Raw genomic sequence first — 143269 nt, forward strand, 5'->3', positions numbered from 1 at the left:
CTCATGGCAGGACCAAGTACCATCCCTGACAGATTTACCCCAGATCCCTAAATGGCCCCCTGAAGGATTGAGCTCACAATCCTGGGTGCGCAAACCATATCCCTTCCTTAATCTCCTCTTTTCTGAACTACAGCCACATTGGTCTCCTCTGGCTTCTCTGATCTTGCATTGTAATACCTTGATATTGAGTCTCTAGTCTTTTAGAAACTATCAGCTCCTTTTGACTCTTTTTGGGTATGTCTACACTACCCCGCTAGTTCGAACTAGCGGGGTAGTGTAGACATACCCTTTCTTCCTAAGTTGTCTGTCCATGAGACCTTGGCTACTGCTGCTCTGAATTGGTTGAAATCTGCCTTTTTGAAGCCTAGTATCCTTGTTTTGCTTTTCTCGTGTCCTCCTTTCCTTAGGATCTTGAGTTCTATCAGATCATGATCCCTAACCACGCAAGTTACCAGTCACCTTCGGGTTTGCAATTAATTAATCTCTGTGGCTACGTCTACACTGAGGAACTATTTCAGGATACCAGAGCTATCCCGAAATAGCTATTCCCTATCTTCTGAGAAAGCCTGTTAGTTTGAAATATAATGGGTTTGCTATTCTGACGTCCCTGTAAACCTTGTACTACGAAGAGAACAGAACTTTTCAGAATAGTGCTCTATTTTGAAATAAGTTATTTTGAAATTAACCCAAAATAAACTATGCAATTTGCATAGATCAGATTATGTGGCTTATTTCAAGCTATGGGTGCAGTGTAGATGCACCCTCTGGGTCCAAACCTGATCCAAAATGAATGACCTCCCCCAACATCCAATAGCTCAAAGGGCCTTTCACAGTCATAATTAAATCCATCAGCACCAGCATCTCATGTGGATGACTTACATTGGGGACCAATTGCCCTTCCCTGAATGTTTTTAGTTTAGTGACATTGATTTGCATGGTGCTTGGTTGATGCCCTTTAATAAGAAAAAGAACATCAACTTGCAGAAAGCTCCTGATGGCTTCTCTGCTGTCGGCCTCATGGGCTAGTAGTTAGGTGCATGTGTCTCTGGTCCAAGGCAAGGAAATCACAGCAAAAACCTTCAGCAGATTTCTGTATCCTGTGCTGGGAGAATAAAACCCAAGACTATTCTGGCTGAGTGAACCGAGGGGATAGGCCCCAGGCAGGATACGCCCCAGGCAGGTGCCAAAGAGGCACCTTGGCCTAGTGGAAATAAATGGCTGGTGAGACCCCCAGAGGCTGACAGAAATCAAAGGAAAAAATTAGGTTTTGTCTTCACACAAGCTGGTACCAGTTTTAGTTAAACTGGTTTTATTCAACTGGTATAAACCCCTTTGTGGATGTGACGTCAATTTGTCATTTAGGCCAGCTCTAAACATGGTCACACAGATAGCACGCAAGGTGTGATTTTATACCACTTTCATTAAATTGGGGTAACTTCATTGTGTGGGCTCTCTTGAATTGTTTTAAACCTGACTTAAACTGATGTGAGTGAGTCAATGCACAAGTTGCACTGGTCTAAGTCAGCTAGTTTACATTAATCTTGTTCATCCTCTGTGTGTAGGCAATAGCTTGTTTTGGTTTAGCTTAAACCTGTTACTGATCAAATTAAGCGAAACAGAAAAAAGCCTGGTTTAAACCAAAATATATGTCCACACAATCTTGTGCACTGGTTTAGCTAAATCAGTTTAAAAGCATACTGCTAATTAAACTGATGCAACTCTGCATAAATCCAGAGTAAATCCACTTTAGTCACTGGAGTTAGACTTAAATTTACATCTGTGTAACTGAGATCAGAATTTGAACATACAGAATTGACTCTTGACAAGCGAGCTGAAATTCACTATAGAATTTACTCCCAATTCTCAGATTCAGTATGGTGGATGAAGGAAGCTAGTATAACAATTCTATTTGCTTAGCACAGAATAAATATGAGGACTGGGTGCCAATTGTTGTTACACCCATGCACCTGGTCTACATTAGAAAATTTGGTCAGTTTAACTACATTGGGCATGGGTGTTAAAAATCCACACCTCTGAGTGGTGCAATTAAACTAACCTGAGACTCTATGTAGACAGTGCTAGGTTAACAAAATATTCTATCAAACTAGCTGCCACCTCTTTGAGGTGGATTACTTATGTTGATAGAGGAATCCCTCCTGTCCACAGGTGATACATGACAGGGGCATGTGGGATCAGGTGCAAGGGCACCATTTCGGGAGTGTGGGGTAGCATCAGCCATGCGTTCGGAGAGGTGGGTAGCTTTTCATCCTGTTCTCCGGACGCTAAGGGAGTGAGGGGAAAGTGCTTGCATTCTGTGCCTGCCTCTCAGACCTGTCCCATGAGCTCCCTTCACCAGCCAGGTGTGAGAGGAATGCACGGACTGCAAGCACTTTCCTCTCACTCCCTTAGCATCCGGGGAATGGGATGAAAAGCTAGCCACATCCCGGAGCGCATGGCAGTTGCCCCCCCAACACGCCCGAAATGTCCCCCTTGGTCAGGTGCCCCCCACAGACTTGCCGTTTGGCTTGTTCTGTGTGTTTTCACAAGGAATGAGTGAAAGGACTGGCCCCTCTTAGCTCCCCCCATTAGAGTCATCTCTGCTCCCATCGGTGTAGATCATGGCTGACAGTAACCTAGGCAAAGGAAGACATTGCCTTCCCACAACTGACTGGCTCTCTGGCTGCCTGGCTAGACCTAGGGCTGGGGCCGCGGTGCAGATATCGAACTCTATGGCTGCCCGGCTAGGGCACGGGCCATGGCATAGCTGTCTGGCTTTCCAGCCGCCAGGCGCTCTAACTGGCTGGGAAGAGTTGGGTCCACATCACCACTGGGACGGGTGAGACTAAGGAGTCTGGGGATGTTCAGGAGCTTAGGGCAGTAACCTGGGGTAGGGGCCAAGTTTGGCTGCATGAAGGGGGGGGGGTGTAAAAGGAGTGGGGCCTTGGGAGGAAGGAGCAGGGCTGGGCTTGTCCTCCCCAGCTGAGCGTTCACACCCTGCCCGTGGTGCAGGTAGTAGCTATGCTGAAGCACTACAATGGCGCAGTTGCACTGCTTTGGTGTTTCAAGTGTAGACAAGCCCTCAGTCAGCCTCTTTTTACTGCTAAATCAACCATTCCGTATCCCCAGTGAGGGCTGAAAGCTGGCAGGATTGTTTGGGTTCTTGGCGGCTGGGACAGAAAATCAAAGGAGTGAGGACTTTCAGGGCTTGTCCAAGCACAAAGCTACCAGGTGTGGTTCAAAATGCATGTTGTGAGACCAAAGCAAAAGACATCATGTACCCTCTTAAATCAATATAAAGTTAGCCTATATTGATTTTAGTTTGTCTGTTAGGAGCAGGTTTGAGCTAAATAACATTAAGCCGCTTTTAAACCAAAAGAAGTGTCTACAACTTTTTAAAGAAAAGGTCCGATGGGACCCTTGTGAGAATCCAGACTGACCTCCCACATTACACAAGCCATTGGACTGCCCTGAGTTAATTCCTGTTTGAGCAGGGAGCATCCTCTTAGAACCTTGATTTTTAAAATGTCTAGTGATAGCCAAGCCTTCCTTTTCCTTGGTAAGTTATTCTAATGGTTAATTACCCTCACTGTGAAAATATGCACCTCATTTCTAGTTTGACTTTGTCTAGCTTCAACTTCCAGCCAACAGATCATGTTATGCTTTTCTCTGCTAGACTGAAGAGCTCTCTGTCAAATTTCTGTTCCTCATGTATGTACTTATAGATGGTGATCGTAGGTGGTAACTTAATTATTCTTGTGGCTCTTCTCTGACTCTTCTCCAATGTACCATTCTCCTCCTTGTATTGTAGAGCCCCAAACAGGGCACAGTATTCCAACAGTGGTTGGCCCAATGCCAAATATGGAGGTGATATAACCTCCCTACCCCTTCATGATAGGGGTAGGGAGGTTTATGTTTACACAACATAAAACTAGGGATCATAGCAAAAGAACTAGGGGTCACCAAATGAAATGAATAGGTAGCGGGTTTATGTGTGTATTTCTACACATATCCTGTGGAACTCCTTGCCAGAGGATGTTGTGAAGGCCAAGACTATAACAGGGTTAAAAAAAACTGGGTACATTCATGGATAAGAGGTTCATCAAAGGCTATTAGCCAGGATAAGCAGGACTAGTGTCCCCAGCCCTCTGCTTGCCAGAAGCTGAGAATGCACAACAGGGAATGGGTCACTTGGTGATTACCTGGTCTGTTCCTTCCCTCTGGGGCACCTGGCATTAGCCACTGTTGGAAGACATGCTACTGGGCTAGGTAGACCTTTGGTCTGACTTAGTCTAGCCATTCTTATGTTCCTATATATCCACAATCACAATAGCCTATTTGGTCGCAGCACATTGGAAGCTCGTGTTCCACTGACTACCCGTCATGATTTAAGTTAAACCATCATTGTCCATGTATGTACAAGACCTAAAGACTCTGTTTTTGTCAACAATAATAAAGCAGGGATAACACATTGGCAGCTTCCCAAAGGGTGAAATTCATCCCTATGGAAAGAACTAGCACAAGGGCTGGGCCCCACCCAGGTCCCACCTGTGCCCCGTTAAGAAAAAAGTCTAGTTTGTGTGCTTATGAAGGCTGTTGAAATTGTGTGTTTTATCAGTTGAAGCAAGCTGTGTCCCTTCCCAGCCCCATCTTATGTGAATCTGGATTGATTTAGTCTGGGCCCAGTTGTCCTTAAACTTGGGAGGGAATAGGGGAAAGACTTGCCTCCCAGAGATTTCCCTAGGTCATTTTAGTGGGTGCTTGCTTCATGGTAGAATGAACTGACCCCAGTCCCTCCCAATTCCAATGAGCCATGATCATCTGTGTGGAAGGTCATTGCCTGGGGCCCCATGCTTCCCTCAGCCAGTGTAAAAGCCCAGGGCCATCCTACTACCAGTGTGGGTGCCCTGTGGAGCCCAGCACCAGCCTACACCCTCCCGGTGCGGGGGTGGGGAGTGGCTGCTCCCTGAGGTCGGGGGCTGCAGTGGCAGAAGCTGTAAGGGTCAGGGGGTTGTCAGATCTCTCAGGCCTGATGGGCCAGATGCCATTTACTGCACTGGTGTCTAGTCCGGGAGAGTTGGCAACCTGGAGCAGGGCAGGGAGGCGGGCTCCCCTGCAGCTCAGGGCAGCAGGCGGGAGGCGTGGGGGGTGAGAGTGTGGACCAGAGGAGCAGCCAGAGAGAAGCAGTGCTTTGAAGGGGGAAAACACTGTTTCTCTTCGGCCAGCTGCACGTCTGTCCCCTGCTCCTCCGGAGTCTTCCGGCCCGTGCGCTTGCAACCACCTGGCGGGTGGGGGCTGGGTATAGCGCACACAGGAGGGAGGCGGGGGATGGGCCGCTGGAGCAGGCACTGCCCATGTTTGCTTAACATCCTGTTCCTAGGCATATGCAGTGTGCCCAGTGTTGTGCCCCGAATTTAGCGGTGCCCCGTGCAGCTGTGCATGCTGCATATGCCTAAGGATGGGCCTTTCAAGCAGAGCAGGGAGCTCCGGGCAACCTCAGTCTGCATTGCCTTTTGGGAGTTGCTGCTAGCAGGGAGGGGGTGGGTATTGTGGCCCCCTTCATTCCTGCCCCAGTCCATATCTCTTTCCTCCCCCTCTTCATCAGCAGGCCTGGGACCCATTGTAGGTCTCGGGAAGGCTGCGGGGAGCTCCTTGTAGTTAGAGGCTGGCTCATGCCCTGGCACTTTCACTTTTGTTTAGCTTTTTGAAAAGCTACATCTCAGTGGTGGTGTTGTGCCCAAAGTGATGGTAAGTGGGAAGGGTCATGGAGTCAATAGATTAAGATTCACCCTTCATCATGCCCATGTAACCCTGCTGAAATCATATGGGGTGGAGGCAGCATTACTGCCTCCCCTCAACATATTCCTTGACACTATGCAGATTTCACAGGCACCCAATTGCACCCAGGAAGCCCCATCGCCTCACTGGCTAACCGAAGGTGGAATTTGACCCCTTGTGTTCAAAGGAAGTGGGAAAGCTGCGGCGGGGAAGGGGTTAAAGCTTCCCAGCTCTTTGGCCTTGCTGCTGCAGTGTGGTGTCCCCCCCCCTTCCGGGGCTGCTGTGCTCCGAGGTTTGTCTGGAATGTGTGTAATGCAGACACAGGCTACGGGAGGCCGGGCGGCTGGCCTGGTGCACATGTTGAGCAATTGCTGTGCAAGAGGCTGCTTCCCGTAACCCCCTGTCTCTGGTGTGTTCCAGCCCTAGCTATTTCCTCCAGCCTTAAGTGCTCAGCGCGACAAAAGGGCTGGGCTGCGGGACTTTGTCAGCGGCTGAAAGCACAAACCCTGCAGGAGGTGGGACCCAAACCCCTGCTAGCGTGGGCCAAGAAGGAACCAGAGCTGTTGCTGTGCCATATTGGAGCCCCCTGCTAGTCAGGTGCTAAATGGGACAGGAGCATGTTCGCTACTGTTCTGGAGGAGGCAAAACTCTGCTTCTGAGCTAAACGCCTGCTTCAGTTGCTTGTGAGGGGCTTGGCGCTGCTCCAGGACTCTAAGTCATCCTGGGCCATGTCATCTTTTGTGCCTGTCTACAGCCGGATGTTTTCCCACCCTCGTCATTGTTCACGCAGCACTGCCAGAGGTGCCAATGGGTGGGGATTTCAGTGTCAGCCAAGTGCTGGGGTCCTTGCCTGTGTTTTGCCATGGTGTTGTCTGCACCTGTTGTTCTCTAAGCAGGTCTAGAGGACAAGGTGGCTGGAATGCTGGTGGCTACTGGCAGATTGTCTATACCGGGACTCCTGCTGATGGTAGCAACAGTGGGAAAGTCTAGTACAGAAACAGCCATTCTGGGCTGAGCTCAGTGGTGGAACAACTTCAATATGGGAATGAGAACTGTCACGTTGGACCAAATGCAGGCCTGGCCATAGCAAGAACCCCCAAGAAAGATGCACATTCTGCAGAATCTCAGGTTTCATCTTGTAACAATATTCTAGCTGCAAAATGCAATAATTTTGGAATATGAATAGAAATTACTTGTACTGTGAGACAAAACCTCTGAGAAGTCCAGACCACATCTGTTCCTCTCAAAGGGTGTTAATGCATTAGCAAGATGGTGGCACTTTACAAACTAGTTGCATGTGGGGGGAGGTCTAGGTTGGATTTCAGGAAAGATTACTTTGCTAGGAGGGTGGTGAAGCATTGGAATTGGGTTACCTAGGGAGGTGATGGTATCTCCATCCCTAGAGGTTTTTAATTCCCAGATTGACAAAACCCTGGCTGGGTTGATTTAATTGGGGTTTGTCCTGCTTTGGACAGGGGGCTGGACTTGATGACTCCTGAGGTCTCTTCCAGCCCTTTGATTCTATAAATGAAGCTCTGGAAGATCCTTCCAAGGGGAGCAGTAGGAGCAAAAAAATCGAACTGGCTTCCAAACTGAGCTTGATACGTTTATGGAGGGGATGGAAAGATGGGACTGGCCGCAATGGCATGTAACTGATCTGCGACTGCTAGCAGCAAACATCCCCAAAGGCCAGTGACAGGACACTAGATGCGGAGTTACAGAATATTCTTTCCCAGGCAGGTGTTTGGTGGGTCTTGCCCTCACGCTCAAGGTTCATGAAGGTTAGGTCCATCAATGGCTATTAGCCAGGAGGGGTCGGAATGGTGTCCCTGGCCTCTGTTTCTCTGGAACTGGGAGGTAGTAGAGGGATCACGAGAGGATTACCTCTTGTGATCCCTCCCTTTGGGGCATCTGGTATTGGCCACTGTTGGCAGACAGGACACTGGGCTAGATGCACCTTTGGTCTGACCCAGTATGGCCATTCTTATGTAAGGTCTGATTGCCATATTTGGGGCTGGGAGGGAATTTTCAATGGATCAGGTGGGCAGAAATCCTGGGGGATTTTCACTTTTCCCTGCAATGCGAGGCTTGGGCCACTTGCCTCTTTACACTAATGTAAATGGTGGATTCTCTATAACTTGAAGTCTTTAAACCTTGATTTGAGGACTTTAGTCACTCAGCCAGAGGTTAGCAGACTGTTACATGAGTGGGTGGTGAGGATCTGTGGCCTGCAATGTGCAGGAAGTCAGGCTAGATGATCTTGATGCTCCCTTCTGGCCTTAAAGACTGAGGGTCTATAATCTAGGAGGAGAGTTGTTTGGATGAGATGGGACCTCCTGTCCCACCCTTGAGTGAAGGAGGGTGGCTGTGGTTGGGCAGGAGAGCAGAGAATGGAGGACTCAGTGGAGATTCTTAGGATCAAAATGACGATTATCTGATGAGATGGTTGCCTGTGATGTAGGAAACGAGAGGGCAGGTCTCATTTGGTTCCCAAGGTCTCCATAGCGCAGAAACCAGCATCACACATGGCCTTTGGCTGGCACTCTTGTTGAATTCTCTGCAGAAGGGGGAAGGACTGAATTGGCTATGGAGAGTTGATTAATTGATTTTCTTTGCACACATGCAGACACCGGGGCGCATACACAAAATGATGGGCTAGTGCAAAGATGCTTGGATGACTGCTGCCCACGCTTCATTTCAGTCTCTGAACTGTCAATCCAGGGCCTTTTACCTGCACTCAAGAGTGTTAAAGGGCATTTCCTGCTGCCTCCTATCCAAAGGGAAACAAGACACCATTGATGTCTGCAATGTGGTTAGAGCTGTGTTGGCCCCAGGATTTTAGAGAGACAGGGCAGGTGAAGCAATATCTTTTATTGGACCAACTTATGTTGGAGAGAGAGACACATTTTCTATCTACATAGACCCAAAAAGGAGTTCTGTGTAGCTCTGATGCTTGTCTCTTTCACCAGCAGAAGGTGGGCCAATACAAGATATTATCTGACCCATCGTGTCTCTTGAACATGCTATTTAGTCCCTGTTACTTGTTGTCATGAAACTTCTCTGAAAACTGCAGACTGAGGGAGTGAGTCAAATATCTTCACTTTTCAGGTGATTATCCAACTTTACTTTTTGCTCTAATCATGGGGATTTGTCAAGACTTTTAGGGAGGGATAGAAGCCTCCTGCATGTTCCTGCCTTTCGGAGAAACATTTGCAGAAGAGTCTATGCTTTGGGAATGATTTGCAGATTCTAAGGCTAGAAGGGGAACTACTGTGCTCTAATGTGACCTTCTGCATACCACTGGCCAGAGAACTTCCCCAAAACAATGCTACAAAGCAGTGGTTACTGACAGGTATCCATTGCCACAAAAGTGTGTAAGGATCCTTGGAAATTCCTTGTCGGACGCCCTAACAACAAATCTTTGCATGCCTTATGTCTTCCATGTGTGACCCTTGTTTCGCTGTCACTGTGGGTGTGTGGGTAAAACTTTATGCACATGTTGAAAGCCATTTTCAAGCAGTGTGTAAATGTTAGGGATGTAAAATCCCATGTAATTGGTTAACTAATTAAGAGGGGCTGCTCCAGCCCAGCCCCCACCTATGACTTCCCTGGGTCCACACGGACAGGGGCTGCTCCGGCAACGCATTGGGCCCGCCACAGACAGGGGATGCTCCAGACACCCGGAGCAGTCCCTGTCCATGGTAGGACCTGTGGGGTTGGAACAGCCCCATACCTGCAGCGGGCAGGGAGCTGCTCCAGACCCCATCAATTAACCGGAACCGGTAAGCATGACTTGTTAAGCGTGATGCTTACCGGTTAACCAGTTAACTGTTTAACCTTTCACCTCCCTAGTAAGTATGTATCTCATTCAAAATGGTTATGCAGGACCAGGCCATTTGTTCCAAATATCCCCCACAGGTACAGATGAGAAATGTTCATTGTATCCTGCATCTTCACTCCCTGAATATTAGTTTTATCTTTACAGTTCCTTGAGTGTCAGAAAATTGTTACTGATTTTGCAGGCTTTATGCATCTGCACACACAGACCTTGACATTCTTAGATTTGCCTGCATAAGGACTGCAAAATCTGGTCTATCTGGCACATAACAGCTATTGTACCCAGGAAGTATTTGTTGTGCCTTATTTTATTTGTTTGCCCTGTTGGTTGTAATGCTCTGACTTGGGGACATCTAGAACATCCGCTGAGCAGGAGTTTGGAACAACCTGAGATGAGACAACCTCCAGAGAACCCATCACAAGTTAGACACCAAACCCAGTGTGAGCTGGGAAAGAACTTTGAGATTAGTGAATGGATACTCATGTAGCTCGGCACAATCAGTATAGCTCACAGGGCCTGTTCCACAACCCATGGAACTTGGTGGAAAGATTCTCATTGACTTTGCATCAAGCCCATATTCATGATTATCACTATGAAGTTTGTGTCTTGATCTATGAACTTAGGGTCAGAGCATAAGCCAATCCAGGGCACTAAATTTGTTCCTTTCCATATTGGAAGAGTTACCTGTTGGTGAGGCTGCAAAATGGCTTTGGGTTCTTAAATGTCCCAGTGTCGTTTTCTCTAGCAAAATTCAGCTCAGGTGTAGCACCTGCTTTTTGTGAGGTTCTTGCCTCTCACCTCCTCCCCATGAGCTTGGCTAAAGCATAAGGTGATGGAGTAACTTGCCTGAAACCTTGCAGCACCTTAGTTGCTGAGGCACGATTAGAACACAGGCTCCTTCTAGTTATCAGACCACATGACCCTCTCACTTGGAGCAGGTGGTGGCCAGGTGGAAAACCACAGTGCAACCCGGCCCTGGCATAAGGAGGAGTCTGGAGCAGGGCCTCGGCGTTTCAGCTCCCTCTTACACCGTAACCTTTGCACAGAAGCCCTTTTGCACGAAGGCAGAAGGCTGGATTGTCCCTGAAAGATCGAATGCATTCCCAATCAGGAGTCTTTCTGGCTCTACGTTTTCATTCCATTGCAGGTTTTTCCCCTTTAAGAAACCAGAAGATTGATTCCCTGGCAGGGTGCATTGCTGAGGCGAGCCATGTCCAAATGGTTTGCACGTCTGCATTTTTTACTGCTCTCGTTTAATATGTATGCAAATGCTGCCTCTCCTGTCCTCGCTCTGTGTGGATTTGCACAGTCAGGAGTGGATTCCCATTAAAGTTCTCCATCTCTTGCTCCGCTCCACATTCAAGGAGACTGCCTTTGAAACACTGATAGATGGAGGCGCAAGGAAAAAAAGAGATAAATGAGGGATTTTTTGTAATTTCTTTGGTGGGGAGGGTGGAGGCAGGCAGGGTGGAAAACCAGAGCAGGGAGGTTTAAATATATGCAAAATTGTTTATTGTGGAAGAAGCAGGAACCCAACCCTGAGCGTGTGTGGGGAGGAGGTACATTTTGTATGCGGTTCCACTTTCAGAGCATTGTAGCTGCAGGTTAGGGAAAAATCTCAGTGCTGGCGATAATCTTGTGTTAGCGGAAATATTCGGCTTTTCTCCTGATAAATAGACACGTGCTGTGTCAGAAGCCCGATGTTTCAGCCATGAGGGGAGATGCTGGCTGCTTTTGGAAACAAAACAACACTTGATGTGGAACTGGTGATCTCTGAAAAGGGGCAGTTTGCTGCTGCTTTAACCTTTGAAGAGTCATATATTTCCAAGGCACCTCTTAAATTGTCCCTGCAAATTTTTCATGCACATGCACAGGGCTTTCTTTGCACAAGCAAACTGAGGCCGCAGCGTGCAAAATGTAAGACTCCTGTGGAAATTCAATTGAAAAGGGCAGTTTATCCTCTCACACAAATAGCGCCTCCCCCTAAGTTGCATTTACAAAAGTTGGGAAAATCTGCTAGTGGATGCAGCTACCTTGCAGGATTCAATTTGAGCAGGAGATGTGCCTGGGACATAGAAGTGTTAGGGCTCTGTCCCGATGGAATAGTACCACTTATTCCTAGGTAGCCATAAATGCAGCTGTGAGCCCAACGTATGCTGGGAAAAGAACGCTGGGAGTTAGCGAGCACTGCCTGGATACGCATTCAATGCAGACAGAGGAGGAAGCTTTCAAAACCACCTAAGTATTGTTGACTCGCAGTGAGATTTAGGTTCCCAAAAGGCCAAGGGCCAGATTGATGTCTCAAGATGCAGATGGGCTCATAGTGGGATTTTCGGTTTGCATTTAGGCACCTAAATACCTAATTTGGTCCTAAATCATTTTGAGGGGGAAAAAATGCAATTTAGGTTCCTAAATCACATACGCATAAAATCCTAATCTTGACCATCCGAGCCCATGGTTTTATAAAGTCTCGGTCACTTGGTTTAAAGAGCTCCCAGTAACCATTACCCAAACTCCTCCCTGTTATAGACTCAGAGGAAGAACAATAGAGCCTGTGCTCTTCTATTGTCCTCACAACCGCCTTGTGAGCCGGGGAAATATTATCCCTGGTGTTACAGATGGGGAGTTGGAGCAATGGAGAGATTAAAGGGCAAGTTTTCAGGTGCTCAGCACCTGCAGTCTGGGTCTCATTCTCAGCAGTGCCCCGCTCCTAGGGTGACACTTGGGAAAATCTGACCCTCAGAGCTCAGCACTCAGCATGAAAACCTGGCCCAGTTATCTCCCCCTCGACTGGGACAAAGCTCTGCCCTAGGCAGGGCTGAGAGGATAGAGGCCACACCATGGGCAGTCCCCAGTGGTGTTTCTGACAGACTCAGACTTCCTCCCTGGTGCTCCTGTGCATTTCACACCAGTATCTCTGCCGCCTGCCCCCTTCTCCAATGCTGGGCTAGATGCAATGTGAAGCAGACCTATGACCACAGCCCTGCCTCCTTTCAGGCACTTAGCATGTCGTCCTGGGAGAGCTAGCACCACATGAGGAGGGGACAAAGGTTAGTCTTCCCCTCTGGACTCTGGGCTGTGGCTGGGCGGGACACACATTGGCGGGGCTGGCATTCCTTGTGCCCTGACTTGTCGGGTCTAGCCTTTTCTTTGCCAACGTCCATGCTAGTGATTCATTACAGGTCTTTGCTTGGGAGTTCATCCTCTGTGCGTGGCTCAGATCTTGTCTTCACCAGGGCTGCTGTGCCAGCAGAGGAACACCAGAGCACTCCATGGGCAAAGTGCTACTCGTGCGGACAGAGCTGTAGTGGCCCAGGCAAACCTCCCCTCATGGGTGAAACAAGTTATGATGAAAGCACAGAACGGCTGTGGAGCCGCGTCTACTGAAGGGGCAGCGGTTGGTCAGGGATCACACCTCTTTACACCTGAGACCGGGGGGAGCCAACAGCCTGTTGGACAAGACAGGAGGGGGCTGGCTTTGCACTCCTGAAAGGGGTGGAGTCTTGGGCAGAAGGACAGCCAGCCTTCAGCACAACCCTTTGCACTACCCAGAGCGTGCTACATCCTCCTCCTCCCCCCCCCCCCCCGTGCCCTTTAGACCTGCTCAGCGGATGGTACTCCGGCAGTGATTGCAAGGTCTAGGGATTCCGGGCACCACCGCCGCCTCACTAGCAGTATCAGGGAGTCCCAGGCCCTTTAAAATCACTGGACAGTTGCCCTCTTTGCCTCCTTGTTGGCAGGCCTGCCCACGACTGACCTAGCTACACTGGCAGAAGCTGGCGTGTCACTCTGGCCTTAGACTGAAATAAGAAGCCGTTTCTCTGGGGCAGAGAGGTAATGCCTCCGGCCGGACACGTGCTGGGCAGTTGTTTGCACATCTGAGCAGCAACCCAGGAGTCCGCCCGCTAAATCCCCACAGTCGTTCTGGCCTCAGTTTCCAAAAGTGACAGTGGTTTAGGAGAAGGGGGCAATCTGAGACACCGTAAAGGGGGCTGATCGCCAGGAAGTGCAGAGCCCCGCCAGGGCCGGCCCACAACATTTTGGCACCGACGGTGGGGAGCTCAAATGACTCCCCCATGCCTTCTCGCTTGGGCCAAAACTTTGAAAGGTCACAATTCTGCCTCCTTCCTGTTCTGCTCCTCTCATGGCACTCCACCATCTCTGTGCATCTAGAGCTGAGAGAATACATATGCTCCAGCAGCAGACACAATTTTCTGCACTCTGGGTCCTAGTGGTGCCTCCCCCACAGTCTGGCACCTGAAGCAGCCACCTCAGTTCCCCTCATGGTAAGGCCAGCCCTGAGCCCTGCCCCCCAGTGACAGGCCTCCGTGGTGTCTGGGGCATGGGGTTTGCTGCCTTTATCATTTCCTGGAAAGTCCGTTCTTGTTGGAGTCCTTCCTTCCCCTCCGCTTCCAGAAAAGCTTCGCTCTGACTTCCCAGACTGGAGCAGTCCCTGGTGAAGGAGGCTAATTAGCCACTTCCTTGGTCCTGGCCATTTTCTTTCTCCCTAGGGATCGGAGTCTGTCGTGCCTGGTGTCTGAGGGATTCTCTAGCCTTTGCTCGCATGCATAGGGCCACATCTGGAGCTGGCATAAGTGGGCATGGCTCCATCACACTGGACTAAATCCATTCCTTGTCTGCTGGAAAACTAACATCCTTGTACTGCTGTGTCCTCACGATGGTGAATTGAAGGAGCTTGGCTTTTTTTTTTATTACTACTAATCCTGCTTGTTATGCTAGGGCCAAAGAGCTGACCGGGAATGGATCCCTTGTGCAAGGCCCAGGATGCAGTGGCAGACAGTCCCTGCCCAAGGAGCATACAGTCTAAACAGACAAGATAGACGCAGAGTGGGGGGAGGGGGAGGACACCAGCAGAGTGAATGATGTGATGACAACACGTGTCACCTTAGCACTGTGATTTTTTTAGTTAGGAAGGGATCCACTAAATGGAAAGAAATGTGACTGGAGAGGGGACGCTGGGGCGGGGGGTGGGGGGCGCAGCTTGTGAGCATGCCACACTAAGGCTACGTCTAGACTACAGGCTTCTTTCAGAAAAAGTTTTTCGGAAGAGAGCGTCCACACTGCAAAAGTGCATCGAAAAAGCTATCTGCTTTTTTGAAAGAGAGCATCCAGGCTGCATGGATGCTCTCTCGCATGTAAGCTGTGATTGCTATGGATGGAATGGCCAGAAGGGCAGCTATGCTTTTTCCTCTTCCCTCTTCTTCCAAAAGAACTCCCTCTGCCGTGTCCACACATGCCTTTTTGTGAAAGAGCTCTTTCACAAAAAGGTTTCTTCCTCATAGAATGAGGATTACCAATGCCGGAAAAAACCCTCTATTCTTTCGATTTTCTTGTGGAAGAACTCAATTGCTGTGTGGACGTTCCTCAAGTTTTGTCGGAAAAACAGCCGTTTTTCTGACAAAACTCTGTAGTGCAGACATACCCTAAGCTCCTCCATAACTCACATCCCCAGTTGGTTTCTCTGTATTGATGAGTAGATCCTTGATCTCTCTCTCCTTCCTTGCTCCTTAAATTGTCCTCTCCATAGCGAAGGAGCTGCTGTGACTTTCTTGTGACGTACATGTCACCCAAGAGAGGTCTGGGGAGTTAAGGTGCTCTATGAGTACCAGTGTCTTGTGTCTGCAAGCTTTTGATAGTCCATAAATCTTTTTTTGGTCTCTCTTCCCCCTTCTCATCCTGTGGGGTCTATAGCAGATGCCTGTTACAGACTGTGCTTTCTCCCCACTCCTTTGGATCTGTACCCTCCACCCCGCTCTTTAGTATCAAATTATATCTCCCAAATGCTTTGGGCAAGTGTAGCCCTATAAAGGAACAGCAAGCAGATCCAGTCAAGCTCTCCCGTTTCTTACACGGCCATCGCCATGGTATCGAGCTGCAGTGTACCAACATGGACTGAACACTGCCAGCATGAACAAGACCCCAAATAATAGCAAACTCAAGGCCAGCTGGCTTACCTTCCCCAGTCCTAGGGCTAAATCAGAACACACCCCTTCTCCCGTTATTGTATCATCATGACTTTAATGCACGGTCCAGAGAATGTCTCTCTCCCTGCTCTGAGACCTGCATGAGTTGATCCTCTTTTCTCCATTGATCTGTTTCCAACATCTCTTCTTTTTCCGCTGGGCAGCCCATTCCTCCCATTCTTCTCTTCTACCTCTTCATTGGCTTTCTGATTGTTTTCTGGTTCTCCTGTCTTTCCATGTGTTTTTCAGAAGCCCTTTTTTTTTTTTTTAAACCCAGCTCCTAACTTTCCCCCTCTCCAGGGCAAAAGCCCATGTTTCCATTCTGTGTATCATGCGAGGAGATCAGAAGCTTTTAATTAGACAAGGAGCTGTCTGTTCTGTTCCCAGCACTGTTTGCTCTCCCAGACTGGATTCTTCTTGCCATCTCATTCCTCATCGACATTGCTGCTGGGCTGGCAGACATGCAGCCATATGCTCCAGGAGCACTGGCATAATTGCTTTGTGCATGAAGGCATGGGTTCTGAAGGAGATATTTGCAGTCTTTGTTGATCCTTCCATGGCTGTGCGTGAGGGCAGGAGGAGCCGGCAGTGGTAGTCTTTTCACTGAGGCATGTGCTGTCTGTAAAGGTGTGTGCAGGAAACGGTAGCAGCCCTATGTCCTGAAGCGTCCAGGAGCATGAGGACCAGTGTTCCCTGTAAGCGGGGCACTTGTGCAGCCACTCAGGAGGGACACAAATGCCACCCACCTGATCAGCAGAACTCCCACAGATAAGTTTTTTGTTTTTTCCCTGGTGGTGCACATTCTAACGTGCCTCAGTGCACATAACAACATTTATTCTACACATGGATGGAAAGAATCCACACAAGAATGGAAAAGATTGGAGGGAACATTAATGAGGTCCAGACACGGATTGTAATTTGAGATGGTACTGGGACATATAGAGATGGAGCAACCGTCTACAGTCCTTATACAGATTGGTGGTTTGGTGGGCAGATGGTACAGGTGGGGAGGAGGTAAATATAGTCCCTGCATTTCTATGTATGCAGGAGATGGTAGGAGCCCAGTACAGCCTCTACCTTTTATGCTGGGTATGAGAGTTCATGGGTGCAGAAAATGCGAGGCTATGTCTACACTACAGGGTTTTTGCGCAAAAACAGTGTTTTTTGAGCAAAAACCCACAGAGCGTCCACATTTCAAGCACGTTTTTGCGCAAGAAAACCTACAATCGACAGAACAGAGGGATTTTTGCGGTGTAGGTTTACCTCCTTCTATGAGGCATAACTCCTTTTTGTGCAAAGGTGTGTGTGGACGCTCAATAGGGGTCTCTTGCGCAAAAAAAGCCTACCACAAAAAGTACAGGGGCTCTGATGGCCATTCTGTGAATGGCAATCAGAACTTTCTTCTGCAAGAGTGTCCATGCAGTGTGGACACTCTCTTGCGCAAAAGCACATTGCTTTTGCCATGCTCTTTTGAGGTGTGGACGCACTTTTGGCGAGAAGTTTTTGCGGAAGATCTCTTCACAAAAAGCTTGTGCAAAAACCCTGCAGTGCAGGCAAAGCCTGAATGTCCTGGATGGGTATAGGTGGTAAGATCCCTATACCCTCTCTTCACCAGTGTCCCCCCTCCCCCCCAAGGAGGTGCAAGAGGAGGTACACTGCACAGGGTCCTAGATGTGGATAGTAGGAGGTGGGATGCAGTACCAGGAAGGTTGCATGTATCCTAGAGGGCTGCAGGAAAGGATGGACGGAAATCTCACCAGATCTAAGACTCTTCCACAATGAGGAGAAGGGAAACCAGCCCGCGTTGGCCATCTTCCACAGACCAAAAAAAAAAAAAAAAAACCACCCAAGGGAGGTGGCTTTGTTTGCAATAACTGAATCAGAGTAGTTAAAGGACCTTCTTCCAAACACAAGATGAGAGAGTGACAACAGTCGCGTCACATTTCAGCATCATTAGATTTTAGATTTGGGGCCCCTGAAGCCCCCAAGTCAGTTTCCCCTTCACTCTGCCCTTCAACATGAACTTCTCTGGAGCCCCCCAACGGTGATTTTGTGTGTGCACATGCAGGAGAATTCGAGACCCTTTTTTAAAAATCTGTACCCTAGCCCCTTGGAGGAACTCTGCCCTTTCTGCTAATGGCAGGGACGGGCAGATATTTCAAGCTGCTCCAGCTCTGGCAACACGTCCTTAGCACCCCCCAGCCATCGCCACCACCAACGCACCGGCTCCTTTGTCGCTTCCTAACAAGAGAGGAGGGTGGGGAGAAATATACAGATGAATAATTTATGACAGAGATGCAAAGTGGGTTTGCAAACTCTCCCTATATAAATAAAGATTTTCACTAGTTATCTCTCCCCCCCATTCCCGTTTCCCTTTCAGAAGCCCATTTGCCTCAGAAACCGTTGCAATTCTACTTGTTCTCTTGATTATCCTTCTTCTCTGTCTGTCTGTCTTTCTCTCGCTCTCTCTTTTCACATGATCTGAGCCCTGGTGCCAACTGTTCCCCGGGAAAAAAAAAAATACAACAACAACTGAAAAAAAAAATCCAGTAAAAAAAAAAAAGAAAGAAAGAAACCCTTTGAAGCCTCTGAAGGGTAAAGGTCGTTTCCCTGGTAACGGTGCAGGGATTGGCGGAGGCTCAGAAGGCCTTTCGTTCTTGTAGCTGTGCTGAGTGATTAATGAGCCATCGCTGGGCTGTGAGGACAGAGCTCAGGCTGGGGAGCCAGTTAGCTCTGCGGCTGCCCAACGGTTTCCCCCCACCTTCTGTTTGTTCTCCCCTCTCTCTCAGCTCCCCTTCTTGGATGAGTTCTCTCCCACTCCCCACTTTCCCCCTCTTGCTGCTAGACGAGATGCACAGCCGGCTGCTGCTGAAAGGCAACAGCTCTCGCCCAGTGCTCCGGGCGCTGGTGCCCACAGAAGACTTTGTGTACGTTTTAACTCTCCTCTTCCCGCTGTCCCCGCCTCCGGTGAGGCAGGACAATCCCGACTTCCCTTCTTACAAAACAGGAGAGGACAAAGGGACAAGGATGTTGGACTTGACTTTGGTTGATCCCCACGCCGGCCTCGGCTCCACAGGTGGTGGCTGCACAACAGCGAGGAGAGAAGCGGTTCTGGGCCAATCCTTTGCTCCTTGCTCTTGACTTTCAAAGTTCACTTTTCCCACGCGCCCTTTTGAGTGGGTCAGTGGCGTTTGTGTTGCCGTTGTCGGCCTGATGGCAAAGGGCAGGCCATTCGATTTTGATCCAGACTGGTGTGGTTTTTCAGCCAGGCTTAGTCCTCACTATAGCTGAGCATGGCTCTTCCCTGAGCTGCTATTACCCAGCCAGGGTTTTCATTACGGGGCTCGGGCAACTTGTTCTTGTGTATTTTTAGTGTCCGCTCATCTATGACTGAAATGCCGCACATCCACCTCAGCATCCCATTGCCTGGATTTCGGACCAGGACCCACCTTGGCCCTTGCTCAACTGGAGTGCCCATAAAGCTCCAGGAGGCATGGGTGATCAGCTGAGCCCCTCACTTCCTGTTTGCTTCAGGCCACATCCTGAGAAGGGCAGGGTGTCTGAGATGCCCATCAGGAGTGACTGATTGTTCAAGGTGCTGGATGCTCTTCGCTTTTGGAGAAATCACTTAGCATCTCACAACCAAAATGATTAGGGGGCTGGAGCACATGACCTACAGGGAGAGGCTGAGGGATTTGGGCTTATTTAGTCTGCAGAAGAGAAGAGTGAGGGGGGATTTGATAGCAGCCTTCAAACTTCCTGAAGGGAGGTTCCAATGAGGATGGAGAGAGGCTGTTCTCAGTAGTGACAGATGACAGAACAAGGAGCAATGGTCTCAAGTTATAGTGAGGGAGGTCTAGGTTGGATATTAGGGAAAAGTATTTCACTAGGAGGGTGGTGAAGCACTGGAATGGGTTACTTAGGGAGGTAGTGGAATCTAGAGGTATTTAAGTCTCAGCTTGACAAAGCCCTGGCTGGGTTGATTTAGTTGCGATTGGTCCTGCTTTGGGCAGGGGACTGGACTTGATGACCTCCTGAGGTCTCTTCCAGCCCCAGGATTCTATGACTCTATGATTCTAAGAGGCACATTGTTAGGTAAGTCCCTTAACAGGATCTGAGGGAGACCAGCATCAGATCAGGCCCATAATCTGAGAAACCTTTGGGCTCTCAGGCTACGTCTACACTGCAGGCTTCTTGCGCAAGAGGCTTTTTGTGGAAGAGATCTTCTGCAAAAACTTCTTGCGCAAGAGTGCACCCACACTGCAAAAGCGCATTGGAAAGGCAAAGCGCTTTTGTGCAAGAGAGTGTCCAGACTGCATGAAAGAAAGCTCTGATTGCCATTAACAGAATGGCCACCAGGGCACTTGTGCTTCTTTCAATGGGCTGTTTTTGAGCAAAGAGCTCGTGCGCAAAAAAGAGTTATTCCTCGTAGAAAGAGGAATACCTATACTGCAAAAACCCCTCTGTTCTGTTGATTCACTATACATTTTCTTGTGCAAAAATGCGCTTGAGGTGTGGATGCTCCGTGAATTTTTGTGCAAAAATGGCCATTTTTGTGCAAAAACTCTGCAGTGTAGACATAGGGTCAGACAAAGGGTGTGGTGGTAGGTACCACTTCACTGCTCCAGAGCGTGCCTCGGTCTGGGATATCAAGGCAATTCTGCAAACATGTACAAGTCAAACCTCCAAGCTCTGGATTGTAGGAAGATGCAGGGTCATCCCGCGTTTTCCACCGGGGCGACTGAGCCATTGAAGTTTAGGCCAATGTTTTCCAAAAGTTGCTGAGGTGCCTTGATGGTCTTTAAAAAAGACAAACAGTGGGATTTTCACAAATGCTCTGCTCTAGCCTCCCTCTGCTCCCACTCCCAGCCAGAGTGCAAGGCCAGTGCTCAGTGTCTTTGGAAAAGCCACCTTGAAAACATTTTGCCCTCAGTGCCAAGGTCCCATGGTGGTCAATGGAAGGAGAGCTGGGCGCAGAACCCTGACTCCCTCTTCCCAGAGCTCTTCCCAGAACTATCATAACTGTTTTTTGCATTATCGATCTGTTTTCCCGACTCGCCAGCCATGTCTTGGACTTAGGAGCAAAGGGGGCAGGAGGGGCAGGACAGCCCTGGCCTTTTCCCAGCAAAATTTGCTCCGTCACTGGAAATGCACCCACATTCTAAAATACAAACCAAACAAAATATGGGCCTCTAGTCTCCTCTGCGAACAATGATGGTAACGAATGAGCTTAAAATCTCCCCCTCAGAATAGCCAAAGCCGACCACGCACAGCTTCCCGGAGCCTGCGCCTGAAACAGATGTGCTGCCAGTTAGGCAGCTATTTATAATACGCAGCTTTCCCTTTTCAGTCATAGTGACTCCAGCCCTCGGCTCTCTCGCTCATCAGCTCCTCTTGAAGCCTCTAGCTCTAATCCAGGGACTATTCCCAGTGCTGCTGAATTTCCTAATAAGCCCGCTTGGATGTAAGGGAGCCAGAGTCTGTCTCTGTCTTCAAAGTTTTTTTCATCCCCATTGGCTCCAGGAGCACGGGAAAGGCAATGGCATTGCCAGCTGGCGCATAGCCCCGTGCCATGCCCTGCAGCAGCTGTGCATAAAACTATTTCCCGTGACTCTTGTCCTGCAGTCAGGATCTTCCAGGTGCAATTGGACATACATGGGGAAATCAGACCCTTACCTGGCAAAGGGAGTCTTGCCAAAGTTTCCGTCTTACTGGGGAGAAGGTGCATGATCCTTTGATTTCCATAGCTGCCAGACTCAGGCCCTGATGGAAGGAGAGATGCAGAAGTGGGAGTGGGGATGGGGATTGAGGTACCATGCAGAATAGTCTGAAGACAGTGCTGAGAAGAGGGATGGTCTATAGCAGTGATGGGTGCAGCCCATTGGGGTTCTGTGTGTGGTCCGCGAGACATTTTGTTTACCATTGCCCATGGCCAGGGTTGCCAAATTCCTCTGGGTTTTTCCTGGGTTGTTACTGAAGTGACACACATGCAAACCAAGGACACATGAAGTGAGGAGTGGGCTGACTGCACACAGCACTGACCGAGAGCTGCGTGCTCCTTCTGCATCCAGTCCAAGCGCTGCTGCCATTCAGTCAGCAGCCCCTGCGAACTCCAGATATGCAAGCGCAGTCAGAAAAACTACCCCATCCCAGGAGACCGTTTTGGTTCTGACAATCTGGAAGGCCACTCATGTGGCCCACTCACTAGCCTGGGTTGCCCATCACTGGTTTGGAGGCATGTGGTAAAGAACATGTGTGACAGCAGAGGAGTCTCCATGAGGGAAGGAATAACATGGGGTTTATACTGGAGGCTGTGGAGGAAACTTTCTTGTCTGCCTGTGCAAAGCCAGGTCCTTCGCTGAGTGGAGGAGTCAGGGTCCCATGTTTAAAGGGCTTTGCCAGTTCCCACTCCGAGGCTCTGACACTCAGATCAGGATGCTACTGATGTCCCAGGAACTGCTGCATGGTTACACAAGCAGCACCATGACATCTACAATGGTGCAACAGGGGTTTGCTCTGTCTTCTTGACAGCAGGCCTCAAGCTACTTGTCTTATGCTGCTAGATGCTGGTGAGCACAAGGTGATCTGAGGAACTGAGGGTATGTCTAGATTACAGGGTTTTGTCGACAGAAGTTTTGTCGACAGATACTGTCGACAAAGAGCGTCTAGACTACATCCAGTTCTGTCGACAAAGCAAGCCGCTTTGTCGACATAACAGTGTGGACGCAAAGGACAGTGTAGATGCAATAATGCCTTCTATCGACAGAACTCTGTCGACAAAAGGCGTTATTCCTCGTAGAATGAGGTTTACATACGTCGACAAAACTGCTGAGTTTTGTCGACGTTATGTCGACATAACTCAAAGGCAGTGTGGACGCAGGTATAGTTTTGTTGACAAAAGTCCACTTTTGTCGACAAAACCCTGTAATCTAGACACACCCTGAGTGTGCCCAGCTGCCTATGGGCCATTACCTCTCTGTACTGGTAGTAGGTGGGAGGATGGGAGTCCTTTGGAGAAAGCTTTCACTGGAGATGTTAAGCCTGATCCTGTCAGGTGCTGAGCCCCTTACCCCTCAGCATCAGCCCCTTAGCCCACACTTTCTCTGCATCTGTGCTTTTTGCTCCTTCCTCTGTCTGAATCAAGCTGTGCCATTACTAAATAGAAACATTTGGTTCAGGTCCAGGCTGAACCCAGACACAAACCTCCTTGGGTGAGCCAGTTCTGTCTAGGTCATTCAGTTGTTGGTTAATGCATACCCAGCACTTTGGGAGGAGGAAAAGAGGAGGAGCAGAGATCTTGTGACCTAGCTTGCATTTGTAAGGTGCTTTGCTATCAAAATCTTTGCTCTGAACAGCTAACAGTCCAAAGGCCTCGGTCTCCCTGGATCCATAGATAGTTCCCACTGGAACCAGTGGGACTAGTGATGGCTCTGCATAAGTAAGAGTGGCAGAATCTGGCCTCACTAACCGGTGGAGATGAGGAAGAGATTGCAAGGGAAGCAAAGGGTTGCAGCTGTGTTGCAGCATGCGGTGTGTTAGCTCTGTGGCTTGTTTAGATCGTTTCCTCTGTATCTGTTCTCTAGTCATGGTTCTCTGAGGGGAGGTTTTGGGCTCATAGGTCTTTTGGAAGCACAGATAATGCAGCCAGAAAATTCTTTTAATACAAATCTTACTCTTTGGAGAGTTAATTGGGCCCTCCGCCTTCTTACCTTGATGTGTACCCAGAGCCATCCACATAACTGGGTACATCATGGAAGAGTTGCGTGTAGTTGGATGATGGTTGGGAAAACCTTGTTGACTCTGATCTGTTTGCATTTGGCAGTTATAATACCACGTGCCCATAGCATTCTCCATGCAGGGATCACAAAGCACTTTGCTGAAATCAATAAAGAAAGCCTCATATCACCTCAGGAGAAGAATATGATTTATCTCCATTTTACAGATGAGAAAACTGAGGCACCAGGAAGTTAAACGACTTGCCCAAGATTGCTCAGAGAGACAGTGGCAGAGTCAGGAGTCCCAATTCAGTCATGTGCTGTAAGTGCTATGCATGCTTCCTACAGTTATTAAATATGGGGCTAGTCAAACGGGCAGTGTGCTGGCCAAGACGGGAAGGCAAATGCAGCAACAGAGCACTTGCTGTCTCCTCTTGAGACAGGAATACAAACCCAATTACATTGCAAGTGAAAGAGGGGTTGTTTTGTTTTAGCCCACCATGGAATTTGGCACAGTTAGCAGACTCTGGTTAAGAGCCCCAGGACTGGAATGGCAAGAAGGAGCAGGTGAGGACTGAGGCTACGTCTAGACTACAGGCTTCTTGCGCAAGCAGCTTTTTGTGGAAGAGATCTTTAGTGGTGGGAATAAGCAAGAGCGTGTCCACACTGCAAAAGCGCATCGAAAAAGCAATGTGCTTTTGCAAATGAGAGAATCCAGGCTGCATGGACATTCTCTCGAAAGAAAACTCTGATTGCTATTTACAGAATGGCCACCAGGGCACCTCTGCTTTTTTCAATTGCCTCTTTTTGAGCAAATAAAACCCCTGTTCCCCGTCCACACACACCTTTTTGTGCAAGAGCTCTTGCACAAAAAGGAGTTATTCCTCGTAGAAAGAGAAATACCTACACCGGAAAAAACCCTCTGTTCTTTCATTTTACTTGTGCAAAAACACGCTTGAGGTGTGGACATTCCACAAGTTTTTGAGGAAAAACGGACGTTTTTCCACAAAAACTCTATAATGTAGACATAGCCTGAGGTGCATTAATAAAATGATGTGGCTCCATTGAGAGGAGTGCGGCAGATCAGGTAAAGTGTGTTGGCAGAGCTGTGTGTGGCTGAGACAACAGGACTGGTGGCATGATTGAAGTGAGGTGCACTTGCAGAACTGGAAGGGCGAGTGACAGGGCTGACATAGCAGGTGGTATCAGAGGTCAAGACCAGAGTCTATGGTTTTCAGTCATGACAGATGAATCTTTGCTCCTAGAACAGGTACCGTCATGGGGCCACGGCAGTGAAATCTATTAAAAGCCCATCTCATCATTGTAATGTTAATTATTACTAGGTTAGGGGAACAATACTCTGGAAAACCCCAGGCTGTCTGAATCAAGCTGTGCCACTACTAAACAGAACATTTGGTTTAGGTCCAGGAGATTGGAGCTGGAATGTTCCACTGTCTAGGGTGGGTCAAAACCTGCCATTGTCACATGAACAATTCAGACCTAATTTTAAACAATAGGAAGAGAGTCAGGAACACCTGGAGGAGAGGCTAATGCAGAACATTTGGCGGACATGTCTACACTGCGCCGTTATTTCAAAATAACAGACGATATTTTGAAATAACAAAGTGTGCGGCTACACAGCAAGTCATTATTTCAAATAATTTCGAGATGGTGGACTTCTTATTCCAATTCCCATAACCCTCATTTCACAAGGAGTAAGGAAAGTCGAAGGAAACACTGAAATAAGTTATTTCAACTTCAGCTACACAACTCTCGTAGCTCAAGTTGCGTAGCTTAATTGGACTTTTGCCCAGCAGTATAGACATGCCCTGACTGTCCCTCTGAAAACCACCTCTGGAATCCACCGGCCTTACACGCACAATGAGTTGTGTAGGTCTCAGCTTGATCTTTAGTGGTGGGAATAAACAACACTCCCTTTATTCTCCACTCCAGACAGGCTCATGACTGGGGTTAGCAGGGTTCATTGCTAGCTAGGATGGCAATGCATTGGCAGAAATAGTCTAGTTTCAGATTGGCAGGTGGGGGACAGTGTGTGGGGATTGAATCGCAAGGGCATGGAGTATCAGCAAAGCTGCGTGCAGTCTGTGGGCTTCAAATAGAGGGAGATCGGGGACTCAGTCCCCAAATTTGTCCCTGGGCAGTAACTCAGGATGCCCTCCCTCCATGTGCCCAAAGGGAAGATGCCGCTACAGAAAACATCTGTGCTCCCAGGAGGGGTTTCTGCACATGGCACTTGTGTGAGGCTTCCAATGTGGGTGCTGTGAGCTGTCTATTGGCACCATGGAAGGATCCCAGCCTGGAGGCTCTCTCTGCATATGAGGGCAGATTGTGCCCTATGTGCTTGACAGAATCCTTACTCTACTATTGGTTCTGTCCAGGGAGGGGCTTGGAAGCCCCGTTGCTGAGCAGAGTCTGACAGGGATAGCAGCCAAAGGCACCTCAAACCCATCCTCATTCACCTGGGCCCTTCTCAACCCTCCATCCTTTCTTCTGATCTGTCTCCCTCTCCTCCTGCTTCCGTGCTCTTCCTTCTTTTTCTCTCCCTTGATCCCCTTCTCTCACTTTCTTCCTCTCTCCACCCCCCTCTCCCTTTTCTCTTCTGTGGGGCATTGATTTTTCCATCCGTCAGCGAAACGCCTGAGGAAAATGAAAGAGCATCCGCGTGATCGATCAGCAGAACTCTTCAGCCTGGGGTCAGGAAGGATTTGAGGCAGGCACTCCCCCGGCATATAATTACCCCCAGACTCCCAAGAACAAGGCTTTCCGGAATACCCGTGAGGAGCAGTGTTCCCCCTGAGGTTCAGGGGGCTCGGCTGAGGCAGCCCTGTGTGGATTGCCTTGGAGAAGGGGTCTGTGTTGTGAATTGATGCGGTGTGCGTTGGTACTTGTTTGTTGAGCCGCGCATCGATGAGCGGGTGGGATGTTGTGTGTGTGTGTGCCTGAACCTGGCTCTCTGTGAGGTGCTGTAATTGTGCGGATAGGTAGCTACTTCTGCATCTTGCTTGGTGTGTTTGTGTAGCTTTTAAGGCTGGAATTTTAAAGGATTAAAATTCAGTGGAAGTTGAGTGCCCACTACCTTACGCTCTTGAAAGTCCCATCGCGAGCGAGCATCCGCTGGGGGCGGAGGGGGCAGAACTGTACATATGTAGCAGTTTGTTAGCATTAGAGGAGTCACTTTTTTAAATCATTTTTTGCCATCAACCTCCACATACAGGTCTGTGAGATACCACTGCTCACCCCTTCCCCAACAATGTCAGGGTAGGAAGTAACTGAGGAAACTCCTCCTACCATACCGCAGAATCTGTTTGAAAACATTGACTCCTTCTTGGTAACCAAGAGTGTGACACTGAGTGAGTGAGTGTGTGTGTGTGTGTGTGTGTGTATGCAGGTGAACCGGTGCCCCTTTCTGGGGGAGTGTAGTTTTGTGAGTATGTGTAGGGGATACTCAATACATTTAATTCTGTACATGCACCTCATTCTCAGTGTTGGATGCACAAATCATTTTATGACTTGTTGTCTGCGCATGCACATGATGGTGTGTGCTTTTTGTTCTGTGTGTGTATGCATGTGCACACAGGCTAGCTGCGTGGATGTAGGTTGCTGTGTGGGTGAATCATTCTCTGGGAGAGGTTATGCCTAGAGCTCCCACCCCTTCCTGACCAGTTCACCACCTCTAAACCCTGAGGGACAAAGCAGCCCTTCAAGCGCTCCAGCCTTTACCGTATGACAGGAGTCATTGTGGCAAGAAGTTGGTTCTAGCTACACAGAGCCAGGGGAGAAAATTTCAGGATGAGGTTGCAAGTTTTGTTTTGAATTGTCCATAATTTAGCCCTTTCACCTTCTCCGTCATAGCCTTCATTTCCCACGAATTTCATCCAGCCGAGGTAACGGGCTAAATGCAGCTGTTCTGTGCAAGGGAGCTGGATCTGAGGGTGTCTGAGCTGGTGTAACTCATGTCTAGGCATTCATGCGCTCATTTAAAGTGAAACGGTGTCTTTCCACTCTCCCCTGGCCTCTCCTGCTCCAGGCGGTTGCAGGAGGAACACATTCTCATTTCTGTTTCCCCACCTTGGTTGCACCGGGAGGCCAGAAACTGCTAATAGGTGAATGACTAGAGCCATCCTTACCTATACACAGATTATGCAGTTGCATACGGCACCTGAAAATTTGTGGCACCACTGGCTCTTAACGTCCACTGACCTGCCTCTTCTTCTCCCTGTTCTGTGGCTCTGCTTCGTCCAGAGAGGGTCTAGTTCACTTTAAAAGTGAAAAGGCCTGCAAGACCTGTTAGCAGAACACTGAACCTGTGTGTGACAGGGCATCAGCCCCACATTGGCCCTTTAACAGTAAAACCCTGCCCCGGGAGAGGGCTGAGAGAGCAAAGCCCCACAGCGGAGGCAGATATGTCCAGTTAGGGGCCAGCTGGGGCTACAGGGGGGAAGGAGAACAGGGACACTCTTGCTCTAGCTGGGGAGCAGGAGGGACCTAACTGCCAGGGAAGCTAATGGCTTTCTGACTTAGAGCAGGGCTGTGGCCAGGCAAGCTCCCAGGCTACTGGGCCTGAGGCAAGGCCTGAGTGTACTAAGGCTGCAGAGAGGCAGCCAGGATAGGAAAAGGCAGCAGGTCCGCACCCCCTTGCCAATGACGAGTGGCCATTTCAGGCTGCAGTTTGCCCCTGAAGCAGGAGCTAGATGAAGACTTGCAGTGGGTCACTGAAGCAAGGAGGCTACGTCTACACGGCAGGCTTTTTGCGCAAGAACGGCTGTCTGGGCGGTTTTGTGCAAGTAAATGTACAGCGCAGCATCGGAAAACAGGGCTTCTTCCAGAAGAGTTATTCCTCTCCCCACAAGGAATAAGCCCTCTTGCACAAGAAGGCAGAGTGGACGGGCAACAGAGGTTTCTTGTGCAAGAAACCCCTATAGCTAAAACGTCCATCAGAGCTTTCTTGTGCAAGACAGTGTCCACACTGCCATGGATGCTCTTGTGCAAAAGCACAGCTCTTGCGCAAAAGCACTTGGCAGTGTGGATGCACTCTTGCACAAGAATTTTTGCGCAGAAATTCTTGCACACAATAGTTCTTGCGCAAGAAGCCTGCAGTGTAGATGTAGCCCAAGTGTATAGGTGAATTGGGGGTTCCCTGGGAGGGGAGGACCCCAGAGTGCAGAGACACAGGTCTGCAGATAAACCCCTGGAAAGGAGATGAGGGACAATTGTAGTGGGCACTGCTGGAGGACAGTGTCCGGAAGAGGATGCTGCGGTCTGGGAGTGACACGGTCCAGAGTCTGACCTGAAACAGAGCGGAGTGGTGGGGGAGACACCAGCCAGAGGGAGGCGCCCTGCTGACACAAACTAATTGTTAGGGCTACCAGCAGGAGGCGCTGTGATGGTGAGTCCTGCCCTGTGACATTTTGAAAGGGACATTCAAGTGGCAATGAAGCCATTTAACAGGCATTTGCCAATCCCAGGTATAGACAGTTTCTGAATTGACTGTGTGTGTTTTACAAATATTTTATTAGTGTGGTGCTAAGATTATAAAATCACAACTCTAAAAAAAGTGTCCCCTCCCAGGCTGTCATTTGGCATGGGGGCACTAGTTTCATAGGACAGCGTAGGGCCCCATACATCCTCAGGACGGCCCGGGAATGACTTGCATTAAGGTTCCACTCCATGTTCCGCTCAGATGTGAGCCTTATTCTGGCTTCAAGGTGCATCAGTTAAACCAACACATTGTTCCTCATGCCATGGTACCTGGCCCTTGCAGTACCTCACATGTCTCCTCTGCATGTAGCCCCATGCATTGTGTTGCACTTTGAACCTCCAACCAAGCAAAGGCTGCTGGTGCAGGTGAGCTCCTGTTCCCCTAACCACACTTGCCGACTTTCATGCGCATAGTCTGAAAAGATGATTTGAGGACTTCAGGCACTCAGCCAGAGGTTAGGGTCTGTTACAAGAGTGGGGGATGAGGTTCAAAGACCTGTGATGTGCATAAGGTCGGACTAGATCCATGGTGTCCAACCAGTTCTGAAGCTAAAGTGAACTAGCCACACTCAACCGGCCAAATAGCCACATGTGGCTAGTGGCTAGCGTGTTGGACACCGCAAGCACAATACAGGCAGTCCCCGGGTTACATGGATCTGACCTACATCGGATCCCTACTTACAAACGGGGTGAGGCAACCCCACACTAGCTGCTTCCCCCCAGCAGACCAGGGAGACGCGAAGCTAGCGCCACCCCCCCCCCCGCAGCAGACCAGGGAGACGCGGAGCGGCTTTTCTCAGCAGACACCTCAGCTTGAGAATAAAGGACTGAGGGAAGTGAGGTGTGGGAGAATAAGACTGAGCTCTGGAGAAATGTTTGGCTAGAGTTTCCCCTACAATATGTACCAGTTCCGACTTACATACAAATTCAACTTCCTGTAGTCCCTTCTGAATATGTTAGAGCTCATTTCAGCAGAAAACCATCAGCAATGGCAGAAAGCAGGATAACTAACTTCCTCTTCCTGCCCTCCCAGCTTAGACCATGTGATGTGAAGAACTGGTAGGGAAGGGAGACAAGACCAGGCACTGAATCCTGCTTTCTCCAATGATGCTGGTGGTTCTAGAGTGCTTTTGTAGAGTCATGTCAGACACGTAAGCGCTACAGGTGTACTCGTAACAGGTGCATGGCTGAGGCAGAGTTGATATGTCTTCTGGATATCATCCAGCAAAAACAGCTGATGCCACTACATGATGGGTTTACTTGAAATTTTTATTTTGTACTAGTAATTTGCCCTCTCTGCTTGAATCCTTGGGTGAAAATAGCCACCTCTACAGATCCCCTGATTGTGGAAATGGAGCTACACTTCTTTAAGGGTGCTATGCTGACTTGCACCAGCGGGGATTTTGGTTTCATGTTTACTCCTGGCAATTAAAACACTTTTTACATACTTTAGCCCCCTGAATATTTCTGCCTGAGAGGTTAGAGCAGCATGCTGGGAGATAGGAGTCCTGGGTTCTAACCATGGCTTTGTCTCATAATCCCTGTGAGACCAAGAATTGCCTCAGTGTCCCCTTCTCTAACATGGAGATACGTACCTATCTAATAGAACTGGAAGGGACCTGGAATAGTCATTGAGTCCAGTCCCCTGCCCTCACAGCAGGACCAAGTACCATCCCTGACAGATTTGCCCCAGCTCCCTAAATAGCCTCCTTAAGGACTGAACTGACAACCATGGGTTTAGGAAGTCAATGATCAAATCACTGAGCTATCCCCCATAATGATAACATAGCCTGCCTCAAGGGCATGTTCTAGCTCAACTGTGTTTTTCTAGTCTAATTCTTACTGCATGCCCATCACCATGGTATCTGAGTGATACCTGTTCTAGAGTCCTAGAGACACAGAGCCAGTTATAGAGCCTGAGGAGCTGAAAATTGGCCCGAGTGTTAATTTAAGTTGGAAAAATAGCTTTGAAAATAACAGAAAAATCTGAGTTTAATTTTTCATCGATAAGAGGCACACCGTGCAGGCGTATGCTAAAGGCAGGACATTGCTGGCATTTGACTGCTGAGTACTTAAAAGCAGGCAAATAGCAGGGGATATGAAGGGGTGTGTTCAGGGCCAGATTCTGAACTAATTTAAACTGGAGTAAGTGGAGTCACTCCAGATTTACACTAGTGAGATCCAGAGTCCCATCCCCACTGTTGTGGCGTGTTTGGCACGTGGTTGCAGGCAATCCAGGAGAAGTGGCCCAAAAGCGCACCCCAAACCAAAAAACACATCACCAGCAAGGACCATGATGCAAAAGGCCCAGAGAATTTCCTTGCTGGCATTTAGAGCTGGTTTCTGTTAGCTGGCTGGTGTGTGGTTGGCAGGCTTGGGAGCAGATCCTGCACTGCTGAGTGGCTTTGGACTCCACCAAACCAGATTCAGGGGGTTTGATAATGCCAAAGCTAGGACTGGAGTCAGTGCAGGAGCTGGAAGCCTGCCTCCCTCTTCTGACACTCGAAAAGAGGAGCTGCAGCTGGAGGAATAAATGCACAGCAACTTGGGAGGGAGGGCGAGCGGGGGAGCCAGGAATATGGAGCGGAGGAGAGGGCTCTCTTGCTTTTGCTGCATGTAAATCAAAGGAAGCTGTCTGTGCATGTCGCCTTCTTTCACTAGAGGTTGCTCACTTTCACTTCTTGGCTGATTTCAGTAGCGTTCAGCCCATTTGACAGGGGAGTGTGTGTGTGTGTGTTGGGAGCAAAGAGGAGACCTAAGGATGGTTCGGCTGATATGCCATTGACCAGAGTCTTTCAATAACAGCACGCCCCTAATGGACTGGGTGTATATCAGCTGCAGAAAGCATGCCCCTCCTCTGCTGCACAGCTGCCTTTCTCCTAATGCTCATCTAATTAAACAGCAGCCTGGTGAGCCTGAAACCAGGGCAGCAGGAGAGCAAAGATTTTTATCCAATAGATTCCTGTCTCCAGCCCAGGAACCAGAAGAAAAAACCCCTTTCATATTGCCAGATCAATAAGCAGGTGGTATTTTCCCTACCTCTCCCTCTTTGCTTTAACCTTCTCCAATGCTCTTTTCCCCGCCTGAATTTTCTTAAAATACTGTGCGCAGATCAGAGCCCCATCCCAGAGACAGTGGATTTCCAGATCCCTCGGTGGCTGTGTCCCCTGAGCCAGACACCTGCTAAATGCTAGAGCAATAAGTGGGAAACCCAATAGGAACCGGGAACTCTGACCTTTCAGCAGATAGCAGGGGGATTAAATCTTAGAGGAGCCGCTTCTAGCTTGATGTTACTTATCCCCCATCTGTCACTGACTTGGTCAGCTGTGCATCTGCATGTGGATGGGCAGGAGAGCTTCTGAGCATCGGTGCCTTGGGCAAACCTTGGTACCCAACTATTGTGCATTCCCTGGGGAGATGGAGAAGGGGGTTGCATCTGATTTTTTCCTGATCAATTTCTCTTTCTCTGGGCCTGCATCTGCTCCCACTGAAATCAATGCAACCTCCCCTCCTTCCATTGACTTAAATGGGGCAGGATCTGAGCAATTTCTCTCCATCCCTTACGGGAGGAGACTTTCAATCATGTCTAGCTGAACATCACATCCGGAGCTTGCACAGAGAGCTGCCCTTAACTGTGTAAATTTCCATTTCAGATGGCCAGATACTGAGGTGGGGAGCTGGATATCCTGTAAAGCACTTTTGAAAATTGGGGCTGCTATGCTAAACCCTTGGCTGGTGTAAATCAGCAAAGCTCCATTGAGTTCTGTGGAACTACACTGAACATCTGGAACATCAATAAATAGATCCAATTCCTGGTCCCATGTGTACCTATTGAACTTAGTGGGACTGTAGAGATGCAAATAAGAGCATATTTTGGTCTGTAAAGTTTGTATCAGGTTTTTTTATTCACTTGAGAGTTTAAAAGAAGTGGCATTTAATCTCCTTATGCACCCTATGTCTCCATACAGGATATGTACTTCATGGTGCTGCAAAAGCAGTAACTTCATTTGCACTGGAAAAAAATGTTAAGGAAAAACACTGTCCATTCCACCCTTCCCCATTCCTGGTGTGATGAAGATTCCTAGTCTGGAGAAGAAGCACGTCCTAACTGCAAAAGGGTCTACAGTAAAGGACTCAAAGGGCTGGTAAAATCAACTCAGGAACTCGGGCCTTGTACATGATGCTCTGCATACATTGATTATAGATTCCTAGAACACTAGAACTGGAAGGGACCTTGAGAAGACATCAAGTCCAGTCCCCTACCCTCACAGCAGGACCAAAGACCATCTAGATCACCCCAGACGTGTTTGTCTAACCTGCTCTTAAATATCACCAATGATGGAGATTCCACAACTTCCTCAGGCAATTTATTCCAGTGCTTAAACATCCTGACAGTTAGGAAGTTTTTCCTAATGTCCAACCTATACCTTCCGTGCTGCAATTTAAGTCTATTGCTTCTTGTCCTGTCACCAAGTTAGGGAGAATATTTTCTCTCCCTCCTCCTTGTAACACCCTTTTAGGTTCTTGAAAACTGCTATCATGTGCTCTCTTGGACTTCTTTTTTCCTGACTAAATACCTAGTTTTTTCAGTTGTCCCTCATAGCTCATGTTTTCTAGGCCTTTCATCATTTTTGTTGCTCTTCTCTGGACTTTCTCCAATTTCTCCACATCTTTCTTGAAATGCAGTGCCCAGAACTGAACACAGTACTCTCACTGAGACCTAATCAGTGCAGAGTAGAGCGGAAGAATGACTTCTCGTGTCTTGCTCACAACACTCCCGTTGATGCATCCCAGAATCATGTTTGCTTTTCTTGCAACAGTGTCATACTATTGACTCACATTTAGCTTGTGGTCCACTATGACCCCTAGATCCCTTTCTGCAGTACTCCTTCCTAGAGAGTCGCTTCCCATTTTGTATGTGTGAGATTGATTGTCCCTTCCTAAGTGGAGTGCTTTGCATTTGTCCTTTATTGAATTTCATCTTATTTTACCTCAGACCATTTCTCCCACTTGTCCAGATCATTTTGAAAAATAGTCCAAGCTAGCCTCCAAAGAACTTGCTACCCCCCCAGCTTGGTATCATCCTCAAACTTTGAGTACTCTTTATGCCAAGGGTGAGCAAGTACTAGCTCGTGGGCTGGATGAGTTAGTCCCTGGCAGGCCACCACACCACAGTATTTTCCTGTGCCTCTGCAAGTGCGGAGAAATCACAGCTCCTATTGGTCACAGATCGCTGTTCCCAGCCAATGGTAGCTGTGATCTTCCGTTCCTGCAGAGGTGCAGGTAAATATAGCGGCAGTGGCCCACCATGAGCTAACCTTGGTAAACTGCCACATTTTTATTGCCCACCCCTGCTCTATGCCATTATTTAAATCGTTGATAATTATATGAATGATGATGTGGGGATCCAGAATTTAGCTCAATAAAGCTTGAAGTGATGGCAAGTGAAAATAATTGGCTAGGGCCATTGCCTTGTCTAGTCGTTTAATATTGTACCAAATGGTCCAGACACACTTCTGCTTCTTAGTCAATTCTTTCAGCCTTGAAATCCAAGATGCCCCTCTTAAGACGTGTCTGCACTTGAACTGTGAGTCATGTTTTAACATTTCAGAGGGGTAGCCAAGTTAGTCTGTAACAGGAAAAACTTTAAAAACAATGAAAAGTCTAGTAGCACCTTAAAGATTAACAAAACATGTAGCTGGACTATGATACTCCAGTCATTTGAAGACGTGGGTTGTGCCCACGAAAGCTCATGATATCGTCCACATGTTTTGTTAGTCTTTAAGGTATTACTAGACTTTTTGTTGTTTTTTTACGTTTTTTTCATGTTTTAACGTGTTAGCTATCATGATTGTAAAGTCCAGTGTGGAAAGTATCAAATGTTTGTATCCTGGAATAAATATTTGTCCTGTCCAGTTATGTTTACATATGTTAATCCACACGTATTAAAAACACAACTTAGTATCCGACTGTAGCCAGACCCATATTTCTTGAAAGAGTTGAGCCATTGGACTTTAAAGCCTTGCAGCAGATGGGAAGTGCTCTGCTGTAAGGAGCACGGTGGTTGTCCAGCCAGCTATCCTGTGGTGGTGATAGCTGTTTAAATGATGATTATGTGAAGCAGCCAGAAGAGTAAGGACCGATGATCAATAAGGTGCTAGGAGTCCAAGGTCATGTGCACTATATAAGCACCTGCAGTGTATACAAAGATAACTCAGTGCAGAGAGGTGATGTCAGAGACCACCCAAAATCACACAAATAGCAGAGTGAGTTTCAAAGTCAAGGGGAGGTGCTTTGGGGTAAGTCTGCTTCTACTGGGTCTCACTTTCAGATTCTTTTCATTTCTGCTGGAGAGGATCTGATGTGGTTAGTCTAATGAGGTCCAAAAACGGGACAGTGGGGAAATCATGAATGTTGCATTGAAATCTTTCAAAATGGAATCCTCACTGAAATTCTGAAAAATTCCTGTTTGCCCAAATGGTCTGTAAGGAGATGAAAAATGTTAAACTTCTTAGGAAGAAAACGTGCTCTCTACAGGTATTTTATCTCTCCACTGAAATAAATGCCTCCCTGTTTCCTGTGCTGTTTATTCAAGCAACAAATATGAATAAAAATAAAATGAAAGAGATGCCAGCCAGGTGCATTAAAACAAATGGAACCCATTCAGCTGATTGTGGTTGTCAGATGAAGCTTTTGGGACCTCTCTAGTTCTAGTTGGGCTTGGGATCATGCAATACATTTTATTATGGTGGCATCTGAGAACCCTTTTCAAAGATCACAGTAATGTTGGCTAGACACTGTCTACTGCAGAGAGCTTATGACTTAGGAGCAAGAAAGGGTGGTCTCTAGGACTATGTCTCCATAGCAGCGTTATTTCGGAGTAACTGACGTTATTCTGAAATAACATAGTCCGTGGCTACACGCAAGCCATTATTTTGATATAATGTTGAGCTGGAGGACATCTTACTCCGAATCCTGTAACCCTCATTGTACGAGAAGTAAGGGAAGCTGGGGGAAGAGCATTCTGTCTCGAAATAACTGATGTGTAGACAGTGCCAAAAGTCGAAATCAGCTATTTCGACTTAAGATGCACAATTAGCATAGCTCAAGTTACATAGCTTATTTCAAGTTTAGCCCTGCTGTGTAGATGTGTCCTAGCATAGTTGCTTCTAGTTTCCTCCTCTGCATCTCTGTATTTACACATGTAGCTGGGTTTGTAATTGTCCCTGCCCCTGTCCTCCTAACACCATTGGGCAAAGTCTTGGCCCCATTCTGCAGGGTGCTGAATCTGACAGGAGGTGAGGGTGCTCAGCAACTTGAAGGAGCTGGCCTTGTGAGGGGCAAGGAAAGTCCTAAATCAACTGTTTGTGCTAACAGAGGCCCAGAGCAGCCAAAAGGTTTCTGTTTTCTTAATGCTTGCTCTGTCCTAGCTTCAGATCAGCTAGGGAAAATCCTTCAGGGTGATCCCAACTGAGTCTGACCGTTGACCGTTGCAGTCATTCCATAGCAGCAATCCACGTTGTCAGCAGAGAAAAATCTCTCCTCCACCCCCGCCTGCTTCCTGGTCACTATTTTGATTGCATTCCTGGTGAGCTGGGTTGCAGATGTGGTTGCCTTATCTTGGAAGGTCTGAGTCAGTTTTTCCTTAGTGTGACTCTCCTAAGAAAGTCAACAGAGTGGGCAGCAGGGAGAGGAATAAATAGACCCTTAAACTTGCAGAGTATGTTTTTCATTGTGGATAAGGTGATGGTCAGGACATACATGTGTATGTACACACCAGATATCCTCCCACATGTAGGGGCACAAAGCAGGTGTATCCTTGGGGTGGTGTTCATATACTTGGGAAACATACACAGTAGACATATAAATGCAGGAAGGAAAGGACATGCCTGGCAGGGGGCACATGCAGTGCATATTAGGGATGTGAATTGGTAACCCATTAGCTGGTTACCCGGTAAGCATCACCCATTAAGGTTACTTGGGAGCAGCCCATGGCCCACCACATACAGTGGGCTGCTTCAGCCCTGCAGGACTGTCAGCTCGAAACCCATGTGGGCTGGGACCCTGCAGTCCCCCTCCCAACCGCTGCTGCTTCCAGCCTCACACCAGGCTTCCGACTCTCACCCCACATGAACTGGGAGCCAGCAGCACAGCACGGGGCCAAAAGCCGACAGGCTGGAGCAGGGTACACTGACACAGGGTAAGGTGCTCCTAAAGGGTATGTCTACACATCAAAGTTATTTCAAATTAACTTTAATAGCATCTATACAGGCAAACCGCTATTTTGAAATAAAATCAAAATAGCAGGGCGCTTAATTCGAATGAGTTAAATCTCATTCGACGAGGAATACCGCCAAATTCGAAATAGCTAATTCGAAATAAGTGCTGTGTAGATGCTTATTTCAAAATAGGGGTCCTCCAGCCCTTCCCAGGGTGCCCTGGTGGCCACTCTGGGCCAAACCAGGAAAACTCCTCTCCTCTTCCCCAGCCCCGGAGCCCTTAAAGGGGTAGACTCTGGCCATGCTGCATGTGCCAGTTACAGGCCTGCAAGCACAGAGCCAGCAGTCACTGACCCTGACCCAGTGGCCCCAATATGAGCCGGGCAGTCAGATCCAGCCAGCCCTCCAGTGGCCAGTCCCCCAGCTCCCAGGAGCCAGCCAGGGGCCGGAGAAGGCGGGCGCCATCCTGGACCAGTGCGGAGATCATGGACCTCATTGAGGTTTGGAGGGAGGCCTCCAATGTCCATGATCTCCACACTAGATGGAGGAACGCGGCCGTCTACAGCCGCATAGCTGCCACCATGGCCACTAAAGGCCACGTGCGCACCCCATTACAGGTGCGCATGAAAATTAAAGAATTGCGGCAGGGATATGCCATTGCTACACGGGGCAGCTCCCCAACAGCGGCACACACCTGCCCCTATTTCTAGGCCCTGGACCACATACTGGGGGGCGGGATGGTCCGTGCCAGCTCAGAGGGCAGCGAGCCGGGAGCAGAGGGCCCTGACCAGGGCGCGGAGGAGGAGCCACCACAGAGGGTATCACTCCAGCCGGACCCCCGCGCTGTCCCAGCAGCGGAGTCACCAGGGTTGTCCAGGGAGGCCACACCATGTAAGTGCCATCACTGTCCCCTTCCCGGGGTGGGTGGGGAGGGAAACCAGGGACTGCGCGCACAGGCCTTGCTTACCATGGATCATGCAGCACCCTGTGCATGTGCGAGCACGTGCCGTGCCACCCCTGGGCAGGTGGTTCCAGCTGTGTGCCACAGAGGGACCAGGGCCTGATAGCCACACGTGTGTGTGAAGAGACCTGACATGCTTCTGACCCTAGGGTGGGACATGGCAGGACGCCCTCCCTTCACAAGCCCCCTCTACACAGAGGCATAGGACATCCCCCCCCCACCTCGGCTGCACTATACACAACACAGAGTCATGGGTGCAGTCTCGGGGCAGCTCCCAGTCCTGGGGATAGCCGGATAATCCAACCATGGCTTCTGTGCAAGCACATCAGCTCTGACGGTGCAGGGAATGGTCATCCTCACCTTGCAGAGAGGGGCTGGGCTTCACCCACCATGTTCCCAGGGAGAACTGACCACTTCTCTTCTTTCTCAACAGCTGCACCAGCTACACATGCAGGGCGCACCACCCTGTCTGGGACATGCTCCCGCACACAAGGGCTCTTCAGGAGGACCGGCCGAACACTGCAGGGCTACGTCTAGACTGGCATGATTTTCTGGAAATGCTTTTAACGGAAAAGTTTTGCATTAAAAGCATTTTCGGAAAAGAGCATCTAGATTGGCGTGGACGCTTTTCTGCAAAAGCACTTTTTGTGGAAAAGCGTCTGTGCCAATCTAGACGCGCTTTTCCGCAAAAAAGCCCCGATTGCCATTTTCGCGATTGGGGCTTTTTTGCGCAAAATAAATCTGAGCTGTCTACACTGGCCCTTTTGCCTGAACAGGAGCAGCATAGTATTTCCGCAAGAAGCACTGGTTTCTTACAGTAGGAAGTCAGTGCTTTTGCGGAAATTCAAGCAGCCAGTGTAGACAGCTGGCAAGTTTTTCCAGAAAAGTGGCCGATTTTCTGGAAAAACTGGCTAGTCTAGACAGAGCCCAGGGGTATTGAGAGCAGCACCTGGGGGCACTGCGAGCCCTGCACCACACCCTGGACTGCTGGGAGGAACTAGACTTGGAACTCTGGCAAGAACAGCTTGCTGAGGCCCCCGCACCCGCCGTGCTGGGAGACAGTTGGCCCGGTGAGACCCCGACCCCTGAGTCCTGAGCTTCCCCTCCCCCTTATTCCCCTTCCTTCCCCCTTCTAGCTCCCTCCTCCTAGTTTTCCCCCTCCCGTTTCCCACCATTTCTCCTCCCCTCTCCCACCTTCTTTCCCCAGTCTCCCCAGAGTTTTATATCCCTCCCTCCAGTTTTGTTAAATAAACAGAGTTTATATTTTTGAAAATATGTGTATTTTATTTGACATCAGGAAGGGGGGGCTAAGGAAGGGTAAGTGGAAGGATGTGAAGGTGGAATAAGGCACAAGGCCCCAGTGGGGCACTCCAGGGAGACTTCAGTCCTATTCCATTTGGAAGCTCTCCCGCAGGGCCTCCTGGATATGGACAGCCCCCCGATGAGACTCCCAGCTGGCGGCCATGCGGGGTTGCATGTACAGGCCAGCCAAGTGGTTGGCCTCTGTCATCCAGGCTGGCAGTAAAGCCTCCCCCTTCCACTCACACAAATTGTGCAGCACACAGCATGCCGCCGCCACGTGCAGAATATTCCTCTCGGAGAGGTCGAGGCGGAAAAGGAGGCATCAAAATCAGGCCTTCAGCCGGCTGAAGGCTCCCCTCCACCAGAATGCGAGCCCTGCTGAGCCTGGCATTAAAGGCTTGCCGGGAGGGGTTGAGGTGTCCTGTGTAGGGCTTCATGAACCAGGGTGGTAGCGGGTAGGCTGCATCCCCCACCAGGCAGGCAGGCATGTCCACGTCCCTGACCCTGATGTGGCGGTTGGGGAAGAAGGTCCCGGCATACAGCCTTTGGCACATGGAGGAATTGCAGTACACCTGCGCATCATGTGCTTTGCGAGACCAGCCCATGTTGATGTCCAGGAAGTGGCCCCGGTGGTCAGACACGGCCTGCAGGATGACCGTGAAGTACCCCTTCTGGTTAATGTAGAGGGAGGCCTGGTGTTCTGGGGCACGGATGGGGACGTGCATCCCGTCGATTGCCCCCCCCCAGCTGGGGAAGCCCAGGGCGCCAAACCCCTCGATGACCGCGTCCAAATCCGTGAGGTGGATGACTCTGCAGAGCAGCACTCTATTGATGGCCTTGACCAGCTGCAGAGAGACACAGAAAACCATGGAGAGTCACTGGGGTGCCAGGGTGGCTGTGAGAGTGCTCCTTTCCCACCACTGCCCTGCGCCCCCACTCCCCAGGAGCACCCCCGCTCCCCTGCAATCCTGGTCACCGCGGGCAGTCTGAAGTACAGATGGAACAGAACAAACCCTCCCCTGGAGGGGACTTGCATCCCCTCTCCCCCTTTTCCCTTGGGCAGCCCATCCACTCCTTGTCCACCCCTCCCATCCTCTGGCACAATGGTTGGAGACTGCCATACCTTCATGAGCACTGCTCCGATGGTGGATTTCTCCATGCCGAACTGGTTGCCGATGGATTGGTAGCTATCTGGCATGGAGAGCTTCCATAGGGTGATGGCCACACACTTGTGGAGGGAAATGGCGGGCCTCTTGTGCATGTCCTGTTGCCGCAGAGCAGGGGCGAGCCACTCACAGAGCTCGAGGAATGTGTCCTTCTTCATCCTGAAGTTCTGGGTCCACTGTTGGTCTCCCCAGAGCTCCAGGATGATGTGGTCCCACCAGTCGCTGCTGGTGTCCAGATGCCAGATGCGGCGGGGCACTCTGGCGTCCAGCCACTGCTCCTCCACAGCCCCCAGGGGGGTCTGGAAGAGGACCTGGGGGTTGGGCTGCCGCAGATGGTGCCAGGCGGTCGCAGCAAAAGATCCAAAAGAAGCACCGGAGTGCCCAGGGGAGGCTCTGGCTCCATGGTGCCGAGTGCTGTGGTGTCCCAAGTGAGGACAACCAAGCAGACAGAGAGAAAAATGCTTTGCTGTCCCTCAGCGAGGTAGGAAAGCAAGCAGGGAAAGCTGAGAACACAAGCCTCAGATAGCCTCAGACAGCAGCCACACAAAGCAACTACTGACCTGATGCCCTGCCGGAACCAGTTTCAACTGGCCTTAAATGCAATTCAGTGTCCAATCAGTGTGGACGTGCTATTTCAATTTAGCAAAAAGCTATTTGGAATTGCATTTTGTGTCTAGATGCGTTATTTCAAAATAACTTATTTCTAATTAACTATTTCGAATTAAGATATTTTGAAATAATGCTGTAGTGTAGACATACCCATATACACCAGTGGAAGTTAGTGGAACCGAATTACTCTGGTTTACACAGGCATGACTAAGATCAGAATCTGGCCCATACTGTGGGTACCTATGGCCCAGAAGCATTTACACATGGACTCTGGCATAAATTGAGATGAATGCATCTGCTAGTCACTGCCTGGGTACCTCAGGGCCCAGCATTGCTCTAGAGGATGGCGATTGTTAGCTCAGTGCAAGGTTGATAAGTGAAAATAGTCTGACCCATCTAGGTCTTCTAGCGTACCCACTGCATGCTCTGACCATCTTGATGTTTGTTTGAGACTTGGCCTGGTTTGAAGGCATGTGGCCTACCGTGATGGCCTCCTGTTTGGCCTGGCTTAGAGGTAAGGCCCTGGAGTCTATTTTATAGCTTCATAGATTCCAAGGTAAGAAGGGACCATTGTGACCATCTAGTCTGACCTCCTGTGTAATACCAACCAGAGAACTTCCCTATAGAATTCCTAGAGAGGATCAGATCTTGTGACAAGTTTCATGCTTGATCCTATAGGAGAGCCAGGTTCAGATTCCTGCTGACTCTCTCCTTTCCAGGGGTAGGCATGTGGTGAAGATGGTGCTCTCTGCTCTTCTAAGGAAGATCATTTCAGCCCTGCTGACTCAAGAATAGTCATGGGGATGTGAGATGTGGAGGGGGTGGGGGTGCATGTGTGTGGTGTGTGTAAAATGGGAGGTTATTAAGGGAGAGGTGACAACTTTATGGAGACTTCAGGTTTCATGAGTTAAGCCAAGTTCCTCTGGAAGACAAGGGCATAGTCTGGCTGGGGAAGTGTCCATTCAGGATAACATTGCCAATCCCAAATGGTTAAAAAACATGATATTTTAAATGTAATTTGCGTTCTGGTGTTGGAGGCTTGGAGCCTGCAAGTTCATTGGATCTGGCTTTCCTCCATAAACATGAAACCTAGAAAGTTAGTTTGGGGGACTTTACTGTGAATGAAAGGAGATTACAGAATCATCTGACTTCAGGAGCTGGTGCTTTAAGAAAAATGCCAAATATTACAAGTCTGATGAGTAACATCGCCAGAATTGGCTTTCCTGCATTTGGGGGGCACCTTGCTTAGTGGGGAGAGGGTGAAATCAAGGACAAAGGAATGGAGAAAAACCCCTCAGACTCATGGTGTCTAGCCTAGAGCTATGGGCTGTGTCTACACTGGCACCCTTTTCCGGAAAAGGGATGCTAATGAGACACTTCGGAATTGCAAATGCCGCGGGGGATTTAAATATCCCCCGCGGCATTTGCATGAACATGGCTGCCGCTTTTTTCTGGCTCAGGGAATAAAGGATCTTCCGGAAAAAGGCTTATTTTCCGCAAGATCCTGTCTAGACTGGCGCTTTTCTCCGGCAAAACCCCGAGCTGGAAAAAAGCGGCAGCCATGTTCATGCAAATGCCGTGGGGGATATTTAAATCCCCCGCGGCATTTGCAATTCCGAAGTGTCTCATTAGCATCCCTTTTCCGGAAAAGGGTGCCAATGTAGACACAGCCACTATGTGTTCATGCTGAACCTCGCACCAACCCACCGATCTGAGCCTCAGCTTTGGAGATGTATGTGTCTGGTGAATCTCCCAGCTACTAGCCAGCTTGTTTTGCTCTCTTTTGCCAGACTCTATATCAGTGTTTCTTAAATTGTGTTCCGTGGTACACTGGTGTGCTGCGAGGCAGTCAGAGGTGTGCCACAGAAAACAACAGAATTCAAAATGGCCACCCTTAAAGGTGCAGGCTACCTTTTTTTCTTTGCTCAATAACTTTCCCCCTGACACTTTTCCCCCCCGACCTTTTTTTTCTTTCTTCTCTTTCTCAACAAAAAATCGTCGGTGTTCCTCATAAAAAAAATTATTTGGTGTTCCTCGGTCTTAAAAAGTTTAAGAAACACTGCTCCATATCTTATCTCATGTATTAGGAGGAGGTTTCCCGAGTCTTGTTGCAGGGACGTGGGGCCAGAGCAGTGTGTATTCCCATTGGATGTCTGGATTTGGCTGATGAGGATTTGCTTCTAACCCCTGCGCCAGTTTTGGGGTTGGAACTAGACCCGTGAGCAAGCTCATCCCTTCAGCATGGTTCATCCTCTCCATCTGGCACCAACCCGCTCCTAGTACGAGTTGAATTTGCCATGCCACAGAGCACAGCGAGTAGACTGAGAGCCTGCTGGATAAGTGGGCAGCTCTCTTCTCTGGTACAGTGAGGGCCGGCCGTAGGATACGGGAGCGTGTGTGATGCAGAGGAGGCTAAAATTGGCCACAGATCCGCCCGAGTTGGAGGAGCTTGTTTAGAATCTTTTGATCTCTCAGCTGCGCTCAGCCGCTAGGAGCCAGGGCTCGGGAGATGGTCGCCATAGCAACTGCTGCCACTCACTCCCCATCTCGGATGTAAATTAGTTACAATATTATTAGTGTGCAGAATTTCAAGAGGCCGGAGCCGGCGTGCGCTTGAGAAGAGACTTTCCAAATTCATTACAGGCCTAGACTGTGTGGGGAGCAGGCCCCATCCTCTTTTTGTCCTGGTGAGCTGAGTCCAACGTGCCCAGGCCTAATCAGAGCCAAAACAATGACATGTTAGTGTTTTCTTAACCCAGTCTGATTGCCGCACATGAGACTGGTGCAGGTGCAGGATTGAATGGCCTGGTCGGATTGTGGGGGGTTGGAGACCAGGCCTCATATCAGGGCAGGGACTGTCTTGCTACTCTGTTGGAGGTTTGGAACAGTGCAATTTTTATTTTGGCCTTCCCCCATGGACTGCCAGAAATGTGCTGCTGAGTGGAGGCAGGGCTTCTAAAAACACTGGAGCTGCGAGCCTGATCTTCCTCTGATTTGTGCTGATTTAACAAGGTGGAAACACGATTGTATCCCGTAGAGTGTAGGGAGTATATTCCATACTGGTATAGTGAGTGAAGGGTCAGGCATTGTGTTAGGAGATGCTTTGGAGTGAGTGATGTCTCAAGAGAGGAGGGCATGATTCTGATCTCAGTTACATCAGTGAATTAGAGAATTAAACCTGAAGTCTCCTAATATAGGGAGTGTCTCTTGTAGAGGGTTCATTTCATGCTCTAAGCCAGATGGTGTAAATTGGTATAGTTTACCTGAAGACAGTGGATCCATGTTAAGTGACCAGATGTCCCAATTTTATCAGGATGGTGCCAATGTTTGGACCTTTTTCTTATAAGTGCTTATTACTTCCCACCCCCTTTCCAGGTTTTTCACGCTTGCTATCTGGTCACCCTAGATCAATGGTGGGCAACCTGTGGCCAGCAGGCCACATGCAGCCCGTCAGGGTTCTATGTGTGGCCCATAAGACATTCTGTTTACCGTTGCCCACGGCAGGGTGGCCAGATTCTGCTGGTTTTAGTTGGTGTAGTTTTTTCCAACCGGTTTTACTAGTGACAGGCACGTAAAGCTGGGGCGCATGAAGTGAGGTGTGTGCTTACTGCACACAGTATGGACTGCGAGCCCGCTTCACCCTCAGCAGCCAATCAAAGTGCAGCCATGGTCCCATCAGCACATCCTGCAAATTCTAGGTGCGCAAGAGACATTAGCAAAACTGCCCTTTCCCTGGAGACTGTCTTGGTTGCGACACTCTAGCGGCCCCCTGAGGTGAAAGAGGGCCACTCCTGCCCCACTCACTAGCCTAGGTTGCCCCTTGCTGTCCTAGATCCATGCCAATTTAAACCAGCACTGAGGAGCTGTCCCTCTCTCCTGTAAGTTACTACTAGGCCAACATGGCGGGAGGTGGGTGGCAAGCATAGCCAGATGCAAAACAAATCATAGAGACAAGTCAATGGGGCTACCCCAGCTTATACCAACGGAGAGTCTTGGTCCTTTTATCTCTTGGCTGTTAAGATGTTTGCAAAGAAAAGTAAACAATTGAATGTTTTCCTTAGTGCTTCGCTATGTTTTCCACCACATTTGCAGTGGAATGCATTATGGCAGTGCAAGGGTCAGACTGAACAGCGCCAATGTACAGCAGCTGAGCGTGGAAGCCCGTGCAAGCTGATTTACATGGCCTAATGTGAACAGCCTTCACATCAGTTCAAGTGTTACGGTGCTGCCTGTAACCCATCTAGCTCATCATTCTTCCCTTCCCATTGTTTAACCAAGTCCATTTTCAATGGGCTTGCTTTTTCCTGGATCCCTTTGTCTTGCCTGCCCCACAGATGTCCATGTCTTTCTCCTTGAAAAGGATACTCTTCTACAGGCATTCTGTGCAATGGGCAGGCAAATCTTACGCTTCCTTTCTCTCTAAGAAAATATCCTAGTGCAAGTTTGGTGCTTGTGAAAGGTGCTAGTTCAAGAGCCCCGGAGATGAAGCCCTTTGATTATCTGTACAACATACCCAGCCAAAAACACTGTTGCCTCCCCAGAAGGGAGCTCCTTAAATCAAGGCAGTGAGGGCTGGTAGTGAGGTGCATACCCATGAGCTTTATTGATCATGTCTGCACTGCAGGAGTATTTGCCTGGCAGTCAATAAACTCCCAGCATCTCACTGTGCTCTTAAAATTAGGAAGGATCCTTTGGAGTCAGTCGCCTCCTTTTGGTTATTTCAGAGTCCTGGTTAGGAATATGGAGGATTTAATCTCAGGATGTTATAGCAGTGTCAGAGCAAGCTACCCCATCCCATCCATATACTTCAACTTTACCATGGAGGTAAAGAAAGAACAGATCACTCTTCATGCTTAGTCCAATTCTTGGCCTCTTTAAAGAGAATGTCAACAGGGAGCCGTTGGTGGTGGTGATAGGGACCTGTTTTCATTGGGAACTGGGCTGATTATATTGTGATAATTTCTATGAAGGTAGCAGACAAAGACTCTAATCAGGATTGAGTCCCATTTGCATTAGGTGTGCAGCACAGCTATATAACAAAAGGCAGTCTTTGCCCCAAAGAGCTTGCACTCTACAGAGTAGCACTAACATCCTTTATTAAAGAGATTCACTAGCGCTGACTTGAAAACAATTTTTTTGCAGATACCAACTAACACGGCTAAACCTCTGAGATCAGGGGTGGATACACGGCAGGGCGAACGGGGCGGCTGCCCCGGGCCCCGCGCTTCAGAAAGCCCCGCGCATGCGCCGTGGCGCCACCGCGCATGTGCATCGCGTCACTGTGCATGCGCCGTGGCAAAGGGGGGGCCCCGCGGAATTATGCTGCCCAGGGCCCCGCAAAACAGTCATCTGCCCCTGTCTGAGATCATTTTTGTAACAAATGTCTAGGTTTGGGTATTAGGTTCTGTTCCAGTGTGGAACAAAGCACAGACCTTTCTAGCATTTTAAAGAAAACCAGAGTAAAAAAGGGACAGGTCCCTCCAGTGTCCCTACCCTAGTATAGCCAAAAGCCTGATAGTGAAGACACCCAGTGAGGGAGACAGGTTCAAATCCCTGGTCAGCTTGAGATGAGACTTGAATGTGGATAGGATTAATCAATGCACCTCAGTGTATTTGCATAGGACCCCCATCTTAGGAGACTCTTGACCACGACAAAAACACAAAACCCCCCAAATTTAAGGATGCTATGCCCCAAGTTCCAGGCCACACCACTCATTCAATTTTGGCCCAGCTGCCCTTCTGGCATGGCAGGGTTTGGGGGCTGGGCCAAACCTGAGTTGTGTCGGATGGGTAAATGGAACCTGGTGGGTGACTGTCCAGGAAGGGGGTAGGTTCTTGGGGTGTGTGTGTGGAAATGTTGGAGGTTGAGTGGCGAGCTAGATATATGTTGGGGCTGCTCGGATGTGTGTGGAGGCTTTCAGGATGAGTGAGCACTGATGGCATGTTCCTGGATTGTGTGGAAATGGAGAGTTGTTTGAGGGTCTATATGGGGTGAGGTATGTATGAGGTAGGGGCCTCTTTTCCTTAGCAAATAGGGCCACATAATTCTTTACTCTAGATCTAAACCTGTCTCTCACACATGCCATGTGAATGCCCTATCATGGAGTCAATTTCTCTGCTTCTTTAGCTGATCAAAAATGCCATGCTATACCTGAGAAACTTACCCAACATTTTGATGTTACATTTGCACTAAACGCTTCAGTTTTGACAAATCAGCATTTCAGACCCCCAAAAGGGGGTTGTTGAAACCCTCTTCATGGAGTGATTGTCAGAGCCCTGCAAATCCGTGGATATCTGCTTTATATCTCAGAGGTGTAGCGAGGGGTATCATAGAATCATAGAATACTAGGACTGGAAGGGACCTCGAGAGGTCATCGAGTCCAGTCCCCTGCCCTCATGGCAGGACCAAATACTGTCTACACCATTCCTGATGGTATGGGGGGGACGGGACAGTTGCCCCAGAGTGCCACGCTAGGGCGAGTGCAGGGAGAAAGGTGTGGGCAGGTCTGGGACTGCCTGGCCTCGCCACAGCAGCCATGGCCACATTAGACCCGCCTATACCATTCTCCCTGCGCTCGCCCTAGCGTGGCGCCTGGGAGCAACTGCCCCCCTTTCTCCTTTCGCTACGCCCCTATTATGTCTGTGAGTATCCACATATGTGGATATCCGTGGCTCATCTTTGCAGATACAGATGTGGATGTGGATGCACATTTTGTATCCACGCAGGGCTCTAGTGATTGTATTCTGCACTGGGGGTGAAATCAAAGCTGGTGAACTACTAACACTTAACTTGTGTCAGGTTTATGCTGACTTCACATGGTTGAAATTGGTGACTTTTCTGCAATTGTTTGCAGGGAGGTTAAGTGATCCTGAAATATTATCTCACTTGCTTTGTGAATAGGCTTGGAAGGATTTGATTTTTGTTGGAAAATGTTGGTAAATGCTGATTGCTCCATGTGGACCTAAACCACAGAAAAAAATATTTCCATCACTAATAATCAACAGTTTACAGATGGGCAAAGTAAGCAAAATGTTGCCTGTGAACCTTTGGGAGTTTGATATAAGGATATTTACTTGGTATATTTTGATGTGATAGTGACATGTTCCGCTTGAATGGTTATAGAACTTTAACTTTTTGAATCTCAGTGTCTATTGTTAAATAATTGTCTGATTTCCCCCCTCCCCATTGTTTGACTGTCCTAGAATTTCCCACAATTGTGAAAACTTAAGTCCCTAAAAATAAGAGGGGAGGGGGAAAAGCTTAAACTCTGTAATCTTGCACAACTGAGAAAATATTAATCCATAAAAACAGAAGGTATGTTTAAACATAAACATTGATATTATCCATTGAAATTACCAAAAAAAGATCAAATTCTGCCAAGATTAGCTGAAGTGGCTGATGCAAAGTCTAGTGAAATCAGCCACAACTGGAACAGGCCATAATTTATTGCCTATGGTCAGTAGATCCATTTGGGCCAGCTTGTAGATATCAAGGATTTAGCAGCTTGGATTTCATAGTATTCCTCCCATAATGATGCTTTGGACATATGTAGTGCTTTGTTTTTTCCCTTAATGCAGTGTAGAAACATTAATTGACGAATCCAACTACTAGCTTTTATCCACAAGTTTAATAATATGAAATATTGGTGTGGTGTCATGAAAAAGAGCAATGTGGCTCTGATGGTACGTACCTTTGTTGCACGCTTGAAATCCTGCTGACAGGTTGCAGTCAAGGGAGTCAACAAGGTGAAGGGATGGGGGTAGGGGGCTGGTTATGCACTCAGGGCCAGATTAAGGCATGGGCTAGCCGGGCAGCTGCCCAGGGCGCCAACCTATGGGGGGTGCCTGATGGCAGCTGAAAGGGGGGCACAGCGCCCCTTATAGCTGCCATCAGGAGCCGTGCGCCTGGCTCCCGGATTGCGGGCTGCAGCATCTCCCAGCGGCTACCCTGCAGCGGCCGCCCGGAGCGGGGTCCACGTTAACATCCACAGAGCTGGCCAGCAGCGCCCTTCCCCCCATGGCCGCAGTGCCCTGCACAGCCAGGCTCGGCCCGCCCCAGGTGGCCCTGGGCTGCGCGCCAGCGGCAGTAGCCGGGCTGGGCCGGGCCGGGCACGTGCGTCCTGCCACTGCCAGCTCCGCACGCCCTCCCCCACGCGCCAGGCCGGGGCAGGGCCACGCATGCGCCCTCCCCCAACCTGGGGCACAATTAACCTGTCTGTCCAGGGTGCCGGAATGGCTCGATCCGGCCCTGTCTGCACTCCCAGAAGGGCCAGGGCTTCAGGCAGAAGGGTGGGGCCCACAGCTCCTCAGGCAGCCCTTAGAGACTGTGCTGTGCAGTGCTTTGGTGGCAATTTAAAGGGAAAGGTGGGGGGGGGGCAGCTCCATGCTCCTGAAAGAGGCGGGGTCTCAGGTGGAAAGGGGCGGGGCCAGGGACAGCCAATCCTGAGGACAGCCTGGAGTGCAGTGTGTCCCCTCAATCCTTAGCAGTGCCCTGAGCACGTGGAACAGTGCTCTGGCTGTGATTTAAAGGGCCTGGGGCTCCAGCCACCACTGTTGCTGCTGTAGGGTGGCTGGGAGTCCTGGGCCCCCTTGAATTGCTGGGGCCTGGGGCAGTTGCCCCCTTCTCCCTTCCCCCTCATTGGAAGGCCTGCTCCCACCTTGCAGGGCCCTAGATCCCAGGATCCAGCTGGATCCTGAACATTTGCATCAGAACTAGACAGCTCCGTAGCTGGAGCCCAGTGAGCCTGATTCAGCTGGCACAGACGAGCCAGGGTGTTTTAACTGCAGCGTAGACATAGCCTTAGAGAATCACATGGTCTGTGTCCGTCCTGTGACTTCAGTTACAAACCCTCCTTATATTAATTACAGCCTGTGAGAGTATGGGTAGTGTCTTCACAGTGTTGGCAGGAGCTGGGAAAGGTTTCAGTGGGTAGCTCTGCAGTGCAGTAGCAGGTAAGTGTCGCTTTAAGGATAATACAGTTTACTTGGTTCCAAGAAAGTTCCTTGTTCCAAGTTAGAAGAAAGGGACTCTCTGATTCTTCCCTATTGGCACATTGTGCAACTGGGTCCTGTCTTTCCTCTCCTGCTAGGCATGCTGCAAGGACGATCCTGTTTATCCAAACCTTAGACCTCCAAAACGACTTGCTAGCTGCAACGGAACCATGTTTCCCAGCACTGTCTAGCAAAAATAAGCTCAATTCCTAAAAACCTCAATTATCTGACCTTTATTAAGGATCCAGTGTTATATTCAGATCACTGAGGTTCTAAAATATCTAAAAAAATTAGATTTTTTTTCTTTCCCCATCCCCAATCTCTCCTTCCTGTATTAGAGATTTGAGTTAAAAGAGGACTTTTGAATCCATAGCACTTCAAAATGAGGCCCCGATCCTACAGCTGTGTGCTCATGGGAAGAGTCATTGACTTCTAGGTGGCAGTTCTTGCTCTGCTGTTGTCTCATGGTGAGGCCTTAGGGGAGTTGTTCACCCCCATGCCTCAGTTTCCCCATCAGTCAAATGGGGATAGCTTATACCTACTGCATAGACCAGCGCTACTCAACACACGGCCCATGAGGCGCATGCAGCCTGCAGCCCATTTGTTTGTGGCCCATGGTGCAGTTTGGGTTTATGCAGGGCTCAACACATGGCTTGCTAGGATCCTGTGAACATGGCCTCCACTGGGAACACACTCCACAACGGTGAGGCTTCTCCCAAGCAGGGTGAGCACTGAAAGACGCAAGCAGACGTGCTGGCTGGAACAGATGGGTACAGGGTGTTGACGTTTCTAGCCCCCAGAGAGGAGGTGCCAGAAGTGCTGGGACATTGTGTGAACGAAACTATTTGCATATATCTGCATATATATTTGCACGTATATGCAACCACACTTAAGATACAGCCCACGGCATGTGCGTTGTGGCCCCCGGGGCTTCCAAAGTTGAGTAGCCCTGCCATAGACACTCAGGTGAGATTTTCAGCACTCAGTCCCTGGAGGTGATAGAATAGTAATAGAGATGTAGCCGTGTTAGTCTGGTCTAGCTGAAACAAAAGACCGGACTATGTAGCACTTTAAAGACTAACAAGATGGTTTATTAGGTGATGAGCTTTCGTGGGCCAGACCCATCTTGTTAGTCTCTGGAGGTGATAGAGGCCTGATTCTGATTAGGGATGTTAAATATCAGGTTAATTGAATAGTTGAGAAACCTCATGAATTCTTATTGGTTAGTCGACTACTCTATAGTCCTGTGGATGGGGCCAGCAGCCAGTGTGCTCTGGTCTCAGTCCAGAAGAGCTCCCTGCCTCTCGGTACTGCCGCTTCTGATACAGAGGCAGCAATGCGGGGCGCCAGGCGGGAGTTGGTCCACAAGGGGAGCCAGTTTAAAACCCAGCTCCCCTCGCAGACCAGCTGCCTGTCGCCCTGTGCTGCTGCCTCTGATAAAGAGGCAACAGCACAGGGTGGTAGCAGCCTTTAGCTAGTGAGTGGGTCTAAGGATGTTAAGGACTAGTCGACTAGTCAATTCCCCACCCCTCTTGCTGCCTCTATCAGATAGATGGGGGGGAAGTAAGAGGGGATACTTCAAAGTGGCAGCGCCGCATGGAGCCCATACCCAGGCTCCGTGTGGCACTGCCCCTTCGAAATGCCACCTCAGCATTTCAAGGCAGCGCCTCACAGAGCTGATCCCGGGCTCTGTGTGGTGCTGCCCCTTTGAAATGCTGACATGGAGCATTTCAAAGTGCGCAGAGCCCGGGGTCAGCTGGGGAGTCCCCAGCTGAACCTAGGTTCTGTGGAAGTGACTGCAGGCTCCGCGTGGCATTTCAAAGCGGCACTGCAGCATGGAGCCCAGGGTCAGTGGGGGACTCTGAGTCTCCCACTGACCCCAGGCTCCATGAGGGCGCTCCTGCTTTGAAAGGCACAATTTCAAAGGAGGAATGTGGAAGTGCTTATCGACTAGTTGAGTAGTTGATGGAAATTCCATCGACTACACGACTAGTAAATTACTCAATATTTAACATCCTAAGGTGGGTCTGAGCTCCTGGACTAGGTACAAGCTGGAACTGAGACGGACTGCCTTCCTGCCCAGCTCCTAATTCATTTTAAATGCAGTCACAGCAGTGGGAGGTCCCAGACCCATCGCAAGTCAGGACTGAGCTGGGCTGCTGGCCAGTCTGCAAAAAAATTTACTGGCAAAGGGGGCGGGATGGGAAATGGGTGTAGTGTATAGCATTAAGTTATAAGCTTTTGCTTATCAGTTAATTGGTTAATCGACTACACTATTACATCCCTAATTCTGATCTCATTTGTGTAACTCCATTGACTGCAGTGGAGTGAAATCAGAATCACGTTATAAATTTCTTTCTCTCCCTTATTTCCCTCCCTTCTTTTGTCCCCGCACTCTCTTGGTAAAGAAGCTGGCTAAAGGATCCACCTTTCAAACCACGTTCAAAGGGAAGCCACTTAAACCAATACGAGGTGAAGGATTAATTTCCTTGTCCTCATCACTGTGCCTCAGACCAAACCAGAAATGCAGTGTCTCTCTTCCTTTCCTCATCCATTTTCACCATCCTTTCCTTCCCTGTCTCATGTCAGCCTCCACTTTTCCCTCGGGCAGCCCCTCTCTTTGTTCCAACAACCCACTGCGCATAGAGGGGAAACATTTGGCCCAGATTTTTTTTATTTTAGATCAGCATAAAACTGACCCAGCTCCTTCCATGAGGTGTGTCCCTGAGAAGCAGAACCATCCTTGTTGTGGGTGTTCCTGGGAGCCCCCCTCTACCCGCCTTGGCCTTGTGCACCTGGTGCTCCTGCCCTCTCTGCAGCCACACATCTGGATTATCCAGCCTCGCTGGGAAGCTGAAGCCAGCAGTTGCTGAGAACACGGCAACAGCAGCCTCTCCTTTTCCTCACGTCAGTATTTTTAGCTCCGCTGTGCATTAGCGTGCAGGAGCTCACACTGTGAAGCCTGGCTGAGGTTTTATCTGTTGTGACAGCCCTTAGGGCTGTAGTCAGAGATGCTCACTCGCTTTCTCGTGCTCACTCGCTCTCTTAAAAAAAGTTTTTGGAGTGCAGATCATGTTCTGCCAGGTGGTTCCTCTGTATATAGCTTGGTAGAGGGGAGGGAATGGGACCTGCACTCCACTCAGGGGACCTTCCTGGCCTAGGGTGAGGTCCCTGTTGCATTTCCCTTTTTCTCTTATCATAGAGGCTATGAGGGTTGAAGCTGATGTTCCAGAGCTGGGCATAGGCTTGCCAGCTGTGTTCTGTCCTGAATGGGTGGAATCTTCACGGTCCTCCTGATTCGCAGAAGATCACACTGCTTGAAAGTCATCCAGGCAACAGGATCATGAAAATGAGAGATGGGGAAAGATCAGCCAAGATTCCCCCTCCCTACCTCCTGGTTTAGCCCTGGCAGGTTCTGGTCATATCCACCAACTCACCATCTCCCTCTCTTACTACAGGAGTGACTTCTCTAAATTCTTTGTGCTCATTTCCCAAGATTGTTGATCAGCATAGACACTGGTGCAATCATGGTATCTAGTTCAGAACAACTCCATCTTAAATTAATGGAGATTGCCTATCTCCTAGAACTGGAAGGGACCTTGAAAGGTCATTGAGTCTAGTCCAGTCCCCTGTCTTCACAGCAGGACCAAATACCATCCCTGACAAATTTTTGCCCCAAATCCCCTCTGCAAGGATTGAACTCACAACCATGGGTTTAGCAGACCAATGCTCAAACCACTGAGCTATCCTGCCCCCAAATCTTAGGGTATTTCTACACTGCAATTAGAAACCTATGCCAGCTGACTGGGGCAAAGGGGCAGTTTAACTGGGGTGTCGATATTCATGTCCCTACTTGGGTAGGGGTCTGGGCTCCAGCACTCTGCAAGGGGGGAAGGGCCTAAACATCTACCCTGCAATTCAACAGCCCCTTCGCCTTTGCCCAAGTCAGATTGTACAGGCTAGTTGCAGTGTAGACAAACCTAAGTGTGTATGTGGGAGGCACATGTTAGGTGAAGTGGCATCTCCCTCTTTATCCCATTCAAGCTCTGCCGGTTTTGAACCCAGAAGATTTTTACCCTCCCTGCGTGGAGGCTGTCTGACCTACTCCCTTGTCATAGGGAAGATTTTAATGCTTAGTGAATCCACGCTCCTCTTCTAGCCAACATCACTCATCGCTCCTGTAAGCTCCCTTGAGGATCTCTGAGCAGAACCCCTGTCTTCTGTCCACTGTTTTACTCCCAGGTCCCCAAGCCCAATCTTGAGTTCAGAAAATCTCCTTCCTGGGGGGTTACAATCCATGGGCATTCCTCAGAGTCTTACATGGTGGGGTAGCCAGAACTCCTCCTATGTCCCCTTTGTTCCAACTCCAAGGGTGGAGCAGAGCATTCTGTTTCCCTTACCTGGGTCACCGCTATCCTGATGCAGACCGTGGAATCCATAACCAGATGACTCATTTCTCCTCTCCTCCAGCTGGTTCCCTTTCTGAGCTTGCCCTCTGACTGCTGGCTGCACACTGCACTCTCAGAATCCCTATGCAAAAGTATCATCAGACAGGCCACTGAGACTTCATTGGCATGGTAAGATAAACCCCTGTGGCCAAAGGGACAGATACCTGAGGAGACTCTCTCCTTGCAGAGGTAAGTGAGATCTACCCAGGACAGGGCTACATCTGTCTGGTGGGTTTGTTCCTTATGTTATTTATCAGTGTCCATGCCTGGCCTGGTTGCTACATGGCTCAATGCCATCTTTGCCATCTCTGTCCTTTCTCCCAGAGTCAGGAGTATCTTTTTCTCGTGGCTTTTTGATGAGTCTCTTATGATTCCTGATCATTCAGGCATGCAGTTGAAAGTGCCTTTCTGTTTTGATTTCTCCTCTATCACGTTGGCTGCATGGTCACTCCTCTCTGGGTAGCACAACCACAGTCTAAATCCAACCTCCACCTCTAACTTTTGGTCGCTGACACATGACATTCCCTCCTGTTTTTCCTGAGGGTTCTAATCTGCCTCTTAGCCACATTCCTCAGACTTTCTGCAGTTCCCCCTCTTGCTTGGGATTTCAAGCCTTCCTCTTCTCTTCCATTTGTTCTCTAGATGGTTTGTCTTCCAGTGTTTCTGTGGGAATATCAGCAGCTGCTCAACCCATCTCCAGATTGCCCTCCAGAACAGAGCACAGCTTGCACTTTGTAGATATCTAGCACCATTGCCTCCTTTAATAAAAGGAGCATAGTTCCTAGCCACTTGGGTCCTCCTTTAGTCTTCTTCATGGCAGTTTCTACTTGCTTTAGGAGCAATATTTGCTCGTTGAAACCTGTTAGTGTCAAGGCACTTTTGGCATCCATGGAGTGCCCTGTGTGGGGAGTCTCCATCCCACCAGCACCCTTGGGAATGTGTGCACTTATTAACTCCCAGCATGGCTAGTCTGGACCTTGTCTTCACTATTTAGCACCTGCCTCCCGCTTGGCTCAAACTCTCTTGTTGTTGGGAATCCCCTTTTCTCATGCAAGTGCTGGACTTTGAGCTCAGATGATGAATACAGAGGAGGCAGTGGCATCTCACTGATTACTGGTTCCAGTTCAAACACTGCTCATCCCAGTTCCCCTTACCTCCTGGTATTGAGGTCTGTCTTAGCACAGTATCCCCCAGTCATTCTAGGCAAGGGACAACATAGGAGTTCTAGTCATCCCTCCTTCACGTGGGATTCACTAATTGTTTCTGCTGCCGCCAAGCTCAGGGGGATCAGAACATCTTAGAGGAGTTTGGAATATGTCCCTAATTTTAGGGGGTCCCTCCTGGTCTGCCCTATGCAGAGGTCTCCCCTGCCTCACCTCAGGCTCTGTCCCAGAGGCTCCATTGCCAGGACTTGGGTGAGTTGGGAAGAATGTATCTAAGGTCCATATCTGCCCCCATTATTGCAGCACCTGAGAGAGTCACCATCTTTTAACGTGTCTGTCCTCATCCTTGTCCGGGAAAGTGGTGTTATGTCCGACTGTAAAATGGAGCTCGCTGAGGGAGATGAACTGACTGGCCCAAGGTCTCACAGGGAGTCAGTGGTGGAGCAGGGAATCAAACTCATCCAAGTGGCCTAACCACTGCACCATCCTTCCTGTTACAACCCCACTGAATCCACTGGCTGGTGACGATCTCACCAGAGAAGATGCTGATTGGCTGTCTTGAGGCAAATATGGGTACTTGTGCCTATAGCGGCTTTTTTGCGTCAGTTACTGTCCATTGGTCTCCATTCTCTCAAACTGATTCTTTCCTGCTTGCAACATGCCCGGCCCATTGCCATGGTCTGCAGGTTGCTGCAGAACCATTGACAAAAAGGGAATAAGGGAACCAGGAAAGAGATTGCGGAGATGGCATCGCATGACACAGTAACCTGGAATGGACACCGCTGGAAAACTAACATAGGGAGTAAAAACCCTAGACAGCAGCGCTGTTGCCCAGTTCTTGAATGCTGTGTGTTTTCTCAAAGCACTCTGGTGGTGTTTCCTGTGGCAAATGTATTTTTGCACCATCTTATAAGTTTTTTTCTCCTTTTGCTATTATTTATTTGTACCATAGTGGCACTCAGAGACCCCTAATCGAGCTTGGGACTCTGTGGTGCTTGGCCATTGTGCAAATCCACTGAAAGATATAGCCCCTCCTCTGAAGAGCTTACAATTTCAGTGGGAGGGGTAGCAGAATGGAAGCATTGCAGCTTCCATTTCACAGAAGGGGAGAACCTCACCAGCTAATCTGGGCCTCATTCCAGGGTATGCCTGGCAGCTGAACTTGTATGAAAGTCTGCTACTCATGTGGCTTGCCCCTGGTCAGCCAGGAATCCTGCAGCAGAGCTAGGAACTGAACCGATATCTCCTCTATCCTCTTCCCAGTCCAGAGACTTAGCCAAAAAGGCAGCTTTCTTCTTGAGAGTCGCACTAATTTCAGTTTCAGGTTCTGGCTCATTGTTCCATGGTACTTCCATGATTCCTTTTAATTGGTCCTGTCATCTCTCAGTCAGGTACAGATCATTGGCGAATCCCCTTTCCCACCTAGGTAGTATGGGACCATGGTGCCTGGGCTCCACCAATATTCAGGAATGTGGACCTGGCTCCGCCAGTGCCTGGGCATATATTTCAGAGCCATCCCATCCATAGAACTGAATGGGGCAACTGTCCCAGCCCCTGTGCTTTGGGGCACCCCATGCAGGGAGACACGGGGTCCAGAGCAGCCTGAGGGTTTAGCGGGGGGCCTGGTTCTGACAAAAGTGAGTAACCTTGCCTCAGTCTGTCTTGCTTTGCTCTGCCCTGCCCCCACTCCATCCCTTCTCCCAAGACCCCATCCTGCCTCTTCCTGCCCCTGCTTCATCCCTTCCCTGCCTCCATTCCACCCGTTCCCCCAAGCTCCACCCCCCCTGCGTCACCTCTTTCCAGCTCTCCCCCCTCCCCCCAAGCAATGCCAGGACCTGGCAGGGTGGGGGGGAACAAGGCAGGCTGAGGCTGGGTCACTTGCTGCTGCCTGTGCCAAGCCCCCTCGCTAACTCCCCAAGCTGCCCTGGACCCCATGTCCTCCTGAAGCATGCTCCCCCCCCAAACTGTGTGGCCTGAGGCACTTGCCCTCATCTGTCCTATTGGCAGGACAGCTTTGCTTGGACCTATTCTGGGCACCACCAAAAATTATGCAAACCTGGGACCCCTGCTTTGTCATGTTTTCTCTGGGTGTAAGATTCTCTTCACCTGTCACTCCCAAATGCCAAAGAATAAAGGATACAAGAACTGCAAGGTATTGGTGATAATTTCTCATTAACAATAAGGAATGGCCTTGTGACCACTGGGACCCTTGGGAACTTGTGCTAAAATCTCAAACCATCCACATTAATACAAATCCCTTTTGCATCAGCTGGCAAATGGATGTAATAACAGGAAGAAGTGGTTCTTTGCTTCTGGTCAGTCAGGTATCCATCTACATGGGGACCTTGCTTTTGCATACTATGAGCCAGATTTACCCCCGGCGTCTCGTCATTGAAACTAGCAGGTCATCAGTGATCTATGTCAGGATGACTTTGGCCTTTATCAGCAGCTCTGTCTTACCTGCATTGCCTGTTTTCAGGCTTGGGAAAGCGTTTACAGACTGGAGCAAGGGCAGGAAAGAGCCCTTCTGAAAAGGGGAAGTACTGGCGCTCTGAGCTATTGTATCATCGGCTTTCTAATGGTGGCCAGCAAATTGCTTTATTTAACTAGCATTGGAGTTAATGGAGAAGGTGGGTTGCATGGTGTGGGGATTAGACAAGGGGTCTGGCAACCAGGACTCCCTCATTCAGTTCCTGACTCAGTTTGACCTTGGGCAAGTAACTTCCCATTTGTGCTGGTGAAGGCAAGAACTGTTGTCTCCCAAATTGTGGTGAGGTTTAAGATACTTTTTCAGAATGGGGCTCCCTTTTATGGGTTGAAATTGAAAATGTTGCACCTTATTTTACTTTATTTTATTTTGTACTCACCATGGAATGGCAGCTGCATCTCCGAACCATGTGCCTCTGACTGCCTCATTGTGGATGCAGATCAGGAGGAAGTATCGAGCCTTGCACCTACACTTTATTGTGAAGGTGTAAATTATGCCTGTAAAAAGAGAAGCTAGTTCTTGGCCTGGCTGTAAATGCACTGATTATGGTATGTAGCGGTGTTTCCAGATCCTTGGGGAAAAGGCCCATGCCAGGTATTTCACCAATTATCATTATTTGTTGGCTGGTCGCTTCCAAGGGCTCTCTCTACCCTCATCCACATCATGATTGTAGCACAAGCAGATGGGGGCCGATGGGGTTAGGTATTTTATAGTCATATGCTGTCAGACCAACGCGCCTGCAAGTTTGAGTGCTGCTGAGAGTTGGAAGCAGACTGACTGACAAGAAGGGGCAAAGGGGGCACCTGCCCTGGAGCTTGGCAACTCTAAAGGGTGCGTGGTTCCCAGTCACCGTACCCATTACTGTGGCAGCGCCCAGACCCCCGGACCCTATAAATTGCTGCTGGAGTGCCACAGGGCATGCTCCAGGCAGCTCTAAGGGCGCTATGGGAGTGTGCTGCATTCGGGGTGTGGCTGAGGGCTGTGGAGCAGCTGGTGTGGGGTGTTCACTGCCCTCGGCCCCACCCCTTCCTTCTGAGACTCCCACCCCTTCCAGGAGCCTGGAGCCAGCCTCCCCTCCTTCCCACCTGTCCCAGGGGTCCGGCATGGCTGTTGGCTCCCCTAGTTGGAAGAGATTGTTTTAGGGAAGTTGTGTGGCCTGGGTTATAACCAGATGATCACAGTGGTTCTTTCTGACCTTGGAATATAAGAGCAGATGTTTTGTAATTTAGAGGCTTCCATCACCCACCCTGGAATGCAGAACTTCTCTGAGCCATGCACGGGCTGAAGGACTAACACACGGCAGGCTTCCATGCTACTTCCCTTTCTGCCACACTTGGATCTTTTGCTGACTGCCCTGCCCCATCCCTCCGGCGAAGGAAATCAAAGCTAGTCATCAGGGTTATTCTAGACTTTGTCTCTTGCCGAATAGCTGAGCACATCCCCGAGGCCCAGACTGAATTCTCACCTGGAGCAAATCCTGGATTTAATGTTTACAAATAAATTGATTTTTAAATCAAGGAAAGGATCTGTCCTTCGTGACAGCAGGAGAGAAGGAAACCCAGAAACTGAGGTGGGAGCATGGGCAGATGAAGCTGACCTTGCTTGAAGTGTCTCGGTTCCAGCCTCCCCCCCCCCCCGGCAGCTGCTTTCCACTGTTAGACTAAATATAGCTAGCGAATGCCAAGAGGAAGGGACACTGCCAGAGAGAGGGGGGCCTCAGGGAAAAGCTTTATGGGGTTAAACAGCTGTGTTTGTGGAGGGCTTCCTTTCACTCTTATACATGTTCAAATGGGAAGAAGCCATTCAGCAAATGGTGCGCCTTCCTTTCCGCCACGCCATCCCAGGTGGCATGCAGTGATGGACGGTTCTGGCCATGTGGGATGGTTTTGTGGGGAGCTGATACGCAGCTGTTAAAGAAAATATAAATGTGCCAGGAGACAATGATGATCCGGCATGTTTCTATTGCTGGCTACTGCATGAGGCTAATTGTTACCTGTTGGTATTACAGTAGCTCATAGGGGGCCCATTGTATAGGGAGCTGTACATGTGCGTGGTGAGACAGTCCCTGCTCCAAACAGCTGACAATCTGAGTGGATCAGGCAGATAATCAGGTAGTTAACTGAGGCACACAGAGAAAAGGGTTTGTCTACACTTGAAACGCTATCAGTGCAGGGCTTCAGTGTGAACACTATCTATGCCAAAGGGATGGGTTTCCCATCAATGTAGCTAATTCACCTCCTCGAAGGCAGGAGGTAGGTTAATGGAAGAATTCACTCTGTCTCCAGTGTAGGTTAGGTTGAGGTAGCTACGTCTCTCAAGGGTGTGGCTTTTCACATCCCTGAGAGATGTAGCTATGCTAATTCTAAGCCCCCAGTGTAGACTTCCTTAAGTGATTTGCCCAAAGTTACCCAGGAAACCTGTGGCAAGTCCAGAATTTGAACCTAGATCTCCTGGATCCCAGTCCAGTGCTTTAACACTCATCTTTCCTGAACTAAGGAAGCTGTCATCTGTTAGCCGCTGCAAGTCGGAGAGCAGCTGTGTCTGAGTGGGAGCAACAGGCTTCTACCTAAAATCTGAGGTTGATTAGACTCCAGGATATACATGCACAGCCCGAAAGCTTTGCCTCCCTTCCAGTCAAATTGTGAAGAATAGGTTGGAGGGCTGGAGTTGTACCCACTTCCTTCTGGGCTGGGCTTCACCAAAATTTTGGTGGATCCCTGAAAATGCAGTCCCCACAGTGCAGGCAAGGAAGTGAGCTCTCGCCGATGGTGTGCACGCAAATGTGAGCTCAAGTGTGTGCTCTCAGACGCACTGGTTGTTTCAGTGGCTGGTTCCTTTAAATCCTGGTTTGTCTTTGCGCAGCATTTCCTTCTGGAGTCCCACCACTGACAAGCACAGCAGGTTCAGAGCGTGGCAGCTTCCAAGTCTTTGTCCGAGCCGCTGCAGTCTGTGCTTCCAGGGAGCTAAAAGGCTGCAGCTACAGATTTGAGAATCGTGCGGGATGCTGGGGGCTGCAGTGATTCCTTGCTGTGAACAGATTAGCTGAGCATTAAAAGCAAGGAGTTAGTGGGACAAGCAGCTCTGAGTACGCCCTTTTATCGGTGCATCGCTGACGGCCAGTGTCTCTGAATTGGAAAGCCCAGCCCGAATCTCATGAGACCCTGAAGATGGCTTTCTTCCTTCCCTTCCCCCCCACTCACACACACAGTGTTGCTCTGCTCTCCTCTCCAGTTCCTGCTCCTGGCTGGAACCACCAACATGCCACATGCCCAGTGGGCTGTTTTCTTCATGTTCCTGGTTTGGCCGGAAGCAGGAGTCCTGGAAATCTCAGGAGGCCAAACCCTGGCACCCTGGCCCTTTTGCTAAGGGATAGCCTTGGGGCTTTGCAGGTCAGTTTCCCGTCTCGAGCAGATCTGGGTGGTCAGCTGACCCTGTGCTCCTTGCTCTGCCTTGGGCACTGCACTTCCATCTGGGAAACCCCTTGTCCAAGGTTTCCATCTGATGAAGTGGTCTGGACAGCTGAATCTATGCAACTAAGAGGGACTTAGCCCACCCAGTGTCCTTAAAGATCCTGTGAGTGATTACTGTGGGCGTTTTCAACGTTCAGTGCAGACTTCCACCCTGGGTGCTTACACATCAGGGACTCCTGATGTGCAAACCATTAGCACCTTTTGCCATGCCATTGTTACTGGATTACAGTAAGCCGGATCAAGGCCCCATTGTGCTTGTTGCTTGTTGTACACATGGTAAAGGGCAGACCTTGCTCCAGTGAGTTGAAAATGTAAATGGGCAAGACCAAGTGTGGGAGAGAGGAAATGATGTTTATTTTAAAGAGGAGGAATGAAGTGAATAAAGGTCTTTAGGTTGACCGAAGAGGCCGATCCGTGCCTAGTGCAATGTTTAAAAGCACCAGTCTGCCCCTTTCGGTGCTCTGAAAAGCCTTTTAAAATCTGTGGCTGTGCAACTCGCACAGGTCACACGGGAAGGCTGTAGTAGAAGTGAGGAATGAATCTGCAGTAGTTGAGACCCAGTCCAGTGTTGTCACCCTGGACCGTTCCTTCTCTCAAATTCTCACTGGATCTTGCCAGTCTGGGCAGGGTAGTGCTCATACAAGTACATGGGGTTTTTTGGGCAATGTGGGCTTTAGCCCCAGGGGCCTCGATCCCGAGAGGACAAGATCTGATCTCCTGGCCCAGGAAAGAGCCTGCTAGTCATTTACATAGTGCCTGATGAACATAGGTCCTGATCCTGCAATGAACTTTCTGAAGACAGCTGCATGCACTTGTATAAAGCCCATTGATTCTGGGTGTGTGTCGTGCTAGGAACCTTCCCCTCCATCCCCTGTAATCTCATTTGCTTGAGCTTCTTATGTCCCTAGAAGTTCCTTTTTCAGACACACAGGGCTTTATCTGATCCCTACTTTTCTTCTCCTCGTTTCCTCTTTCATTTTCATTCTCTTTGCTCCTCTGATCCCTCTTGTGCCTGCCTTCCTCTTCCCCGCCCCCAAGACCAGCAGCTGTGTCTGTTCTGCAAGTGGAATCTTCTCTGCTTCTAATTCTTCCTCCAGTCCTGTTCCATAGTGAACATTGCAGTCCTGGCTGGGGCTGTCTCTGTAGAACAAATGCCTTTCTGCAGTCAGTGGGTTGGTTTCCAAGGCCTCCTAGTTCATGTGTTCATGAGAGAGACGAGTTGAAACGGGATGGGGAAACAAACAGAGGAGGTTGGAGGAAGTGTTCGGAGGTGGAATGCAGAATGGAGGGAGAAGAAAAGGATGTGGAAAATAAGAGGAAGGAAGAGAGGAGGAGAGAAAGGAGGAGGTCATCTCTAGGTGCATACTTGCACCGGTTTAAATTGGTTTAGTTAAATTGGTGCAAACCCCTGTATAGACTATTATATTTCATCTTGAATGACTTATTTTGGATGAGTATCAATCTGTCCATAGTAGGCTGACGAAAAAATGAAAGCAGGCTGCTTTAAACCATGGGCTTTTGCACCAGTTTAAAATCACACCTTAGGTTAAACCACGGTGTATGTGCACACAGAGAAGCCCTGTGATGGGGTAGAGAGAGAGACTTATTGAACATGGCTTTGTGTTCCTTCTGTTGCTCCTCCAGGCCTTTCTCCCTGCAGTAGTTCAAGATCTGAACTTGGAACAAGTTAGGACTTGAGGCGCGTGCGTGAGTGTGTGTGGGAGGGGGGATGTCGAGTTGGTGGAATTCCTACAATGTAAGAAGAATTCTTTTTCCTTTTGATTCTTCCTCCTCCATCCCTCTCCTCCGTGCTGCAGATGTTGGCTATAAAAAAAATCCACAAATAAAGTGGCTGCATTTCGTGAAGGCTTTTCCTCTTTGCAGATGTGAAATGTGTGACAGGGTCAGATTAACCCAGCCCCTCTAATTTCAACTCTGAAAAGACACCTAAAACTGTTACAGCCCAGAGTTGGGCATGATGAATTGGTTCAGAGGTGCTCAGGTGATGTACAGACCATAGAGAGGCACCAGCACCGTACTTAGTACAACACGGCACTGGACAAGAAAGGAAGGATCTGCCTCCACTGATCTCAATAGCAAAAATCCCACTGACATGTCTGGAAGCAGGGTTAGGATATCACCCTGGTTCTTTAAAACTGGGGTTTCCAAAGGGGCCCAAGGGAGTTAGATACCAAATTCCCATAGGGTATGTCTACACTACCCCGCTAGTTCGAACTAGCGGGGTAATGTAGGCATACCGCACCTGCAAATGAAGCCCGGGATTTGAATTTCCCGGGCTTCATTTGCATAAGCCGGGCGCCGCCATTTTTAAACCCCGGCTGGTTCGAACCCCGTGCCGCGCGGCTACACGCGGCACGAACGAGGTAGTTCGAACTAGGCTTCCTAGTTCGAACTACTGTTACTCCTCATTCCACGAGGAGTAACGGTAGTTCGGACTAGGAAGCCTAGTCCGAACTACCTAGTTCGTGCCGCGTGTAGCCGCGCGGCACGGGGTTCGAACGAGCAGGGATTTAAAAATGGCGGCGCCCAGTTTATGCAAATGAAGCCCGGGAAATTCAAATCCCGGGCTTCATTTGCAAGTGCGGTATGCCTACATTACCCTCCTAGTTCGAACTAGGAGGGTAGTGTAGACATACCCATAGATTTTAGTGGGATTTGGGTGCCTAACTCCTTTCACTTATGAAAATCCCAATGTAAGGCTTTACTCCTCTGGTGGTGATTTTGTCAAGCGCGAGCCTGTCCGTATAGACGATGCTTCCAGTTTCAAAGGAGATGGGTTCCTCTTTGCTCTGATAATGAGATAGAATGTTGAGCTGGGGCTTCATTTCCCTTTGCCAAACAAACAAATCTACATGGCTCCGTCGAGGGAGCCATGTAGTTTAGACGTACCCTTACTGTTTATCAGATGCTTCTGAAAATGTGCTTGGCCTAGGTCTCTGACTACACCCGGGTACATCCTGACCTTGCATCCAAACTGAGGCTGGGCCACTCATCCTCCTCTCTTTAGCCCTCACTGCCCCCATTTTGTTCTCTTCCTGTCTGTTCAGTCAAGTGCATAAATAATCCTGCTCAGAATGGTTGTTTCTTTTTATTGCTGCTGATTGTCACCTCAGAAGCTGTAGTCTTTGTGTGGCCATAGGACAGGTGTGCCATGGCACCTCTCTGAGCAATCTGCTGAGCACCACGGTGTCAAAGTGGAGACAGGATCTGATGCTACACTTCCATTGACTCTCAGTCCTGACCCACCTCTAGGGGCGAAGAGGGGACCTCAACCTCCAAGGTCCCTTCAGTCCTTGGCCTCAGGCTGCCAGCAAGCGGGTGTGTGTGTGTGTGTGTGAGTGTTGTGTGTGGTGGTGGTTTAGTGATATGGGCACATGTCTGGGAGCAGCTAGGTGGAGATGACCAAACTCAGAGGCCATCCCAGCACTCACCAAGTGGCTAAATGGTTCCATGTTTGGTGTTGCGAGACAGAGCATCCTGCCTCCACAGCCAGTTCCATGTGTGCGAGAGAATTGTTGCCACCTGATGGCAGGGAGGTGTCTTACATGGAAATGGGCAACGCTGTGGGTTATGGGGCTTGACTACCCCCACAACGGGGACTCTCTGCACAGGAGTGCTGGGTCCTTCATAAAAGTGGAGAGCTCACAGGACTCTGTCCTCTCCACCCCACCCTGCCTCTTCCTCTTGAAGTCTTGCCCCTTGGCCTGGCCAGAAGCTGGAGCCTAGCTGGAGTAACAGATCTGTGGGGAGTCCCAGACCCTCCACCCTGGGAGGCAGGGACATGGGCTGAGGGCTGCTTTTAAGCTCTCTGCTCAGATTGAATGGTGGGTCAGGGGCTCTCCACAACTGCCTGGGCTCCCAGGGTAGCTCTTGCCTTGGCCTGACTCTGGTTCTGGCTTCTGGCTGGAGTAGGGGCAGGAGCGTCGGGTGGAAGAAAAGGAGCAGGAGGGTGGGGCCTGTCCTGAAAAATGGATGGGCCAGGCCCTTCCACATTTGAAAGTGTGAAGTTAATGACCCCCTGGGCCTTCCTGATTCCAGCACCCTTGCTTCCACACTGAGATGCTTAACAAAAGGACCTAGAGGGGTTGACCTGTTCTCTGACCATTCATGGATGGAGCTTTGGTGTATTGGCAGGGCCCCATATTGTGCCAGTTGTGTGCAGACAGAGCAGGCTATTTGACTCTCTTTGCACATGGCGTAGATGGTGACAGAAGGTGCAAGGCAGCGTTCACTCAGGCCCCAAACCTTAAGGACTAAAGAGCTTTCTCTGATTGCCAAACCCATCTGCCTGGTGCCTGCACTGCCTTCCCCGCCAGAGGGAGAGCACATTAACCCTTCCAATGCCATTCCCAAAGGCAGACGTGGGGCCACCCTATGGGTAAAAAGCCTAGCTACATCTACCCTGGTGGCATTTGCCCTGGGTCTGAATGTCCAGAGGCACCAAAGGATTAATATTTCCCAATATGAAAAGTTAAGGAGAGATGGAGCCATGGAAGGATCTAGGTTCAAAGCACCATGTTTCCCAACCGCTAAGCATCCTCCACCACTTAATTTATTCCCGAGTAGCAACTCTCCTGCCTTTCTCTCTTCATACGCTACTCCCCCACCCCTTCCCTGCCCTGCCCTGCCCTGCCCTGTGCCTTCCCAGTTTAAAACTGAAAAGGTGAGTCCCCTGGGGACACTGGATCTGGCTGGAACGAACCTGTGATGCAAACAACACCAGTAAATAACCCTCCTCTGTCAATGCTATAAAAAGGGAAATGATTGCAATGCTTTCTTTAATGTGTGCCCCATAAATCTCCGCTCAGCACTGAAAAAACTATGGATGAGTAGGGGCAGGGGGCACTAAGGGCCTCTCGCTGATAGGTTTTTATTTGTTTGTTTGTTTTTAAAAGGGCAGGGGAAAGAAAGTCGAGCGGGAAGAGGGAAAAGAGCAGAAACTCGGGGAGAGGAGGATGGAAAAAAAATAAAACCAAGGAGAGGAGCGAAAAGACGGGAAGCAAACCTCCTTGAGCTAACACGGTTGCTATGGCGACGTGGCAGCGAGGAACAGGAAACAGCAGAAAATAGAATCGCATTCTGCTGAGGCCTGCATGAGCCGTGATGAGCGCAGCCCCCTCCCTCTCCGCCCGCGGGAGCCTGTTACCACAGAGACCCCGATGAAAGGCAGACCCACTCCCTCTCCCTTCCTCTGCCGGCTCCTTGTTAAATCCCACCGCCCGTTGCACCTTTTCAGGTAGCAGGGACTGCAAAGAGAAATTGGCACGGGTGAGACAGGGAGCAGGGTTCCTGCCAGCGCCATGCCGAGCTTCCAGCCCCTGGCTTCACTACCCAGTTTTTAAAATTGTTTGTTATAGCACAGCAGCAGCAGAGGTGGCAGTTTGCACCAGAGAATATCTGCAGTCACAAAAGATGCTGGCCACAACTTGAGCCCGTGGCAGGCTCTTTCCTGGGCTCGGGGATCAGCTCTTGACCTCTTGCTGCTCCCACGGCCAGCTGAGGCCCTGCAGGAAATATTGACGGCATCTCTTAAAAAGCGACTGGTTGCTCTCAACCGTAACTCACTGGGGAGGATTCCATCAGTCTCCAAGGCTGAAAGTCCATCCTGCCACAGAAAGATGGATTTAGGGCCAATTTTAAACCATGCTATGGGTGGATTTATCCCCAGTGGGTTGAGCTGCTCCCCTTTCCTCCCATCCTGATGTCTTCCTGTCAAATTCTACTCCAAAGGCCCAGTCCTGTGGAGTGCCAAATCCCCTTTGCTCTGATGAGCGTCAGTGAGAGATAGGGGAGTGTGACATCTCCCAGAATTGTCCCCCCCCCCCCCCTCCGCCAGTCAGGAGTTGGTTTAAGTCAGTATGCAATGAGTTACTCATGGCCCCATTACCTCAGGATGAGGGTCTTGGTCAGGGGAATTTGGAAACAACAGGGCACTGCACTGGCATGTCTGCCTGTAGGCTCAGCCCTGCATTGGCAAATGGCAGCCCCATCCTTGCATAAGTAGAGGAGGCTCTGAACACAGAGTATGAGTTATCTTTCATGGGGCGGGGACAGGGCTGTGGAGCAGGCAAACTGCAGACAGAGGCGTTTGGTGATGCGGCCAGGGAACTGATACTCGGTATAGGCTGGTAGATCCAATACTACATGGATTCACAGGTCTAAGTCCTCTGTACAGGAGGATGTGTGGAGGTCCCAACTACTGATCATACCTGCACTGGGGCAATGGAAATGCTGAGCCTCTGCTCATCTCCAAGTCACTAGATTGAGAAGAGGATTCCTTCCGTCCTGCCAAGCCCCTTCAGACTGTCAGTCAGTTCGAACTAAGGGGATTTAAAAATGGCGCCCGCCCGGGAACATGCAAATGAAACCAGGGATATTTAAATCCCGGGCTTCATTAGCAAGTTCGAATGCCTACATTAGCCTCCCTCATTCGAACTAGGGGGCTAGTGTAGACATACCCTAAATAAAATAAATGTAGTTGGGATTTGTTCTTGAGAGGTGTGGTATAGCCCCATTCAGCTAAATGCCGTGTTAACTCTGAAGCAGAATGATAAAGCTTAGACAATGTGGTTAATTCTCTCATCTGTTGTGGGTAGAGATGGAGCAAGTACCATCTTTGAGGGTTGATATCAGTTATAAACTATCTGAGAATTAGAAGTTTCTTGATACCAGGGAGTTTCTTTCCTGTGACACACAAAGCAAATTTGAGAGGCCAGATTGCGTAGGAGCTGCTAATGGGATAGAAAGCCTTTCACTTCTAGGCCACCAGCTCAGAGAGGATCCAGGTGATTGAAGACCAGAAGTTTGCACCATTTGAGTAAGGGATATTGTGGCTGCAGAGATAGTTTTGTTACTGTGCATCCTAGATTTTGAAGTTCTAGCTTCTGGGTCCCTGTGATATTTCTCCAATTTGAGAGGTGAGGCCCCGTTTTAGGGGGGAAAGGAATTTGTGCTTTATTTACTAATTTATGACTTTTTAAATGGAAAAATGATGCCTAGTAGTTAAAATAAATAGTTCCCTCTTCCTGGCTTTAAGTCTCTGATCTTGTGGACAGTGGTGGAAAGTAGGAATTCCTGTGGAAGCCAGTAGAGTCATACAGGTGTAAACTTAGTGCAAGGGATACGAGAATCAATAAGGCATCTACCTTCACATCTTCTGATGGTTCTGCCCCACAAAGCCGTTTCACAGACACCTTTGCTAATTCCCCTGAATTTTATTGAGTCTTTGGATATTTGATGTTTTTCTTAAAGCATCATCTCTGCTTCCATTTTAAAAATAAAAAGTAGCTTTTGAGTCTTCATGGCTGCAGGGGGGGGGGGGGGGGAGGTTGGCAAGCATAACGAGCATGGGGGTGCAGCCTGCTATTAATTTTTTTTTAAGAATCATGATTTTTCAGGGAAACTGTGATTTGGGGGGGGGGGGAGGTTTGACTCATGATTTTTTGAATGTGAGATCATCAGTGTTGCAGATGGGGAACTATTTTTGTTTTATTATTAGGTCTACTCCCTAGGGAAAGCGCCCCCACTAACAACTATATGCTGGGCTTCCATAAAACAAACAACTACAGTACCTACATCCAGGGCTACACACACTCCCTTATGTTCTATGGGCTTTTCAAAAATCACCAAGGCTACGTTTACACTGCAGGCTTTTTGCACAAGAATTGTTTTGCACAAGAGTTCTTGCACAAAAGGTCTTGCGCAGGAGCATGTCCACACTGCCATGTGCTTTTGTGCAAGAGTGTCCATGGCAGCGTGGATGCTCTCTTGCACAAGAAAGCTCTGATGGCCATTTTAGCCATAGGGGTTTCTTGTGCAAGAAACCCCTGTTGCCCGTCTACACTGTCTTCTTGTGCAAGAGCTCTTGCTCAAGAGGGCTTATTCCTCATGGGGAAAGGAATAACTCTTGCACAGGAAGCCCTCTGCTCCGACGCTCTACTGTAAATTTACTTGCGCAAGAATGCACGTGCAGTGTAGATGCTCTGAAAGTTTTTGCACAAGAACGGCCGTTCTTGCAAAAAAGCTTGCAGTGTAGACGTAGCCCTATTGTACCCCCTCCTTCCCATCATCCTCCAGAATTTGCATATGTTCTTTATTAGCCATATAAGGTGCACAACTTGTATTTTGGACCATGTGGGCGCTTTGTATAAGTGGGTCACCCCCATGAGGTACATGATGTACAGCGCACCAGGCTCAAATATCACTTTACTGTAACGTTAATGATGTACCCTCCTCATCCTAACCCTAAAACCTGTCCCTGGATCCCCCTATCCATTCCATTGTTGCTAAGCTTGTTCTTGATACTTGTTTGCAAACATTTGTTAAATACACTTGTCAATCTGTTCATTTCTCTTCTATCCTTACTCCTTTTTCACCCCTGCAGTAACTGCTACCACAATGTGTGTGCATACACGCATGTCTGCTGGTATGTGATTACAGATTTGTGCATGTGTCTTGTTGGCTCTGTGCACATGTTTGCATTGTGTACATAAAAGTATTTGCAGAACATGCATGTGTGTGTATGCACGTGTGTGCGTGCGCATGTGTGCATGTGGGGGGAGATTCATGAGTCTCCTTCTGAAGGAAGCCCTATGGAATTCTGAGGAGGTTGTAGAAGGCTACGGCTTCTGTTTCTCAAGCTTCTCCCTGCCTGTATGCCCATTTACAACATCAGGCTGTGGTCTCTAATAACTCATGCTGATGCTGGGTATCCAGATGGCCCAGTTAATAGGGCTCGAAGTAGTAAATCTCCATTATTACTGCCAGTTTCACTGTTCCTTCCGGTGTCTCTGACCATTACCTTGCAGTGTTTGTCGATGGAGGAGTCCGTGGGCTGTAACCACATGGATGGTGCTGACAAAATTCACCCACATTCATACCCCTCCTGCTTGTGGCCCGATGTCAGAAGCATGTCTCTTCTGCACAGCAATCTGATAGCTACTGTGGGGCTGATGATCGCTCCTGGGCTTGGCTGACTTCCACTTCCACCCATTGGGCACAAAAAAGCCCAGATTGTCTCAATGTTGGCACTCTGGAGCATGGAGAATGATACTGGCACAGCAGGGGTTGGGGGTAGTCTGTACCGGAAGTCTTTGAGACAACTGGCATGGGGTGTGCATGTTCATGTGTACATCAGCAAGGGTCCAGGGCTCGAGTGTGAGTCTGCATGTGTCTGTTCACATCTGCACACGTGTGTGGAAGTGTGCATGACCATGCTCATGTGTACATGCTTGTGAATGTGTCTGTGGTTGGCATTAGAGTCTGTGAGAGAGGGGCATAGTTTAGGGGGATTGTGTGGGAACATGCATGTTATGGCATGGTGATTGTGCATGTTTGGATATATCTGTGCCTTCCCCTACCTGTGTGTGATGAATGTTTGTGGGTTTGTATTGGTGAAAGGCTCTGTGCATGTTTGAATGTGGATGTGTGCACTTTTTCATGTATACGAGAGATCCATGTTTGTGAATAGGTAAATGAAGGCATGTTCATGTGCATCTGCATGCATGTAGGGGTGAGTAAATGTGTGTCTTTGTACAATCCATGTCTATGATTGATAGACATAGATTGTGTCTCTGTACAATCCATGTCTCTGTATGTCTGGCTGCATTCATGGAATTCTGTAACTGTACATGTGTGTGCACTCCCCTGGCCACATGCTAAAATCTCCACGCAGTTCACTCACCCTTTCCCCACAGAACTCCCCTGCTGCACGCCTCCCTTTGCAGTGACAATGCCACCTGACTTCAGCAGCAGCACTTGCCGTAGCCCAGCCTTAGAGCAGCGAGGGGTCAAAGGGTCCTTAATAAAACACCAGCGGAGTGAGCATTGTCCTTGATGCCATTGAGGACAACACTGAGAGTGTCATGTGTGGCTTGGAGTTTATGATGAGAGGATCAGAGAAAGGAGGCCTCTGGGAAGACACCTTGGCCCTATCACATGAAGAAGTCTCCTGATTCCAGCTATTGGGGGAGTCTCTTGGGGAGCGAGGGGCCTTCTGGCCTACTCTCCAGAGCATCAGCTCTTGAATTTTCATTGTGGGAACTACATCTTCCTTGAGCGGCTGCTGTTCCTCCTCTGCTGGCGCGCACCATCTTCCCCCTCTCCTTCACGATGGCATAACCATCCATGTGTCAACCACAGTGACTGCTCATGCAGAAAGGTAACAGGAGAGAGGCATGGAGACCATTCTAATCCTTCCGGGATGGCCTTTGAAGATGGCTCCTGTTACACAGTGGTGTCTCCTATCACAAGCAGGTGGAAAGCTGCCTTATCTCCAGCAGACTTTTCAGATAACCAGGCTCTTCCTTACAACAGAAAGCCTGGAGCTGGATATAGAGCCACTGATGTGAGAGCTCCCCACTCCCTGTGAACTGTCCTATGAAAATCAACAGTGATTCTTTCTCTAGTTCATAATCCCAGGACTGTCCACATGAGTCCCAAATGCCAGAAGTATCTCTTTAAAAAGGTCAAGCTCCACCTTTAGGGGATGGCCATCACCAAGACAGGACAGGGGCAGTTCTATGTTATAGCTGTACATCAAAAGGGGGAGGAACAAGGTTGAGTCAGATTAAAAACAGCCTTGGCGCTGTGGCAAAACAGATTAGAATTAGCCAATTCTGCTAATGCACCTCGTCTTAGGTTCTTTCCTTCCAGCCTCCAGAAGGTGCCTGGTATCTCACGGTGGGGAAGGGGCAAAGTGCACAGGGAATTAAACACAATCCCCTAGTGACTGTGCTGCTTTCACTGTAGCAAAGTGGGGGAATTGTTACCTGAAAGCTCTCTGCGAGGGGAGTGTTTGTCCTTGTGTAGAAAAAAAGTTGCAACTGGTTTCAAGTGGCTGCAGGATTCTCCTGTCATATTGATTTCATAGTGTTTCTGTGCACTGTTCAACATCTGCCAGGTTCCTCCCTAACGGTGGTTGCATTTTAGTGATGGGTGGATAGTCTGTATGTCACTTTGTTTAGCTGGGATGAAAAGTGCTGTATAAAGAGAAGATGTTATTCCTCATTGGCATTTTATGGTGCCCTATTTTATCAGATTTCCGTTTCCCTAATTCACTCTTTGTCTGACATGCACTGCTTTCATCATCTCGATCCCTCTCCTTTGGAAATTGTCAGTGTTGAAATTAGCACAGTCTCTTCTTCCATGGACTGGGCATATTGCCTTCTTGATAATCTCAGCGCTCCAAGGTTGACTTCATTCCTCCACTGGGTGCCTAGGTAGAACCTCACTGCTCCTCCCCTCATTACCTTTCCTATCTCCTCACGGAAATGTGCCTCCATAACTCAGAGGAAAGTCTCAAAGGTGGAAACTTGACTGGATTCCAGTTTTCAAAGAAACAAACTCCTGGGTGTCCAGTGTTCCAGACTTTGGGGAAGTCACTTAATGATGTGTCCCAGGTCCCCATCTGTATGTGGGGATCACAGAAAACATTTAGGCTACGTCTAGACTGGCATGATTTTCCGGAAATGCTTTTAACGGAAAAGTTTTCCGTTAAAAGCATTTTCAGAACAGAGTGTCTAGATTGGCATGGATGCTTTTCCAAAAAAGCACTTTTTGCGGAAAAGCGTCCATGGCCAATCTAGACGCGCTTTTGCACAAAAAAGCCCCAATTGCCATTTTCGCGATCGGGGCTTTTTTGCAGAAAACAAATCTCAGCTGTCTACACTGGCCCTTTTGCACAAAAGTTTTGTGCAAAAGGGACTTTTGCCCGAACGGGAGCAGCATAGTATTTCCGCAAAAAGCACTGATTTCTTACAGTAGGCAGTCAGTGTATTTGCGGAAATTCAGTGTAGACAGCTGGCAAGTTTGTCCGGAAAAGCGGCTGATTTTCTGGAAAAACTGACCAGTCTAGACACCACCTTACTTACATCCCAGGGCATTGTGACTGACCACTGACTTCCCAAAAGCACGTGGAAGAAGGAAAAGAGCTATATAAGGGATAAATAGTAAGTGCCCAATAACTGGTGATAGAAAAATATCTGGAGGACTTAAACACCATGTAAGGAGAATAATTATTTAAAGTGGTTCAGGGATGTCATGAGTGGTAGGATGAAACAAGAAAAGGAAGATGCAGTATGAAAAATCTTCCTGATACCATGTGTAGTGTTACTGTCAGAGATTTTTAAATACTGATGGGCAGGTGGGTGGATGAATGGATGGATAAAATAATATATTATATTATGGAAAATTTCCTAGGAGAAATTGTGGACATTTGAAATTAGACTGGGGAAAACATTAAGAGCATAGGACTCGCCATGCTGGACAAACTCCATGGTCTGCCTACATCAGCATTTCACCATTGTCTGAGGTCAGAACTAGATGTTTCAGAGAAGGGGTAAATGTTCCAAATAGACAATTATGCAATAATGCTTATGGGGAGAGCACCGTCCTAAGTCAGTGGTTGATGTCTACTCTGAAGCGTGAGGCTTCATATCTACCACATAGGATTTGTGGAAAATACAGGGAACATCTCAAACTGACCTGGCAGAGGGGGGCTGGCATCCTAGGTCTTTTCCATTTAAGAATCTGTATTTAAAAACTGGCTAAATGTCATGCCTGGTGGAACAGACTGTACTGCACGCCATGACACATTGGATTTGAGAGATTCTGACCTGTGTCTTTAAATAAACACACAAGTAAAAATAGGCTTACTTATAAATGAAGGACTTCAGGAGGCTAAAGATGCTAGATCACAAATAATAGCTTATGTAAAACCCACACATTGTGGGCCAAAAGCAGCAGATCAACAAGAGGTTTCTGTCTAGGCTTTCTTTCCATGAGAGGGATGGTTGAAAGATGTGTTGAAAGGACACTGGGAGATCAAGTGTAGGAAGCAAGGCCGTGGGTTGACACGATCCTTTTTGGTGTTCAGCTTATCTCCCCTCAAGTGTTTGTGGAGGATTAGCAGAGCAGAACGTGGTTCCCCTTGTACTCCCAGCAATTGGAAAGGAGCAGTGTCTGGCTCATGCTAGGCTACCTGCTATAGTTGCCGTGGAGAGTCAAGAAAGCAGGAATGAATGGCCTTGGAGATTCCTAGTGTTCTCAGACTCTCTTCACCTCACCTCTCCTCTCCCAGGGCACTTGGATGTTTGAGTCTCTCAGGATCTAGCATTTCTCTTTGGTGCTGAGACACCTGTCTCCTGCACTCTTGAGTCATAACAGTCAATGAGAACCCCACGGATTTGTCCAGTGTTCATGTTACTTTTTGCAGTGTGCATCAGCTTAAGCACATAAAATGGCCTTATTGGGTTAGACAAAGGTCCATCTAGCCCCGTATCTTTTCTTCCAACAGTGGTCAAAGCCAGATGCCCCAGAAGGAATGAACAGAACAGATAATCAACAAGTGGTCCACCAGCAGTCACCCATTCGCAGTTTCTGACAAATAGAGGCTAAGGGCTCCATTCAGGGGCGGTGCATGAGTATAGGCTGATTTGGCCATCGCCTAGGGCACCACCTTCAACGGGGCGCCCAGGGCACCCAAGGATAATGTCGCGGCATTGAGGGCCGTGCAGGCAGGGGCGCTGATCACTGGGGTGTCAGTTGCCGCAGCCCGCCTCAGGCCGCCACGGCTCTATTGCTGCCGATCTGGGCAACTAGCCATTGCTAGACCTAACCTCCATGAATTTATGTAGTTCTTTTGAACCCTGTTAAAGTCCTGGTCTTCACAACATCCTCTGGCAAGGAGTTCTACAGGTTGACTGTGCACTGTGAGAAGAAAAACTTCATTTTGTTTGTTTTAAATCTGCTACCTATTCATTTCATTTGGTGACCCCTAGTTCTTATGTTATGGGAACAAATAAATAACTTTTCCCTATCACTTTTTCCCTATGGCTGTGTCTAGACTGGCAAGTTTTTCTGCAAAATCATCTGCTTTTGCAGAAAAACTTGCCAGCTGTCTACACTGGCCGCTTGAATTTCTGGAAAAGCACTGACGATCTCATGTAAAATCATCAGTGCTTTTCTGGAAAAACTATGCTGCTCCCGTTCGGGCAAAAGTCTTTTTCTGAAAGACTTTTGCGCAAAAGGGCCAGTGTAGACAGCATAGTACTGTTTTCCACAAAAAAGCCCCAATCATGAAAAAAGCGATCGGGCCTTTTTTGTGGAAAACCGCGTCTAGATTGGCCACAGACACTTTTCCGCAAAAAGTACTTTTCTGAAAATGCTTTTAACGGAAAACTTTTCCGTTAAAAGCATTTTCGGAAATTCATGCCAGTCTAGATGTAGCCTATCTGTCATGATTCTATAGACCTCTATCATATCCCCCCTTAGTCTCCTCTTTTCTAAACTGAAAAGTCCCTTTCTTTTTAATCTCTCTTCATATGGGACCCATTCCAAACCCCTAATCATGTTTGTTGCCCTTTTCTAAATCTTTTCCAATGCCAATATATCTTTTTTGAGATGAGGCGACCACATCTGTACGCAGTATTCAAGATGTGGGTGAACAATGGTTTTATATAGAGGCAATAAGATACTCTTTCTCTTGTTCTCTAACTCTTTTAAAATTATTCCTAACATTGTTTGCTTTTTTGACTGCTGCTGCACATTGAGTAGATGTTTTCAGAGAACTATTTACAATTATTCCGAGATCTCTCTCGAGTAGTTGTAGCTAAATTAGTCCCCATCATTTTGTATGTGTAGTTGGGATTATTTTTTCCAATGATTAAGGGGCTGGAGAACATGACCTATGAGGAGATGCTGAGGGATTTGGGTTTGTTTAGTCTGCAGAAGAGAAGAGTGAAGAGGGATTTGATAGCAGCCTTCAACTTTCTGAAGGGAGGTTCCAAAGAGGATGAAGAGAGGCTGTTCACAGTAGTGACGGATGGCAGAACAAGGAGCAATGGTCTCAATTTACAGTGGGGGAGGTCTAGTTTGTAGCGGAAAAACTATTTCACTAGGAGGGTGGTGAAGTACTGGAATGGTTTCCCTAGGCAGGTGGTGGAATTTCCATCCCTTTTAAGTCTTGGCTTGACAAAGCCCTGGCTGAGTTCATTTAGTTGGGATTGGTCCTGACTTGGGCAGGGAGCTGGACTTGATGCCCACCTGAGGTCTCTTCCAGCTCTATGATTCTATGATTACTTTACATTTATCAGCAGTAAATTTCATTTGCCATTTTGTTGCCCAATCCCTTAGGGTATGTTTACAGTACTGCACTAATTCGAACTAACTTAATTCGAATTAGCGCATCTAGACTTAAAAATTAGTTCGAATTAGCGTTTTGCTAATTCGAACTAGCATGTCCACACTGAGTGGACCCTGAACCGAGGTTAAGGATGGCCGGAAGCAGTGCCGGCAGGGCATCAGATGAGGACTTAGAGCGTGGAGCTGCTGTCTCAGGCTAGCCGAGGGCTGTGCTTAAAGGGACCCAACCCCCACCCCAGACAGACAGTTCTCAGGGGTTCCCCGCTTGCAAAGCAGTCCTGGCTTGGAGTGCCCTGAGTGCCCACACTCGGCACATCACAGCACTCGGCCATCAGCCCGGCTGCACTTGCCACAGGCTGCCATCCGGGGGGGGGGGGGGGGGTGTCAATCAAGGGGCTTTAGGAGAGCTTCCACCCCGAGGAGCCCGCAGAGCCACCCCAGTCCTCCCCATCGGGGGCTTGTACCCCATTCCTCCCTCACCTTCTTCCACTTACCCTTCCCTAACCCCCCTTCCTGATGAACAAAATAAAGGACACGTGTGTTCAAAAATAGAAACTCTCTTTATTGAACAAAACTTGGGGAGACTGGGAAAAGGAGGTGGGAGAGGGGAAGAGAGAGGGTGGGAGAGGGGAGGGCAACTACAATGATCAGGGGTTTGGAACAGGTCCCGTATGAAGAGAGGCTAAAGAGACTGGGACTTTCAGCTTAGAAAAGAGGAGACTGAGGGGGAATATGATAGAGGTCTATAAAAGCATGAGTGGTGTGGAGAGGGTGCATAAAGAAAAGTTCATTAGTTCCCATAATAGAAGGACTAAAGGACACCAAATGAAATGAATGGGTAGCAGGCTTCAAACTAACAACAGAAAGTTCTTCTTCACAAAGCAAATAGTCAACCTGTGGAACTCCTTGCTGCAGGAGGCTGTGAAGGCTAGAACTATAACAGAGTTTAAAAAGAAGTGAGATCAAGTCATGGAGGTTGGGTCTATGGAGTGCTATTAGCTAAGGGGTAGAAATGGTGTCCCTGGCTTCTGTTTGTGGAAGGCTGGAGATGGATGGCACGAGACAAATGGCTTGGTCATTGTCTTTGGTCCATCCCTTCCAGGGTACCTAGTGTTGGCCGCTGTTGACAGACAGTCTACTGGGCTAGGTGGACCTTTGGTCTGACCCAGTACGGCCATTCTAAGCTCAGGGCTCAGGGTCAGGGGTCTCAGTGGACCACCCTGATTTTCATGCAAACCTGCTCCTGGATGGCCAGGCTGGCAGCTATCCTGCCCTAGATGGCCACTTTCCTGTGCCTAGTGCGGAGGTTGTGGATGAGGTCCATGATGTCTGCACCAGACCAGGCGGGCGCCTGCCTCTTGCGGACCTGGGCAGGCTCCCGGGAGCCGCCAGCCTGGTCCCGGGAAGAGGCGGAGGGCTGGGTGGCAGCGGGTGGCTGGCTTGAGCCGTGCCAGGTGCAGGGTCTGCTGGCTGGGTGCTGGCAGGCTTGCACCTGGCATGGGCACTGTAGCCAGCCAGTGCCCCTTTAAGGGGTCCGGGGCCGGGAGGGGGGCAGAAGAGTTTCCCTGGTGGTGCCCAGAGTGGTCACCAGGGAAAGCTGGGGAGGGCTAGCCTCCCACTAGTTCGAATTAAGTGGCTACACAGCCCTTAATTCGAACTACTTAATTCGAACTAGGCGTTAGTCCTCGTGGAATGAGGTTTACCTAGTACGAATTAAGCGCTCCGCTAGTTCGAATTAAGTTTGAACTAGCAGTTCGCGTGTGTAGCGCCTATCAAAGTTAATTCGAACTAACGTCTGTTAGTTCGAATTAACTTTGTAGTGTAGACATACCCTTAGTTTTGTGAGATCTTTTGAAGCTCTTCACAGTCTCCTTTGGTCTTAACTATCTTGAGCAGTTTAGTATCATCTGAAAATTTTGCCACCTCACTGTTTACTCCTTTCTCCAGATCATTTGTAAATAGGTTGAATAGAATTGGTCCCAGTACGGACCCTTGCAGGACACCACTAGTTACCTCTCTCCATTCTGAAAACTGACCATTTATTCCTACCCTTTGTTTCCTGTCTTTTAACCAGTTATCAGTCCATGAGAGGACCTGCCCTCTCATCCCATGGCAACGTACTTCACTTAAGAGCCTTTGGTGAGGTACCTTGTCAAAGACTTTCTGGAAATCTAAGTATGCTATATTCACTGGATCCCCCTTGTCCACATGTTTGTTTGACCCCCTCAAAGAACTTGTGTAAGGCATGATTTCCCTTTACATAAGCCATGCTGACTTCCCCCCAACAAATTATGCTCACCTATGCTTCTGACAATTTTATTCTCTACTATAGTTTCTACCAGTTTGCCCGGTACTCATGTTATACTTACTAGCCCGTAATTGTCAGGATCACCTCTAGAGCTCTTTTAAATATTGGCGTTACATTAGCTATCTTCCAGTCATTAGGTACAGAAGCTGATTTAGAGGATAGGTTACAAATCACTGTTAACAGTTCCACAATTTCCCATTTGAGTTCTTTCAGAACTCTTGGGTGAATGCCATCTGGTCCCAGTGACTTGTTACTTTTCAGTTTATCAGTTTGTTCCAAAACCTCCTCTAATGACAACTCAATCTGGGACAATTCCTCAGATTTGTCACCTAAAAAGAATGGCTCAGGGTTGGGGATCTTTCTCACATCCTCAGCGGTGAAGACAGAAGCAAAGAATTAATTTAGTTTCTCCGGAATGACCTTATTGTCTTTGAATGCTCCTTTAGCATCTCGATTGTCCAGTGACCCCTCGGGTTGTTTAGCAGGCTTCCTGCTTCTGATGTACTTAAAAAACATTTTGCTATTACTTTTTTGAGTTTTTGGCTAGCTGTTCTTCAAACTCCTTTTTGACAGAGTTTATGCGCCTTTCTATTTTCCTCACTAGGATTTAACTTTCACTTTTTAAATGATGCCCTTTTATCGCTCACAGCTTCTTTTACTTGTACTTGTCTATGTCGACTTTCATCTGCCATCATGTTGCCTGGTCACCTAGTTCCCTGAGGTCCCTCTGGAGTTCCTTATGGTCTTCTCTAGCTTTGGCTGCCATCCATCATTTTGTTGTACCACCTTATTACTTAATAAATACATTAAATAGCACCATGCCTAGTGCTGATGCTTGGGGCAGCCTGCTGTTATCCTTCTTCCAGTGCTGAGAATTCCTCCTCTTTTTGTTTTCTATCTTTTACCTGGTTTCTGATCCATGATTTTTTCTCTCACCCAATACTCCTCCTCTGGTTTCTTAAATAGCCTCTTTTGATTCCCTCAAAGACCTTCTAACAAACTGGACAGCAATGCTTAGCCTTTACAGAAACCAGGCTGGCTTGTCCCAATTACACATTGGTCTATTGTTTAAATAATTTTCTTTTAAGCAACTACTGCTTTGTAGTTGCCGAGAGATCACCCCTTGTAAGGGATACAATATTGGCTTTCTTAGGTGTAGTATTTAGTTGTAATGACTAATTACATATTTCTGGTCTCAGGGACCATCTTCTTTTAGCAGGCGTTATTGACCCAAATCCCAGATGGGGATGAATTCAGTTTTGCTTAAGTAAAAATGGAGCTAGGCTCTCAGGAAGTGACCTGTAGATTGTAACATGTTCCCTGTTTGGAGTTGAGAATCCAAATAGCTGAATAAAGCTGGGTCTGAAATAATCTGTGCTCCATAAAAGCCATGTCGGTTTGGAACAGAAACATGTAGCTTTGTTCTCTCTGTCATGGTTTAGTTAGCTCAGCCCTTGGTCTTGTTTTGTTCTAGCCAAGGAAATGGGAGTCCTTCTTTGACCTGGCTGCTGCTGGCTGTGTGGCGTGAGGAAGAGAGAAGCAAGAGAAACCAGCTGGCGAGGGGTTAATCGGTTCCATTGCAATTGTGTCATCTCTTTGGGGACCTCTCGCTCATTTTCTGAGCAGCCGCTGAAAGACGAGGCGCGGGGGCTCTTTCTTATTCAGCTGCACGCAGCTTCAGAAGCACCGGACAGCAGCACAGCTGTGCTCAGCCGGCTTGGCCTTGCAGATGGATGGAGAAAAGGATTTGTGTGTGCGCGTGAGCGCGTGTGTGTGTGTCTGAAACCTAATTGTCTGCTGTCTAATCCGTCAGCCAGGGGGACAGCTTGCACGAGCCCCTTCCAGGCAGGCTGATAAATGCAGCTCTGCCAGGCCTCTTTGCAATGGAGTTTGGTTTAATTGGTATTGCTACGTGCATGGACTCCGCACGTCCGTCTTTGCATGTATCGGGGATCACCCTCGGAGAAGTGCACAAGCAATTCCCTCCCCAGAGTGGCAATCCTAGCTCCCACAGCTTTTCTGGATCCAACACTGTTGTGAAAACACCGTGCAGCGCTCCACGCAATGGCATCAGGGCAACCCAATGGTGGGTCAGGTGATGTGAGGTTTGCACTGCAGATCATGTCATGACATTGGCGTTAAGGGGGGATTTCCAAAGGTGCTGGGCAGCCGCAGCTCCTTTTGGCTTCCGTGACATTTGTGGGGACTTAATTCCTCTGGAAATCAGGCCAGAAATCAGGCAATGCTTTTGGATGTGAACAGTGTTGCCTTGTAGGAGCCCTATAGAGTCTGCATTAATTGTGCAGCACCTGGTGACATCAGGTGATGTTGTGTGCTGTCCCATGGCAGCATCAATCTTCAGTGGGCTTTGGATGGGGCCTGGATGGCACACGTGCTAGATTTGTGGTGATGTAGCCAATGGTGATGCCCTGATTGCAGCATGTGAAGTTTGCAGTGGGTGTTGCGTGATAGCATCATCAGCAATCGCTTAGTGCACAGTGCTACTGGAATGTCATTGTATCATGTCTGATTGCATCAGGTTCTGGCAGGATTTTCAGGAAGTTGCAAGTCCCCCAAAAAGAAGATCCGAGGAGAAATAACAAGAGTTTGCCTTCATGTTTATCCCTTTCATTTAGGAATCTCAAAGGGCTCGATGAGAATAATTGTTTACTAAGCTTTGAAAGGTCTTTGTGAGGCAGGAGCGGCATATATATGCACCACTTCATGCATCACTGAAATGCAGTCACCTCTGGGGTGGTACACAGTAGCTATTTAACACTAATTATATATAACATTTTAGGACAGGAAGTTCACAAAAATCTCCTCTCCAACAGGAACTGCTGAGGGATTCTCAGGAAGCAAAATGCGGTTACCTATGCGGGAATTTGACTAGGTCTACTAAAACTCCTGAACTCATGTAAAAATTATTATTCAGAGTGTAACAATCTGAAGTGTTCAGGCTCTGGATTTTCAGTTCCATCTGAAAGATGAATCCTTCAGTAGCATTGTGCCCACTAGCACTGTACTGGGTCTTGGTTCAGGACTGATTGCATGTAGCACCTGAATCTCCTTGTGAATACAAACCCAGCCTAACCCTCCTGTGCTTGTGAGGGCTGAGTATATCTCTTCGCAAGTTGGCCCAGCTGCTGGACAAGAGGTAGGAGACGGAAGCTAAAGGGGGAAAATGTGGTGTCCGATCTACACCAGCACATTTGGGTAAATGGGCAATAGGCAGGACTCTTAGAAGACTGGCCATTGGCATGAACAGAAAGGCTGTACAGGCAGTCCCCGATTTACAAACGGGTTACGTTCCGAACACCTGGTCATAACTCGATTTGGTCATAAGTTGGAAATACCCTTAAACGCGCTGCCTGCGCTGTTCGAAAAACTTGACATACATGGTTCTCAACTTGAAAATATTATAATAGGGTTAGTGGGAGGCTGGTCGTAAGTATGGATGGTCATAAGTCGGTATGTTCATAAGTCGGGGAGTGGCTGTAATTGCTTTCAGTGCCCCATAAGATGGAAACGTCTCATCTCCATTCAATGAGCTGGGAGAAAATTGATGTCCCACTAAAGCTGACGGGCATGGGGGTTGGGGAGAGCATGTCTGAGGAGCACTACTCTCCTTGTTAAAGCAAATGGATACCTGAATTATTGCTGGGGCAGGTGGTGGTGTCAGCGTATTTGGGGACTGCCCAGGCGTGAGAGGCTGCCGTTGGTTTTGGTAGGAGAAGGTGCTGGAGGATTAGGCAGCGGTGGTCACAAAGCAGGGTTCTGTACCAAGGCTTGGGCTGGTGTTGCAACTAGTTCAGAACTGAAACTGCAAGAGAGGGAGTAGGGCTGGGTGGGGCCTGGAGGTTTGGGGTCACAGAGGCTGAGAGAGAGAGAGAGGGCCAGATCCCCCCCCCCCCCCGGTGTTGAATATTTCCGCCCCAAGGACATTGGCTCCCAAAAGCAAGTTATCCACATCCCCGTCTGCTCTCTTGTCCAGTGCTGCTGTCCTGCCCTGTCCCACCTGCTACTGCTCCTTGTCTGAGCCATCTCTCACCAAGGCAGCACTGGGGGCTGCTCCCAGAAGGATAAACCCACCTCATGTTTTCTGCAGCCTCTCTTCTCTTTCTCTCTCTCCTGGCTCTCTCTCTCTTCTTCCTCTCTTTCCCCCTTCTGTTTGTTTTCCTCTCCCCTCACACTCCTTTTCGCCCGCTCCTGCTCCTCTCCTCCCCTCCCCTTCTCTCTTTCCTCCTCCTCCTCCCTTTGCGCCTCTCTCTATCCTCTTATCTCACCCCCCTTGTTTTTCTCCTCTGCCTGTCCAGCTGATTTGCATGCATGCTGCGTGGAAGTGGCTCAGCTGGAGCTCATGCCTCCTGCAGCGAGGAGAAGAGCCTGGAGCTGGACTCAGCGTGGCCCTTCGCCTCCCTGTTAGAAAGGAGCTGGACACATGGCGTCAGAGTGACTCATGGGGCACGGAGGAGCCTCAGAGCCCTGTCATCCCCCATTGCTCAGCACTACCTGCCGTGCCCACAGACACTGGTGCGAGGAAGAGCGAGGCGTTGTGGGGGCTGCCAGGCCCAGCCGTCTCCTCTTGCTGCGCCGCCACTGCTCCCACACAGCAGCGTGCTACGTTTGGGGAGCTTGGGGCTAAGCGACAGCGAAGGAGGCTGGGGAGCCAAGCTGGGCTGGCTGCCCACCCCACCCATCTGCAGCGGGGGGATTACTGCCATGGCTTAGAGCTCCGTGCCAGCTGCTCTCCAGAGCTCTGCTCTGTGCTGCCGCTGATGTCCAGCCCTGCTGGGGAGGGCACAAGGGAGTTTGGGGGCCCCCAAGAGGATTTCAGAGCTGACGCCACAGGAGGAAATCCTGGCTCCAGCCATCCTTGCACTGACACCACCCTTGCTCTTTGATCCTGCCTCCCCTTCCCTTCCCCCTCGCTTCCCTTCCATCCGTGCCATCCCACCTGCTGTGCCCACCTCTTTCCTTTCCTCTGCCTCAGCTCTCCTCTTCCTCCTTTCCCTCATGCCAGCTGCCTTCCCCCTTCCCTTTATCCCTTTACTCTCATTGTCTTCCCTTACTCCCCTCTGTGCCTCCTCCTCCCCTCCCCTCTCTGTCCTGTTTCCTTCTGAAGCTGTCCCTTCTGCCTCTCTCCTCCAAACCCCTCCCCAACCACCTCCCCCCTCAGGGACCTGCTCCTGGTGTCTCATGGCTGGTGAGATCCCCTCTCCAGAGGGCTGCTCACAGCACTCCCAACACTGCAGGAGAGGGTGGGTGGGTAGGAACCCAGAGGTCTAGGGGCTAGGAGTCTGTCGGCCTGACTCTGTTTCTGAGGGGAGCACTGTGAGAAGAGCAACCCACATTATGGGCTGGATTTTCAGGCTCCATCCTCTATTTGTGCAGGTACAGACTTGTGCTAGGACAAAGTCCCTACTAAAGCTGGCCTGAAAATTTTGGTGCTCAGTGTTCCCTGAGTGAGCTTTGTTGTTACATTTCTTTCATTTCCAGCAGGGAGTATAACTCTCCGTTAGAAGCTAGGTTGTTGATGGAGGCTCAGAATGAAGCCAAGGCCTATCATTCTGCCATCAGATACATGCCCCCTGCTCCACTTGCTTGCAGTTAGGACGTCTAGAGGATCTGTTCTTGCTACTGCACATTACCAGGTCACTGTTGGGTTTAGCCCTGCTCTGTTCCGTTTGCTCGCCTTGCCAAGAGCAGAGATCCAAGTCCTAGCTCCCGTCTGCTGATGTTCTAATCACTTGAGTTTCCTTTCTGCTGATTTGCATTTCCATGAGAGGAAGATGTCCTGATTAAAATCTCTTCAGAGGCTCCTGCCTCTCTCATTGGAAAGTGGTCTTAACCTTTCGGGCAAGTGGGCGGTACATTTCCTGCCCGCTGGAAAACCTCAGGAAGGTCATGAAGAGCCAGCACTGTGCTTGCGTGAGGGATTCGCCAAGAGGCTCGGAAGGTTTGGCTAATGTCCTGCAAATCAGTGCACCTGTCCATCTGTTCTAGATAGCTACTTCTTATTTCCTGTGGCCTGGCTGCAGTCTGGAAGAGAAGTGGTCATCTCCGTCAGATGATGTGGTTTTTGACTCTAGCTAAAAATAACTATCAAACACAGCAGAAGGGGATTTTCTCAGATAACACAAGCATACCCTATGTCTGTAAGGGCCTAATCCTTTCCTATGCCTGGCAGACAGACTTCATGCTCACAGCCCAGAATTGGCAGGCCGACTAAAAGAAAGATGATGTTTCATGTTCTCAGGGCCCAAATGCTTCCCATGTCACCAATCACATCCCTTCTGACACTATATTTCCTCCTGGGCAGACTGGAAAGAGGGCAGTTCAGATAGTGAGGGCCACAGAGACATTAACTATGAGGGTCAGGCAGCCTGTGAAACTGCTGGGAGTTGAACTCATCTGTTTTGAGACCTCACATAGGGGTAGGTCTAGACTACAGGCTTTTGTCGACAGAGGCTTTGTCGACAGATACTGTCGACAAAGCTTCTGTCGACAAAGCATCTAGACTACATCCAATTCTGTCGACAAAGCAAGCCACTTTGTCAACATGAGAATGTAGACGCAAAGGACAGTGTTGATGCAATAACACCTTCTGTCGATAGAACTCTGTCGACAGAAAGTGTTATTCCTCGTAGAATGAGGTTTACTGCCGTCAACAAAACTGCTGAGTTCTGTCAATGTTATGTTGACAGAACTCGGTGGTGGTGTAGACGCAGGTATAGTTTTGTCGACAAAAGTGGACTTTTGTCAACAAAACCCTGTAGTCTAGACACACCCCTAGTGCCATAAACGTGTGACTTGCTGACCGTCCTTCCTCTCAACCTCAAGGGTGCCGCTTGCACATCAGCCTTTTCCATCAGCCATTCTCTCTTAGAGATTGCAATTGTACAATCGTAGGCCTGGAAGGGACCTTGAGAGGTCATTTAGTTCAGGCCCCTGCCCTCATGTCAGGACAAAGCATTATCTAGACCATTTTTTATCATCAAGTGGTACGAGTACCCTTAGGGGTACTCAAGAGAAGTCTGGGGGATATGTCAACACAACTGAAATTTGGAGAAAACTGAATTTTTGTTTTAAGTTTTACAGCGCTTTATGATTTTTGTACTTTTTACACCCAAAAATTTCATCGCCCGCCTGACTACGATTAAGTTGTTTAAAGAAATGTGTTGCAATGGTAGAAAAAAAATTGTGTCTGAAAACTGTAGGTATTGGGAGTGTGTGACGGGGCAGGGGCGCCCCGCACTGAGATGACCCGCCCGACCGCGTACGCGGCGGTTCTCGAGGGTCAGGCCGGGAGCCCCGAGCGGGGCGCGCCGCGAACAGCCGCCCGTGCGGCCCCTGCACGCCCCGCCAACTGCTGTGTCAGCTGTTCGGCGGCGGCGGCGGCCTTCCGGCTAGAAATGCCGGAGGATCTCAGGGAGGCGGCAAGGCGGATGACGCCATTGTGCTACTCCGGCCGCCGATGGGAGACGTAACCACGCCACGCCGGGTGGGGCCGCGGCGGCAGAGCAGATCCGGGGGATTTAAACGCCACTGGCAGGGAAGGAGGGGGAAGCAGGCCGCGAATGGCCTCCCTCCCTGGGGCCGTTAGGTGGAGGGGCCCGAAGCCGAAGGGGTAAGCCTTGCTCAGCAGGGTGAACTGGACTGGGGAGAGGAAGCAGCCTAGGGCGGGCGAAGGGAGCCTGCGGGCTGACGAGTTGCGGCTACGGCCCCGTCAGTCGGACCGGACGAAGGTTCCGTCTGAGTCCTTAGGGCCCTGGGCTGGGGTCCGTGAGAGGGGGCGGGCCCGGACCCCCCTCTCCCCACCAGGAGGAAACCGCTCAGCCGACGTCTCGGGGAGACCCGGCAAGTTAATGACCTGATTAGTTGGGACGCACATAGGCGACCACGAGGAGGGGTTTGAACTAACGACCCCATGGGTGATGGGAAGGGGGAGTACCCCGTAACAAAGGGGGAGGGGTACCCCACTACAGGGTGCTTTTTTTTTTTGAAAAAGGGGTATTTTATAAAAAAAGGGTGACACACACTGATCTAAACCAGTGGCTCTCAACCTTTCCAGATTACCGTACTCCTTTCAAGAATCTGATTTGTCCTTGTGTACCCTCAAGTTTCACCTCACTTAAAAAACTTACAAAGTATCACAGCCACACTATTACTGAAAAATTGCTTAGGTTCTCATTTTTACCATATTATAAAATGAATTGGCATATAAATATTGTACTTACCTTTCAGTATATAGTATATAGAACAAATAATTGTCTTATGAAATTTTAGTTTGCACTGACTTCGCTAGTGCTTTTTGTGTAGCTTGATGTAAAACTAGGAAAATGTCTAGATGAGCTGACATACCGTCTAGAACTGTGGCTTCCAAACTTTCTTGCTCATGTCCCAGTTGAAGAAAATGGTTGATGCCCATGACCCAACATAATTATATCTTTTGACTAGACTGCAGGCTCTGGGCTGGGGCTGGGGATGAGGGGTATAGGAGGAGGTTCTGGACTTGGGTGCGGGCTTACCTCCAGTGGATCCAATGCAGCGGTGCAGCAGAGGTGCTAAGGCAGGTTTCCTGACTGTCCTGGCACTGTGGTATGCACGGTGCTCCAGAGGTGGCCAGCAGCAGGTCCAGCTCCTAGGTGGAGGTGTGCTGCTCTTGCACACAGGCACTGCCCATCACCCTCCACCAGCTCTCATTGGCTCCCGCACCCAAAGTCGGCTGCTGGCCGCTTCCAGGGCACAGCACAGTCCCTGGGGAAGGCAGGACGCCTGCCTTAGTACCCCCACTGGACACCTGGTCATCTTACAGTAAAGCGACCCAGTGCCTGGCACTCCATGACCCAGGACTGGGTTGCAACCCGTAGCTTGAAAACCTCTCCTCTAGAAGACCTCTGTGTACTCTCAGGGATACATGTAACCCTGGTTGAGAACCATTGATCTAGGTTATCCCTGACAGGTATTTGTCTAACCGGCTCATAAAAATGTCCAAAGATGGCAATTCCATAACCTTCCTAGGCAATTTAATTCAGTGTTTAGCAACCCTGCCAGTTAAAAAGGTTTTCCTGATGTCCAACTTAAACAACCCTTGCTGGAATTTAAACTTGTTGCTTCTTGTCCTATCCTCAGTGGTTAAGGAGAACACTTTTCCTCCTTCTTTCTTGTAATAACATTTTATGTACTTGGAAACTTACTGTGCCCCCATAGGTCTTCTCTTCTCCACACTAAACAAACCCAATGTTTGCCGTCTTCCTTCATAGGTCATCTTTTCTAGACCTTCAGTCATTTTTGTTGCTCTTCTCTGGACTTTCTCCCATTTGTCCACATTGTTCTTGAAATGTGACACCCAGAACTGGACATAAGACTCCAGCTGAGGCCTTATCAGCATGGAGGAGAGTAGAAAGAATTACTTCTTGTGTTTTTACATTACTGCTAATTACATCCCGGAATGATATTAACTTTTTTTGCAACAGTATTACACGGTTAACTCCTATTTAGCTTGCAGTCCATGATAGCCCCCAGATTCCTTTTAGCAGTTCTCCTTCTTAGGCAGTCATTTCTCATATTCAAAAGCTTCAGGGGGTAGTCGAGTTAGTCTCTACGGGTATGTCTACACTACCCTCCTATTTCGAAATAGGAGAGTAATGTAGGCATACCGCAATTGCAAATGAAGCCCGGGATTTGAATTTCCCGGGCTTCATTTGCATTAGCGGGGCGCCGCCATTTTTAAATCCCCGCTCGTTCGAACCCCGTGCCGCGCGGCTACACGGGGCACGAACTAGGTAGTTCGAACTAGGCTTCCTAGTTCGAACTACCGTTACTCCTCATTCCACGAGGAGTAACGGTAGTTCGAACTAGGAAGCCTAGTTCGAACTACCTAGTTCGTGCCGCGTGTAGCCGCGCGGCACGGGGTTCGAACGAGCGGGGATTTAAAAATGGCGGCGCCCCGCTTATGCAAATGAAGCCCGGGAAATTCAAATCCCGGGCTTCATTTGCAATTGCGGTATGCCTACATTACCCCGCTAGTTCAAACTAGCGGGGTAGTGTAGATATACCCTCCAGGATAAACTTAAAAAACAACAAATAGTCTGGTAGCACTTTAAAGACTAACAAAACATGTAGATGGTATCATGAGCTTTCGTGGGTACAGCCCACTTCTTCAGAAGACCAGAGTGTTGGATGTCCAGAACTAAAATAAATAGGGGAGAAGATGGGGAGGGGGGTGACGTAGAGGGGGTGCTGTCTGCTCTGTAACCCGGTGATATGTGATTTCCACTGACTCACCCACATGTATATTAGCCCAGATAACAAGGCTCTTTCCCCAGGGAAGAGACAAAGGGAGGGAGGCAGAGATGAACACCTGGTTTGGGGGCAGGGTCTGGGAGCGAGGCATTCTTGGGCTGGAACCATAAAGGAAACAGACGAAGGAGGGGGCTGGAATCTAGGGGCCCAGGGACCCCATCTAAAGGGGGCTGAGACATTCTGGCCCAGACTCCTGTAGACACATCACATCTATGCTGTGCTGTATTCTGGAGAAACAATAAACCCTCTCTATTCTACTGGCTGGTGGAGTCTGTTCTTGCTGCTATGGGGCTGCAAGATCAGAGGAACCCCAACTTGCCATCACAGGGGGTGAAAGAAAGAAATGGGAGGGGGGGAAACAAGAAGAGGCAGTGGGTATAAAAATATCAAGGGAAAAGCCGAGCTGGAGTGTAACAGGAAAAACAAATAGTCTATAAGCACCTAAAGACTGGATAGTCAAAAGAGGCAGATAAGAACCATTTGAAATTGATTGTTCCTTCCCAGATCTGAAAGTATTTGCATTTATCCTTTTTGATTTTCATCCTATTTAATTCAGAGCATTTCTCCCATTTGTCCAGATCATTTTGAATTTTAATTCTATCCTCCAAAGTTCTTGCAAACCAATCTTGGTATTGTCCACAAACTTTACAGGAATATTTTCTACACCATTATCTAAAGCAGGGCTGCTCAACACGTGGCACCCAACTGCCCCCCATGTATTCCCTAGTTTGTTTATGAGAAGGTCATGTGAGACAGTATCAAAAACCTTGATAAAGTCAAGAGCTACCACATATGTGGGCTTCCAAAGTCTCCATGGGGGAAACTTCAGTGGAAATCCTCCTTAGAGCTGGCCTTATCATGAGGCGAACTGAGGGGGCTGCCTCAGGTGCCAGACTCTGTGTGTGGGGGGGAGGGCACCACTAGGACCCAGAGGGTGTGTCTAGACTACAGAGTTTTGTCGACAAAAGTGGACTTTTGTCGACAAAACTATACCTGCGTCCACACTACCGCTGAGTTCTGTCGACATAACGTCGACAGAACTCAGCAGTTTTGTCGACATATGTAAACCTCATTTTACAAGGAATAACACCTTCTGTCGACAGAGTTTCTGTCGACAGAAGGTGTTATTGAATGGAAACTGTCCTTTGCGTCCAGACTACCATGTCGACAAAAGCAGCTTGCTTTGTCGACAGAACTCAATGTAGTCTGGACGCGCTTTGTCGACAGAAGCCTGTAGTCTAGACGTACCCAGAGTGTAGAAATATCTGCTGCTGGTGCATATGTATTCTCTCTGCTCTAAATGCACAGAGATGGTGGAGTGCCATGAGAGGAGTAGAACAGGAAGTCAGAATTGAAACCTTTCAAAGTTTTGGCCCAAGCAAGGGGGTATAGGAGCGTCATTTGAGCTCCCCACCTCAGGTGCCAAAATGTTGTGGGCCGGCCCTGATCCTCCTGTCTCACCTAGCATGGTCCTTCGGACAGAATGGCTACGTCTACACAGCAGCGCTATTTCGGGAGGTATCCCAAAATAGTTGTCCCTTGTCTTAACAGCAAGCCCATTATTTCGAAATATAATGGGCTTCTCATTCCGATGTTCCTGTAAACCTCATTCCACAAGGAGTAAGGGACGTTTCGGAATAGCGGGTTATTTTGAAATTTAGTGCCGTATAGACAGTGCCAAATTACAAAATAAGCTATTTCAAAATTGACGTGATAGAAGCTATGCAAATTTGAAATACTTTATTTTGTAATTTTGCGCTATCTATACAGCACTTATTTTGAAATAAATTGGTGTTCCGAAACGTCCCTTACTCCTTGTGGAATGAGTTTTACAGGGATGTCGGAATAGTGAGCCTCTTGTGTTTCAAAATAACGGGAATGCTCAAAAGACGCAGAATAGCTATTTCAGGATATCTCTGGTATCCTGAAATGGTGCTGCAGAGCAGACATAGCCGATGAGAGCTAGTGTCCACCCTTTGCGGCATTACCGAGCATGTATTAATCAACGCCTGCAGCTTTCTGATTAACACTAGTAAGGCTGGCCATCTTTGGCATCATGTGTCCAATGCATGGGTTTGCAGGGAGCATTCTGCATGGAAAACAGACATAGCTGGAACTCCTACTGCAGCCTCCTCCTTTGTAGCCTCCTGAAACTTCCCCATACATCTCCATTCAGTCCTCTCCTGGTACGCTTGAAACACATCACTCCTGCTTTGAGATCCCTTTCCTTGCTCTCTCCGCAGCAAGTTCAAATTAAATTTCTTTGCCTCAAGTCTGTGCCCAGCTCTGTCATAGTCTACGTGTTTGGTCCCGTTTCCCTCTGCAGCCCTCTCTTCCCTTGCTTCTTCCGCCCTAACTGCACTCTCTCTCTTCCCACTCTTGGCTTTGCACTTTCCTGCAGGTCACCCATGACCCTCGCAGTAGGATACCACTCTCCAGCATCTCTCTGTTTCTTCCTCCAGTCCCCGTGTAGGGTCCTCTTCGTGCACAGATTTGTCTTGCTCTGAGCACGCCCTTGCACCTGAACTGTTGTGCACGCCACTTGCAAACTATATGGACCTGAAATCTTGTCTTTGCAAGATGATTTGTGCAGTCATGCTCCTGGGCAATGCAGAAGTCTCTGCTCCCTTCTAGGGATGGTGGGTGGGTGGCTGCTGCTGTTGCCTGCCTGTTTGGAGTAGTGATGGCTTTTGGTGGCGGCAGTGTTGATACTGAGCCCAGAAGCAGCATCCCAAATAGGCCCTGGAATAGGAAAGCATGTGCGTGTTGGAACTAACAGACGTTAGTTCGAATTAACTTTAATAGGCACTACACATAGAAACCGCTAGTTCGAACTTAATTCGAACTAGGGGAGTGCTTAATTCGAACTAGGTAAACCTCATTCTACGAGGACTAACGCCTAGTTCGAATTAAGTAGTTCGAATTAAGGGCTGTGTGGCCACTTAATTTGAACTAGTGGGAGGCTAGCCCTCCCCAGCTTTCCCTGGTGGCCACTCTGGGCACCACCGGGGAAACTCTTCTGCCCCCCTGCCGGCCCCGGAGTCCTTAAAGGGGCACGGTCTGGCTACGGTGCCTGTGCTAGGTGCAAGCCTGCCAGCACCCACCCAGCAGACCCTGCACCTGGCATGGCACGAGCCAGCCACCCGCTGCCACCCAGCCCTCCGCCTCTTCCCGGGACCAGGCTGGCGGCTCCTAGGAGCCTGCCCGGGATTGCAAGAGGCGGGCACCCACCTGGTCTAGTGCGGAGATCGTGGAGACCTCATCCACGACGTCCGCACTAGGCACAGGAAAGTGGCCATCTAGGGCAGGATAGCTGCCAGCCTGGCCACCCAGGAGCAGGTTTGCATGAAAATCAGGGTGGTCCAGTGAGACCCCCGACCCTGAGCCCTGAGCTTAGAACATAAGAACATAAGAATGGCCATACTGGGTAAGACCAAAGGTCCACAAGGAGTAACGGTAGTTCGGAATAGGAAGCCTAGTCCGAACTACCTAGTTTGTGCCGCGTGTAGCCGTGCGGCATGGAGTCCGAACTAGCGGACATTTAAAAATGGCGGCGCCCGGCAACATGCAAATGAAGCCCGGGAACTTCAAATCCCAGGCTTCATTTGCAATTCCGGTTGACTACATTACCACCCTAGTTCGAACTAGGGTGGTAGTGTAGACATACCCTCTGTTATTAGTTTGAAGCCTGCTACCCATTCATTTCATTTGGTGTCCTCTAGTCCTTCTATTATGGGAACTAATGAAGAACTTTTCTTTATGCACCCTCTCCACATTACTCATGCTTTTATAGACCTCTATCATATCCCCCCTCTGTCTCCTCTTTTCTAAGCTGAAAAGTCCCAGTCTCTTTAGCCTGTCTTCATATGGGACCTGTTCCAAACCCCTGATCATTTTAGTTGCCCTTTTCTGAACCTTTTCCAAGGCCAAAATATCTTTTCTGGGGTGAGGAGATCACATCTGTACACAGTACTGAAGATATGGCGTACCATAGTTTTATACTCCTCCTTCTTCCCCTGGCTTCCCCCTTCCAGCTCCCTCCTCCCAGGTTTCCTCCTCCCCTCTCCCACCTCCTTTTCCCAGTCTCCCTGAGTTTTGTCCAATAAAGAGAGTTTCTATTTTTGAACACGTGTCCTTTATTTTGTACGTCAGGAAGGGGGCTAGGGAGGGGTAAGTGGAAGGAGGTGAGGGAGGAATGGGGTACGAGCCCCTGATGGGGAGGACTGGGGTGGCTCTGCAGGCTCCTCAGGGTGGAAGCTCTCCTGCAACCCCCCGGTTGACCTCCCCTCCGGATGGCAGCCTGTGGCAAGTGCAGCCGGGCTGATGGCCGAGTGCTGTGATGTGCCGAGTGTGGGCACTCAGGGCACTTCAAGCCAGGATTGCTTTGCAAGCGGGGAACCCCTGAGAACTGTCTGTCCGGGGTGGGGGTCAGGTCCCTTTAAGCAGAGTCCTCGGCTAGCCTGAGACAGCAGCTCCACTCTCTAAGTCCTAATTTGATGCCCTGCCGGCACTGCTTCCGGCCATCCTTAACTTCGGTTCAGGGTCCACTCAATGTGGACATGCTAGTTCGAATTAGCAAAACGCTAATTCGAACTAGTTTTTAGGTCTAGATGCACTAGTTCGAATTAGCTTAGTTTGAATTAACTAATTTGAATTAAGTTAGTTCGAATTAGTGCTGTAGTGTAGACATACCCTTAATGACTAAGCATTGGACACAGTGGTGGAGGAAGAGAATGTTCTGTTTTGCTGGAGATTTCAGTGGTTCAACGTGCAGGTAGGGTGTGTCGACGATGAAACTGGAGGTGTAGTTTTTGCAGCTTAGGCAGACACACCTGCGCTAGCTCTGAGCAAGCTTGTGCGCTAAGAAAGCAGCACAGCTGCAGTGTGATTCAGGAGCGGGAGGAGGGGCTAGCCGCACTGATGCACTTCCATCATAAACACTAGGTAGGCAGTTGCAGCAGCTAGCCCCTTCCAGTGACCAAGTAGCTGTGGCTATGTTGCTATTTTTAGCTCACTAGCTCAGTCAGAGAATTACAAGTCCCAGCTCCAGTGAAGATGTATCCCCACGTTGGAATTTTCCCAGGATCCCAAGGGCTTTTTTGAGATTCACGGCTATGGGGTCATCAGAACCCCATAACTTCAGTGATGGGTGAAGGAAGATCCCAGTGGTTTCTGCTCCTTTCCAATGGAGGGAGGGCTTTCTCTGGAAAATGCTGGTTCCCAGGTGCTGGTGCAGGGCACAAGGACATATTGGTAGTGCATAGAAATGATGACTTAGCAAATGCAGCTGGGCTGTGATGAGCAGCTGGATGTCATCAGTGAGCAGCTGGGGAACTCCTCCTCACCTTGTAAGGATTCCTTTCAGTGTGAGCTTTGCCCTGGCTGTGCTGCCTATTGGGGAAGGAAGGGCCCCAGGTCTCAGATTCGTATGAGTGAGCTGGAGCTGTATCTCAGCATAGCCCTGGGGTCTGTGTGGCTCATTCCTTCCCCTCGCTCCCCTCTCTCATGCATTTCGCAGTGAACACACGAGCCTGTGGCTTCAAAGGGGCCAGGAGTTGGCCTGTTTGCAGCCATGGAGGGGCTCTAGTACAGCTCTAAGGGTCCTGCTCTGCGAGAGAGGGCTGAGTGGTCACATCCTGCTTTCCATTACCACGATGGTGGTGAGTTACTCAGAATTTCCACAGGTCAGGGCGGATTAGGACATGCAGAAGCCCTAACCTATGTCCAGTGTAAGAAGCCCCTTAGCAATGCCAAAAAATGTGTATTCTTCTACCAGAAAGGACAATGAAAACAGACATCATAAAGTTTTATATTTGCATACATACCGGTACATAGGTAAAAACTAGTAATTGTTTTGTATTTAGAGGCTCCTCATCATCTGAGGCCCTAAGCTGTATCTCATTTTGCTTGTGCACAGATCCGGCATGCCACTGGTGTAACTGGGGCCAGAGACCTCCTGGGGCTGCTCTGCAGGGCCTAAGCAATGGGCAGAAGGGGCAGAGGAATGTTGTCACTTGGACTCAGAAGGTTTGACTCTAGTTTTTATGGTCCTTCGGCCAGTCAGTGGCAGAATCAGTGATAGAATGGAGGAGACCTACTTTTTCCTCCCACCACTAGCCAGCATTGCCTGCTTGTGTGCCATCCTCGCAATTAGTCAAGAAGAACGGCTCTTGCACAAGAGGCTATTTTAGCGCAAAAACGGAGCCTCATTAATTATGCACGCTTTGCCTCATTTGCATATTTTTTGCGCAAAACGGGGGCAGTGTAGACATAGACTTACTGTGGAAATGGGGAACCTGGTTTTTCAGAGCCATTGAGCACCAGCAATGCCACACTTCTGGAATCTGACCTCACTGGTTTCCACCCTCTCCAGCCACTGGGTATGGCCTCTTGTGTGTTTCATTACCCCTGAGCACACATTGCATCTCTGAGCACAAGCTGCACACGGGATTCTTGCATTCTGGGAAGTCTCCTCATCCAGCTATGGCAGGACTGGGGCAATAACTTCCCTAGTGTCTTTTCCCAACTAGTGCAAGGCTGACCAAGTGGGCCTAGGTGCTCACAGGTGAGTGGATGACGCTGTTAAGTTGCTGGCATCCCTTGACACTGCTGCTGTCACCTCCTCTGAGTCCTATTGCCAGCCTTCCCTCTTGCGTAGGGCATGTGGAACAAGTAAACGCCCAGGCAATATTCTCTGAGGCTCTCAGCAACACGGACCTCAAACTGTGGGTCAGGACCAGTGTTCCCTGTAAGGTGGGCGCTGCTCAGGAGAGATTCCAACGCTGCCCAACTGATTTGCAGAGCGCCCACAGCTAGATTGGTTGTTTCTATTGGTTGTGCACATTCACACATGCCTCGATGCACATCAAACGTATTCCACATATGGATGGGAAAGAGTAGAGGGAATACTGGTCAGGAGTCAAGACCCCAGAGTAGGTCAGGACCCCATTTTAATGGGATCGCCAGGACTGCTGTTCGACTTGCTGAATCCTGATCCTCAGCTTCCAGGGCCAAAGCCCGAGGGTTACAGTTTAGGGCAGTGGGGATCAGGCATCAGCTCCCACCTTGGGATCATGTAGCAATTATTTTGTCAGAAGTGGGTCATGGTGCAATGAAGTTTGAAAAGCCTGACCTAGCAGGACAGCCTGCCCTTGGTGTAGCATCACCATACCTGCCTCACACTACTCACCGCCATGCCGAAGCAAAGCAAAGTCACTGGGAGACAATCCCACTTAGACAAGGGCTGAATTTGACCTGTTCACTTCCTCTGCAGGCTTTGCAATGATGTCCCTCTCCCCAGTGCTTGGAGGCTGCCAGGTTCCCTACTAACAACCTGTGCCTCTGTCCCCTTCAAAGGGGACAGAGTACATCTCACCCTCTCGTAATATGACATGGGTTATCAATCCCGTGGTCGCAGCTCTAGATGGAGCCTGGCTCTGGAACTAGATGGAGGCTGGTTTTGCTGTTGCATATCTGGGGCTGGTGAGGTCTCCTCTGTTTTGTTATGAATCCTGTTTGTCTCCCAGGCATCCTTTACCTTCTCTTCTGACTGACTTTGACTCCCTCTCTTTCTCTGCTTCTGAGGTTAGGGAAGTGATTTAAAAATTTTTTTTTTTGGTATTTAAACTGGTTTAGCGGCTGCAGCAGTGAGCGTTCCTGATAAACAGCCTGGGAGATCCAGAGAATAATCTCTCGGCTTGGTGACGGCAGAAGCGCATATCAGAGCTGCTGGCAGCCAGGCAAAAAGCTGCCCTCATCTCTAGTGTGTGCTATCAGCCCAGGGAAGGGGGGAAAATCACCTCAGCCCTTAATCAAGAATTTGAAATCCCAGCTAGTCTACACCATTCATTTCCACAGGCTCACAGGGCTGGTTTCAGTCTTAAAAAGAAAGGAAGATAATTTCCTAACCCTTCTCCCCTGAACATTTCACTCTGCCTGAGCTGGGGTGTTGAGGGGGGTGCCATTTGGGAGGTGTTTTGCATAGATGTACCCTCCACCTCCTACCCCGAGATTTGCTTTGTGCCATACCCCTTGTGGTGAGGGAAGAGGCTTACTTGGGGTGGGGGAGGGAAATAAGCGCCTGAAAGGCAAATAAGGTTTGGGGACAGGAGCAGACCTGATTAGTGTGATTGATTGGGGGGGGAGGAGGGGCGGGAGTCAGGTGGGCAGCATTGTTTCTAGGGTTGGTCAGTCAGTGCTCCCTGACTCTCCAATGCCCTCACAGCCAGGCAGGCTTCCAGCTGCCCTGGTGTATGACAGGGCCTCCTTCTCTGGTACTGGGAAGACACATTCAATGTTTATACTTCCCTCTAAGAGAAGCCACCTCACCAAGCCCCACTAGCTCACGGAAGTAACACACACTGAGGGGGAGAATGGAGGGGAAAGAGTTCAGGCCTCCCTCCTGGGGGGGGGGGAGGGACCAGATTCCTCTCTGACATGGCCCCCTTGCCTTTGGTCCATTGCATGTCTCTGCTGAGATACAGCAAGAGGCGCCTCAAGACACCAGGTGACTGGACCTGTTAGAGGCAGCAGCTGTGGGGGGGAGCTGTGCCTAACAGGGCTGTGACACTGTGTGCGTTTGTGAGGGGTGGGTGAACAGGGACTCTGCCTTTGTTAGACTGGGCTTGGTGGGATTAGCCCTTTCTATGAGGTGGTGTGGGAGTCAAGTCTGGCAGTGGTTTCCTCTCCTTGCCTTGCAGCCGAGATCCAGGAAGTCTTCCCTTCCAACCAAAGCTGCCCCTCAAGGGCTCCCTTTCATACCTCCTTGAAGGAAGCACTGCATGCCAATCTTCTGTTTGTGAGCCCAGCTACTTGACCCTCTTTGCCAGGAGGACTTTGCAAACTGCAGTGTCGGTCTCCCAGTGTGCTCGCCTCACCTTTTGCTGTCTCACAGCCTTGTTGGAAAGTCGTAATTCCCACCTGGGAGCCTGCAGTGGGAACCCTAATAGCACCATAGCTGTATTCCTTGGACAGGAAGTTATTTCAGAGGGTTCTGCTGCTTTATGAAATGCAAGTCAAGTGTAACCTGCTGGTAGAGCATGATGTATCCCTCTCTGTGCTCAATCTACAGCAGATCTGAGTCTGTCAGCACTACCAACCGAAGAGTTTGGCTCTTTAATTCAGACTGTTAAGATTCCTGTTTTTAGCTGTGGGGGTCCCCAGTTAATCCAAACTGTGTCAGCTAAGATGGCAGCCTTCACACGGGTTATAAGCCATGCAGGTCCAACACCGGACAATGTTCTATTTAGCCTGATATTTTGCCCGTGACAGTGGCCTTTGGTAGATGTGCCAGAGAATGGCTTAAAAACCTATCCACCTAGGGGCAGAATTTCTTCCTGACTCTCCCAGGGTGGTTCTGAAATATGGGGCTGATGACTGTTATCACATTATCCCTAGCTAGTGTACAGATCCTCTTCTTAGTCATATCAGTAGGGCTTTACCGAATGTACAGCCATGCAAAACACGTCACGGACCATGAGATCTGTAGTCCTCCTGTGAAGTCTGGTCTTTTGTGTGCTTTTACCCGGTACTATACAGATTCCATGTGGGAGACCAGTATTTCTCAAATGGGCAGTCTGATCCAAAAGGGAGCTGCTGGGGGACCACAGGGTTATTTTAGGAGGGTCACAGTATTGCCACCTTTCTGTGCTGCCTTCAGATCTGGGCAACTGGGGTATGTCTAGACTACATGGCTCTGTCAATGGAGCCATGTAAATGAGTTTACTAGACATAGGAAGATGAAGCGGCGATTTAAATAATTGCGGCTTCATTTACATCAAAATGGCTGCTGCGCTGTGCCAATCAGCTGTTTGGCAGCACAGCGCACTAGTCTGGACGCTCCGCGGTCAACAACGGAAGCCTTTATCGACCACTCCGTTATGGCTCGTGGAACAAGGTTTAGCAGAGCGGTCGACAAAGGCTTCCGTTGTCGACCACGGAGCAGCCAGACTACCGCACTGTTTTGCCAAACAGCTGATCAGCACAGCGTGGCAGCCATTTTGATGTAAATGAAGCGGCGATTATTTAAGTCGCTGCTTCATTTTCCTATGTCTAGTAAACTCATCTATATGGCTCCGTCCACGGAGCCAAGTAGTCTACACATACCCCTGGAGAGCAGTGGTTGTAATCTTGGCCGGGTGCCCAGCTCTGAAGGCAGCACAGAAGGATGGCAATACCGTAACCATGGTATTGCCACCCTTACTTCTGCTTTCAGAGCAGGGTGTCCAGAGAGCAGTGGCTGCTGACTAAGGACCTAGCTCTGCAGGCATCAGCGCAGAAGTAAGGGTGGCAATACCATATCATGCCATACCATCTTTACTTCTGTGCTGCTGCTGGCAGTGTCTGCCTTGAAAGCTGGACTCCTGGCCAGCAGCCACTGCTCTCCAGCTGCCCAGCTCTGAAGGCAATGCTCCTGCCAGCAGCAGTGCAGAAGTAAGGGTTGCAATACTGCAACCCCCCTACACTAACCTTGCAACCCCCACACAATTCCTTCTTGGGGCAGGGCCCCCACAATTGCAACACTGAGACATTTCAGATTTAAATATCTGAAATAATGAAATTTACCATTTTAAAAATCCTATGACTGTGAAATTGACCCTGAATTTGGTAGGTCCCTATTCATCAGTGTCTAATAGCTTGGTTAACTCTTACCAAGTTCACTGCCTCAATAATATCCTGCGTGGACAAATTCCACAGATCACTCACATGTAAAAACAAAAACAACCCCCTCCCGCCCCACTGTATATCTGTAATGAAGGTGTTACCTTGTTAATCTTGAGTTCCCAGGGAAAGGCATAAATATATGCACCCTGATGGCCTTCTCTGTACCCATCATCATTTTGGTTTAGTACACTGAAAATGTCAAACAAGCCATTTCATCCCTTCCAGCAGAAGCTTATTCTTTAAACTGGGTTTGCTCCTACAACAGAACTTTGGTGCACTTCACTCCACAAGGCAGCCTGGTCCTGAACACTTTGCTCAGGTATGACTCCCAGTGAAATCAATGGGAGCTGACCATTGCCTAGTGAAATCAATGCAAATGCCATAGCGAAATACACTTTCTTTGTGTGCCTTCTTCCTTGTGCTTATGGAGAGTCAGCTGCAGATGGAAAGAGAGGACAGGCATGGGGCCTGATTCTCCTCTTGCTCAGGCTAGCGCACATGGGGAGTATCTCTACTGAAGTGTTGCGAGAGCAGAATCCTTGGCTTCCTAGCAGCTTTATCTCCCTCTGTCTCCAGCTCTCTTTTCAGTTGATTTATGTCACGGTTCTAACGTTAGATGGGAAGCACCTTGGGAACATGTCTTTGTCTGTACCATGCACACATATGGCATGATAATAGCGCTTCTCCTCATCTCACCTTTGCTGCTCTCCACTGTCTTCCACCATCAGTCTCCAGTGATGGATCCTGAAATCTCCGAAGAGGTCAGAGGGAGTTAGCAGCTGCACACTATCATGAAAAGGAGAGCAGACAGCTGTCACAGTTCAGGGCAACTGCACCTGTATTTCCCCCCCTCGTGGTCCACCAAGGGCACTCACTCCAGGCTTCTGGCTCCTCAGCTGTTCTTAAGGTGAAAGCATCACAGAGAAAACATGTTAAAAACAATAAAAGAACTTACATGCCTGCTAAGAAGCTTGCCACACATCAGCTCAACTGCAGCCTCAGGCCTTGCTACGTGCCAGTCCTTCAAAACCCACAACTGGATTGTCCCTGTGGTTACAAATTCGCAACAGCTTCAGCTTCAGAACCTGACCCCAGCCTGGGAATATCAGATGGTTTCTTTATAAATCTTGGACCTTTTGAGTTCTACCCTACAGAGACAGATAATCAGAATCCAATCATTCCTTGGCAAGGCATCAAGGGCGCCATTTTGGGAGAGCTGGAGGGGCAGCAGACCTGAGTACCAGGATGCTGCTTGCTTTTCTTCCCATTGCCCTGACTGTCAGGGAGCAAGGGGAAATTAGACAGATTTTGTGAATTATTTCTTTGCGCCTCCCCTCACCAGCCAGGAGTAAGAGGCATGCACACAAGCCATGTACTTTCCCCTTACTCCCTGATAGTTAGGGGAATGGGACAAAAACAAGCCAGTGTCACAGTATGTATGGCTTCTGCCCCCCTGGTCTCCCAAAATGGAGCCCTTGCAAGGCATAGCTACAAGAGGCTGGGGCTTGGGATTTTTTTGCATAGCCAGAAGTAGGGAATCTGCATTAACTTCTTCCTAGGTATTCCCCAGAAAATCCACTTCACCCTCATTCTTCCAAAAATGCATCTTTTCTGGCACACAAACCATCTTTTTACTTTCAGGCTTTGCATCACAACTCTCTTCTAGAGAGATTAAGTATCGTTCTAGTCCACAGTAAGACACAAACTTTGCATTTAATACATTAAAGCGTTTTTTTTCAGGAATATTGCAAGAAATCGGTGTCAATCAAATTGGACTGTTTTGGAATGAAAGAGAGTTTGAGCAAAAATGTTCAGATTTTGCAGTGAGATGAAAAACCTCATTCAAATTGCAGCCCATTGGATTTAGTTGGTAGCCTGCTATACCATATAACATGCTTTTCTTGGGTTGATTTGTACTAATTTGTGGCTATGCCTGCTGTCACTGAATTATATTTTCAGGTGCTGTGCTTAGGAGTTCTGGTGGGTGTTATTTATCATAGTCATTCATATTTATCCATAGCACTTGGCTTTAATGCAAGATACCTATAGGCTTGTATCCTTTACAATTAGCTAAAGCAAGTTAGTAGAAGTTCTTGTAACCTTTGGCGCAGATAAAAATGGCCTATCATTTGCCCTTTGACTTTGGGGAACTGAATGGGGCAACTGAAGATAACACTGAATCCGTTTATCTGGTGTCTAAAACTGGTCGGTAACCATAGAGTATACGACAGAACATAGAAGTTACATGTAAGGCCAAAGGTAACAGTTTTTGGAGTGAGATCATCCTTATTAATAGCTAGACATAGGTGTCAGAATATACTAACCTATAGAATAAGTATGCCTGAAGGTTTCTTAGGGTAAGGAAAGAAGATTTGGGCATGGTAGGTTCGGCCTGAATTAAGCAGTGCCACAGTTCTACAAAATAACTATGCTAGTGGTCATGTGGCATTCTCCCTTCAACTCTGTCTACCTTCTACTGAGCTATTAGCTCAGCTTTGTGATATAGCATAGCCACTCAACACTCCACCTGTTTGAACCATCACATTCGTCGGGCATGCCAGGAGCGAGGCTGGTCGTACATCTCTTACCACCAGGCCTTCAGGGAAGGGTGTGAGTATGTGAGGCTAAGTAGTTCTTTATCATCAAAATGTTACCAAAAGGAGTCATAGAATTGTATAATTGCATTGTAGCCCTATGTTTCATAACATTTGCTATTCTTTCATTTCCTTTAATAAAGGCTTTAATGGTTTGGTATTGTCCTCAGCTTCGGTCCTTGCCACATATCCCGAGAGTCTCTTCTGAGGTCGAACTCTCTCTATTCTCTCACTCGGCAGCCTGAATTGAGACATCTGCAGGGGCGGCCCTTGAGCATAGGCCAACTCGGGTGTCGCTTGGGGCACCGTCTTCAACGGGGCGCCCAGGGTGCCCAATGATGACGTCATGGCCATTGACGGCCGTGCAGGCGGGGGCACCGATCGTGCGTTCCACCTGGGGCGCCAGCTGCCGCAGCCCGCCTCAGGCCACCCCTGGACATCTGACAATATCTTCTGGTCAGATGTGGCCAGTGGCAGGCCATAATCCCTAGCCCATAAATCCAGGTCCGTGCAGACGAAGGTCCTTTTCAAACTAAAACCAATTAAATTCAAAATTTCACCCGCTTCAATGGCATGTTGCTATTTGGAAAAATTTTTGCAAAGCCAGGAAATATTTGGGTGGCTACATTGTCTGACATAAAATGATGCACCTCCACTGACCAGTGCTTACATTTGTATTTCATAAAATTGCAAAGCATGTGCACTGCTGCTGGGTTAGATTACGATACATTTTCGTGTGCAAAGTCCATTGTTCCTCGAGCAGTCCCATTGGTAAAGTGCCCAATGTAAAAGGATGGTAGTCTAGCCGTGATTTGGTATATCTCTGATTTGAACTGTGCTTTATTTATACATCAGGCTACTTGGGCTTATGTTCCATTGGTCCTTTCACCTTTCACCCCACCTTCCTGCATTCATGTGCTTTTGTCTCTCTACACATCACAAACACCAGCAAGGCAACAGACAGTGCCTTATTTTAAATACCAGTTGAATAATTCCCAAGGTATTTCAATCATGGGTGTTGAACTGGATTGAACTGAGAGGCGCAGGATGGAGACCCCGAAGTGGATCCTTGGCTGGGATAGCACAGTGTAGCTCCATCGAAGTCTGTTCCATGGATCTGACCTATAGCATTTTGGGTTAAGCACTCCCTAATCCTTATGAGAACGAATATAAACATATAACACAAGCAGGTAGGGGCAAAATTAGAAAGGCCCAGGCTCAAAATGAGCTCAAACTAGCTACAGACATAGAGCAACCTGAAATAGTCTATATAAATACATTAGAAACAAGAGGAAGACCAAGGACAGGGTAAGCCCATTACTCAATGAAGAGGGAAGGGCACCGTAAGGGCACGTCTACACTGCACGCTTATTTCGGAATAAGCTATTCTGGAAGAAATGTTCCGAAATAGCTTATTTTGAAATAGCGCATCTACACACCACATCCGGGAGGCCCTGAGGGAGAGTTTCAGCCAGTGCCCTCCCTCCAATGGCCCATTGTGCCTTTCCTCCCTCACCCCTCTTTTCCCACCTTCCCCCTCCTCTCTTCTGCAGACACAATAAATCACACTTTTTGATTTGGAGACTAATTTAGCTACAACTATTCAAGAGAGAGATCTTGGAGTAGTTGGGGATAGTTCTCTGAAAACATCCACTCAGTGTGCAGCGGCAGTCAAAAAAGCAAATAGAATGTTAGAAATCATTTAAAAAGGGATAGAGACTAAGACGGAAAATATCTTAGTGCCACTATATAAAACCATGGTGCACCCGCATCTTGAATACTGCATACAGATGTGGTTGTCTCATCTCAAAAAAATTATATTGGCATTGGAAAAGGTTCAGAAAAGGGCAACAAAAATGAGTAGGGGTTTGGAACAGGTTCGGTATGAAGAGAGATTAAAAAGACTTGGACTTTTCAGCTTGGAAAAGAGGATACTAAAGGGGGATATGATAGAAGTCTATAAAATCATGACTGGTGTGGAAAAAGTGAATAAGGAAAAGTTATTTACTTATTCCCACAATATAAGAACTAGGGGTCACCAAATGAAATGAATAGGCAGCAGGTTTAAAACAAACAAAAGGAAGTTTTTCTTCACTCAGCACACAGTCAACCTGTGGAACTCCTTGCCAGAGGATGTGGTGAAGGCTAGGACGTTAACAGGGTTAAAAAAAGAGCTAGATAGATTCATGGAGGTCAGGATGGGTAGGAATGGTGTCCCTAGCCTCTGTTTCTCTGGAAGTGGGAGACAGAGGAGGGATCACTTGAGGATTACCTGTTGTGATACCTCCCTCTTGGGCATCTGGTATTGGTCCTTGTTGGCAGACAGGATACTGGGCTAGATGGACCTTTGGTCTGACCCAGCATGCTTGTTCTTATGTAAAGAATAAACTGGTTTTGTTTAATTGGGGTAAATGTATCTGGAGATGGACTGGGGAAGGAACCTGGGAGTGGGGAGGCAGGCAGAAGGGTCAGAAGGAGGAGGAGGATAGGCTCAGGGAAGGGGCTGGGACTGGCATTTGCCTCGGGTGGTCCCCCCACCTCTTGTGCAGGGCCCTCGATGGCCATGGGTGGGACTAGGAGGAGAAGGCTGGGGGACAGGAGCAGGAGCAGCAGCAGGAGTAGCCACCAGGCAGTCGAGGGCGGCAGTGAAAGCCACGCACATAGTCTGGCCCTGCTGCAGCAGCTCCTGCCAGATGTCATGGTGCAGCTGCAGGTCCTCCTCCGGTCTCCGATCCTGCCAGTGCATGGAGTGAGGCAGGGCTCACAGGGCGGCAATGTGCTCTCTCTGGAGGTCCTCGTGGGCTCGCCTGCGGGTCATGTGGGGTCGGGAGGATGGCACGGGAGGTGTAGAGCGCACCCCTCTCGCAGCTGGTCCAGCTGTGAAGAACAAAGAGGTCAGTCATCCCGGGAGACACTGTGCATGAAACCCAGCCCTCATCTCTGAGCTGAGACCGAAAAGTCTGGGGTCAGACAAAGGCGATGTGCTTCGAGCAAGGCCATCTGTGCCCTAGACAGTGGGTCCTTTCCTGCAAGGGCACAGATATCCCGGGGGAGTCTCACTACCCCCACGTCCCGGGGACAAGTAGGCATGGGAAGGTGCCGGCCAGACCAGGAGCCTGTGGGCGGGAGGGGGTCACAGGGCGACTGGGCTTCCTTCTGTGCTGCGCACGTGTCAGGTCCGACAGTGGTGGTGCCCCACAGGGAGAAGACTTGTATCCCTGCCCGCTGGAGGAGAGGGGGGCAGGATGTTGGGGGGAGGTGTTTGTGAGTGGCAGATGCTCCTCTGCCTTTCCGCACTGTCCCTGGGAGCAGATCCTGCCCTGAGAGTGTGGGCATGCTCATGTGCCGTGTGCGGCACTGCTCTGTGTGTGTGTGTGTGTGTGTGTGTTGCCATGTCCCCAGCCTCCTTCTACTGGTGGCTTGTGGTGGTCTCCAGACACCCTGTGAGCACGAGCAAGAGCACAAGAGTCCTCTGTTGCAGCCTCCTGGGGCTGTGTGTCCCCAGGATGAGAAGGCCGAGCGAGGAGTGCATTGCTGCCCCTTGCCGCCAACCACCTCCATCCGTGGATGTCCAGGGAAAGTAATGGCGCTCACCTGATGGGCCTTCCCAGGCTTCATATGATGCCTGGGAGACATCCTGGGGGGGGGGGGGGGTTGTACTGATTCCTGGGCGAGCATGACCTCCTGGCTGGTGCGCATCGAAATGCTGCTGGCCTCTCCAGCTCCTCCTCCTCCTTCTCTATACCAGTTGTGCCCCCCGGGAGGGTGACGATGGGTATCTCCAGCCACAATGTAGTGGGGAAGAACTGACCCACCCCCTGGGATGTGGTGGAGCTGGGCATAATATGGGCAGCTCTGCAGCGCCATCCCAGAGCAGGAGCTGTGCTCCCTGCCCTTGGCATCGGTCTGCCTCAGCTCCTTGACCTTCATGTGCACCTGCTTCTGAGTGCGCATGTTACCCAGGCTGTTGGCCATCCGGCCATAGACAGCTGCATTCATGCGCCTGGTGCGGAGATCCTGGAGGTTTGCCTCCTCTCTCCAGATGTCAGTGAGGTCCAGGATTTCCGCACCAACCCAGGAAGGGGCACGCCTCTTTCGTCCCCAGCCAGGGTCCTGGGAGCTGGCTACTGGCTCTCTTGCAGCTGTGGAGGGCTCAGTGGGAGCAATGGGGTCGCTCATGGTGGCTGCTCTGTGGCTCAGGGCTGTCAGGCCCTGCCTTGTGACACAAGCCCTTTCCCCTGTGACTGTACCTTTAAAGCCTGCAGAGGAAGGAGGACTATAGAGTGCTGATGAGTGTGGCCAGAGTGGCCAGCAAGGCACTTGTGGGAAGGCCTGGAGGCCTCTTATTTCGACATAACTCCGGCTGCCCTGTCTAGCTATTTCAGAATAGGCGTTATTCCTTGTAAAATGAGGGCTACAGAATCCGGAATAAGATGCCTGTTGTTTCGATATTATTTTGAAATAACAGGCGTGCTGTGTAGTTATTTCAGAATAACGTGCCCTCACAGAAAAAGTGGAAATGGCAGAGGTGCTTAATGACTTCTGTGTTTATCAAAGAGCTGACTATGGAAATATCTGAGTTATTAGCTATTATCTTAGAAAAGTCATGGCATATGGCAGAGAGAAGACTGGGAAATGACAAATATAGTACCCATCTATATAAAGGGAAATAAGGACAACCCAGCAAATTACAGAGCAGTCGTCTTAACTTCTGTACCAGGAAAGATAATGGAGCAAATAATTAAGGAATTAATTTGCAAACATCTAGAAGATAATAAGGTGATAAGTAATAGCAGTATTTGTCAAGATCAAATCATGTCAAACTAACCTGATAGCTTTCTTTGACAGGATAACAAGCTTTGTGGACAAGGGGAAAGCAATAGGTTTGGTATATATAGATTTTAGTGCGGTGTTTGATACAATCTTACATAATTTTATTAACAAATTAGGGAAATACAATTTACATGAAGCTACTATAAGGCGGGTGCATAACTGGTTGGATAACAGTTCCCACAGAGTAGTTATCAATGGTTAACAGTGATAGTGAAAGGGCATAACAAGTGGGGTTCCACGGGTATTGTTTCTGAGTCTGGTTCTGTTCAATAACTTCATCAATGATTTAGATAATGACATAAAGAGTATGCCTATAAAGTTTGCTGACAATACCAAGATGGATGGGATTGCAAGGGCTTTCAGGTTAGGATTATAATTCAAAATGATCTGGACAAACTAGAGACATAGTCTGAGGTAAATAGGATGAAATTTAATAAGGACAAATGCAAAGTACTCCACTTAGGAAGGAACAGTCAACTGCACACATACAAAATGGGAAATGACTGCCTAGGAAAGAGTACTGCAGAAAGGGAGTATTGAAAGCAAGACATGAAAAGTAATTCTTCATAACTACTCTGTGTTGACTAGGCCTCAGCTGGAGTACTGTGTCCAGTTCTGGGTGCCATATTTCAGGAAAAATGTGGAGAAATGGGCAAAAGTCCAGAGAAGAGCAACAAAAATGATTAAAAGTTTAGAAAACGTGAGCGATGAGGGAAAACTGAAAGGATTGGGTTTGTTTAATTTGGAAAAGAGAAGATTGAGAGAGGACATGATAGCAGCTTCCAAGTACCTAAAAGCGTGTTACAAGGAGGAGTGAGGAAAAATTGTTCTCCTTGGCCTCTGATGATAGGACAAGAAGCAATGGGCTTAAGCGGCAACACAGGACATTTAGATTGGACATTAGGAAACATTTCCTAAATTGTCAGGGTGGTTAAGCACTGGAATAAATTGCCTGGGGAGCTTGTGGAATCTCCATCCATGAAGATTTTTAAGAACAGGTTAGAACAACACCTATCAGGGATGGTCTAGATGGTGCTTGGTCCTGCCATGAGTGCAAGGGAGGGGACTTGATGACCTCTCAAGGTTCCTACCAGTTCTATGATTCTATTAGATGAGTATGGACATCACTTACTTCCTAATGAATTCTGCATAAACTTTTCAACAACCCTTTCCCTCCCTCCCTCCCCCCGTCTTTATTTCCAATCTGAAAACATGCCATTTTATAGACCTGGTTTCCCTTTTTCCCCCTTCATTGCCTCATCTGCATATATTTACATAGCACACAGGTTTCTGGGATGAGAGGAGGAGCAGAAAAGCACGTCCTTTATTCCCTTTTCTCTGAGTAGAATTGTATTTATTTATTTAAATTCCCTGCTCTGTTGGCTGTGCTGTTGCTGAAAATGGTTTGTTTCTCTTCACGTTTCTCCTGGATTCTGCTGCTCAGGGAGGGGCAGGGCAAGAAAGGTTTGAACACAACACACTCCGGTAACTTGAGCTAGTTCTTTATCCAAGGGACAAACAAAGTGCAGGCAGGTGCAGTTACAGACTTCTCCTTCCCCCTACCTGGCATATTGGCTGCTCTTGCACAGTCCATTTCTACCCATCAGTTTAAAAAAACACACCCTTAGCCATTTCTATTAAAAAGTCCCTCTTCACATGCCCCCACCTCACCCCTGGAAAACAGATTCCCATTGTCATGTATTACTGATGATTCTTTCCTGATTGGAGAATAAAGTTGTTTTGTGGGGTAGGTTTTCAGAGAGAGATTTTTGTGGTTTACTTGTCAGATTAAAAACAAACTGCTTGCCGTTCCCTCAAAAATCAGGCAGCCAGAACTCCTGACTCCCAGCAGAAATTCTTCTCTGAAAAGACTGCTTCCAACCCAAGAACACATGGCTCAGCTTCTGCCCCGATAGCAACCCATTGGTTCTATGGGATTGCCATCAGTGTGCATGGCCCAGTGACATGGAAAACAATTCCCCACCTGAGTTATGGTTCACTGTTTGCAATACGTCCATCAGGCTCCTGACAGGAGGGCAAAAGGGGCAACTGCCCCAGGGCCTGGTGATTCGAAAGGGCCTGGGGCTCCCAGCTGCTGCTGCTCCCAGCTGCTGCCTCAGGCCCTTTAAATTGCTGCTGGAACCCTGTTGGCATGCTCTGGGCATCACTGAGGACACCTGGGAGAAGCTAGCTCCAGCCCCGCCCCTTCTGTCTGAGGCCCCGCCCCTCCCCTGCCTTGCCATGGGGCTTGGCGAGTTTGTTGACCCCACTGACATCCTCACAAGGAAAAGAATGTTTAAAATTCTACTCTTTTTGCTCTTCAGGCAGCTGGTTCCCGTCCTTTGTGCTTCTCTCTATCTGGGATGTGGGCTTTGCTAGTTGGCTCAATTTCACCTTTGTTTTAGTCAGTCCCTCCCGCCCCTGATTCTCAGGAGGAACCAGCCCAGTACTCTCACCCTTTCGATTCACAGTGCTGCAGGGGGGAGTTAAATGAAGAGAAGGGCATGGCAGTAACACGTTTCTATTCAGAGTGGGTTGGATCTAATCGACTTGGGTGTAATCTTGCCTCTACTGACGTTAATGGCAGGTTTGCATTCACTTTGGTGGGGGCAGGATTTTCCCATCATACAGATTTGTGTATGAGCAGGAACGTTTCTGTGAAAGGAGGTTAAGGATATGTCTACACTTCAAGTGCTACGGTGGTGCAGCTGTGTAGGGTTCTGCACAGACACTATCTACATCAGCAGGAGCGGTTCCCCTGTCTTCGTAGGTAATCTGCCTCCCTGGGAGTTGGTAGTTAACAGAATTCTTCTGTCAACCTAGCACTGTCTACACCAGGGTTTAGGCTGGCCTAGCCTTGGGGAAAATTCCCTTTCTATCTTTCAGGTGTGGATTTTTCACACCCCCGACAGACCGATGTAAGATCCCAGTATAGACCAGCCCAGAGTTAATGTTACTTATGCACCAGGGAACCTGCAGATGTTACAAAATGTAAGTTAAAGTAAGAAGGGGATTGCTTGATTTTCCACTGTATTCCTGTCCCTTGTTTGAGTTAGAGGATTATAGACTCCCTTAGGACTTGTCTCTGCACTCAGCTGCTCTGGTTTAATTTAAGGCGTGGCTTTCAACCAATTTAATTAAACTAGCACAAAAGGCTGCCTGGACACTCTTAGTTCAAACCATGTTAATTTTGGTTTAGCTAAATTCGGCTAGCAGCTGGTATAATGTAAATCGGAATAAATGACTAGGGCCTGGCATAGTTACATCACCCCTGACGGTGTAGCTCGGCTAACACAATCCCTAGGGTAGGTCTACACTGCAAAACTACGTCAACCTAAGTAACGTCAACATACAGCCACCACCGCAATTAAATCCATTTGCATGTCTAAGCTACTCTCCTTGCATTGGTAGTGCCCGTCCTCATCAGGTGCACTTGTAACATTTGTATTGTGAGTGCAGGATGTTGTGAGGCAGCTTTGGAAAGGCCTCAACAGTCAATATCAGCAACATTGTGTCTGCACTGAAACTACATCCACCTAAGGCCTATGCCTCTCACAGAAGTGACGTTCTCAAGTCGGTGTAGTGTGCAAGTTACATCAATGGAAGCTGCACTGTACTGTAGACGCTGCAGAGATTGGTCTACATGAGCAGCCTTACATATACAGGCAGTCCCCGAGTTACGCGGATCCGACTTATGTCGGATCCGCAGTTACGAACAGGGCCCGTCTCCCTGGTCTCCAGCAGACCAGGGAGAGCAAGCAAAGCCGTGGAGCATGCGGGCAGCGGACAGCCCAGACGCGTCTGGGCTGTCCGCTGCCCGCGTGTTCCGCTGCTTTGCTCCCCGTCCCCCTGGTCTACAGACCAGGGAGACGGGGAGCAAAGCAGAGCAAAGCCACGGAGCCCGAGGGCAGCAGGACAGCCACGGCGCGTCTGGGCTGTCCCGCTGCCCCCGTGCTCCGCAGCTTTGCTCCGGACGCCTGTGGTACAGCAGCTGCGGCACTGCCAGTTGGTCCCGTAGCGCCGCTCTGGGCACTACTGGACCAACCCGGCAGCACCCCAGCTGCTGTGCCCCAGGCGTCCTGATTCAGCCACTGCTGGTCAGTTTCTGCAGCGGCTGAATCAGGACGCCTGGGGCAGAGCAGCTTGGGTGCTGCTGGGTTGGTCCAGTAGCGCCGAGGAGCGAAGGCGCTACTGAACCAACCCAGCAGCACCCCAGCTGCTCTGCCCCAGGCGTCCCCAAGTCAGCCGCTGCTGAAACTGACCAGTGGCTGACTACAGGAAGCCCCTGCCCCGGGCTTCCTGGAATCAGCCGCTGATCAGTTTCAGCAGCAGCTGACTTGGGGATGCCTGGGGTTCTTAAGTTGAATCTGTATGTAAGTCAGAACTGGCGTCCAGATTCAGCCGCTGTTGAAACTGATCAGTTTCAGCAGCGGCTGAATCTGGACGCCAGTTCCGACTTACATACAGATTCAACTTAAGAACAAACCTACAGTCTCTATCTTGTACGTAACCCGGGGACTGCCTGTACGTAACACTGTATTGCAGACTAAGCCAGAACCTAGTTATTAAATCACTGCACACTTGGCTCCTTGTGTCAGTGCACATCCTCTCCAGAAGCACCTCTATTGATTCTTTTGTGAGTATGGGGCATCGTGGATCAATTCCAGAAAGCCGGTAACAATTGACATAAGCAATACAGTTGTCGACCTGTCTTCATCACCGTGACACTACCCTGCTTGGCATAGAAGGATACGTACGTTGGCAGAAGCCACATTTTAAGTGAAGACGCTTCCATTACAAGGATGACACAAGGCAGCTAATGTCAACCTAACAGTGTAGTGTAGACCTGGCCCTTTGTTGTGTGTAGGCTGTTAAATATCAATGGAAAGTGTCTAGGACAGTGTTTCTTAAGCTGTGTTCCGGGGAACAGTGGTGTGCCACGAGGCAGTCGGAGGTGTGAATTGTTTTTGCTTCCCCCGACCTTTTTTTTTTTCCCCCCTCAATAAAAAAATCCTTGGTGTTCCTCATAAAAAAAATATTGTTTGGTATTCTTCGGTTTTAAAAAGTTTAAGAAACACTGATCTAGGAGATCCTTGCCTCCTCTAGAAAACATTTGATTGTATAGCTGTACCAGCACACTAGAGTAGATGCAGTTTATACTAGCATAAAAGTGTTCCTGCTGGCACCGTTTACACCAGTCTCCCAAGAAACATAAGCTCTACCAGGAAAAGCTTTTTTCTGTCAGTATAAGTACAGCTACAGGAAGGCTAATATTGGCACAACTCTGTTGGTAAAATCTCACACATCTGACTGACATAGCCGTGTCAGTATGAGTTTTAAGGTGTAGACCAAGGCTCAGTGTAGGCAGATCCAATTTACTCATCACCCCTGAACTTTGCCCTTTGAATTCTAGTCCCATCTGATTTTTTGCTCTTGGGCATATCCCGTAATGCCTCTGCTGCAGCCTTCTGAACTGTAAAATGGGCTTAATAATATTTGCCAAATGTACTGGGCTCCAATAAGGATTAGTTAGATATCTAAGTACTGAGTGTTACACCAGCTTTTGGGGGGGTTGCTGTATGTATGGATGAATTTATCTGAGTGGACAATATAACTGATGTCATCCCTTGAATTTGGTTTTTCCCTTAGGATGAATGGAGGAGAGAAATCTGCTTGTACTCCTGCATATTGAGAGCAAACTTTCCCCATAGAAGATGGGATAAGAAGGATGACCACTGTCTGCTAGTCCCAGGTATCAGAGGAGTTAGTGTGAACCCCAGTGGATCAATGTGGCTCTTTAAGGATACGTCTCGACTGGCATGATTTTTCGCAAATGCTTTTAATGGAAAAGTTTTTCCGTTAAAAGTATTTCCGCAAAAGCACATCTAGATTGGCACGGATGCTTTTGTGCAAAAAGTGCTTTTGCACAAAAGCATCCGTGGCCAGTCTAGATGCAATTTTGCGCAAGAAAGCCCCAATCGCCTTTTTCGCGATCGGGGCTTTTTTGCGCAAAACAATACCGCGTTGTCTACACTGGCTCTCTTGCGCAAAAGCATTTGTGCAAGAGGGCTTTTGCCCGAACGGGAGCAGCATAGCATTTCTGCAAGAACACTGACAATCTTACATGAGATCATCAGTGTTCTTGCGGAAATTCAAGCGGCCAGTGTAGACAGCTGGCAAGTTTTTCCGCAAAAGCAGCTGCTTTTGTGGAAAAACTTGCCGGTCTAGACGCAGCCTAAGAGAATAATGCCTTGTACTTTTGATTGCCCTGCTTGGAATAAATATGGAACTGAGCATTATGGTGGATGAGCTGGGGGATGATCCATAGTGGATTAGGTAGGATGCTATCACTCCCGGTACCATTTCTATATGCTACATACTTTGCGACGCAAGTCAGGCCATCAGCTGCTGTGTAATTGGCACAGCTCCCTTGTTTTCAATGGTCCTTTTACACCAGCTGGGTATCTGACCTACAGCTGATGATGTTCTCTTGAGAGGTGAGATGTGCCCAATGAATAAAACAAAACCACATGGGAAGAGGAGAGCTCAACTCACAGGAACCTAAGGCTGTTTAGAAACTTTTACATCTATCGGAAATGCTTTATTTTTATATTCACTTTCGCTGTACTAAATGTCGTGTTCTGGATAACAGGCAACTTAGCAAACTGCCGGCTTTTATCAAGGGTTGAATCCAACTGAGGAAGGTGATGGACCAACTCCAGCTCAAGCTGATTTCAGTGAAACACCAGCTGCTAGCCTCCCTACACTTGTTGCACACAGCTGATGCAAGACCAGATAGAATCAGTGAAGGATGGCCCTCTAATTTTTTCCCCATGCATGTGTGAAATGAATTTTGTTATGTGCACCAAAGCATTTGCAGATACGCACCACACACAGAAACACATACTGCTGGCTATGGGAGGCTGTTGCTGCTCTGATAATCAGCTGGGTGGCCTCTGAATCTCTCCTGGGTGGCTGCCCAAGCGCTCAGCTTACAGGGAACACTGGTTATTGCCATGATGACACTGAGCCTGGGCCCCAAAATCTGGATTGGTACCACAAAGGCTTTTCAGATCTGGGCTCAGGTCAAAGACCAGGGTAATTTAAATTAAGAGCTGGGTTTAGATTTCAAATGCTGCCAATGCCTAGAGCAAACCTGGAAATTGTGTCTCCTGCACCCCAGCGTGAATTCAGGGGTGACTAGAGAGGACAGATTGTCTCTGTTCCCAATAGTTTCACGCCAGCTCTGATGCTCTGTGAGCTATTCTCCTGCAAGGGGACAGAACTCTCTCTTTGCCCCCCTGCCCTCTCGCTGTAGAGAAACTTTCCAACCAGTATGGCTCAGAGGCTGTTTATCTCCAGCTTGCCTGTTCCTTCCCTCCTCCCCCGCCCTGTCTCCTCGACTTCCTCATTCCCACTGCGGTAGGGTTGAGCAAGAGCAGGAGGGAGCCTCTGCTGGCTTCGGGTGAGGCCGAGGGGGCCTTGGAATCCAAGTTCCTTTTTTCACACACACAAACGGACTATGATGAAACTCCTTTTCTGGGTCTGTTCAGTTGCAGCATCTACACGCAGGGCATGCTGGAATTCATCGGCCTCGCTCAAGACCTGCAGCTCTGTGGAAAGGACTTTTAAAAATGTTTGGCTGAAATCTCAAAGCAGCGAAGACCCCTGATCCAAAGCCCATGGAGAGATGCCTATTGACCTCAGTGGGGTTTGGTTCAGACTGTAGGGCTGGGATTTTGGGGAGGTTCCAGACTCTGTACAAAAGGGGGCCAGATTTCCTGTAGAGCTAGGGTTGCTAGGTGTCCTGTTCAAAACTGGACAGTCTGGTATTTGAGCTTTCTGTCCAGGAAACAAATTAAGAAAATACTGGACATATAAATGTCCGGTATTTTCCAATTAAATAAATGTTATTATTATCATGAGTATCAGTACGTAGCTGTGTACTGCCTGGCTTGTAAACACGCTCACACTGTGTGAGCATGTCTACCTGTCAGGCAGTATGCAACTACGCAGTAGAGAGAAGGGAGGTGGGGCCGGGGCAGGATGGAATCCCCAGGGCCAGACTCGCCCATGCGCCCCGCCAGGACCATGCGTGGGACGGGCAGCACCCTGGGATTTGCATGCTCCCTGGCCAGCCCTACTTCCTGGCGGCTGGTTCCTCCGCCCCCCGCTCCCCTCGTCGGCCAGCCCCGCTCCCCCTAACTCCCTCCCGGCCAGCCCCGCTTTCCCGGCAGCCGGTTCCTCCCCCCACCCCCAATCTCCTCTGGCCAGCCCCACTCCCTCTGACCCCCTCCTGGCCAGCCTTGCTTCCTGCAGGCCGGTCCCCACCCCTCCACGATCTCCCCAGGCCAGCCCCATTTCCCCCCCCCCCCAGCCAGCCCTGTTCCCCCCCAGCCGGTCCCCCCATCTGAGATCAAGTGTGTCTGGAATTTTTTTTAAACCATCGGTAACCCTATGTAGAGCTCACTACTGGGGGTCATTTCAAAAGATCTCTGCACTAAGGACGTTAAGTGTCGACTGACTAATCAATGCTTTTTGCATCGACTATTTGATTAGTCGATAGGGCGCCTCTGCCTTTGAAGTGTAGCAACAGCCCTTGGGCAAAAGCTGTGTGTGGAGCCCAGAGTCGGCTGGGGACTCCCGCACTGACCCTGGGCTCCATGTGGCGCTGCTGCTTTGAAACGCCGTGTGCAGCCTGGAGACATACCAGTTGGCCCTGGGCTGCACATGGCATTTCAAAACAGCAGTGCTGTATGGAGCCCAGGGGCTGGCCCCAGGCTTCAAGTAGCGCTGCCACTTTGAAGTACCGCCTCTTCTCCCCCCTCCCCCCGCTGCCTCTATCTGATAGAGGCAGTAAGGGGAGAGGAAGTGACTAGTTGACTAGTCCTTCACGTCCCTACTCTGCACCCATCCTGCACCCAAAGTGCCACAAAGGGAACTATAATGTGCCGAGCACTTCTGCAGATCTGGCCATTATTTGGGTTCCTAAACAGTGAACCTGTGGAACTCCTTGCCAAAGGATGTTGGGAAGGCCAAGATTATAAGAGGGTTCAAAAAGGAACTAGGTAAGTTCATGGAGGATGGATCCATCAATAGTGATTAGTTAGGATGGGCAGGGATGGTGTCCCCAGCCTCTGTTTGCAAGAAGCTGGGAATGGGTGACAGGGGATGGATCACTTGATAATTTCCTGTTCTGTTCTTTCCATTTGGGGCACCTGGCATTGGCAAGTGTCAGAAGATAGACTACAGGCTAGATGGACTTTGGTCTGGCTCAGTTTAGCCATTCTTATGTTCTTAATTAAACAGGAACATTAACGCTTTTGTAATCCTGGTTCTATGTTTTCTAGCAGCAATAACTAGCTCACGTCCTGGTGAATATCTACTAGTAACATTTCCCATATTTTTGTTTCAATGTGTACAAAGCAGAGAAATAGCCTAAAGTGCGTGTGTGAGGGGGGAGGGGTTGCTCCAGAATCCAGATCCTGACGTTTTGGTGCTTTGAGCACTTTGATCCAGGATTTTGCTTTGATCCATCAAGAGAAAAAAATCAGTTGCAAATTTAGGATTAGGTCCAAAATCCCACAAAGTCTGGAGAAGTTTAGCTCTAGCAGTCTGGGAACCCAGGAACTCAGAAGATCCCCACCACTGTAGGTATTGGAGAGCTCAGGGTTTTAGGTTCTGGCCCATGATCTCTAGCAGAAAGAAACACGGCAAGAAAAGATCAGCATTTTCCCCAAACTGCGGCAATATGTGTCTCTCCCCCTGATTATATTTTCCCTGGTGGAGCTGATACACTCCTCTAGCTGATGTGGCATGTACCTTCATTTTCCAAATGGCTTTTTGTTGCTCTTGTTATGTATTTGCTTTGTGGTGGTGCCTACGACCTCATTGCACAAGGTGCTGTACAAACACAGGGATGTATAAGCCAAGCGTTGGAGCTCCAGGCACAAACACTCAATATTATGAGACAGTTTCTGCTCTCCTTTTCTTTCATAGAATCATAGAATAATAGGACTGGAAGGGACCTCAAGAGGTCATCGAGTCCAGCCCCCCGCCCTCAAGGCAGGACCAAGCTCCACCTACACCATCCCTGACAGATGTCTATCTAACCTGTTCTTAAATATCTCCAGAGAGGGAGATTCCACCACCTCCCTTGGCAATTTATTCCAATATTTGACCACCCTGACAGTTAGGAATTTTTTCCTAATGTCCAATCTAAACCTCCCTTGCTGCACTTTAAGCCCATTACTCCTTGTCCTGTCCTCAGAAACCAAGAGGAACAAATTTTCTCCTTCCTCCTTGTGACACCCTTTTAGATATTTGAAAACCGCTATCATGTCCCCCCTTAATCTTCTTTTTTCCAAACTAAACAAGCCCAGTTCATGAAGCCTGGCTTCATAGGTCATGTTCTCTAGACCTTTAATCATTCTTGTCGCTCTTCTCTGTACCCTTTCCAATTTCTCCACATCTTTCTTGAAATGTGGCGCCCAGAACTGGACACAGTACTCCAGCTGAGGCCTAACTAGTGCAGAGTAGAGCGGCAGAATGACTTCACGAGTTTTGCTTACAACACACCTGTTGATACAACCTAGAATCATATTTGCTTTTTTGGCAACAGCATCACACTGTTGACTCATATTCAACTTGTGGTCCACTATGACCCCTAGATCCCTTTCTGCCATGCTCCTTCCTAGACAGTCGCTTCCCATCTTGTATGTATGGAACTGATTGTTCCTTCCTAAGTGGAGCACTTTGCATTTCTCTTTATTAAACCTCATCCTGTTTACCTCTGACCATTTCTCTAACTTGCTAAGGTCATTTTGAATTATGTCCCTATCCTCCAAAGAAGTCGCAACCCCACCCAGTTTGGTATCATCCACAAACTTAATAAGCGTACTCTCTATCCCAATATCTACATCATTGATGAAGATATTGAACAGTACGGGTCCCAAAACAGACCCTTGCGGAACTCCACTTGTTATCCCTTTCCAGCAGGATTTAGAACCGTTAACAACAACTCTCTGACTACGATTATCCAGCCAATTATGCACCCACCTTATCGTGGCCCTATCTAAGTTATATTTCCCTAGCTTATCAATAAGAATATCATGCGAGACCGTATCAAATGCCTTACTAAAGTCTAGGTATATGACATCCACCGCTTCTCCCTTATCCACAAGGCTCGTTATCTTATCAAAGAAAGCTATCAGATTAGTTTGGCATGACTTGTTCTTCACAAACCCATGCTGGCTAAACCATATGCGTGTTGTAAAGGCCACTAGGACCTCTTCCATCCTTATCAAGGGGAGTGCTAACCTTCTCTCCTTTCATACAACACTTTGGAGTGAGTTCACCTGAGTCACGTCCTGTTCCCAACCAAATCCATAACAAACCTGCCGTCATCGTTGCTGGCGCCTGGCTGTGCTCTTTTTCTCCAGCTTGCCTCCATGTTGGAAGACCCTTATGCAGTGTCTGGCTGTTATCCTCAGACTGAAAACTCCCGGTCCTTACCGAGGGAGCCAATAGCCCCTGTGGGTCCCCAGGCAAGGGGGTGTTGTGGCTCTGCACTCCCAGAAGGGGCAGGCCCTCAGGTGGAAAGGGTGGGGGCAGGATCAGCCACCCGGAGCGCTGTGTGCCTCCCCACACAGCCCTGAGAGCTGCATGGAGTACATGGTGTGGTTCTCCAGAGGCAATTTGAAAGGCCTGGGGCTCTGGGTGCCACCACTGCTGCAGTAGCAGAGGCAGTGGTTGGGAGCTATGGGCCCTTTGAATCTCCGGGCAACTCCTCCCCTTCCCCCCCACCCCCAACAGGCCTGATCCTTACAGCTCCTATTGCTCCCACAGTGCTACCATGTCCTCTGATCCCAGTCACTCGCTGGTACGCCTCCTGTTTCCAACCTCAGTGCATGTGTGTACACGCTCCCCCTCTTCTCCTGCTCCATACCCTGTATTATTAGCAGTTGTTGAAAGCATAAGGCCAAATTCTGCCTCCACTTGCATCAATACAATCCATCTGGACTTGGGGAGGTTTCACAGGGTGAGCCTGGAGCCCGAGTTTGGCCCTGGACCCGAGAGTTAGTGGTGTTGGTGGGGACTGTGCAGTGGATCACTAGCATGGCAGATCCCGCCCACTGGACCTGCCAAGGGAAGGAAGAGCCAAGAAGGAAGAGCCAAGGGAAGGAAGAGGGCCTATTTCAACCAAAGCCGTTTTCCTTCACTCCCCACCCTGCGAATGCAGGATGCCTTGGTCGTTTCTCTTTGGAAGGCTTTACTTTTTCTTTTTTGCTCTTCGCTGAGAGCCTGCCCTGGGTACAGCTTGTAAAAGTGAACCAGTTCTGGGTGGCCTAGTTAGCCAACAGAAATGTGGCTGTGAGCCCAGAGGGAGCACTTGAGCGGGTTAGCGAATGTAGCTTGCAGCACAGACTCTGTGCCCGGACTTCTCAATGGCAGACGGTCATTTGGGAGCTGATCCAAAGCCCATTGAAGTCAATGGGTGTGTCGGTCTGGTTCCCCCTTGTACTAGAAGCCCTGGCATGGCAGGCCTCATCCAGCTTATGCACTTGGCCTGGCTGCTGGCCCCAGAGCTGGCTGTCTTTCTGTCTGAGGTGTTCTGTGTGCAGAGTGTGTGAAGCACTTTGGGACTTTTCAGGAGGAAAGATAATTCTTGAGCTGAGTCCAGAGAGATGCTGAGTGCTACCATTTCCCATTGAATTCAGTGAGGGCTGCACGCAGGCAGCAGGTGTCCAGCTCCATTCAGGATATGGCTCATTTTTCCATTATTTTGCACTTTCTTTCTGCCTACTCCATTCCCCCCCCCCCCCCCCCCCACACACTTTCTTTGCCTGGCTTTCTCAGTTTGCTCCTGCCTCTTAGAGGTTTTCTTTTCCCCTCTTCCCATTTCCCTTCTTGTTTATCATGTCTTCTTTCTGCTTTATTCTGCTCAGAGCGCAATGGAACCCCAGCCCATGTTAGTCCCTTTTTTCATTTGTGGAGTAGCTGCGAACCCATCGCAGTTTCCTCAAATGTACGGTTCAGAATATCTCAGGGCGTTATTTTATTAATCTTTGTAGTTCTCCAGATTGATCACCCACCGAGCTCTGCCATTGGCCATCGGAGCTGGGTTGATTAGTCGGGATTGGTCAGAAAGCTCATATGGGACTGTTTGTGTTCGCATTGGGTGGGTGCCCAAGCACTTCTGGCGTGTGCATTATAATGAAAAATTCACAGCTCCACTGCGTAAGCCTAGCTCAGTTGGGGAGCAGAAGTCCCTTTGACACCACTGCATCTACTCATGTGAGTAAGAACCGGCTAACGTGAATAAGGGGAGCACAATCTAGACCTCAGTTCCCATGCTTGAGCAAGCCTACAACCTCGAAATTGGCTATCGACAAATATCTATAAAAACCTGGATCTCACGAGTGTTCCTTGGAAGCCTCAATGAACCCATGAGAAAATCGGAAGGACGATGCACAGGGAATTGCTTACATTATTTGTTCTGTTCCAGAGAAGGAGCCTGACTCAAGCCTGGTGTAACTGCTCTTAAGTCAATGGAGTTAGAGCTAGAGTCATCCTGGGATATCTCTGGTGAAGTCAGGGGAATGAGGATCACAGTCCTCCCTGGACTGACAGATCCATTCGTGGTTACACGCTGTGAGCCCCCTGAGTGGGAAATCATTGCGATTTGGGTGGTGGGGTGATTGAGTTCCCTGCCTTGGCTGGAAATAGTCCCAGCAAGACTTCTTAGGGCCCAGTGGCCAATGGGATGACCCCCTGGCCCCCTCTGTGGTGATCTCTGGCAACCCCTCTGGTAGATTTGAGGTTGGGGGAGCAGCCTCCCATTAGCTGGCAGCCAGGATTTCATGAAGCTGCTTTTAACAACTCTGGAAACCTCTAGCACCTGGTCTCCTTGGTCCTGTCCCGCCCCTGGTTCTTGCAAGCCCCCCAAAAGGCATTCTTCTTCACAGTTGCTTTTATTTGTAACCTCCACTTGCCTCGCCTCCCTCCCTCCCTCTCTCTCTCCAGCTCCCTCCCTCCCTCTCTCTGGGGGGAAAAAAGGTCATTGCGCAAATGATTAGTCAGAGCTCAGTTGCTGTAGCAACCAGCTGCTGTAACTGGGACAGGCATGCATCGAGGACAACAGAGAGGTCGACCATTAGCGAGTGCTGGGGAGCTGAAAGCCTTTGTATTTGCTTTCAAGAGCCGGCAAGCCGGGCAGAGCTGAGCCCCCTGCTCCATGCTGTGCGCGGGGAGGCTTCAGAGGCCTGGAGCATCGCAGAGGAGCCTTGGCAGCTTGATTAATTTTTAAATAATAATAATAAATAATAATAAAAAAAATTCTCTTTGCCCCCCCCACCCCCACTAGCTTCTGTGTCTGTGTTTCCAAAGGAGCCATGGCGGCCCTGGGGGTCTCTCACTTCCGTGGGCTCTGCCGGCTTCGGCTTCCCAACCTCGACCTTCGCTAGTGGCGCCTTCTCTTTCCCCGTCCTCCTCCTGGGTAGTTGCGTAAGCTGCTTTGTGCCCAGGTCTGGCCTGGGGGAATCTCGTCCCCTTGCAGATCAGGGGATGTAGCTGGACGCTGGGAGTCCTTCCCTGTCTGCGCTCCCTGATGTAGTGCGGGGCTCTGAGTAGGTGAGCTGCTATCCGCTCTTGTAGGAGGCGATTCCGCGGCCTCCTGCAGCATCTTCCTTGCGCAACGTGAGTTCCAGAGTCACGGGGGTGCTGCTAAGCCCTTTGGCTTGGCTTAATGTCCCTCTCCAGCCTGACACCTTATTTCTTCCCCCAGCTGGGATGGGGTTCTCCTTTACCTCCCGTCGTACACCCTTTGGTGGGCACTGCTGTGCAGCGTGAGCTGCTGCACTCTGCCCCAGAGGTGGCTGCTTTACCTAGGTGCATGGTGCAGTGTCTCTTTTAGAGGACAGTGTGTGCTTGTCATGGCTATGGAGGTGGATTCTTTCTCAAGGCCGGTAGATGCAAACAGACCCCCTGGTTCTAACTGCCAGACTAATGCTGCCTAGGATCCCCCCACAGAGCCTGAACAAAGCTGCCAAGGACGGCGTTACATTATACGTCTAGGCACCAACAGCTCCCACGAACATCAGATGGAGGTATGGGTGTCCCAAGCCACATCTCTGAAAATCAGGTCCTGTATAAGGTGAGGCCTGCCTCTTGGACCCCTGATCTTACACCATTAAAGTCAGTGAGAGCTTTGCCACTGGCTTTAATGGGCTCTGGGTCAGACCCTTGTTGTTTTGGGATCCTGTTGGATGCGAGAATTTCCATAGAAATTTCCATAATTTATCCCGGCTATTGGAGAGTTCTGCCTGGAAAGGTTGCAGCAGAGCTTTTTAATGTGTTTAAAAGAAGCCTGTGGCAGCTGGACAGGATATTGGGGTCTTGCTCCTCACTAACGCCTGCCCTTCGCTGTCTGTCTTCCGCCATCCCCCAAGGATTGCTGCATGGGAAGATTTCTCCCTAGGAGAGCCCGTCATTAACTCTCTGCCATCTCTCCCTGCAGGTTAAACGGCTCCCATCAGACACGTTGTCACCAATGTCTAAGGATCCCCTGCTGTGTTCTAGCAGCGTTAGACGAGTGTCCACCAAGCCATTTGGGCCAGAGGGGGCTGTGGGCCCAGTGCTGACACAGAGCAGTGCTATCGGAAGGGCTGAGTAGGGAAAAGGCCCACCTGAAGACTGAATGCCCAACACCCTACTTACAGGAGCAGACCCCAAGTCAGCCATTGTCAGAGCAGACCCCAAGTCAGTCCATCTACATTGAGTTGAAGGGTCCCATCTTTAGTGTTAGGATTTAAGAAACTGGTATCTAAGGGAAACGATGTGGTAGGGATGGAAATCGTGCTGTTGGACTGGCGCCTGCTATAACAGTCCAGAGCTCAGATGCTGAAGTAGGAAAGCTACATGGCCTGTCTTTCACCCTGCACTTAATACGGCCCTACTGTCATTTGGGGCTTCCAAGCCCTTCTGTCGTACAAATAATAGTGATACCTACATGGAGAAATCCTATGATCTTTTGATTGTAAGGGTTTCCTCGATGTGTTCAACATGATCCAATGGCTCTTAATCCCAGCTTTGACCCTCATCTACCACATATGTCTTTGAACAGGAAACTTAACTCCCTCAAAGCCCCAGTTTTCCCATGTGTGTCATAGGACTTGTACTTACCTACCTCCAGAGCAGGGTTGGGAGGATAAGAATTTAAGAAAGGTCATATTGGGTCAGACCAAAAGTCCATCCAGCCCAGTATCCTGTGTGCCAACAGTGACCAATGCCAGATGCCCTAGAAGGAGTGAACTGAACAGGTAATCATCAAGTGATCCCTCTTCTGTCATCCATTTCCAGACTCCCACAAGAAGAGGCTAGGGATACTATTCCTACCCATCCTGGCTAATAGCCATTGCTAGACCTAACCTCCATGAACTCTTTTTGAACTCTGTTAAAAGTCCTGGTCCTCACAACATCCTCTGGCAAGGAGTTCCACAGGTAGACTGTGTGCTGTGTGAAGAAAAACTTCCTTTGTTTGTTTTAAACGTTCTACCTATTACTTTCATTTGGTAACCCCTAGTTCTTTTATTATGAGAACAAGTAAATAATTTTTCCTTATTCACTTTTTCCACACCAGTCATGATTTTATAGACCTCTATCATATCCCCCCTTAGTTTCCTCTTTTCTAAGCTGAAAAGTCCCAGTCTTTTTAATCTCCTTCATATGGGACCCGTTAATACATCTTTTTTGAGATGAGGCAACCACATCTGTACACAGAATTCAAGATGTGGGCATACCTTGGATTTATATAGAGGCAATAAGATATTCTCTTGTCTTATTCTCTATCCCTTTTTTAATGATTCCTAACATTGTTTGCTTTTTTGACTGCGACTGCACATTGAGTGGATGTTTTCAGACAAACTAGCCACAGTTACTCCAAGATCTCGCTCTTGAGTGGTTACAGCTAAATTAGTCCCCATCATTTTGTGTGTATCGCTGGGATTATTTTTTCCAATGTGCATTACTTTGCATTTATCAACTTTAAAATTCATTTGCCATTTTGTTGCCCAGTCTCTTAGTTCGGTGAGATCCCTTTGAAGCTCTTCACAGTCTGCTTTGGTCTAAACTATCTTGAGCATTTTAGTATCATCTGCAAATTTTGCTGCCTCACTCTTTCTCCAGATCATTTATAAATATGCTGAATAGGATTGGTCCCAGTACAGACACTTGGGAACACCACTGGTTACCTCTCTCCATTCTGAAAACTGACCATTTATTCCTACCTTTGGTTTCCTGGCTTTAAACCAGTTATCATTCCATGAGAGGACCTTCCCTCTTATCACATGGCAACTTACTTTACTTAAGAGCCTTTGGGGAGGGACTTTGTCAAAGGCTTTCTGGAAATCTAAGTACACTATATCTACTGGATCTCAATTGTCCACATGCTTGTTGACCCCCTTAGGATGAGCTCGCTAATGTTTGCGACGTGTTGAGATGCTTCACAGGAAGGTATTAGAGCAGAGCAAAGTGTTGTATTACAGTGTTTTTCAACTGGTGGTACATGTGCCCGTAGGGCTACGTGAGAGAAGTCTGGGGGTACATCAACACAGGTGAAATTTGGCAAAAAATGTCTGGATTTTGCCCTGCAAAGGGGATTGGGGAGGGGTCAGCAGCATGTGCCTGTCAAATTGAATGTTCGGAGCCGCGCACCCGGATGTTAACAGCCGCTCTACGCGCATGCCCCAGCACCAGGTGGGAAAAGTGTGTGTTTGCGGCAGCGGCGGCTCCAGTGAGACCCAGGGCAGTTCCAAGCTGGGTGGCAGGTTTGGCCATTGGCGTAGTGAGAGGAGGCAGGGGGGGCAGTTGCTCCTGGGTGCCACACCAGGGGGATGCTGAGTTGGGGGGGAGGAACCCTACGCAGAGAGCCTGGCACTGGAGGGCCACTTGCTCTCTGCAGTCAAGCTGCCAAGGCAGAGCTGGGAGGCAGAAGTGGGCACTTCAAAGGTAGGGTTACCATACATCCGGTTTTTCCCGGACATGTCCTCGTTTTCCCATGTAAAATGGCTGTCAGGACAGCTTTTTTAAAACACAAAAAATGTCCGGGATTCAGGGAGGGGGTGGCGGCACCTGCCTTCAAGGGAACATTTGACTGTTGTTCGGAGCCGTGTGCCTGGACAGTTCACGGCTGCTCTGTGCACATGCCCCAGCGCCTGGAGGGAGAAGCTCGTGGCTGCGGTGGTGGCTCCAGTGAGACCCAGGGTGTTCATGAAAGAATAAAAGAATCTGGGGCTGCCTGACTCTGGGGAAGAGGGAGGGCATTGGGTTGGAGTGGGGAGCCTTGGGGGTACATGCATTGGGTTGGAGTGGGGAGCCTTGGGGGTACATGCATTGGGTTGGAGTGGGAGAGCTGGGGGGTCCTGGCTCTGCGGGAGGGGTGAGGGCACTGGGTTAGACTGGGGGTACTTTTAATTATTTTTTTAAAAGGGGTACTTTATTAAAAAAGGTCGAGAAACACTGTTACATTACATCATGATGATGTCGGCTCTGGGGGTAAACAGAACATGTGTAGACTTGGGGCAGATGAGTAGATTCAGGCTGAGTTTCCCAGGGACTCCCTGGACTCACTGCTCTAGGCCAGTGGTCTCCAACCTTTTTAAGCATGAGATCACTTTTTGAATTTAATTGCACTCCAAGATCTACCTCAAACCCAAACACAGGTGCCCTGCCTCCTTCCTGCCCCTTCTCCGAGGCCCTGCCCCTGCTCACTCCATCCTTCCTCTCTCCTCCACTTTCAGCAGTCTGAGGCAGAGGGCTGGGGTTCAGGTTCTGGTCTTGGATTAAGGGATTTGGAGTGTGAGAGGGGCTCTGAGCTGAGCCAGGGGCAGGCAGTTGGGGTACCAGAGGGGGTTCTAGGTGCTGGCTCTGGGAAGGCATTTGGATGCTGGGGTGCTTGGGCAGGAGCTTGGTGCAGGAGGGGTTCATGGCTGGGGTAGGATTTCGGGATGTGGGCACCAGCTGGGCCCTGCTTACCTCAGGTGGCTCCTGGATGGTGGTGCAGTGGGGCTAAGGCAGTGTCACCCCTGTCCTGGCCCTGCACCACTCCCAAAAGAAGCCAGCAACCTCCATTCCAAGTCCGGCTGTGCTCCCTTTCTGCTCTGTGGAGACAGGATACAGGGTGGGAGAGGAGGGGGAACCTGGACATCAGCGCCCCCCTCTCTCTCTCCCTGCCCTGCACAGAAAAGCAGGAGGCTCCTGAGGAGACAGCTCCAAGGCAAAGGGCAGTCTTGGGGGTGTGCAGCTGAAGTGCTGGGCTCAATAACCTCTTGGCCAAACCAGTTAGGATCACTTGTCAGAGACTTCAAGATCTACCAATAGATCCCGATCTACTGGTGGGTGACCACTGCTCTAGACTGACATCAGCCACTCATCTGGAAATCTGGAGGCCTCGGTTCCCAGCCACAGGAAATGATTTAACTGGACCTGTAGGGGAGCAAAAAGATCAGCTTCTTCCATATGTCCCATATGTCCTGCAAATGGAGTATCCAGTAAATGTCAGAATACAGGAGAGACTGTTGTGATACAGCAGAAGCATGTTTCATCCCCATACTGAAGGGGACGGGAATAGCCAGCGTGGCCAAAAAGTTATAACTTCTTTATTATGGTGAATTTATTATATTGAGGATCATTTATACAGTATTGCCAACTCTTCTGATTTATAGCATGAGTCTGATTTATAGACCTAGCTCCCAGAGTCATGTGATTAAGTGAAAAAAAATCTCATGATTGTAGAGAAAAACTTGAAAGCATGACCTACGTGTAGTCTAAAGGTTTAAAAACAGAAGGCAAATATGAAATAACCCAATATTTATTTTTTTTTAAAAATCTTATGCTTTTTTGGGGGGAAGGGAGGCTGGCTTATTGTTTCTGTATGCTTGGGGCTGGTCATACAGTGTGTTTTCCTTTATATGCACTCAGTAAAACCAGCAGTTTCAGATTAGGAATTTGACTAATAATATTTCAGGCTAAAGCAAATGACAAATCAAGAGTGAATATCAGGTCTCCACAGGAGTAAAGAAAACCCACAAAGACGCGCCCTGGCATAAAGTGGAACAAAAAATGGTGCCCACCTCTAGCTGCCTCTTGCACTTAAAGAGTCAGCGCCCAGCAAACCGAATGACCTTTCCTTTTGGTTACATGACTCCATCCACCAAAATGCATGTATTATTCATTAGCCTGTTATACCTTTCTATAGGCCATCCCCTCACTTACTCCTGGAGGATTCCCAAATGCTTTACAAGCTACAGATTAGTACATATGGCTCCTCTGACATGCAGCCAACTCTGCGGTGGAGCATAGCTATCATAAAGTGCATGGCAGGCTGTAGGAGAGTGACAGGGAGGAATGGAAATTTTGACCAAAGGCGCTGGGGCAGACTCCTGGCTCATATGAAAAGTGGCCTGGGAGGTTTGCTATCCGTACAGAGCAGACAGGCATTCTCTTTTTAAATCTGAGCTGAAATGAACCTTGCTGTCCAGTAAACTTCATGGGAGCCGATGTCTCTCGCCTAGGGACACAAAGGGACCAGACACCTGTGTCAGGATTTGACCCTGGGGGCTCCATGGAATGTAATAATTTCGAAGCTCAGACCTAACCAGGCAGCCATCCCTCCCATCAATAAGGTACAAGACATTTCCAGCCAAGCGTCTTTCATATTCTCCTCAGCTTTAATTAGCATAGCGACCGGGCCTGTTGGAGGAACCATCTCGAAAGCTTGCCTGGCCAGATCCCCTGTCATGGGTTTACCCATTTGGTTTGGGTGTATTCCTGGCAGTTTCATCCCATCTTTAATCTTTAATTCTTGGAGATTCCAGGACAGTCCTGAAGGGGTGGCGACCCTATTCTGAAAACACATGCATGGTGATCCCTACACCTCTTAGGGAAAGTGAGTAAGCACAGCTGGGGCAGGAAACGCCCCAAAATCAACCCCCAATCCAATAAACTCCCCACCCAGGCAGACATGGAGATGAACATTTCCCTGAGCAGCAACAGGGTCTGAAGAGGGAGAGGAGGTTCAGGCAGTGCTGGAAGTGGATGGTTGTGTTTTTTTCTACAAACCACAGTCAATAAAGACTAAGGATGAAACCAGCCAGCTGTGACTGTCTGTGGGATATGCCTGGATCTGCTCACAAGCTCCATTGTTTAGTGAACACTGTGGTGTATTTCATACTCAGTTTCGAATGTAGCTTGTAGTCTGCCTTTGAGCCTTCATTTTGTAGCTAGAACTCGACTAGCTAAGGTGTATCTTCACTGTGCATTGAACTCAGGCCTTTGCCTGGCTGTTGGCCCATCTCCTACCATCCACAGAGCAAAATCTTTTACCTGGGCTTGGAGCTCAGCCTTGCTGGCCTGGTTGAGGGAGCCCAGGCTGCACCCTCCCACGCTGCAATGAAAACACAGGCTAAATCACTCAAATGCTGATTGTCCACCAGTAACTTCCCACAACCCCTCCCCCAAAGAACAGAGACGTTCCCCTGCAATTATCGGCATTAAATTAAATGAGATTGCCTGACTCCTAGAACTGGAAGGGACCTTGAAAGATCAGCAAGTCCAATTCCCTGCCTTCACAGCAGGACCAAGTACCATCCCTGACAAATTTTTGCCCCAAATTCCTAAATGGCCTCCACAAGGATTCAACTCACAACCCTAGGTTTAATAGGCCAATGCTCAAATCATTGAGCTTTCCCTTCCTCCAGGCGCAAGGAATACAGGTAGTTCGGAATAGGAAGCCTATTCTGAACTACCTAGTTCATGCCGCGTGTAGCCACGGGCACGGAGTCCGAACTAGCGGACATTTAAAAATGGCGGTGCCCGGCAACATGCAAATGAAGCCCGGGAAATTCAAATCCCGGGCTTCATTTTCAAGTTCGTATGACTACATTAACCACCCTAGTTCGAACTAGGGTGGTAGTGTAGACATACCCTAACATGTTAGATAGACGTGTTGCGTAAATTACAAGAAACATCCCACATCAGCCTGAGGCCTTCCTTCAAAATTCCCCATTAACAAGTTTGCATTCCCTAGAACCCCACTCATGAACATTTGACAGTAATTCCCATTGAAGCCAGAGACAGATTCTTCACTTGGGAGTCTAATTCCAATCTACAAGGCTTTCCAGCCCAAAGAGAAAAGCATGGGGCTTTTGTCTGCCCCTTGTAACCTCCCTCAGCTGGCCCCATCCCAGTGTTTAAAATTTCATCTTGCTGCCCTGGTTCTGCTCTGAGCATCAGTAGGGTTTTTGGCAGAAGCTGGGTTTTGGCTGTATTGCTGCTGGCTTTCATAGAGCTGGGCTACGTCTAGACTGGCCACAAATTCCGGAAAAGGGATGCAAATCAGGTAAGTCAGCATAGGGAAATCCGCGGGGGATTTAAATATCCCCCCCGGATTTAAATAAACACGTCCGCCGCTTTTTTTCCGACTTGGGGAAAAGCCGGAAAAAAAGCGTCTAGACTGGCGCGATCCTCCGGAATAAAGCCCTTTTCCGGAGGATCTCTTATTCCTACTTTCAAGAGATCCTCCGGAAAAGGGCTTTATTCCGGAGGATCGCGCCAGTCTAGACGCTTTTTTTCCGGCTTTTCCCCAAGCCGGAAAAAAAGTGGCAGACATGTTTATTTAAATCCGCAGGGGATATTTAAATCCCCCGCGGATTTCCCTATGCTGACTTACCTGATTTGCATCCCTTTTCTGGAATTTGTGGCCAGTCTAGACGTAGCCCTGGTGTGACACCTTTATAAATGCTGTGGTTTGGGGAACAGGAACTGACCTCCTGCAGCCTCTCATATTACAGATTAATCGCAGCATCTGCCATCATGTGCCACCTCCCTCAGGCTAGGACTGAGGGGTCTTCTGGCTGCTACTTTGCTCTGGCTGGCCGGGATCACATAATTCCCTGAGCTGATGTGAATCAAGGGAAATCCAACACAGAATGAATGTGGGAGCCATTCTCGGAATAAGGACTCTTGTTACTGTTGCTAAGGGTTTTGGCTTAGCTCCCATCTTAGCTGTGAGGCTGTGAGCATCCGCCTAACAACCAGGGTGGCGTTTATCAACAACTTCTACTGCCACAGCAAGGTGGTGTAAAGGGGGGGGGGGGGTGATTCCTCCTTAGAAAACATCTTTGGAGGCCAGAGAAAGAGCAGTTCAGATAGTTCAGTGCCCAAAGGCCAACGTGACCATTGAAAGCATTTTGCTACTGCTTACCCAGATGAGTTCACCATCAGAGATTTAGTGAAAGAAGCCCAGGATCATAGGGGATCACAGGGAAAAGAGTTCACCTTCTCTACACACTGGAAGATTGGTGGGGACCACCGGAAAACAAGCAGAATCCCTAGGGAGGTCTGTTTGGCCCAGCCCTTCCTAATATATTAGTGTGTGAATGGGTCTTTGAGTCTCACCAGAATTGCCTGGAGTGAATCCTGGCCCCAGTTAAGTCAATGGGCTTTTTGCCACTAACTTCAGTGGAGCTGGATTTTACCTCTGCTGTCTGAGCAGAGAGAAGGCTTGCAATCCAGCTGGCCCAGAAATGAAGCTGGTGTTACCACAGGGCTTCAGCTGTACAAGCCAAATGTTCTCTTGTAGGGGTGTTACCCCATTGTGTTGCTAAGGATGCAGTAATGTAACTGGTCCTGTCTCCGGGACTATGCTGAGAAGGCTGGTTTGTGCAGAAGGAAGAACATTACCCTGTCCACACTTTGCAGTGGAGTCTCTTTGAACACAAACTTAAAACTAAACAATTGCTGTATAAGGGCCCCAGGATTTGGCCATTTCTGTTTGTCTTCTTTAAAGAAAACCTTTCTGTTTTATAAGGAGTTTGCCTCTTCCTGGTTCCTCATTATTTTTTATGATTTTTCCCACTCGTGTCATTTAAAGACTTATTGCATTTTGGCATGAACTTGGCTGTCTGGCTCACTTTGGTTAATTTCAAATGTTGTCCACATAAATGGGATAAGGAGTTATTTGTTTTATAGGCATAAGAATGAGAAAGCAAAGGAATGGTCTAATTTTCACATCCCTTTCTGGCCCTTAACTGTTGCCTAGTGCTCCTTTGCACCGACAGACAGCTGCCTTATGCCAGCCAAGATGTGGTTGCACTTCAGGGATGGTTAGAATCAGTTCTGTTGTAAAGCATGTTTGGATCCTTAAGGTTGAAGATGCTATTTGGGATTAGACTGACTCAGACACAGACCATAGAATGGGGTCAGGCATTGCTGGAAGCATTCCAAGCTGGCAGCTGGTATGAGTAGGTATAACTCCCCTGCGGGAGCTATCTCCGATTACGTGAGGGGTGAATTCAACCCCAAATTTCTAACAGTGGCAAGGGGGGAAATCAGGCATCAAAATGGCACAAGGGGAATGACGCAAGCAAGGTGAAATATCAAAGTGAGAGAGGAAGTGCATAATGGGAGAAAGGGAAACAGATGAGAGAACAGCAGGAAGTGACCTCATAGAGTCGGGTGGAGGTAGAGAATCCAACAGCGGAGATGAAAGGGAAATAGGAAAAGGATACAGATGGGACAGGTTATGCTGGGGGTGTCGGCTAACAAGTGCTGCTGCCCTTGTGTTCCAGCTGTCTCTACTTGCAACAGAGTTCGGGTCCTGCTGTTATACTCATATACAGGCTCAGCGCTTTGCTAATATCTTGCAAACAAAAGGCTGGCTTGAGCCCAGGGTAGTGCCAGCTCCCACGGCAGCCGCAAACACCCCTGCTGGGAATGGGCCAATTCCATTCATCACCTCTTCCATGAGACCCTTGCAGTGGGACCTCCTCTCCTCTGAAGTTTTCTCTCTCTCACCTTCCCTCTGAGTGAATCCATCCTAGGGGATAAGGGCCAGGTTGGTGCTGGGGCACCCTCACCAACAAAAGTGGATCTGACCCTATAGCTTTCGAGCTTCCAGACTCCCTTGGGTTCATTCTCTGTTCTGCCTGTGGGAACCATCTTCTGGATGAGAACGATTCAGAGCTGACTTCTTTGTGTTATGAGCAGTGTTCTAACTGGGACCAGAGGTGATTGACAGGTGTTGAAGGTATTGGAGAAAGGGCATTGGATGGAGCAGGGATGGCACGTGGAACAGGCATTCTAACCACCTTGAAAGTGAACAATCTGGAACAATCGCGCCTGCTGCTGCCACTTGCAGTCATTTTTCTATGCCTATCCAGTTACCCATGAGGAAGCAAAGTGTGATCTGGTTATTAGCAGCTCAGGTTCACTGCAGATCTGCTGATGATTTGCAGCTCAGGTTCACTGCAGATCTGCTGATGATTTCAGTGCATGATGGAACCACCTTCCCAGTGCTGTGAAAGCGTCTAAGAACAAAAGCTGGTGGGTAATGTGGTACTTAGAACCTTCCGTTGCACATTGCATGGACTGGTAGGATCCAGGTCTTGAAAATTGGGCCTTCACATTGAGAGCAGCCAAAATTGAGTCCAGCTGGAGCTGCTGTTCCCTGAAGTGCTCTTACCTCAGCTTATAGAAGAGAGGCTCCTCTAAGCTGATTGAAGAGATGTTTTTAATTGAAAACCAACCTTTTAAAAAACCAAACTAACTCAGCGTTTCATGAAAAATTCTCAACAGTATGGAGTTTTTCCATTCCTCCCCCTCTCAAAAATAGCCCATGAGCTTTTAAAATCAATATTATTTCACATTTTCCTTTGCCAAAAAAGTCCCTGCAAAATAGAAACAACTTTGAAATTTCCAAATAGTTTGCAAAATTATTTCCCCATTTTCCAGCCACCTTCTGTTTGCCATAAGCATTTGGTGCACAAGAGCTTTGAAAACAAGGGTCTTTTTCGCCAAAGTGAATGAGTTTTCAGTTCCAATAGTGGGTTTACAAGATGGAGCTCTGAGGTAGAACTAAAATGTTGCCATCCAAAGCCAATGCCTGGCAATCCTGGTGCCTTCTCCAGCAATGGACTAGGATTGGGAGCATATTCAGAAATAGTGCCTTAAGCTTTACCTGAATCTGTGCCTAAATGGAGATGAATTTAGGCCTGTACAAGTATGGGCATTGATTAAAACTCACGCTAATCTTTTCCATCCATGTGGGGATTTTTTCTATCCTTGTGTGGAATATATGTTATGTGCACCGAGGTATGTGCACCACCAGTAGAAACAAAAAACCTAGCTGTGGACACTCAGCTAATCAGCTGGGTGGCATCTGAATCTCTCCTGAGCGACCACACAAGGGCTCAGTTTTCAGGGAACACTGGTGTTGATCCATGAATGGGATAAGATGGTAAGGTTTGGATGAGATGCAGAGGAGGCAGTTTTTCTAGTGGTTTGAGCAGGGAACTAGAATTCACCACCCCAAGGTTGTGTTCACAGCTCTGCCACAGCCTTGCTATGTGTCCTTGGAAAAGGCATTTAGGATCTTTGTGACACCATTAGCTCATTAGGATACAGGCCTGGTCCTCACCTACATCCTTAGGTTTAATTAATGTGTATTTAGAGCACCTCAGTGAAACTGTGAGGATCCGATTCCCCACTGAAAGTCACTGTATCCATTTAAAGGCCAGTTGTTTCCTTTATAAACTAAAAAGACCAGCATTTTGGTCCCTATGGCCAACATTTGCAAAAACAGGGACTGGTTTATGGAAGCTGAGCTCCTACCACACCTGCTGAGTCAATGGAAGCTGGGGGGTGCTCAGGTCCAATTAGATTCCAAGTGTCCTCAACTGAGCACCCAAAATCAGGGGCCACATCATATATATAGTAGCCCAGTGTCTGTGAGTCTGTAACGCCAAAATGCTGGCTGTTCCCTCTGGGCAGCGCTGTTGCCTGAAATGCTGGCTGTTCTCTCTAGGAGGCGCTGTTGCCCGAAATGCTGGCTGTTTCCTCTGGGCCGCTGTTGCTGAAATGCTGGCTGTTCCCTCTGGGCGGCACTGTTGCCTGAAATGCTGGCTGTTCCCTCTGGGCGGCGCTGTTGCTGAAATGCTGGCTGTTCTCTCTAGGAGGCGCTGTTGCCCGAAATGCTGGCTGTTCCCTCTGGGCGGCGCTGTTGCTGAAATGCTGGCTGTTCTCTTTAGGAGGCGCTGTTGCCCGAAATGCTGGCTGTTTCCTCTGGGCGGTGCTATTGCTGAAATGCTGGCTGTTCCCTCTGGGCAGCACTGTTGCCCGAAATGCTGGCTGTTTCCTCTGGGCGGTGCTATTGCTGAAATGCTGGCTGTTCCCTCTGGGCGGTGCTATTGCTGAAATGCTGGCTGTTCCCTCTGGGCAGCGCTGTTGCCTGAAATGCTGGCTGTTCCCTCTGAGCGGCGCTGTTGCTGAAATGCTGGCTGTTCCCTCTGGGCGGCACTGTTGCTGAAATGCTGGCTGTTCCCTCTGGGTGGCGCTGTTGCTGAAATGCTGGCTGTTCCCTCTGGGCGGCGCTGTTGCTGAAATGCTGGCTGTTCCCTCTGGGCGGCTCTATTGCCTGAGTCGCGTTCTTCGCCTCCCACCTTGGCTCTCAGCTGACTTCTGTGTTGCTCAGCCGGGCCGCCGTGGGGGAGCAAGCAGCGCAAGTGGTTGTTTGGGCACCGCGGTCCCTATACAGCACCCCCGTACTGCATGGGGAGCGCGGGGCCCAAATGGCCGCTTGCGCTGCTTGCTCCCCTACGGCGGCCCGGCTGAGCAGCGCAGAAGTCAGCCGAGCGCCATGGCGGGAGGGGAAGGGGACAGGGCGGTGACGTACACGGCCAGGGGGCAGGACCTGACCATGTATGTTACCACCCGGCCCCCCTTCACATCCACCTTCGCCTCCTGCCATGGCGCTCGGCTGGCTTCTGCACTGCCCAGCCGGGCCACTGTGGGGGAGCCCAAATGACCGCTTGCTCTGCTTGCTCCTCTGCAAAAGCCTGGCTGAGGGGCGCAGAAGTCAGCCGAGCGCCATGGCGGGAGGTGAAGGGGGACGGGGCGGTGACGTACATTGCCAGGGGACGGGGCCTGGACAAGCATGCCAGAGGAGAGCGGAGAGAAAATGAGAGGCAGGAGGGGGAGAAGAGAAAGAGAGAGACGGAGAGATAGGCAGAAGGTGGAGGAGAGCTGAGAGAGAGGGGGGGAGGCAGTAGGAGGAGGAGAAAGAGAGAAAGAGACATGGAGCGAGAGACCGGAGGCTCAGGATTGAAGACCAACATGGAGGAGAGACCTGAAAATCCCGCCTTATGACGGGCTAATTGGCTAGTATATATATAGTAGCCCATTGTCTGCCCGGAGGAAGGGGGGAGGGAAGCGGTGCTGGCTGGGGGGAGGAGGGCGGTGTCCAGGGGGCTGTGGGACTGGCCGGCAGGAAGAGGGGGCGGGAAGCAGAGCTGGGGGGGATCGGGGGCCGTGGGGCTGGACGGGAGGAGGGGGGCGGGAAGCAGACCGGGTGCATGCAGCCACTGGCCACAGCCGGACCCCAAACATCCACTTGCCGCTGCTTGCTCCCCGTCCGTGGCCCAGCTGAGTGGGTCTGGCGCTGCGCCGCTCAGCTAAGCCCCGGTGGGACAGGAAGGGGAGCGGGGCGGTGATGTGGCGGGGCCGTGTATGTCACCGTCCCCCTTCCTCCTCCCGCCATGGCGCTGAGTAGTGCGCCCCTCAGCTGGGCCGCCGTGGGAGAGGGGAAGGGGGGGCGGAGACGTAGACAGCCCCACACCCTGGCCGTGTACATCACCGTCCCGCCCCTCCTCCCCTGCAGCAGCCCAGCAGAGCACACAACACTCAGCCGAGCCGCCACGGAGGGAGGGGAAGGGGGCGTGGTGGTGACGAACACGGCCAGGGGGCGGGGCCTTGTACATTGCTGTTCCCTCTGGGTGGCCTGTGCTGCATGGGGAGTGTGGGGCCCAAATGGCTGCTTGCTCCCCCGCGGCGGCCCGGCTGAGCGGCACAAAAGTCAGCAGAGTGCCACGGCGGGAGGGAAAGAGAGGCGGGGTGGTGACGTACATGGCCAGGGGGCGGGGCCTAGCTGTGAAAGTCACCGCCCCGCCCCCCTTCACCTCCTACCGTGGCGTTTGGCTGACTTCTGTGCCGCTCAGCCAGGCCGCGCGGGGGAGCCCAAATGGACGCTTGCTCCCCCGCAGCGGCCTGGCTGAGTGGCGCAGAAGTCAGCTGAGCACCACGGCGGGAGGCGAAGGAGAGCGAGGCGGTGACCATTTGTGCTCCGCGGTCCGCCGAGTGAGAGGCAGAAGGGGGAGGAGGAGAGACAGAGAGAAGCAGGAAGCGGAGGAGAGCTGAAAGAGAGAGGAGGAGGAGGAGGAGGGGAGAGAGACAGAGACAGAGAGACACCGGAGGCTCAGGAGAGAAGACCGATGTGGAGGAGAGACCTGAAAATCCCGTCTTATGACGGGCTAATTGGCTAGTCATATATATAGTAGCCCAGTGTCTGAGAGTCTGTAACACCGAAATGCTGGCTGTTCCCTCTGGGGGGCGCTGTTGCCTGAAATGCTAGTTGTTCCCTCTGGGCGGTCCGTGCTGCATGGGGAGTGCGGGGCCCAAACGGCCGCTTGCACCGCTTGCTCCCCCGCGGCGGCGCAGCTGAGCAGCGCAGAAGTCAGCCCAGTGCCACGGTGAGAGGGAAGGGGGGGTGGGGCGGTGACGTGCGGTGTGACAGCAGCTCCAGGCCCCACCCCCTGGCCATGAACATCATCACCCCACCTCCTTCGCCTCCCGCCGTGGTGCTTGGCTGACTTCTGCGCCGCTCAGCCAGGCCTCCGCGTGGGAGCACGCGGCACAAGAGACCGTTTGGGCTCCGCGCCCCCCATGCAGCATGGGGAGTGCGGAGCCCAAACGGACATTTGGGCTCTGCAGTCCCCTGAGTGAGAGGCAGGAGGGGGAGGAGAAGTGAGGAGAGAGAGCTAGAGAGACATGGAGCGAGAAACCGGAGGCTCAGGAGAGAAGACCGACATGGACGAGAGACCTGAAAATCCCGTGTTATGAAGGGCTAATTGGCTAGTTTCAAAATATTAGCCAATCTCTTCACTTTTTGCCCTAATGTGCTGCAGAATCAGACTCATCGGGTGCGTCTAGACTGGCAAGATTTTGCGCAAAAACTTGCCAGCTGTCTACACTGGCCGCTTGAATTTGTGGAAGAGCACTGACTTTGTAATGTACAAAATCAGTGCTTCTTGCGCAAATACTTTCACGCTCCCGCTTGGGAAAAAGCCCTCTTGCACAAGAATACTTGCTCAAGAGGGCCAGTGTAGACAGGGAAGAACTGTTTTGCGCAAAAAAGCCCCGATGGCTAAAATGGCGATCGGGGCTTTTTTGCACAAAATCACGTCTAGACTGGCCATGGATGCTTTTGCGCAAAAGCATCCGTGTCAATCTAGATGCACTTTTGCGGAAATCCTTTTAACGGAAAAATCATGCCAGTCTAGATGCAGCCATCCTGTACTGGATTTTCTCATTTCAAGCCCCAGTTTCGGGTGCAGCTTTCTCATCAGCAAGTCAATAGCCTGTGGTGCCAAAGACGGCTGATCAGTGATGGAGGCGTTAAAAGAGAATTATGTCAGGATTTAGGGTGAGCCTGCCATAGCACCTTTCATGCTGGAGAACTGCCCTCCCCTGGGCTTTGCCGACTTTGGCCCCGAACTTGAAAACCAAGTTATACGCTTTTCAGTGAGCCCCTGTTAGAGTTGATGGGGCTACGTTGCCACATACAGCCAATCCTATTGACTTCACTGGGAGCTCCTTGCACTGGAAGGCTTGTAGGCAGAGTTCCCTGTAAGCTGAACACTTGGGCGGCCACCCAGGAGAGATCCAAATGCTCCCCATTTGATTAGCAGAGTGCTCACACCTGGCAGCGTGTGTTTCTACTGGTGGTGCACATCTGCACATGTCTTGGTGAATATAAGAAAATTTATGCTGCACATGAACAAAAAAAATTAGAGGGAAAGTTGCTTGTAGGCCCTGTGTTTGTATGTATACCTGTAGTTATAGCACATAAAATCTACTGCATCAATCTCTCTTCCAAAACTACATTACAAATATTGCTATGTGATATAAATATATTTTGTGCTGCCTATGTGGAGGCCTGTCTAGCACCACCCATACAAATCAGGACACAGCAAAGAAAGCAGAAAAAGTGAACCATCAATAACAACAAAAAAGGCCTGAACAAAGTATGTGCTGGAGTAGAGGGTTTACTGTCTGAGCTTTGTGGTGAGTACGTTACTTAGCTGTGATGCCACCAGTGAGTAATAAAATCATCCCAAACTGATTGCAAAAACTAAAAACAAGAAACTCAACCTTCTGTAATATATCCACCTCCTCACATACTCACTCTTACATCATCCACCGCTGAAATGCAGCTACCTCTGGTGTGGGACCCAGCAATTGCCTGACAGTACGCAGCAGCAGCTTGAGATTGGGAACAAAGAACAGATCTAAATCCATTTGAAATACATATTTCCAAGCTTGAATTTGGCCAGAGAATCATGGCAGCGTCTTTATTTTGCAAACACTATCAGGAGCTTTAAAATACATTGTGTGATCAGGTGCCCGGGTTCATATTAATGTAAAAGGATGATGCAGGAGAGTGCTCCCTGTTCTGTGCTGGGAGACTGGTTCAGAACTGAATCTAAGGGCACGTCTACACAGCAGGGCAAACATCGAATGAAGCTACACAATTTCAGCTACATCAATTGCTAAGCTTAAGTTGAAATAGCTGAATTTGGCTTTTGGTGCTGTCTCCGCACCAGGAAGCCAAAGGAAGAACACTCTTCCTTCAACATCCCTTACTCCTCGTGAAATGAGGGTTACGGGAGTCGGAGTAAGAAGACCTCCAGCTCAACATTATTTCAAAATAAAGGCTTGCAGTGTAGACACGCACTATGTTATTTCACAATAATATCAGTTATTCTGAAATAACACTGCTGTGTAGATGTACCCTAAGGGTGTGTCTAGACTACAGGATTTTGTCGACAAAGTGGACTTTTGTCGACAAAACTATACCTGTGTCCACACTGCCTTTGAGTTATGTCGACAGAACGTCGACAAAACTCAGCAGTTTTGTCGACATATGTAAACCTCATTCTACGAGGAATAACGCCTATTGTTGACAGAGTTCTGTCGATAGAAGGCATTATTGCATCTACACTGTCCTTTGCGTCCACACTGTTATGTCGACAAAGCGGCTTGCTTTGTCGACAGAACTGGATGTAGTCTAGACCCTCTTTGTCGACAGAAGCTTTGTCGACAGTATCTGTCGACAAAACTTCTGTCGACAAACCCCTGTAGTCTAGACATACCCTAAGACCGTGGTCCTCAACCCGGTGCCCACGGGCGCCATGGCGCCCGCCGGGCCCTTTACGTGCGCCCGCGGAGCAATCTGGGCTGGCCCCACCCTCGGGCGTGCGGCAGGTGCCAGCCCCGGGCGCATGGCCGGCCCCGGCCCCGGGGGTGCCACATGTGCCCTTGCCGTCCCTGGCGCTAGCCTTGGCCCCGGCCCTGGGGGCGCCGCGCGTGCCCGCGCGGGCCCCAGCTGCCCAGAACCTGGGCAGCCCCTGCCCAGGATCGCAGCACATGCTGGTGCCGACCTCGGGCGTGCGGCGCATGCTTGGCCCCGCCCCCAGTCACATGGCCTGTGAGTGGCCCCGCCCCCGTACTCGCAGCGTGTGAGCGGCCCCGCCCCCTTACTCGCAGCGCGTGAGCGGCCCCGCCCCCAGGCGCCCGGCAGCCCCAAAACGTTGGGGACCACTGCCCTAAGAGAAGACTACCATCTATGCTACTTTTCTGGCTTGACCCTCTGTGGGTAAAATATCTCAGAGGGGTTGCTGTGTTAGTCTGTTTGTAGCCCATGGTGTTATGGATGCTTGTATAAGGTGTGTGGGGCAGGGTGCATAGATGCCTGGGATTATGGAGATTGCCCTGGAGCAAACCCCAGACCAAGCCCCCTGGTTGAAGTCTGTGGCTATGTCTACACAGCAGCGTTATTTTGGAATAACTGATGTTATTCCGAAATAACAGTCCGTGTCTACACAGCAAACAGTTATTTTGACATAATGTCGAAATAATGTTGAGCTGGAGGGAAGTTGGAGGAAGAGTATACTCCCTGCTGTGCAGACAGCGCCAAAAGCCGAAATAAGCTATTTCGATTTAAGCTTCGCAATTGACATAGCTGAAGTTGTGTAGCTTATTTTGGCTTTAGCCCTGCTGTGTAGACATTCCCCATGGGTGTATCTACACAGCAGCGTTCTTTCGGAATAATGGCCTTTATTCCAAAATAACACAGCAATTCTGTTATTTCAAAAGAAATTTGAAATAATGGACAGCTCATTCTGACTTCTGTAAACCTCATTCCACGAGGAATAACGCCTATTCCGAAATAGCTATTTTGGAATAGTAGTAGTGTGAATGCTCCACTGCTGTTATTTCAAAATAGCTCCTCCCCAAGGCCATTCAAAGTAATTCCTCCCCAGTGCCTCTTAGGGCTCTAACTCCAGGTGACACATCCACATTAGGGAAGCCTGCCTCAGACTAAATTTGAGGTTTCCCTGTAGCGTAGACGTGCTACTTCAAAATAAGCTCTTTCTTCCGGAATAGTTTATTTAGAAATAAGCGTGCAGTGTAGACGTACCCCATGACGTTGCAATGAGCCAACTTGGTGTGATGTCCACACATGATGTCAACCACATGATGTCATGTGGCCTTCTCAATGGACAAATGCTCAAAGGCATCCTCAGCAGTTCCTGAGCTGGTCATTGGTAGCTCCCAAGAGTCAAAGCCCCAGCCACCCCCAGACACTTATGGGTGGCTCTGGGGAACACAGAGGACCGTCTGCTCCCCTGGATCAAGCTGGACTCAATGGGCTGGATAAACTCTTCTCTCTGTGTCTAAATGCAGAACTGGTGGCTATTGCCTCATGGCACCCCAAGGTGAGAAGTTGGAGCCCTGCAGAGAAGAGCTCCTGGCATGCCCCTCCTGGCTTGCTGAATCCTGCCCCGCGGGGCCAAGCTGTCTTGTCTGTTTTCACATTGTGCATGCCTGTGGAGAGGGGTGGGTTTCCTTATCACGGTGGGGGGGGGGGGGGGGGGGAAGCCACTCCTAGCAGGGATGGGCCGGCACTTTGTTTGGTTGAACCCATGGCATGTGTTATGAAAACACACACTGAGGATTTTAGTTCCATTGAGTTTGTGCCCTCCGGCAATGAAGGAACTCGAGAGGCATATGTCCCACGACTACTCCTGTGGAGTCAGGGGGTGGTGGTGGGGTCCAGGGAGGAGCCTGCTTTCTGAATTGTCTTTATAAAAGCTTCCTCTGCCAACTCAGAGGCCTCTGAGCCTGCTTTCCCCACCCCTTCCCAGCTACGGAGCTTAAATAATTGATACACTGATAAATAATAGATCTTGTATTTGCGCCTTCCCTTCTCTCTGCCTCTGTGTGCGTGTGTGTGTGAGTGTGTGTGTGTGTGCTACCGGTTGCATTAGGGTTAGAGAAATTTGGGCTGGCTGTGTGAAGTATTTCCAGTCTAGCTGTACTCTGTGTTTATGTTTCCAGCCCGATTGTGCTGCTTTAGGGATAGAGCAATTCTGTGTGTGTGTGTGTTTTATCAGCTCACTGTGCTCTGTGTGTGTTTGTGTTTCCAGCCCAGCTGTGTTGAATTAGAGTTAGAGCAATTCTGACTCTGTGTGTGTGTGTTTCCAAACTGACTGTGCTGCATTAGGGTTAGAGCAATTCTGATTCTGTCTGTGTGTGTGTGTGTGTGTGTGTGTGAGCGCGCGTTTTCAGATTGACTATGCTTCGTTAGGGTTAGAGCAAATCTGGCTGTGTGTGTGTATTTTCAGCCCGGGTGTGCAACATTCGGTTTAGAACAGTGCTGGCTGTGTGTGTTTGTGTGTTTGTTTCCATTAGGTTTAGAGCAGTGTGTGTGTGTGTGTGTGTGTGTGTGTGTGTGTGTGTGTGTGTGTGTGTGTTTCCAGGCTGACTGTGCTACATTAGGGTTAAAGCACATTCTGAACTCTGTGTGTGTGTGTGCTGCATTAGGTTTAGAGCAATTCTGGCTGTGTGTGTGTGTTTTTTTGTTTACATTAGGGTTAGAGCACAGTGTGTATGTGTGCAGCTTTTGGTTTAGAGCTGCGCTGGCTGTGTGTGTGTGTGCTCCAATTATGTTAGAGCACAGTATGTGTGTGTTTAGAGCAGTTCTGGTGAGTTCTGAGTATGTGTTTTTAGAACAGTTCTGGTGGACTCTGTGTGTGTGTGTGTGTTTAGGGCAGTTCAGTGGGCTGTGTGTGTGTGTGTGTGTGTGTGTGTGTAGAGCAGTTCTGGTAGGCTCTGTGTGTGTATACAGCCATTCTTGTGGGCTGTGTGTGTGTAGAGCAGTTCTGGCGGGCTGTCAGTGCGTGTAGAGCAGTTCTGGCAGACTGAGTGTGTGTAGAGAAGTTCTGGAGGGTTCTGTGTGTTTGTGTGTGTGTGTGTAGAGCAATTCTGGCAGGTTGTGTGTGTGTAGAGCACTTCTGGCGGACTGTGTATGTTTGTAGAGCAGTTCTGGTGGGTTATGTGTTTGTGTGTGTAGAGCAGTTGTGGTGGGCTCTGAGTGTATGTGTAGAGCAGTTCTAGCGGGTTTTGTGTGTGTATGTGTATAGAGCAATTCTGACAAGCTCTGTGTATGTGTCTCTGTGTGTGTGTAGAGCAGTTCTGGCGGGCTGTGTGTGCGTGTAGAGCAGTTTTGGCAGTCTGTGTGTGTGTGCAGAGCAGTTCCAACGGGCTGTGTGTGCATGTAGAGCAGTTATGGCAGGCTGTGAATGTGTGTAGAACATTTCTGG

General features: G+C 49.3%; 1 long non-coding RNA gene and 1 other non-coding gene across 2 annotated transcripts; one reads left to right on the forward strand and one right to left on the reverse strand.

Moving 5' to 3' along the window:
* Positions 1–41472: 41472 nt before the first annotated feature.
* On the forward strand, positions 41473–114768 carry LOC112546665 (uncharacterized). Its single transcript, XR_012897255.1, has 4 exons — positions 41473–41789; positions 95324–95433; positions 113145–113247; positions 114148–114768. It is a non-coding gene; the product is annotated as an uncharacterized LOC112546665 (long non-coding RNA).
* Positions 114769–118706: 3938 nt separating this feature from the next.
* Positions 118707–118836, reverse strand: LOC142819385 (U6atac minor spliceosomal RNA). The gene has a single exon (XR_012897258.1). It is a non-coding gene; the product is annotated as a U6atac minor spliceosomal RNA (small nuclear RNA).
* Positions 118837–143269: the final 24433 nt, after the last annotated feature.

Source organism: Pelodiscus sinensis, chromosome 22, assembly GCF_049634645.1.
Source record: "Pelodiscus sinensis isolate JC-2024 chromosome 22, ASM4963464v1, whole genome shotgun sequence".
Taxonomy (NCBI): domain Eukaryota; kingdom Metazoa; phylum Chordata; order Testudines; family Trionychidae; genus Pelodiscus; species Pelodiscus sinensis.